The sequence below is a fragment of the Arachis stenosperma genome, chromosome 9 (genome assembly GCF_014773155.1).
Source record: "Arachis stenosperma cultivar V10309 chromosome 9, arast.V10309.gnm1.PFL2, whole genome shotgun sequence".
Lineage (NCBI taxonomy): Eukaryota > Viridiplantae > Streptophyta > Magnoliopsida > Fabales > Fabaceae > Arachis > Arachis stenosperma.
The window spans coordinates 159,803,841-159,926,882 of NC_080385.1; the positions used below are offsets into that span (position 1 = coordinate 159,803,841).

The following is a 123,042-nucleotide window of genomic DNA, read 5'->3' on the forward strand; positions in this document are numbered from 1 at the left end:
TGTGTCAGTTTTTGGGCGTCTCCCCTTCTGTTTCCCTTTTTTCTTATCTGTTTGTGTTGACGAAGCCGGGGTCGGGTGCTGGGAAGGTGTCCTGGGTCTCTTTTAGGGCTAACCAGGGGAGGAAGTTTTGTACCTTGTATGATGAGTCGTTTCATGATTTCAAGAACTACTATTTCAAGGTCCGGGCTGCTGGAGATGTCCGACCTTTCTTTCTAGATGAGAGTGGGGAGCCTTCTTTTCCTCTTTGTTGGCAGGAGAACGTAGTGTCGGTTAAGTATACTTTTGAGAGTTTAGATGAGGTGGAGCAGGCTTTTGTGGGTGTGGTCAGCAGTTTATGGGGTCGGGCACCTCACTTGGATACGAAGAAAATGTTGGGAGATTCAAGCCTTCTCCGTTCCGAGTTAGGTAGTTCCCGACCTCTTTGAGATTTCATTTTAGTATTTTGACTTCATTTTGGTGATTTTTCTGTTACGATAATCCCTTTCTTTTGTTTCTGCAGAGATGTCTTCTCAGGCTGATTCCATGAAGTTCCTTCGTCGGTCGAAGAAGTCTGCAGCTGCTCGGAATATCGAGGCTGAGGCTTCTGCCCGATCTTCTCCGCAGAAGACTATCGTGGGTGTTCAGACTCGGTCGAAGACCATTCCGACTCCTCAGTTCCGAGCTATAACTCAAGATCCTCCGACCTCCGGACCCGGTCACCTTTCCCCGTCTTCGACCTCGGGTCCTCCCCCTAAGAAACAGAAGACCTCTCAAGAGCTTGCCGGCTTCAATGATAAGGACTTTGACGCTCTTGGTTGGATTGAGCAGCACATTCTCCCCCAGACCTTTATTTCTACTGATGATGCGTCTATGGAGCATCACTTTCAGTATATGGCACGGAGCTGTGTTCGGATGGCTAGTCTTCATGCCACCATTGCTCGGGAGTTCAAGAAAGCTCCCCTTGGGGCGACCAGCTCCCGACTTGAGAAGGCACGGTCCGAGCTTGACAAAGTTAGTCGACTGAAGGCTGCCAGGATTGCTGAGCTGGAGGCCTCTTTGGAGGAAGAGAAAACTAGGGCTACCGCGACTGTGGCGGCGGCGAAGACATCTGAGGAGATGACGAGGGTGGCGACGGAGAACTATACTAAGCTGTATGCCGAGCTTGTGGAGACGAAGGAGAAGTTGCAATCTGCTCGGGATGATTTTTACGAGCTGGAAGATAATGTGGCCAAGGGTATGGATGCTATGTTTGTGAATTTGAGGGATCAGGTCCGGGTTCTTGCTCCCGACCTGGATCTGAGCTTATTCAGTACGGATAACATGGTCGTGGAGGGAAAGATTGTTCCTGCTCCTGCCGAGGATGAGGCTCCGGTATCCGACCCCAAGGCTCCAGTGTCCGACCCCGAGGTACCGGTTGTGAACCCGACTTCACCTTTGGCTGAGGATAGATCTGGTGTGGAGGTTTCAAGCCGGGATGATGGTGCTGTCAATGCAGTCCCGATTTCGATGTTCCCTCCGCAGCCTCCTGTTGATGCGGAGACTGGGAAGGACCTTGATCCTCTGTGATCTTTTTAGTGGTTTGCCCGGCCTGTGGGCTTTTTGTTGGATGGCTTTTGTGAACACTTTTGGACACCTTTTTGCTATTTTAGCTACTCTGTAGTAACTTTTTTAGCTTATTGTGCCGTGTTTTGTGTTTTGACTTTCTTGTTCCGCTTTTTATGCTTTTTGGTTGTCTTTGGATAACAACTTTTTAGCTAGCGTTTTGACTTCTTGTTTTCGCTTTTGTGCTTTTTAGTTGTCTTCGGATAACAACTTTTTAGCTAGCGTTTTGACTTCTTGTTTTCGCTTTTGTGCTTTTTAGTTGTCTTTGGATAACAACTTTTTAGCTAGCGTTTTGACTTCTTGTTTTCGCTTTTGTGCTTTTTAGTTGTCTTTGGATAACAACTTTTTAGCTAGCGTTTTGACTTCTTGTTTTCGCTTTTGTGCTTTTTAGTTGTCTTTGGATAACAACTTTTTAGCTAGCGTTTTGACTTCTTTCTTGGGTCCGAGCTTTTTTCTCGGACATCGGATGCTCGAGTACCTCCTTTTTTGGTTAGGTCCGACTTTGTCGCTTGGTCGGTTCTTTTGAGTTATTTCTGTAATCTCTTTTTGTTTTGGCTTTTCGAGCCAAACAAGAGTTACTTTATAACTTTCCCGACTTCGTCGTTTGGTCGGCCTTTTTAAGTTATTTTTGTAACCTCTTTTTTATTTGGCTTTTCGAGCCATTTCAGAGTTACTTTATAACTTCTCACATTAATTTGAACCTCGTCGCTTTATCTTTGCCGACCTTGTATGGTCTCTTGGCAAATGATTTTTTGCGTTTTGCCGAGCATAAATTAATGCGCCTTGGTGGGGTACTTTCTAGGATTTGCTTCATCACGAGGAAGAAAAAATAGAGAAATTTGATTAGTATTAAAAAAGAAGAATATTTACAAAGTGTTTACCCTTTGACTAGGTCGGGTATCCTACTTAACCGGGTGTCTCATTAAAAAAACCCCTGTAGGGAAAAAGAGTACACCTTGGGTTAAGTTTTTCTAGCTGTAGTACCGTCTTAGGTTACAGGCGTGCCAGGCCCTGGGCAGCTCATTGCCTTCTAGGTCGGATATTTTGTAGTAGCCTGTCCCTGAGACTTCTGTTACCTTGTAGGGCCCTTTCCAATTTGCGGCTAGCTTTCCTTCTCCCGACTTTTGTGTTCCGATGTCATTTCGGATTAGAATCAGGTCGTGAATGGAGAAGCTTCGCTTTATTACCTTTTGATTGTATCTGAGGGCCGTTCGCCGTTTTAAGGCTTCTTCTCGGATTCGGGCTCTTTCTCGGACCTCGGGGAGGAGGTCGAGTTCTTCCCTTTGTGCCTGTGGGTTGCCTCCTTCGTTGTAGAAGATGACTCTGGGCGACCCTTCATCTATTTCGACAGGAATCATTGCCTCCATCCCGTAAGCTAGCCGGAATGGGGATTCTCCCGTTGTAGAGTGCGGGGTTGTCCGATATGCCCATAGTACCTGGGGGAGTTCGTCGGCCCACGCCCCTTTGGCCTCTTGGAGTCTTCGCTTTAACCCGGCCAAGATGACTTTATTTGCAGCCTCTGCTTGTCCATTGGCTTGTGGGTGCTCGACTGATGTGAATTGCTGTTTGATCTTTAGTTCGGCCACCAAGTTCTGAAAACTCGAGTCCGTGAACTGTGTTCCATTGTCCGTTGTGATGGAGTAGGGGACTCCGAACCTCGTGACAATGTTTTTGTATAGGAATTTACGGCTTTTCTGAGCCGTAATAGTGGCTAAGGGTTCGGCTTCGATCCACTTTGTGAAGTAGTCGACCCCTACTATGAGGTATTTGACTTGCCCCGGTCCTTGTGGAAACGGGCCGAGTAGGTCGAGTCCCCATTTTGCGAAGGGCCATGGCGCAGTGATGCTGATAAGGTCTTCGGGCGGTGCCTTGTGAAAATTGGCGTGTTTCTGGCAGGGGGGCATATTTTCACAAACTCTGTTGCGTCTCTTTGCAAGGTCGGCCAGTAGAACCCGGCCCTAACTACTTTTTTGGATAGTGCCCGAGCTCCGAGATGATTCCCACACATGCCTTCGTGGACTTCTTCGAGGACGCTCTTTGTTTCTGAGGTCGGAACGCACCTAAGGAGGGGGTTTGAGAATCCTCTTCTGTATAATACGTCGTGAATTAGCGTATAATTCTGGGCGTCCTTTGTAAGCCTTTTAGCTTCTTTTCTTTCGATGGGGAGAGTTCCTGACTTCAGGTAGTTGAGTATGGGGGTCATCCATCCTTGCTGATGGTTGGATATATTTAACGTTTCTTCCTCTCTTAGCACGGAGGGAGATTGTAGGGTTTCTTGGAGAAGACTTCTGTTGTTGCCTCCGGGTTTGGTGCTAGCAAGCTTTGAGAGGGCGTCTGCCCGGGCATTTTGTTCCCGAGGTATGTGTTGGATTTGTATTTCCGGGAAGTGTCGTAATTGTGCCTGTGTTTGGTCCAGGTATTTTTTCATAGTAGGGTCTTTGGCCTGGTAACTTCCATTTACTTGTGATGTGACGACCTGGGAGTCGCTGAAGATCGTGATTTTCTGGGCTCCGACCTCTTCGGCTAGCTTTAGTCCTGCTAGTAGGGCCTCGTATTCGGCTTGGTTGTTCGAAGCCTGGAACTCGAATTTTAGGGATAGCTCTATCCGTGTTCCTTGGTCGCTTTCGAGTATAACACCGGCTCCGCTTCCTGTTTTGTTTGAGGACCCGTCGACATACTGATTCCACGAGAGTGGGGTTCCCGGGGTCTCAGTATATTCTGCGATGAAGTCGGCTAGATATTGAGATTTTATGGCAGTCCGGGCTTCATAGTGGAGGTCGAACTCGGACAGTTCCACCGCCCATTGTAGGATTCGTCCTGCCATGTCTGTCTTTTGTAGGATGTGTCTCATGGGTTGGTTTGTCCGAACTTTGATGGTGTGGGCTTGAAAGTAGGGACGGAGCCTCCGAGCTGTGAATACTAGGGCGTAGGCGAATTTCTCTATTTTCTGATAGTTTAATTCGGCCCCTTGTAGTGCCTTGCTTACGAAGTATATGGGGTGTTGTCCTTGGTCATTTTCCCGTATTAATGCTGAAGCAACTGCCCGATGTCCGACCGAGAGGTATAGTACGAGCTCTTCCCCTTTTAGAGGTCGGGTTAGGATTGGTGGCTGCCCGAGGAATTCCTTGAATTCTTGGAAGGCCTTTTCACACTCCGGGGTCCACGAGAAGGGTTTCCCTTTCTTTAGGAGTGAGTAGAGAGGTAGTGACTTTATCGCTGATCCTGCCAAGAATCTTGATAGGGCGGCTAGCCTCCCATTCAGTTGTTGTACTTCTTTGACACACGTCGGGCTTTTCATATTGAGTATTGCTTGGCATTTGTCCGGATTTGCTTCGATGCCTCTTTGAGTCAGCATGAAGCCTAAGAACTTTCCGGCTTCTGCGGCGAAGGTGCACTTTGTCGGGTTAAGTCTCATGTTGTGTTTCCTGAGGGTGTCGAAGACACTGGTGAGGTCGGCCACCAAGTTTCTGTCTTCTTGTGTCTTTACCAGCATGTCGTCGACGTACACCTCTAGCTGTAGTCCGATGTGTTCTGAGAACACTTTGTTCATTAGCCTCTGGTAGGTTGCCCCTGCGTTCTTTAGCCCGAAGGGCATTACTACGTAGCAGTAGTTTGCCTTTGGGGTTATGAACGAGGTCTTTTCTTGGTCGGGTCCGTACATCGGGATTTGATTGTATCCCGAGTATGCATCCATGAAGGAGAGGTATCTGTAGCCCGAGGCTGCATCGACTAAGGCGTCGATGTTTGGTAGTGGATATGGGTCTTTGGGGCAGGCTTTGTTGAGATCCGTGTAGTCGACACACATCCTCCATTTTCCATTGGGCTTTTTTACCAGGACCACGTTTGCGAGCCATAGGGGGTATTTTACTTCCCTAATGAACCCTGCATCTAGTAGTGCTTGTACTTGTTCTTCTATCACTTGCATGCGTTCGGGCCCGAGCTTCCTGCGTCTTTGTTGGACAGGTCGGGATCCCGGGTACACTGATAGCTTATGGCACATTAGGTCGGGGCTTATGCCTGGCATGTCGGAGGCTTTCCAGGCGAAGAGGTCGGAATTCTCCCTTAAGAGGGTTGTGAGTGCCTCCTTCAGGCCTGCTTCGAGGTTTGCCCCTATGTTTGTTGTTTTTTCGGGTGTGTCCCCGATTTGGATCTTTTCGGTTTCTCCTTCTGGTTGTGGCCGAAGATCTTCTCGGGTTTGAACTCGCCCGAGTTCTATTGTGTTGACCTCTTTCCCTTTTAGGCTCAGACTTTCGTTGTAGCATCGCCGTGCTAGTTTTTGGTCGCCTTTTAGGGTAGCGATTCCCTTTGCGGTAGGGAATTTCATACAGAGGTGTGGGGTCGAGACTATAGCTGCTAGTCTGTTTAGGGTTGGTCGTCCGATGAGGGCATTGTATGCTGAAGTGACGTCGACTACAATGTAGTCGATGTTTAATGTTTTGGTTTACTCGCCTTTTCCGAAGGTAGTGTGTAACGAGATGTATCCTAAGGGACGGATCGGGGTATCTCCTAGTCCAAATAGGTCGGTGGGATAGGCCTTTAGCTCCTTTTCTTCAAGTCCGAGCTTGTCGAAGGCCGTTTTGAACAGGATATCTGCTGAGCTTCCTTGGTCGATCAGAGTTCGATGTAAGTTGGCGTTTGCTAGGATGATGGTGATCACCATAGGATCGTCGTGCCCGGGTATTATCCCCTGAGCATCTTCTCGGGTAAATGAGATGGTTGGCAGCTCGGACAGGGGACTGTCTTCTCGGACATGATAGATTTCTTTGAGGTGTCTTTTTCGCGAGGATCTGGATGTTCCTCCGCCTGCAAAACCTCCGTTTATCATGTGTACGTGCCTTTCAGGGGTTCGTGGGGTTTGTTCTGCCCGATCTTCGTTATCTCCCCGCCTTCTCTTCCTAGTCTCTTCTCCTTTCTCTGCTATGTATCTGTCGAGTTTTCCTTCTCTGGCGAGCTTTTCTATAACATTCTTTAGGTCGTGGCAGTCGTTAGTAGAATGACCGTAGAGTCTGTGATATTCACAGTATTCGGACCGATCTCTTCCTGCTCTTTTGTGCTTCAGAGGTCTGGGTGGTGGGATCTTTTCGGTGTGGCATACTTCTCTGTAGACGTCTACCAGGGAAACTCGGAGGGGAGTGTAGCTATGGTACTTCCGTGGTTTGTCCGAGTTGGACTCTTCTTTCTTTTTCTGTTCCCGATCTCGGTCTCGGAGTGGGTAGGTTGATTCTTTCCTAGAAGAGTCTCTTAGCTGGGAGGTTTTCTCCATGTTGATATATTTTTCTGCCCGCTCTTGCACCTCGTATAAGGAGGTCGGATATCGTTTGGATAGGGATTGGCTAAATGGTCCTTCTTTTAGGCCGTTTGCTAGTCCCATGATGGCTGCTTCAGTGGGCAAGTGTTGTATGTCCAGGCAGGCTTTGTTGAATCGCTCCATGTATTCTCGGAGAGTTTCTTGGTTACCCTGTTTGATCCCGAGTAGACTGGGGGCATGTTTTGCCTTGTCCTTTTGAATAGAGAACCTTGTTAGGAATTTTTTCGTTAGGTCCTCGAAGCTGGAGATTGATCCCGGTGGCAGGTTGTCGAACCACTTCATGGCCGACTTGGTGAGAGTGGTGGGGAAGGCTTTGCACCGAATCGCGTCGGAGGCGTCGACCAGGTACATTCTGCTTCGGAAGTTGCTGAGGTGGTGACTTGGGTCGGTGGTGCCGTCGTAGAGATCCATATCAGGTGGTTTGAAGTTTCGCGGTACCTTCTCCTTCATGATCTCTTGCGTGAAGGGATCATGGTTGTTTTCGGGGGTGGTGCCGCGTTCCGTCCGGTCTTTCAACTCGGCCTCTATCTTCCGCAGCTTTTCTTCTAACTCTCTGCGCTTGCGAGCTTCCCTTCTCAAATCTTGTTCAGTTTCTTTCTGCTTTTTTATGTCCTCTTCGAGTTGTTTCAGTCGGTTTTGCTGCGCCCGCACTGCTTCTAGAATTTCTGAGCTCTCTTCTTTTTCGGGATTTTGTGGATTTTTGTTTGGAAGTGATGTCTTTGGGCGATTCTGTTTGTTTCCTCCTGGAGTGCGTGGTGATAGAGGGCTGTCCGGTCGTTCTCCGGTGTCAATTTCCTCTTCTTGTTCTGATGTAGCGTGGTTATTGTTGGGAGGGTCGTCCGCCATGGTAAAGGGATGACTTCCAGGGTCCCCGGCAACGGCGCCAATGTTCCGAGGGTTACCTGAAACGTGTAGCTCGGTCGTCTGGCAAGACCCGAGGTAGGGGCTCCGTGACCCGAGCTTGGTGTGCTGAGCGGCTGGGGGTTGTACCTGCAATGACACTCCGATGCTTAAGTTAGCATGGGTCCAAGCAGATATTGAGTAGAATTAGAGTATGAGTTATACCTGGGTGCTCCAGTGTATTTATAGTAGTTGGTCGTGATCTTCCCTGGATAAGATATTCTTATCTTATCTTATCTTCTGGGAGTTTTATCTTCTATCTTTGCGGAACCGCCTTTCCCAGGCCATTTCGGCCTTTAGGTTTTGGGCTACGTTCCTTTTGATGGGCCTTCTTAGCATATTTGTCCGAGGTCCGACCTCAGGCGTGGGCCTTGGGACGAGGTCGGACCTTTTGGGAACCTGCCGAGTTTTGGGGAGCTCGGTCAGGGTATGAACAATATGATTTTTGAAAAAGATTTTAAAAAGATAAGATTTTTAAAATTGAAATTTTGACTTGACTTGTAAGAAACAACTAAATTTTTTTTTTTTAATTTTTGGCCAAGTCAACCCAAAATTTTGAAAATTTGGAGGGAAATAAGGAAAAGATATTTTTTTTTATTTTTGAATTTTTAAAGATGAGAGAGAAAAACAACAAAAATACTCAGTGCATGAAATTTTTAGATCAAAACAATGAATGCATGCAAGAATGCTATGAATGTCAAGATGAACACCAAGAACACTTTGAAGATCATGATGAACATCAAGAACATAATTTTGAAAAATTTTTGATGCAAAGAAAACATGCAAGACACCAAACTTAGAAATCTTTAATGCATGCACTCTAACAAATGAAAAATGCATATGAAAAACAACAAACAACACAAAACAAGAAAACATCAAGATCAAACAAGAGGACTTATCAAGAACAACTTGAAGATCATGAAGAACACTATAAATGCATGGAATTTTCAAAAAATGCAAAAAAAAATTTTAAAGCATGCAATTGACACCAAACTTAAAAATTGACTCAAGACTCAAACAAGAAACACAAAATATTTTTGATTTTTATGATTTTCTTAATTTTTTTGGATTTTTATTAATTTTTTCGAAAATAAAGTTTAGAAAAACGAAAAATAAAAGAAAAATTTTGAAAAAGATTTTTGAAAAGAAAATTACCTAAAGCAACAAGATGAACCGTCAGTTGTCCATACTCGAACAATCCCCGGCAACGGCGCCAAAAACTTGGTGGACGAAATTGTGATCCTTAAAGTTGTACTCCTTGTACTTGTATGGAATTTGAAATTCGCACGTGTGATCACAACTCCGTTCAACTTAACCAGCAAGTGTACTGGGTCATCCAAGTAATACCTTACGTGAGTAAGGGTCGATCCCACAGAGATTGTTGGTATGAAGCAAGCTATGGTTACCTTGTAAATCTCAGTTAGGCAGATTAAATGGTTTTGGGTTTCGAAAATTAATAATAAAAAGAAAATAGAAGGGATAGAAATACTTATGTAAATTAATAGCGGGAATTTCAGATAAGTGTATAGAGATGCTGTGCTCCTCTTGAATCTCTACTTTCCTATTACATTCATCCAATCCTTCTTACTCCTTTCCATGGCAAGCTGTATGTAGGACATCACCGTTGTCAGTGGCTACATCCCATCCTCTCAGTGAAAACGTTCCTATGCTCTGTCACAGCACGGCTAATCATCTGTCGGTTCTCAATCAGGTTGGAATAGAATCCATTGATTCTTTTGCGCTTGTCATCACGCCCAGCCTTCAGGAGTTTGAAGCTCATCACAGTCATTCAATCCCAGAATCCTACTCGGAATACCACAGACAAGGTTTAGACTTTCCGGATCCTCATGAATGCCGTCATCTATCTAACTTATACCACAAAGATTCTGTTGGGGAATCTAAGAGATATGCGCCCGGCCTAGAGTAGAACGGAAGTGGTTGTCAGTCACGTGCATTCATAGGTGAGAATGATGATGAGTGTCACGGATCATCACATTCATCAAAGTGTTGTGCAACGTATATCTTGGAATAAGAATAAAAGAGAATTGAATAGAAAGTAATAGTAATTGTATTGAAACTTGAGGTACAGAAGAGCTCCACACCCTTAATCTATGGTGTGCAGAAACTCCACTGTTAAAAATACATAAGTGAAAGGTTCAGGCATGGCCGAATGGCCAGCCCCCTTGAATGTGATCAATAGCCTCCTAAGATGAAGAATAAAACAAAACTGAGACCAAAGATGTCTATTACAATAGTAACTTATCCTATTTATACTTAGACTAGCTTCTCTTGGAGTTGAACTCCAAGTTATAACGTGTTTTGGGCGTTCAACTCCGGATCATGACGTTTTTCTGGCGTTTAACTCTAGACAGCAGCATGTACTTGGCGTTCAACGCCAAGTTACGTCGTCAATTCCCGAATAAATTATGGACTATTAAATATTGCTGGAAAGCTCTGGATGTCTACTTTCCAACGCCGTTGAGAAAGCGTCATTTGGAGTTCTGTAGCTCCAGAAAATCCATTTCGAGTGCAGGGAGGTGAGATTCCAACAGCATCAGCAGTCCTTTTGTCAGCCTTTTTTAGAGTTTTGCTCAAGTCCCTCAATTTCAGCCAGAAATTACCTGAAATCACAGAAAAACACACAAACTCATAGTAAAGTCCAGAAATGTGAATTTAACATAAAAACTAATGAAAACATCCCTAAAAGTAGCTTGAACTTACTAAAAACTACCTAAAAACAATGCCAAAAAGCGTATAAATTATCCGCTCATCAGGGGGACTCTGTCCGACTTGTGTGCGTGAAAGAATGGGGGGTGGTACCTGCAAAGACACTCCAATGCCTAAGTCAGCAAGAGTGTGAGCAGGTCTAGAGAGTATTGGGACTTAGTAATACCTGAGGGGTGTCAGCGTATTTATAGTGGTGAACCAATAACCACCGTTGGAGTAGTGCCACCTTTTCAGGTGAATAACCGTCCCTTTATCTTAGGGAGGTTGAGATATGGCTCCTGGAAGTGGGTAGAGAGATTTTAGGGGCAGTTACTCATTTGAATGAGTGCTTATCTGCCAACTAACCTTCGTCCCGACTTCTTTGGAGCAAGTCGTGGTGATGACCGACTTCGTAAGACGAAGATCGGTGCTGGGTGAGGCTCAATCCTTTGGATTAGGCCTTTCGTTTGGACCTGGGCCTTTACTATTGAGCCAGGGTATGAACAGTGCCCCTACTCGAGCCCAATTTCCTTTAAGATTTGGGTTTGAGTATTCTACTCGGGGTCGTAACCGACTTGTGAGGGAACCGACGTGATTCGTTTGCAACCGACGTGAATTTCCGTGACTTTTGATTTTTACAGTTACATCTACTCAAACGTCGCGTCCGTAGGGGTGTGTGTAGGTATTAATTACCTTGGTAACGGTGCATTCATTAATGACCGCTTCCATTTTTATCATTATGCCCCTAACGTGCTTATAAATGCTTCCCTCTTCCTTCGTTGTTTCGTTTCTTCGATTTTTCAAAAAAAATTTCCCTTTCTTCTGTTCGTGGAATACTTTCGTATCTGTTCGTGGGGTACTCTTCGTTGAAGGCTTTCATCTTCCTCTACTTATTTTCAGGCAAAGGTTGGTTCTTTCTTCCCTTTTATCAAGTGCTTCTGCATGCCTTTTATTTTCTTTGGCGAGGGAGAGGGTGACGTCGTAGGTTGTTTAGATTTCATGCCCCTTAGGGACTCTCGTTTTTTATTCTTTTTTCCTTTTCCCTTTGTAGGTTTACATCGTACCCTAGGGAAAAAATGTATTCTGTAGAAGTTCTTGCTCAGTGGGTTGATGTTACGATCTTGGAGGAGGAACCCTTGGTCGATGCCGAGTTCATCACCAACCTTCGCACTCATCACCATATTTGTACTTCTGAGTAGGATGAGCCGAAGTATGAATTGGTGGTCCCGGGTCTGGAAGACCGGGTTTGTTTTGGGAGGGATACTGAGGAGGCTCTTCATTTTTTCTATATGTATGAAAGCATGATTACCCGTTTGGGTGTTTTTCTTCCATTTTCTGATTTTGAAATAGCTGTTTTGCGTCACTGCCGAGTTGCTCCTACCCAACTTCACCCCAATTCTTGGGGTTTTCTGAAAATTTACCAGTTTATCAGCCATGCCTTAGATTTTTCGACCTCTTTGAGGATTTTCTTCTATCTTTTCCATATGACCAAGCCCTTCAGTGGGTTAAATAACAAGCAACAATGGGTGTCTTTCCGAGCCATACAAGGTCGGAGAGTTTTCACCCTTTTTGATGAATCCTTCCATGACTTTAAAAATTATTTTTTCAAAGTTCAAGCTGTAGAGGGTCACCACCCCTTTTTCTTGGACGAGAGTTCTTCTCCTCGCTTTCCCCTGTATTGGTTGGAGGCCTCCCCATGTGAGAAATATGGTCTGGATGACCTAGACGAAGTGGAGGCGGCCGTTGTGGGGTTCCTCCGAGAAGTGTGGGGGAGGGCCCCATATCTGGATACCAAAAAATTTCTCCAGGGGTCGCCGGCCTTTGTCCAGGCACAATTAGGTAGCCTTTATCTTTTATACTTTGTTTCCCACTTGTATCTTGTTTTTTCGACTTGTCTGAATTTTTTGGCTTTTACAGAGATGGCGAAGAAGAATTCCAGTGAATCTTACCAGAGAGTCTAGGAGGCCAGGGCAAGATCTCGCGCCAGGGCCGGCGGTGCCAGGGTAACTAGCTCCTCTCTTCCTCCTCCTCCTCCTCAAACTTTGGGGACCCCTTCTCGACCTATTGTTATTTCCTCTTCGGCTTCTTCTTAGCCACCCCCTCCCCCCCGACCTTCTCCTGAGCCGGAGAAGAAGAAGCGTAAGACTTTAGAGTCTTCCTCTTCTTTTGAAGGTGAGGCTAAGGTGGATGCACATGCATTTGTCTGGTAACACATCTATCCCCATACCCGTATAGGTATGGATGATGTTTCTGTCCGGAACCACTTCACTATTCTGGCTCAGGAGAGTGTCAGGGCGGCGGCGGTATGTTCCAAGTTTCTTGATATTTTTGAGAAGACTCCTCTTAGCTCTCTGGGTTCAACTTCGAGGGTTGAAGAGTTGGAGGAAAGGCTTCTCATATATCGGAAACATGAGAAGGAGTTGAAGGAGGAGGTCGCTAAATTGAGGAAGGAGAGGGATGACCTTCGGGAGGAGGGAAGCAAGTTACAAGCCCAATGTAATATGGAGGAGGGCTTGAGGAAGAAGGCGCAGGAGAGTTATTCAAGCTTGTTCAAGGATCTCGTGGAGGTGAGGAAGGACTTGTTGAATTCTCGGACTGCTTATGCCGAGTTGGAGGACTCTATTGCTGAGGGAGCCGAGGAGGCTTGGAGGATTTTCAAGGAGCAAGTCGGCGTCTTTGCTCCCGATTTGGATCTCTCTCCTTTGGACCCTGACAAAATTGTTATTAATGGGGCCATTGTGTCTCCTCCCCGACCTGTATCTGAGTCCGAGTTGAAGACTCGGGTTCAGAGAATCATAGAGTCTCCTCCCCATCCAGATAATGCTCCGAGTTCTTCCGAGACTCCTGAGACTTCTCTTCCAACTCCTGTAGGTGCCTCTCTCCCTGGTCCTGATGGCGCTCCGACTCCTCTTCCTGGTTCTGGTGGTGATCCGTCTACTCCTCTGAAAAAATAACTTTATTGGCTATATGGGGGCCCGGCCTGTGGGTCCCCCCTTTTTTAAACTCTTTATATTTGTTGTTGGTGGTAGTGGTAACTGAACAATTTCTTCTGGCCTTTTAAGGCCATAAACAAAATATTTATTATTGCCCTTTTTTGGATAAGGGTTTTGTTTAACAAAAAATACCCTTTTTGATATAAGGGTTTTCAGCTACCTTTTTGCGTGCATGCTTTTCTGGTTTTGACTTTTCGAAGTCCCCTTGATCTTTTCTGAAGACCTTTTCTTTGGCTTGTCTGTCTTTCTAAACCTTTTCGCTTTAAGGATTTTAGGACAGCTTTTAAGCTTTTTCCTAGGTTTTTTAATCTCTTTTTTGTTATTCCTTATACTCAATTTTGTTTTATTGAGTTCTTATGATTTAGGTTATTTTTGCGATTCGTTTTCATTTCTACTTGATTTTTCATTTCGACTTATAAGTCGGAACGTCTCCGAGTTTTCCACGATCAACTTTTATAACCTCTTTACACCGACTTGTACCTCGTCGTTTTATCCTGACGACCATCTAGGTCGGTTCATGGGACTTTCACGTTTTGTCGAGCTTAAGTCGGCGCGTTTCGTAGAAAGACTTAGAAAACAAAAAGGAATTTATAAGAGATATTATAAATGAAAAAGATCTTTATTTATTGGGGAGGTACTTTTATTGCTACTAAGTGTTTTTGCCAATCTATTTCCCTTAGTCCCTACTATGATGCCTCGTTAAAAACCTTTCTCCAGAAAAAACCCTTTGATTTTGGGAAAAAATCATGAAGTTGGGAAAAGAGTACATCAGGGAGTAGAGTTCGCTTTTAACTGTAGTACCTTTTCATATTACAAGCATGCCACGACCTCGGTAACTCGGTGCCGTTCAGGTCGGTCACTTTATAATAACCTTTTCCTAAGACCTCATTGACTTTGTATGGTCCCTTCCAATTAGCAGCGAGTTTTCCTTCCCCTGATTTGTTGACTCCAATGTCGTTTCTGATCAAGACTAAGTCATTTGGGGTGAATGTTCTTCGAATGACTTTTTTGTTGTATCTTCTAGTCATCTTTTGCTTCAACGCTGCTTCTCTTATCTGGGCTTGCTCTCGAACTTCGGGGAGCAGGTCGAGCTCCTCTTTGTGCCCCCTGTATGTTCCCGATCTCGTCATGGAGAGTCACCCTTGGGCTTTGTTCATTGATTTCTATTGGTATCATGGCTTCTACGCCATAGACTAGTCGAAAGGGCGTTTCTCCAGTGGCGGATTGGGGGGTTGTCCTATAAGCCCATAGCACTTGTGGGAGCTCCTCAGCCCAGACTCCTTTTGCATCTTGTAATCTTTTCTTCAGTCCTGCCAGTATGACTTTGTTGGCTGCCTCGGCTTGTCCATTGGCTTGCGGATGTTCTACCGAGGTGAACTGGTGTTTGATTTTCATACTGGCTACTAGGCTTCTAAAGGTAGAGTCGGTCAACTGGGTTCCATTATCTGTAGTAATGGAATAAGGTATCCCATATCTTGTGATGATATTTTTGTAGAGGAATCTCCGACTTCTTTGAGCGGTGATGTTGGCCAATAGTTCTGCTTCTATCCACTTTGTGAAGTAATCTATTCCCACGATCAAGTATTTGACTTGTCCTGGCGCTTGGGGAAAAGGACTTAACAAATCCATTCAACATTTTGCAAAGGGCCATGGAGAAGTGATACTGATGAGCTCTTCCGGGGGAGCCACATGGAAATTTGCATGCATCTGACATGGTCGACACTTTTTCACAAATTTTGTGGCATCTTTCTGCAAGGTCGGCCAATAGAATCCAGCTCGGATCACTTTCCTGGCTAGTGACCTTGCTCCGAGATGATTTCCGCAGATCCCACTGTGAACTTCCTCTAATACCTCGGTGGTTCTTGAGGTCGGTACGCACTTTAACAATGGCGTTGATATCCCCCTTCTGTAGAGAATATTCCTCACCAGAGTGTAATGTTGTGCTTCCCTCCGAATTTTCTTGGCCTCTTTTTCCTCTTTGGGAAGGATGTCGAATTTCATGTATTCGACCAAGGGGTTCATCCATCCGAGGTTTAAACCGGCTACCTCAAGGACCTCTTGTTTGTCTTCTATTTTTACCACAAAGGGTTCCTGGAGAGTTTCCTGGATCAGGCTTCTGTTATTTCCTCCTGGCTTGGTACTTGCTAACTTGGATAGGGCGTCTGCTCTGCTATTCAGATCCCGAGTTATGTGTTTGACATCAGTTTCTGCAAAGCGCCCAAGATGTTCCAGAGTTTTTTCCAAGTACCTCTTCATATTTGGGTCCTTCTTTCATCCACCAATATTATGCCTGCACCGCTTCCTGTTTTATTTGAGGATCCATCTACATAGAGTTCCCATGTAGTTGGCTTTTCCTCTTGATCTCCTGCGTATTCTGTGTAACACCCTACCATACAGAGCCTTATGCTTAAGTCATAATTCAGAGATGGCAAGGTATTACGACCTCTAAAATAAAAATTTAGTACGTATAGTAGTATGAATGATTAATTATAACTAGGAGCCTTTGTAGAAAAAGGGGTAAACAAAAACCGCAACTCAAAAGCGCAACACTCCGATCGATAACGTAACGAATAAGGATAAACCAACGCGAGATTATATATATACAAAAAAGTGTCAAAAACAGGAATATCAAGACTCAAGATCCGGCTGCGAAGATAACCGGTCCGAGCATAACAATATATACATATGATAAAAATAAGGAAACCCCAAGGAAACCCAAAGGGACACCAAAACATAAAACCTATTCTCCAAAATCCCCCATAAGAGGAGTCATCACAGTTTGTATTATTTAATGGAGATAAAAGTATCTAAGCACAACATATAAACCAAAAACGTAGTCCCCAAGAACAAGGAATCTTCGCAATATAGAAGTCTCCAGCATGCATCAGCGGGACACCTCACGTCCTGCATCTGAAAACCACAAAATCCGCATGGGTGAGAACCAAAGGTCCCCAGCATGGTAACAGCTTCCACATATATAATACATAATAATGGAGGAAAGCCGAAGGCAATCCTAGAACTTCCTCCAAATAATATCAAAGCTTATAAACAGGCTAAACCATAAAGGGCATCTGACTAAAGATACTTCAGTCTAACTAATACTTCCCTTTCCAATTCCTTCAAACCTCCCAACCACCAGCAGGAGTATATTATAGCAACCACAATTATTTCAGACAAAGAATATCAAATAGGAGCAAGTAAGACAGTTAGACAATTAGCAAGTTATATGCAGTCAAATAGGCAATCTCAAACAATTCACATAGTATGCATATGATGAATGCCTGTTCCTAGTGGCCGATGATATCATCTTGTCGGTTATAGAGCCAACCCGACAAGTCCTGGTCGCTAACCATTGGACTGTCCCTCTGTCGTGTCTCCCCAACTCGAGTATGCTCAATATGAGCTTGATCATAAACATGATCCATATCCATCACCATCACTGGTGAATATTTATCCATCACCATCACAGGTGAATATTTATCCATCACCATCACAGGTGAATATTTGGGAGTGAGCTCGTCCGGGAATTTCACAGTGCCCGGCCACCCTGACGACATAGGGTAAACAGAGTATCAAGTCTCAACCTGGAGCACGCGGTGACTAGCCACTGCTACTACCCAGGGAAACTTGTATCTCAGATAGTGGAAGTACAAATCACAATTATCAACAATTCAGCATAAACATGCATGAATTCTCATCCATGGATCAACATCCATATCCGCCATTCGGCTCACGGTTAAATCCATAACCAGCCAATATTCATAGCATACACAGCTATTCCGCTCACGGTTAAATCCATAACCAGCCATTTCACAAATAATCACGGCCCTTCGGCCAATGGCATACCAAGCACCTCCACCACCATCCTCCGCATCTCACATAATCATCTTGATCCTCATTGATCATTCATATTTCCCTTGCTTCACTCGTAAGTTACCTCATTCACTAGCCCCTTTCTAATAGCTAGGCATGTCATAATGATTTAAGACATAAATGGTGAGATCGGAGGCTTAGAAGTATGAGATTTGGCTTTTAAAACTCAAAAATCAACTTTGGGATGAAAACAGGGCCGCGCGTACGCGCACTCCACGCTCACGCGTGGATGGCCTCAAAAACTCATCGACGCGTAAGCGTCATGCACACTAACGCGTGGATTCCAAACTTGCCCATCGACGCGCACGCGTCAACCACGCGTACGCGCGGGTGTTCTCGTGCCCCAGGCACAACACCGGCACAGTTCTGGCATAACTCTCGGGAAAATGGCTGGACATTGGGTGCAGCACAATCGGCGCGCCCGCGCACATCACGCGTACGCGTGGATTGCACTTCACGGAAGATCGGCACGTACGCGCCAGGTGCGCCCACGCGCAAGGGGTCATTCTGCTAAAAATTTTCTAAGTTAAAAGCTGCAGAATTTCACAGATTTAAACCCCAATCTTCCGACGGACATAACTTCCTCATTTTAAATCGTTTTTCACCCGTTCTTCGAACGGCATGGACATCCCGGATCCAATTTCATTTCTAAATAGATTTGGTACAAAACGGAGATCCGTAGTCCAAGTTATGTCCCGTCAAAGTATGCCCAAAAACCATATTTTCATACAAAACCACAATATGCCATTTTCAAAACAAACCATTTTCAACTCCTTTCAAAGTCAATCAAAACATGCCAATTTCATCCCTTTTCTTTGGAAACAATCAAAATGTATCAAACTCAACATCAAGCCTCCTCAACTCACACATTGACACATTACCACAATATACAAAATCACTATCTCATCATTTTAGCCTACTTCACCCAAGTGGCTCAAACTCAAACATATTGACATATCATATACTATTCCTCATGCCAATTTTCAACAACACCAATTCCAACAAATCATTATTGTACACAATCAACATCACACTCACCATCAACATGGTTCAACCCACAATTCAACCATAACCAATCATCAAGCATATATCACAACATGCATATTTCTCATACATCATACCACTAAGGCATCAATAATCATCATCACATATATGACTACATCATATATCTCAATCATTTAACAACATCAACCATTCAATGCCTATCTTAGGGCCTCTAGCCTAAGTATTTCCTACCACATTACATATTAGATACGGGAAACCGAAACCATACCTTAGCCGAATTTCCCAAGCTCCACCGGAGCCCTTCCAAACCACTTATCCACAAGCTCTCAAGGCCTCAACACCTCCAAGAACAGATTTTTCACCACCAACCCTTCCCAAGCTTTTCGAAGTCACCAATCAAGCTCCAACATTCACATATACACAACCTAAGCCACAATCATCATACCCATACACAACATCTCAAAACCCAAGTATCATAAAACAACAAAATACACTAGGGTTGAGAATCTTACCACACCCAAGGTCCAAGGAGACAAGGTTAACCTTCTCCTTCAAGAGAGTTTGGTCCTATAACATCAAAGAACCCAAAATCTCAACATTTCACCCATGAAACTCGAAAATAAGGGCTGAGATTTCGAACAGCAACACGTGGCTTACCTCAAGATTGGTTGTATGGGTTTTGTAGAGCTCTCCGCGGTGAACGCGTGGCCGCAAACGGGGCGGCAATCGGAGCTCTAGATCAAAAGTTATGGTGGTTTGAAGATCAACCAAGGGAGAGAACTTGAAAGAGTGTTCTTCCTCCCTTTCTTTCTAATTTCAGCTTGTGTGTGTAACAAATGAGGAGAGAGAGTGCTGAAAACTAGGGTTTTTGTTAAGTTATGTTGGGCCAAGGGCCCACTTTGGGTCCAATTGGCCCGGTTTGGCCCGTTCGGTCCAATCTTGGTCCGAATTCTATAAAATTGGTACCAAAATTCTCGTCTCAGTCTCCTCTATCACATTTAGCCATAAAAATCACATTTTAGGCTTTCTAGAATAAATTCTTATTTATGGGTTAATTAGCCGTTAATTAACCGGGTTTTACATTCTGCGATGAAGTCGGTGAGGCACTGGACTTTAATCGCCGTCCGAGTTTCATACCTCAAGTCAAACTCGGAGAGCTCTATTGCCCATTGAACCATTCTCCCTGCGACATCCGTTTTTTGGAGGATTTGCTTCATGGGTTGGTTCGGGCGGACTCTTATTGTATGAGCTTGAAAGTAAGGCCGTAGCCTTCGTGAGGCTATTACTAAGGAGTAGGAAAACTTCTCTAGTTTGTGGTACCTTAGCTCGGGGCCCTATAGAACTTTGCTGATGAAATAGACTGAATGTTGTCCGACCTCGTCCTCCCTTATTAGGGCTGATGCGACAGCCTTGTCTGCTACAGATAAATATAGGACGAGATCTTCTCCAGCTACAGGTCGGGTCAGAATCGGAGGTTGGCTCAAGAATCTTTTGAACTCCTTGAATGTCTCCTCGCATTCAGGAGTCCATTCGAACTGACATCCCTTTCTCAATAAGGAGAACAGTGGAAGGGATTTTAGTGCTGATCCTGCCAAGAATCTGGAGAGGGCTGCGAGTCGGCCATTTAGCTGCTGGACCTCTCTTAAACAGGTCGGGCTTCTCATTTCCAGGATAGCTCTATATTTATCGGGATTGGCTTCAATCCCTCTTTGTGTCAGCATGAACCCTAGAAATTTTTCCGCCTCTACCGCGAAGGCACACTTTGCGGGATTTAGTCTCATCCCGTGTAACCTTATGGTGTCAAAGACTCGCGAAAGGTCTAAGAAGAGGTCGACTTCTTTCTTGGTTTTCACCAGCATGTCGTCGACGTATACTTCCATTAGGCTCCCAAGGTGGGGAGCAAACACTTTGTTCATCAGCCTTTGGTATGTGGCCCCTGCATTTTTTAATCCAAATGGCATGACCACATAGCAAAAATTTGCTCTGGGCGTGATGAAGGATGTCTTTTCCTGGTCTGGCTCATACATCGGGATTTGGTTATACCCCGAGTAGGCGTCCATGAACGACAAGTATTGATACCCCGAGCTGGAGTCTACTAGGGTATCAATACTTGGTAGTGGATAAGGATCCTTAGGACAGGCCTTATTCAGGTCGGTATAGTCGACACACATTCTCCATTTGCCATTTTGTTTTTTGACTAGCACTACATTGGCTAGCCATGTTGGGTACTTGACTTCTCTGATGAAGCCGGCTTCTGGGAGCGCCTGTACTTGTTCTTCTACTACTAGGGCTCGTTCTGGGCCGAGCTTGCGTCTTCTTTGTTGTACAGGTCGGGACCCCGGGTAGACCGAGAGCTTGTGAGACATGAGCTCGGGGTCTATCCCAGGCATATCGGAGGCCTTCCAGGCAAAGAGATCGGAGTTGTCTCTTAGGAGCTTAGTCAACCCTTGTTTTAGGGTTTCTCCTAGGTTGGCTCCTATGTGAGTATTTTTTCCTTCCTCTTCGCCTACCTGTATCTCCTCGGTTTTTCCTCCCGGTTGTGGTCGCAGCTCTTCTCTAGCCCTTGCACCACCGAGCTCTATTGTGTGAACTTCTCTGCCTTTTTCTCTCAAGTTTAGGCTTTCATTGTAGTATTTCCTTGCCAATTTCTGATCTCCCCTTACTGTTGCTATCCCCGCTGGGGTCAGGAATTTCATACAAAGGTGGGGAGTGGATACCACCGCTCTGAGTTGATTAAGGGTAGCTCTTCCGATTAAAGCATTATATGATGACCCTACATCGATGACTATGAAGTCTATACTCAGAGTTTTTGATTTTTCCCTTTTCCAAAAGTGGTGTGGAGGGGCAAAAATCCCAGTGGCTTTATTGGCGTGTCGCCTAATCCGTATAAGGTGTCGGGGTAAGCTCTTAATTCTTTCTCCTTCAACCCTAGTTTGTCAAAAGCGAGCTTAAAAAGGATGTCTGCTGAGCTTCCTTGGTCTACTAGGGTTCTGTGGAGATGGGCATTTGCTAGGATCATAGTTATTACCACTGGATCATCGTGTCCAGAGATTATTCCTTGCCCATCTTCTTTTGTGAATGAAATGGTAGGGAGGTCGGATGATTCTCCTCCGACCTGGTAGACTCTCTTGAGATGCCTTTTACGAGAGGATTTGGTGAGTCCCCCTCCCGCGAACCCTCCTGAGATCATATGGATATGTCTCTCCGGAGTCTGCGGTGGTGGGTCTCTTCTGTCCATATCGTCTTGCTTTCTCTTCCCATGACTGTCCGACCTTTTTATGAGATATCTGTCAAGCCGACCTTCTCTAGCCAACTTTTCTATCACATTTTTAAGGTCGTAACAGTCATTTGTGGAGTGACCATATATTTTATGGTACTCGCAGTAGTCGCTGCGACTCCCCTTTTTTATTTTTAATGGGTCTGGGAGGTGGCAGCCTTTCGGTATTGCAAATTTCTCTGTATACATCCACTATAGAAACCTTTAGAGGAGTATAAGAGTGATATTTCCTTGGTCTATCGAGGCCGAGTTCTTCCTTTTTCCTGGGCTCCCTCTCCCTCTCTTTTGTTGAGGGAAGGTGTCCGGGTCGCCAACTCGGATCTCTCAGCTTAGCATTTTCCTCCATGTTGATGTACTTTTCAGCTCTTTCCTGCACATCACTTAAGAAGGTGGGGTGTCTTTTAGATATAGACTGCGAGAAGGGACCTTCTCTAAGCCCATTGACTAACCCCATTATGACTGCCTCGGTGGGCAGGTCTTGAATTTCTAAACATGCTTTGTTGAACCTTTCCATATAGGCTCGTAAGGATTCTCCGACCTCCTGCTTTATTTCCAGGAGGCTTGGCGCATGTTTTACTTTGTCTTTCTGGATAGAGAACCTCATCAAAAACTTCCTTGAAAGGTCTTCAAAACTGGTGACCGACCTCAGAGGGAGGCTGTCGAACCACTTCATCGCTGCTTTCGACAGGGTAGTCGGGAAAGCTTTGCATCGCATAGCGTCAGAAGCGTCAGCCAGATACATCCGACTTTTGAAATTGCTTAAGTGATGCTTTGGATCCGTGGTTCCGTCATAGAGGTCCATATCGGGGCTTTTGAAATTCCTCGGAACTTTTGCTCTCATTATGTCCTCGCTGAAAGGGTCCTCTCCTCCTAGGGGCGACTCTTCTCGCTTGTCGCGGGAGTTCCGACCTTTGAGGGAGGATTCCAACTTCAAGAGTTTTCTTTCTAACTCTTTTCGTCGTTCCATCTCCTCTTTTAGGTTCTTTTCCGTCTCCCTTTGTCGCTCTCGCTCCTGTTCCAACTGTTCAAGGCGACTTTAGTGGACATGGACTAATCCCATGAGTTCAGTTGCATGGGAGGGTCCGTCTTTTTCCGATTCGCGCCCTTCTGAGGAATTCACCTTCGAATTTTTGACTCCGGAGGTACCTTTTCTGTGCTGATCGTTGGTTCCCTGGTGGAGGGTTAGATCTGCGTCATTGTTTCCGGTATCCAGATTCTCTTGTTCGGAATCCGATTCCACATGACCCTCTTCGGGAGATCTGTCCGCTATCACTGGTTGATCTCTCGGATCTCCGGGAATGGTGCCAATGTTACGATGGGTAACCGGAGATTAATGGATTGGATGGCGTTGGTTGGCCCAATCGTTTGAAAGAGGAGGCTTTCCAATGGGTCTGCACTTTGGGGGCCTCCGTCCGACTTGTGTGCGTGAAAGAATGGGGGGTGGTACCTGCAAAGACACTCCAATGCCTAAGTCAGCAAGAGTGTGAGCAGGTCTAGAGAGTATTGGGACTTAGTGATACCTAAGGGGTGTCAGCGTATTTATAGTGGTGAACCAATAACCACCGTTGGAGTAGTGCCACCTTTTCAGGTGAATAACCGTCCGTTTATCTTAGGGAGGTTGAGATATGGCTCCTGGAAGTGGGTAGAGAGATTTTAGGGGCAGTTACTCATTTGAATGAGTGCTTATCTGCCAGCTAACCTTCGTCCCGACTTCTTTGGAGCAAGTCGTGGTGATGACCGACTTCGTAAGACGAAGATCGGTGCTGGGTGAGGCTCAATCCTTTGAATTAGGCCTTTCGTTTGGACTTGGGCCTTTACTATTGGGTCAGGGTATGAACAATATATATATAATGCACAAATATATTTTAAAAAGTTGTTAATTGGATGGTGATTTTTCTTAGAGTAAGAGATTGTAATATTCTCTAATATTTTGGTCAATTTTCATTTTCATTTTTAATATTTAAAATGTTATTTTTTTTACAAAAATTTTTTAAATGTATTCAGTGATGTTTTATCATTAAATATGATGCGTGTACAATCAAAATGTTATTAATTCAGTAATATCCTCTATTAATATGTATATAAACTATGATTTTAGAAGTAGGAGAAAAATATGTTTTAAGTTAGAACATATTAGTGTTTACTTGATAAATAAGTAAGTGTTAATGGTTATATTAATATTTAAAAAATAGGTCATTATTTAAATTTATTTTTAAAATTTTTTATCAATTAAATTAATTTTTTAAAAATTATAAATTGATTATTTTTATTTTTCTATCACTTAACTAATAATTTCTATTAACAATTAATAATATAAAATATTAATTGATAGCATACATGATATCTAACATATCTAATTAAATGCTAAATAGATATGTTTATGAAAATCTATTAATTTAGTCTATTTTTTAATTATATAAACTTTAATCCTAACATAAACCAGCTACAGTAAATTAATAAATTTTTATAAATATATTTATATATTCAGCTTCTAATAATTAGATATGTTTCGTTTCATATCATCAATTATTTATGAAAATCATGAATTAAGTGACTAAAAGATGAAAATGATTAATTTATAATTTTTAAAAGACCAATTTGATTAATAAATTTTTTTAAAGATATTAAACAACTCTTCCACCTTAACCCATGACAATAATAAAGATGTCTCACAGCTTACAAATTCAACCCAACAGAATATATAAATTCAATTATAATTTTAGTATTTATCTTATTTTATCTTTATTTTTATCTTATTTTTATTTATTTTTATCTTTCATAGGACAATCCTTTATATATACTTAGTTTTACCTTCATAGTTTACAATTTTTAATCAATCAACAATCAATAAAATTTCTTCGTCTTTTCTTTTCTTTCGTTATTTTTTTACAATTTTATTATTTTTGGGTACTCTTTATGTACTCTTTCTATTTTATTATTTATTATTTATTATAATTGTACTTTTTTATGATGCATCCACCACAAGTTTTCAGATTTGCAATATTGATCACCTTCCTCCATCCTCCTCTTTCTCTTGGCATCTTCTTTTTGCTCGCGCCTATTTTGGTCAACATGGATGCAAAGATCATATTGGGTTTGGTTCTTATTGCCACTTTCTCTTATATTTCGGAGCTCGTCTTCCTTTTCCATCAGTTTTTGTTTGAGAGTTTTTTTTTTTTCATTTCACATGTGGTGTATGAGTAAAGAGGACCTGTCATAGTATGCTTCTTTTATTCCTGAGCATTTCAAGTAAGTGCGTCCAGGTGCTTGGAATAGTCTTAAGGGTTCAAGTCTCTCTCTTAAGAAAGCTTAGAACGCATGTCGGAGTAAAAATTCTAGTCAGCAAATCATATCTTATGCCTCCCCGCATATGCCTCCCCGCATTTCTTTCGGTTCTTCACACAGTGGGGGCATTTTTTCATTATCTGAGACGAGAAAGAATCGGCGCTAAGAGAAACAAGAAAAAAAGGACAGAAAAGAAAAGAGAGAAAAGAGTGAACGACTGAACGTGGTTAAGAGAAACAAGAAACAAGTTTCAGTTTAAAAGAATATACAAATTCAATTATACTTTTAGTGTTTATTTTATTTTTATCTTTATCTTATCTTTATTTATTTTTATCTTTTATAGGTCAATGTTTTGTATATACTTAGTTTTACTTTTATAGTTTACCATTTTTAATCAATCAACAATAAAAAAAATTTCTTCATCTTTTCTTTTCTTTCGCTATTCTTTCACAATTTTATTATCTTTGCGTACTCTTTATGTACTCTTTCTGTTTTATTATGGTATCAGAGCTTCTCTTTCAACCAATTTAGATCTCAAAACCCCTTAAACCTCTTCTTTCACTATGAATAATCAACCTCCCTACACTCTTCTAGATCAAGGAGAAACCTTTCGTCAGCATTTTTTCTTTCATGGCACTTCCTTCCAATAAAGAAACTCGTCCTTCAAATCAACTTGAGCTTTTGTCAAATTCAACTACTCATTATCTTTGTTCTTTCAATAATTTTTCTATTGTTAACAATTTTTTAAATCGATTCATTCTTAAACACTTTGATCATTGATTCTGGTGCCACATATCACATTGCATCAAATTTGTCTTGCTTTATTTCTTACACACAAATTTCTCCTATTATTATTCATTTACCAAATGGTTCTCAAATTATTGTTTCTTATAAAGGCATTGTTCAATTTTCATCATCCTTAGTTATTCGTGATGTTCTTTATCTACCTCATTTCAACTTTAATATTATATCTATCTCAAAAATTACTTCAGCACTCATATGTGAATTCACTTTTTTATCTTCTTCTTACACTCTACAGAGCAAAAAATTTAGGGACAGTTGATTTGGACAAAATGATAGATGAATTATGTCTTTGAACCCAATTTCGGTAAAAATCGATCTATTACACATTCCTTAAATTTCATCCAATCCCCAACCATTACACCTTCAAATATATGGCACTATAGCAGTTTCATTTAGGACACCTTTCTGGACAAAGACTTAATTATTTACATAAACAATTTTCTTTTATCTCTATGTATCATGATGAGGCTTGTGACATTTGTCATCTTTCTAAGCAAAAAAAACTTTCATTTTCTCAAGTTTTAACAAAGCCAATACAAGTTTTGATTTATTACATTTTGATATTTGGAGTCCGTTTCGACAAAATTCTATTCATACTCATAAATATTTTTTTTACTATTGTTGATGATTTTAGCCGCTTTACATGGGTTATTTTATTAAAATCAAAAGGAGAAGTGCAAAATCATGTAAAAAATTTTATTACTTTAGTTGAAACACAATTCAACTCTAAAGTCAAAACTATTCGTTCCGATAATGGACCATATTTTTTTATACTTAACAGAGTTCCATCATCCGTAATTAATTTTAAAACACCATTTGAGATTTTATTCAATCATCCACCAAATTATCACGACCTTAAACTTTTTGGATGCTTATGTTTTGTTTCTCCCCTAATGACAAACAGATCAAAATTTGATCCAAGAGCAAAAAAGGTTGTGTTTATTGGCTTTCAACATGGTTTTAAAGGATATATTGAGATTTCTATAAACGTTATTTTTTATGAAATGATCTTGCTCTTAGTCATAAAAAATGTCCAATTCCATACACCCAGCCCAATATTACCAAACACCCTTTCTCAAAAACAAGATTCAGTTAGTCTTCCAGTTGAACCCTCACACATACCCATTGACCCAACTCCATCTAATTCTTTATTTTCTCCAACAACCTCTTGTGTAATTCCTCTCTTATCTCTACAAATCAATCTCCCTCAAAGTGCAAGTATCCTTTATCTTCAGTCATGTCTTTTTCTTCTCTTTCATTTTCATATAAAAAAATTTTTTATTTCTACATTCTGACGTTGAGTCAAAGTCTTTTAAGGACGCCAATCAACACTCTAACTGGTGTAGTGCTATGAAAGATGAGTTGGATGCTCTTGAGTTGAACAAAACTTGGTGTATTGTTGATTGCCCTACAGGGGTTAAGCCGGTTGGCTGTAAATGTGTCTATTGCATCAAACGCAAGCCTGATGGTTCAGTTGATCGATATAAAGCACGCCTTGTGACTAAAGGGTTCACTCAAACTGAAGGTGTTGATTTCTTGAAAACTTTCTCTCCTGTTGTCAAGCCTGCCACCATCAGATTAGTTTTGGCATTAGCCTCTATGAAGTATTGGCCCATACATCAGTTGGATGTCAATAATGCTTTATTACATGGGGATCTTTCTGAGGATGTTTATATGACTTTGCCACCTGGACTTACATCTCCTCAACCGAATCAATGCTGTAAGCTACTAAAGTCACTGTATGGTTTACGACAATCTAGTCGTATATGGTATGACAAACTTTCTCATCTTTTGCTATCTCATGGATATCAGTAGACCTCATCTGATTATAGTCTATTTGTTAAATTCATTGGTGATCAAATTTCTATCCTTTTAGTCTATGTTGACGACATTGTTCTCACTGGTAATTCCATTTCTAAACTTGCTGTCATTAAGTATATTTTGCACCAACATTTTCGAATTAAAGACTTGGTCTCATTAAAATATTTTTTGGGTATTGAGGTTGCTCAATCATTGAAGGAAATTTGCTTATCTCAGAGAAAATATTGTCTTGATCTTTTGGAGAATTCTGGTTTATTAGGTGCTAAACCTGCCTCTATTCCAATGAATAGTACCACAAGACTATATCAAGACAAAAGTCCCTGACCCTTTTGTATATCGTCGTTTGGTTGGCCGTCTTATCTATCTCAATACTACTCTACCAGACATCATGTATGCTACTCAACAATTAAGTCAATTCATGACATCTCCTACTGATTACGATATTTGAAAACTAGTCCCGACAAAGAAATTTTTTTTCCAAGGGAATCAGAAATTCAGCTTCTTTGGCTTCAGTGACTCTGATTGGGCCGGATGTCCTGACACTCGGCGATCTTTAACATATTATTGTTTCTTCTTAAGCAGTTCTTTAGTCTATTGGAAGACCAATAAACAAACCACCGTTACCCGCTCATTCACGGAAGCAGAATATCATGCACTTACTAACACAACTTGTGAACTTCAATGGATACTAAATGTGTTACAATTTTTACGCATATCTCCTATTCGCCCATCAGTTTTATATTGTGATAATCAGAGTGCTCTTTATATTGCTGCTAACCCGGTTTTTCATGAACGGACCAAACATTTAGAGGTTGATTGTCGCTTGATTCGATAAAAAAAGCTCAAGTTGAAGTGATGAAACTTCTTCCAATTTCCTCTTCTGGCTAACTAGCTGACATCTTCACCAAATCTTTGTCTTCTCAACCCTTCCATCTTAATCTAAACTTAGTGTTCTTGACATCTTTCATCTTCCAACTTGCGGAGCGTATTAAACCACTCTTCTACCTTAGCCCATGACAACAATAAAGACGTCTCACGACTAGGGGTGGCAAACGGGCCTTAATCCGCCGGGCCGGCCCGCGTAACCCGCCAAAAAAGGCGGGCTGGGCTGGAAATTTGGGACCGCCGTAAGACAAAAGCCCGCCTAACCCAAACCGCTTAAACCGTGGGCTTTGGTGGGCTTTGGCGGGGCGGGGCGGGCTGCCCCGGCGGGCTGAATGTTTTTTTTTTTGGGCTGAACCCATTAGGCATTAGCCATTACCCATGAACCCAGACCCAGAACCCAAGAACCCACCCACCCACCCGACCCGACCTGACCCAATCCCCATTCCCCACCCACCTAAACGGCTGAAAGTCTGAAACCCTAAATTGAATCCCCATTCGGCCATTCCCCAATCCCTAACCTAATCCCCATTGCAGATTTGCAGCTGCCTCACTCTCACTCGTCGGTCCTCTCCTCTCAGTTCCTCGGCAGACGGCAGCACCGCAGCACCCAGACACTCAGTCGTCTCGTCTCCACTCTCCAGTCTCCTCGACGGATCTCAGCCTCTCACTCGGTTCCTAAGCTCAGCCTCTCACTCGGATCTCAGCCTCCTCACCGCCACTCTCAGTCTCTCACTCGGTCATCCTAAGCTCCTCACCATCACGCTCAGTCTCTCAATTCCATCGTCCAGCGACCTCAGCTCGAACTTCAGAGAGGACTCCTCACCTCTGTCTGGCCGTCGTCGCTGCTGCCTGCTGGTCTCGGTCCTGGGCTCCTGGGTCTTGTGGGTCGTGACTTGTCCTCTGAATCTGCTGCTCCTCGCTCTCGGTCACAGACTCACGGCTACTCCACGCTCTCGGTCACGGCTGCTGCCTGCTTGTCTCCTTGATCCTTCAAGGTCTGCACAACTTTAACCTTTGCTAATGCTATTACCTGAAGTCCTGAACACATATTTGTAACTAATTCTTTGTTTTTAAATTATTAACACAAGTTGATATATGATATACTTGATGATTGTAATTTATAGTGTGTGTTGCTAAGTGAAGGTGCATGGTGTTGTTATTTATTATGTACAAAAAAAGGGTGGAGTTATCTTAAGAGAATTGAACAATTTTATTCTTTGAATTTGTCATTCTGGTGCAGTTGTTAGTGCGGTTTTTAGCACCCAAGTGGTGAATTTGATAATAGATTAATGGTTGTTAAATATACTTGATAATGGTTGATTGTTGGTTAAATACTTGAATTTGATAATGGTTGAGTTTTGAATATACTTTATAATGGTTGAGTTTTGATTATGAGTGCCAGGTCAAGCAGTAAGTTTTTTAAACTTCCAACTTTTCTTTAATCACAAGTATTCATGATCTGCCATACTCTCATTATAGACAGCTTAATCTTGTTATATAAGAAACTTCAGCTTCAAGAATGTAAATATGTTGTTCCATTATTCATCTATATCATTATTTTGCATCTAAATCTTTCTCCTAGGCCATTTGATTAGACATTCATTCATCCTATTCTCAATTATTAAACTAAAGCTTGTTTTCCAATCATATTCTTGTTGAATAGGTCACTTCTCTGGGTTCAACACTTGCTATTAAGCTATTGAGTAACACAAGAATTGAGGATTCAAGCTTTTCACTGATGATCAATTAGAGAAATTGAGTGAACATATTGATCCCTCAAAAACCTCTCTTCTAGACTACTATCCCCTCCCAAAAACTGGTGAAAGATTTCCTGTGGCAGATCCAAACTTAGCTCCAAGGTACTTAATCCTTTATGATTGTTGTTAGAATATAGAGTCTTTGAAATTTAGTTCCCAATAAATTTAGCTTTGATTGGATGTTGTTTTCATATAATTCAGTTCTAAATTTGTTAGAATCTCACAGTTGGGGATTATTTTTCTTTTAAGATTTTTCCTCCTATTCTGTTTCAGTAAGCATTATAAATTAAAATTTTTCCCTTGCCAAGGTTTAAAATTGAATAATATTAGATGTAATAAGTGTGTAATTATAAATGTTATATGTATGAAATTATAAACATTAAGTTAAATAAGATAACTTTGAGTTATGGTTTATAAATTAAAATTTTGCCCTGGCAAAGGGTCAACTGGTTGTAATTGAGATTTGAGGGTGGTACCAGTTCTTAAGAAAAATAACAGTATTTGACTATACATTGATTGCGGGACAACAATTTATTTCGTTGTTAAAATATGCATTTAAGTTAATGTGCTAAATTGTTCTAACTAGAATTACTAGATGAGTATTCAATTTTTAAATATACTTGATAATGGTTGATTGTTGGTTAAATGCTTGAATTTGATAATGGTTGAGTTTTGAATATACTTCATAATGGTTGAGTTTTGATTATGAGTTTATGACTGAATACTTGCTGTTTTTTGTATGATTTGCTAATGGTTGAAAAACCTAGTTCATATAAACAATTTACATTTACTTTTATTTCAGGAAATATGAATTCTGAAACTGTGAGTAACCTTGTTACTACTGGAGTTGGTTCTGAGGCTGCTCCGGTCGAGGTTGATGAACCTAGTTCGAAAAGGCTGAGACCAGCAACCTCTGATGTTTGGAATTTTTTCAAAAAGCTCGGTCCAGATAAGGATGGAGTAGAACGTGCTGAGTGTAAAGGATGCAAGAAAGTGTTTAAAGCTGGAGGTAAGCGATATGGCACTTCTACTATAAAACGGCATCTTGATAGTTGTACTCAAATTAAGCATGAAGATATTGGTCAGACTATAGCAGAATTACAACTTAAAATAGGTTCACTTAAGATTGATTCAGGAGTGGCTAGAGATATGTTTGCTGGGTATGTAGTTGCTGGGGATAAGCCTTTTAATATGGTTGATGATAGGAGATTTAGAAATTGGGTGAAATATATTAGTCCAACTTTGAAACTTCCTTCTAGGAATACGATTAAAGCTGACATAGTGAAAGTTTACAAGAGAGAAGCTGCGAAACTTAAAAAAATTTTAGTTTCCATTCCAAATAGAATTTGCTTAACATCTGATCTTTGGACTTCCAGTACCAATGAGGGGTTTATATGTTTGACTGCACATTTTGTCGATGAGAACTAGAAATTACAGAGTAAAATTCTCAATTTTTGTCATATGCCTCCTCCTCACACAGGATTTGAATTGTCTTCTAAAATCTTTATGCTTTTGACTGAGTGGAAAGTTGATAAAAAGATTTTTTCCATTACTTTGGATAATGCTTCTTCTAATGATACTTGTGTTGAACACTTGAAAAGTACTTTGGATGTGCATGGTTCATTGTTGTGTGGTGGTGAGTTCTTTCATGTTCGTTGCTCTGCTCATATTTTAAATCTTATTGTCCAAGATGGAATGAAAATATGTGGTGATGCAGTGTTTAAGATTAGAGAGGGTATTAAGTTTCTGAGAAAATCTGAAAGTCGAATGGTTAAGTTTAAAGAATGTTTTGAAGATATTGAGGGACTTGAGTATACGACTGCATTATGTTTAGATGTTCCTACTAGGTGGAATTCACTTTATGCAATGCTTGCAAGTGCTATTCCTTACAAGAAAGCTTTTGAAATGTATAAAGTAAAAGAAGCTGGGTTTAGGGAGTTTTGTCCTTCATCAGATGAGTGGAGAAGAACTGAAAAGATATGTGATTTCTTGTTACCATTTTACGAAACTACCAAGTTGATGTCTGGAACTTCTTACCCAACATCCAACTTGTATTTTTTACAAGTTTGGCAAATCCAGCTGATTTTAATGAATAGTTTGAAGAATGATGAAGTGCTTATAAGGAACATGGGAGAAAAAAATGATGATTAAGTTCAATAAATATTGGGAAGAATACAGTGTTGTTCTTGCATTTGGGGCAGTTCTTGATCCTAGATTTAAACTCAACACTTTGGTTCATTGCTATAATGAGATTGATCCTATTAGTGCTAAAGACAAAGTGGAGCTTGTGAAGAGTAAGTTATACAAGCTTTTTGAGGTTTATGACCAAAATTCCTCTACAACTGTAGAGAGTTCTTTCCAACTTTCAAGTAATTTTTCTCAAGCAACATCTTCTGCAATTGGAACTCAGCTTATTAAAATTGTTGGTGTAAGTATTTTTATCTACTTGATTATATGTGTTTTTTATTTTTCATGCTCTTTGATTCATATATTGTTTGTAATGCAAAGGATTTGATGTCCCGTAATCAAGAAGCTGAAGTGAAAAGTGGAAAGAACCAACTGGATATTTATTTGAGTGAGGCAACATTATTTTGCAATGATGCAATCATTGATGTTTTGCAATGGTGGAAAGACAACCATCATCGTTTTCCAACACTATCACTAATGGCACGAGATTTGTTGAGCATTCCTATTACTACCGTGGTTTCAAAATCTGCATTTAGCATGGGTTCTCATGTTTTGAATAAGTATAGAAGTCGTTTGTTGTCAGATAATGTTGAAGCGGTGATTTGCACCAGAAATTGGATACGTGGATATGATGATTTTGGTATATTATATTTATGACATACATACTTGAGTGATTTTGAACATTATTATGTACTATTTTGCTAATATATTTATTTACTTTTTTCTAGAGGAAGATAAAGATCAGGAAGATATTGCAAAAGGAGAAGGCTATTCTTCAGGAGTTGGTTCCAATGATGTTATTGACTTATATGAAGATGAAGATGAAAATTAAGTGTATTGAATTAAGTTTAATTTGCTTTGAAGACTATTTATAATTATGTTTTTGGACTTTGGATTATATATTTATTTTGTCTATGGGACTATTTATAACTATGACTTGAGTATTTTGGATAATTGGATTATGTTTATTTACTTTGAAGACTATTTATATCCTTTGAAGACTATTTATATTTAATATTTGTATTTATATTGATTTAAATAGAAGATATTAGATATGTTCTTCTAAAAAAAATAATTAATTAGGCGGGACTTAGCCCGATTTATATTAATTTAAATAGAAGATATTTTTTCTTATTTTAAAAAAAAAAACTAATTAGGCGGGCTTAGCCCGCCAGCCCGCCAGCCCGCCATTAGGCGGGGCGGGCTAGGATTTTGGGACCGCCAGAATAGGCGGGGCGGGGCGGGCCAGCCCGCCAGAGAGCGGGCTTCCGGCGGGGCGGGGCGGGGCGGGGCGGGGCGGGCTTCCCCGCCTGACACCCCTACTCACGACCCACAAATTCAGCCCAACAGAATATACAAATTCAATTATAATTTTAGTCTTTATCTTATCTTTATCTTTATCTTATCTTTATTTGCTTTTATTTTTCACAGGCCAATGCTCTATATATACTTAGTTTTACCTTCATAGTTTACAATTTTCAATCAATCAACAATTAATAAATTTTCTTCATCTTTTCTTTTCTTTCTTTATTCTTTCACAATTTTATTATCTTTTATTTATTTTTTATGTACTCTTTCCGTTTTATTAAAAGACAAATTTAAAGAACAAATAATTTTTTAGAGACTAATTCAATTATTAAGTCGAATAAATAAATTGATAATAAAAATAGTTAGATTAACAATATATGAATTAAAAAATTAATGGATTTAGTATTATAAATTTACTAATAAAAATCCTAAGTACGTTAACAGCATTAACTTGGTGATAATGAAAGGATCATTTTAATTTACAAATTAAAAAAAAATATTTTGATTAATTAAAAAAAATATGGAGCACTCATAGTAGAGCCATCACGCCAACATGGTATTTCACCATCATAGTAGTGCCTATAAATTTCACGATTGTGGCCTATGTTTCTCTTTTATCACACATCATTATGCATGTCATTATCTAATTCACATTTGGCGCCTACTTATTTATCCTAATCATGACTAGAGTTAGAAAAAAAAAAAGGATAGAAAATGATTCATTAGTTTGCAGCTGGAACGACCAAATTATGTGCACAATTATTAGTCATTACTATATAAACTCTCAAAGATCTTTTATCCTTGAGGTTATGAGTGGTGGCTTGCAAAGTCGTGAGTTTATTTCTTTTTTTAATTTGTGTGTTTTTTTTTTCGATTTCATTGCAAATATCTATCCCACTTCTACCAAAATATTTATTAAAATTAAATGCAGCGATATACTAGAGTACTTAAATCATAAATCAAGAGTTACGCTTATTCCATCGTTTAAAAAATATTTATATTTAAATCTTATAACGTTACCCATTCATTTAACGGTGACCAGAAAAATATCCCTTATAATATCAATAAATTTTCCATTTCACAATAGTTGTATAATAGTATAAGATTTGATTTGATAATATTTTTTATTTTTTATAATTAGCCTAATAAAGTTAGTTTTTAAAAATAGTATTTTAAAGTTTAGTAAATTAAATTAAAAGTAATTTTCAATAGTTATAATTAATAATAATTTTGTTTCATTAAATATTTTTTAAAATTTAAAATTAACATAATAAACATAAATAAAAAAATATTTTGATCAAAAATAAAATTTAATATCAATAATTTAATTAAGAATAAATTTAAATATTTATTAATATAAAATTATTTTAGACATTTTAATTTTGATAAATATAAACTAATTTTTAAAAATATTTAAAAGTTACTATAATTTTTTAACTATTGAAAATATTGAAAATATTTGATCAACAAATAAATTTCTTAAAGATATACTAAAATATAATTATAATTAAACTAGTATGCTTCAATTTCTAAAATTAACTATGTCAAAAACATTTTAAAGTTAAGAAAAAGGAAAAAATATATTATGCATAAGTAATTATTCTCAAAAATAACAATTTTATATACTTTAAAACAAAAATAACCTCTTACAAATTTTATTAGTATTTAGTCTTTATCTAACCAAAAATACTATGTATATACAAAAAGTTAATAATGTATTTGTATATAAATATATAAAATATATAATTTATTTTTAATATATATTTTATATTTTAATATATAATTTATAAGATAATTAATTTAATAACTCAAATTTTTATGTACATCTAACATAATTATTATCAAATACTTTCATTGTTAACTTGTATTTTCATTGATTATTTTTAATATAACACAATAAATATAAAATAATCATATAGTTCAATGATTAAAAAAATTGTAATTTTGTGTAATGTATAATTTAAAGAATTTAATTTTGATGTACGAATAATTTTACATATATTTAATGATATAACTAGTCATAAAAAAAATTTAACAATATAATACCACATTAAAAAAATAACTATTTTTTATATTGAAAGATTATCCAAAAGAGCGAATATAATTACACAATTGTAATTAAATTTGATTGGTCTAGTAATTAGTTCACTAGTTCGCCTAAACAAGTGATAGGAATTTGAATCCCGTTTTTTACATGCTGCAATCTATTGACTAACGATTCCATTTTATTCTGTAAGGCTAATCCTGAAGCATGTTCAAATATTCTGCATTTATTGAATTCTTATGAAAGCATCTGTGGCCAGAGGGTAAATCTTAATAAATCTGCTGTATTCTTTAGCCACAACACTCCGTCCACTACTCGTACACTACTGGCTAACTCTATGAATATTAATCATATTGGGGCTCAGGATAAATACCTTGGTTTGCATTCTACAGTCTCTAAATCGAAAAAGGCTTCTTTTAGTATGATCAAAGAAAAGATTCGGAAAAGAATCCAAGGGTGGAAGCGCAATCTTCTTTCGTCAGGTGGTAGACACGTATTGCTTAAGGCAGTGAGAGAAACTATTCCTATTTATACATTGTCTTGCTTCAAGTTGCCTGATGGTTTAATTTCGGAAATTCACTCTTTACTTTCTCAGTTCTGGTGGGGACAAAAAGGTTCTGAAAGGAGGATGGCTTGGATTAGCTGGGACACTATGACTCGCCCACGAAAAGAAGGAGGCCTTGGATTTAAAGATCTCAGAATCCAAAATCTGGCGCTTTTAGGCAAACAGTTTTGGCGACTTGTATCACAGCCTACTTCCTTATTATCCAAAATTTTAAGAGGTAAATACTTTAGCAATGGTAATGCTATAACGGCAGAAATTGGACCTTCTTGGGGATGGAGGAGCATACTGGAAGGCCGAAAGATTGTTGAAAAAGGTCTTAATTGGGCTGTGGGTACTGGTGAGAATATCCGAACCTTTGAGGATCCTTGGCTGCCTCCTCCGTATCCTTTAATGATTTCTGACATGCCAAATAGACAGGCTATTTCTGAGTTGTTTCCAAGAGTTAAAGATCTAATTACTGAAGATAGAAATTGGAATCAGAATCTCATTCAAGAACTATTTCCCCAAGACGTTGCAAACAGGATTTTGTCAGTTAAAATTCAGCAGAGTAGGGACAAATTGCAATGGGATTTGAACAAATCCAAGCAATATGATACAGCTTCAGGTTACAGAATTGGCTATTTATTTTACCATCCGCCTCTGGAGCTTTGCCCTAATTATATGCAACAGAAAAAGCCGTGGATTGATCTATGGAAGTTGAACTTGCCTCACAAAATTAAGCTATTTATCTGGAAAGCTCTCCATGGCCGACTTCCGATGCTTGCTCAAATTCATCACCGCATCCCATCTATATCACCAATATGCCCTTGCTGTCATGAAGCAACGGAAACAGTCACTCATTGTTTGATCGATTATCTTCGTGACTGTCTTCCCCCTCAGAGTTCTAACGACTTTTGGACATGGTGGACTGCATCAATAGAGATACTTAACCCGTTGAAGAATGCTGACCGTAATCCTCAATTGCTTGCCATCATTTGCTGGAACTGCTGGAAAGCTTGCAACCAGTTGATTTTTGAAGGTTCTACTTCTATGCCGTCTGCCATTCTAGCAAGCTCTGTCAAGTTGCTCCGTGAAATCCAAAGAACTCCCAGTTTAGGTCGTCATCTCCATGAGACAAGCTCTTAGGTGCATTCAATTTGATTTATCATTATTTCTTCTTTAAGATTTTTCTTCGTTTTTCGACCACGCACCGTTGGATGAATACCTTCAGTGTAGTGTTTTTGGGAAATCCCCACCTTTTATTATGCTGTCCTGCTTTTGGACATCTTTGTATTTCATTTTTTAATAATTAATGAAATAAACCTATTATCTTTGGGGAAAAAAAATCTATTGACTAACGACAAACTCTTAAATGAAGTTTTGATCCACGACGAATTAGTCTTTGGCCTATCGGACATCGAATTCCGCCTTATGCATGCAACAATTTTTTGCCAATATCAAATTTTTAAATAAAACTTTTATCCACTACGAATTAGTTCCTGAACGATCAGAACAAAAAAAATATGGTAATAAGGAAAAAAAAATTATACAAAATATTTTATACTATTATTTGATCAAAATTAAATTCGAATTTAAATAGTAAGAAAAAAAAACGAATACTAAGGATTTTGAAGAAAAAATGTGGTAGGTGTGGGACCTAGAATTGAATCATAGATTCATAGGTTATAAGAGTAATTATAATTGAAATTGATTTGATTAAAAATATAATGTGCGCCTGATCCAACAAAAACAAATAAACCAACGACATCCCCCGCTCCTTCGAAGGCATCGTCACACTTTTAAATAAAAACGCTTTTGCGTTTGCCTCTTCAAACTTGCAATTAATCCTTTCATTTCATATTTTTGAACACTCATTCCAAATTGAACCACCTTCCTTTCTAATTAATTAATTATCACGCATTTAATTCTCGGATTTTCATTCATCCATATTTTACTTTTGAAAATAATTGGACACTAGAAAGTACGCATTGCATTTCAGTTACACAATTCAAAAGATTTCATCGTTCATCTTTTCTTTGGCTCTCACCTTCGTTCTGCTGCTGCTTCAACTGGTTTTATTTTGACCGTTTGGAACCTTGTGAGTCTCTCTCTCTCTCTTCTTCTTTTTGTTTGTTTCTTTTGTAACAAAGAAAATTTCGAATCTGAAAAGGTTTTATTTTGATTTGTTTATTTCTTTCTTTTTTGTGTATTGTCAAGTTCACTCACTCAAGAAGCCGCAATCAACTCCCCTGAATTCCAGGTCTTGAGCATTTTCTTCAAAAATAGGGTTTCGTTTTTTTATCCCCGGTTGATTCTTCTATGCAAGTTGATGGATGATAGTATTATCATATTTGTTATCTGTTTAATTTAATTTTCTTTTAATTGCTGATTGTTGTGGAAATCAAGTAATCAGTGTTTCACTTTTATGTAACATCATGGTTCAGCTATACTAGTTTATACCTTAGCTTTTCTTTCTCTATTTTTTTTTCCTTTTTAATTCTATCTTATTTTGTTTGGTTGCTTTTTCATCCCCAAATTGGTGAATTTGCAACAATGGTTTGATTTTACCTTGATTGAATTTGTGGTTTACGTCTGCATTGTTGGTTCAGTGAGGCCTGAGTTAAATTGTGGAAAAGCTGGAAATTTGATGAGTTTGAGATAGCAGGCACAGAAAAAAGTCCTACTCATGAAGAAACTATTATTTTTCAAATCCTCTGCATCCAGCGGTGGAGGCAACAATGTAGCTACTCCAAAATCAACAAACAAGCATACATTATGGGAGAATTCATCAGATAATGGAATGAATAGTCAGGCTCATGGAAAAGCTGAAAATTATTCCCAGGTCCCCAAGGGATTGTTCTCCAAATCTCGAAAACAAGTTTCTGATACTCATAGTTCTTGTGCTGGTCCAGCTCTTAGAAGGAGCAGGTCATTTTCGTCCGCTGCCTACCACTTGAAAGATCCAAGTAGATCTCCTTCTAGTAGCATTGCTAGTGATCCGTATCATCAGTTTGAGCATTCGTCTCGGTGAGAGTCAATTACCTTATATCGAAATAATATCTTGACTAAAAAGTTTAATTTATGCATTTTGTTGCTTGTGTTTTGCTCGTTATTTCGTTGAACTTTCTGTGTATCTATCAGTTGTCAGGCTCTTAACTCTGAGAAGCAAAAGAGGGATAAGCCAGCACAATTTGCAGTATCTTCTAACCACAATTCCAATGGATACGAGAGACCTGGGTCCCATAGTTCTTCACGATCCCATCATGATTTATCTGGGAACTCTTCGACTTGCTCTAGCAATGTTTCAACTAAGGTTGTAGACCGTTATATTGATGGGGAGCAGCAACTGGAGGACAGTAGACCCAGGAGCAATTCACATAGTTATAATTCTGGGCATGGAAATTATGGTGTGATGCTGCCCCCAAAAATTCAGCTCACAGCACCTAATTCACCAACAGATGGATCCAAAGATAAACCAAGGGCTTACTCATTCAGAGAAGCCAAAGTTAGTCGTCCTCGCCTCTCATCTCGAGATTGGATGGAAAATGGGTTTGGACATGAATCACCAAGGAGTATTGCAAAAAATGTCATTGAGAGACTTTCTCAGTCTCGTGATCTCTCTAAAGCTAGGTCAAAGGATTTGGATCTTGACAATCCAATCACAATCGAAGATATCTATGCAAGATCAGTGAATGGGCACTATGACTCTGATTTGGATGACACCCCACCAAAAAGTTATTTGTTGGATGAACCATTCAGGATGACAAATGGTTATCATGGCATGAATGGCATTTCTGAGGGTATAAGCTGTGATGAAGTTGATGCTGATGCTGATTCTGATCCAGAACTAATGAGAAGGTCAAGGGAAGCTGAGGAGAGAGTTATTCATCTTTCTAAGACGTTAGAACGAGAAAACTTTTTCCCTGATGGTGGTTATGATGTGCCAACACTGATTCAGACAATCAGAAACCTGGCAGAGGAGAAAATAAGCTTGGCTCTTGAAGTTTCGACCCAACTAAGGTCTCGAATCTCTGACAGAGCATCTGCTAAGGAAGATCTTAGACGTGTAAAGACGGAACAGGAGTTTCGAACTCAACGACTTGAGAAAGAGAAGAACGAGATGCAGTCTGCATTGGAAAAGGAACTGGACAGGAGGTCAAGTGACTGGTCGTTCAAGCTTGAGAAGTTCCAGTTAGAAGAACAAAGGCTCCGTGAACGTGTTAGAGAGCTTGCAGAGCAGAATGTATCACTTCAAAGGGAAGTCTCCTCTTTTGGTGAGAGGGAGATGGAGAGCAAACGTGTGATGGCATACACTGATCAACAGCTCAAGGGATTGACTGAAAAGACAGAGAAAATGAAAGAGGAGATTGTTGATTTGCAGCAAAATCTCTTAGAACTACAAGAGAAATATAAGATAGCAGAAGAAAATCGGGACTGTATTCGAAGAAATTTTGAAGAGAAGGATAAGGAGTGCAAAGAGTTACAAAAGTCCTTAACGAGATTATTAAGGACTTGCAGTGACCAAGAGAAGACAATTGCAGGATTACAAGAGGGCTTTAATGTGGAACTTGAGACAAACAAATCTAAGGAGGGCGTTGATAAGCACATTGCCAAAATGCAAATGGAGCAGATGAGGTTAGCCGGAGTAGAATTGGCCTTGAGAAGGGAACTAGAATCCTACAAGGTTGAAGCAGATTCTCTTCGCCATGAGAATATAATTCTGTTAAACAGATTGAAAGCTGATGGTAAAGAATGTTTTGTCGCAACTTATAAATTAGACAAAGAACTGTGGGCCCGCGTCTGCTGCCTTCAGAATCAAGGCCTAACAATGCTGAATGAAAGCACATCTCTGTGTTCTAACATGATGGAATTCATTAAAGGGAAAGGAAGTCATCTTCGTCAAAATATCCAACTGGATAGAGAAGTCATTGGAAACGGTTTAGATGCGCAGTTTATTCTTGAATCTGAAACAAAAATTCAGGGACTTAAAAGTGGTACTGATCGCTTAACTAGGAGTTTGCAGACAATGTCTTCTTTGATGAACGAAAAGTCAAATCCATTGACTTCTAAATTTCAGTCAGAATGTATAGATGCTGATAAATCAACTCAACTGAATGATCAATCATCTGAGGTGAGGTTCTTCCGGAAAATTTTCTGTTGTATTCAAACTAAACTAATATAGACCTTTACTTGCACTATTGTGTTTATTTATTTTAAACCTTTTTTGAAGTTCCAACTTATTTATTTATTATTTCATTTTCATTTTTTTTTTGGGTGAACTTCTCTGTTCTTATCATATGGAACATGTTGTTTATGTAGGATATACTAAGAACTGAGCTTAAAGCAGAATGTTTGGTAACAAGTTTATTACGAGAAAAGATGTACTCTAAAGAGCTCCAAGTTGAGCAGATGCAAGCTGAACTGGCTACAGCAGTAAGAGGAAATGACATACTTAGATCTGAAGTGCAGAATGCTATGGACAACCTTTCAAGTGTAACACATAAGTTGAAGGACCTTGAACTTCAGGTTACTCAGCTATACTGAAATTTTGTTAAAATTCAGCTAGTGTATATTTGCTTCTTGATGAAATTTTGTCATCTTTGTTAGTATTTTTTTTTCTTCCAACGGCTAGTATTTCAACCATTCCCCCAACCCCATGTTAAAAAATGACGTTTTTCCTTGTTTTGGTTCTATTGTAATAGATGATGAAGAAAGATGAGAGTATAAACCACCTTCAAAGTGATCTTCAAGAGGCTATGAGGGAGTTAACAATAACGAGGGGAATGTTGCCCCAAGTGTCAGAGGACAGAGATCGTTGCTGGGAAAAAGTGAAACAGTGTAGTGAGCAGAATATGCTGTTGCAGTCAGAGGTCAATGTATTGAAGAACAAGATAGAGACACTTGAAGAAGATATACTTGTCAAAGAAGGTCAAATAACAATCTTGAAGGATTCCCTTGGCAAAAAACCCTTTGATCTCCTTAGTACTGATTCCATGCATGAGTTTTTGATTAGATGATTACACCTGTCAAATCTTGTTCCTATCACTTAGGACAAATAATTACATTGTTCATAGTTGCCTATATCTCTTCAGAATTGTTGGTCTTCTACAATGTCTTAAAGTTTTTCTTTCTTTTTCCTTTATCGTTTTAGTTTCTTATATACTTGGTGTAAGATTTGGACAGAGAAGTAAAAGAATATATAGAAAAGTCCTTTTTGACCTCTCATCCCTTGAGAAGTTTTATTTTCAGCCGCTACAAGCTTGTTCCTTCACTCATTTCAATTTTTTAATGTTTCATCCTTAATTAATGTGTCCCTTTAGCTATTTGAGGATTCTTGCACATTGCTGTTTGCTGTTTGTCTTTAGAGAAACAAATGCTACAAATCCAAAGTTACTGGAACAAAGACTCATTTCCAAGTACACATTTTAGAATAGCCCAATACCATTTTTACAAGATAAAGCATTCATTGTTTTTATGAGAAGAACATATAATTGATCATACCAATAATGTGACAACATATATAACCAGGGGTTTATATGAGCCTTATCATGAATATAACTATTCTATTTTATCTGTCTCTATTCTATTCTAGTTTGGTATGGTGCTGATAGGCATATACCCTTAACTGGTCCAATTAACAGAAGTTGGCCCCCAAAACTATAATGATGCAGCTTTCCAGAAGTCAATTGGCTTCCTTTGCTGTAACAAAAATGAACATATTCTCTGCATTAGGGAATATAGATTGGAAAAGCTCTACTTCAATAAAAGCAACCCTGAAGCCCATATATTAGTATCACAACTGTTACCTTAGCAATTGGCATCTTCTCCCTTACAGAATCAACCAATGATAAATCAATATCAGCTACCACAATGCCAGTGGACAATCGATCTGAAACAGAATAATGAAAATGAAGCATGGAAAAACCAGTAACTATGGGTTAAGCAACCAGAACACAACGTCAAAACTCAACATCTGAAACATCCAAGATAAACTTCACCAACAAATGTTCTTACCTGGTAATCGGCCAACAACAGTTCCCCAGGGATCGATAATCAATGTATCACCATAACTCTCTCTTTTCTCATTGTGTTTACCAGCTTGTGCAGCAGCTATGACCTGATCAATTCATCAAATCATTTCTAAAAAAAATAAGAGGCTAATAAGAAAACAGTTTAATATATTTCCCGATACACATTTCTTAATAACTTCTATACCTTTAATGTATCAACAATGAATACTTACATAGCATTGATTCTCAATTGCACGAGCACGAAGAAGAATCTCCCAATGTGCTTCACCAGTCACTTTAGTGAACGCTGAAGGAACCAGTAATACCTGAAAAATAAAAGCAGTGGTTTACAAAACAACATATCTAAGCAGAAAAGAAAGATCTCCACAGAATACCTGTGCTCCATGTTGGAAACGTAACAACTGGTAAATCTCTGGAAATCTCAAATCGTAGCAAACAGTGAGGCCCAATCGCCCAATAGGACTGTCTACTGCAACAACATCTTTGCCTGAAACATCAACAGCAGAAGATGTTCATATGAACAAAACCAACTCTCAATACATAGTTGCTAATCTTCTTTATCAACATCCTCCTCCCACAAAAAGGGAAAACTGCAGCTCTGCAGTTTCAGGTAAAAGGAAATATGATCTGAATTACTATAGCCAATGGAGGAATGTGAAAAGTCCAACTGATCCTTATATTTTCTAGTACGAAAACAGCATGCAAGCCTAAAGGATCCATAGGCTCTTTCTTTTAATTTCAAAAACACTTAGAAAACCAGAAGTTCCAAGGAGGGCTAAAGCAAGACAGAGACTCATCTACTCTTCATACTACCTGCTTCTGTAAATCTACTTTCTTTATATACCCTTCCACCAGGAACATCTACATCAAACCTTCACAAGAGGTAGAGAGAAGAAAAAAAAATGTCATATTGTTTGTACAAACATAATTAGACAAACAAATAGCAATAAATTCCTCATATGGCAAGTTATATCTAGGAGTAGATAAATGGGTATTCTCCGTAGGGAACTATCTAATATCAATTGTTTTCTAACACTAGTAATGCAAGTGGTTGGGCTTTGATTTACCATTTTGAGCATTAATTTGTGCGTTAGTTTTCAGCTTTTATCAATTGATATGGATGCCCCTATGTTTCTCTAATTCTCCCCATTCTCTAATTCTTTTTCCAACTTTCTTGGTTTAAACATCACTCACTCACACTTTCTCTCAAGCACATACTCTACACTTGTGTTTGCATGACAAACTTGCAACAATATGCATGCAGATAGTGCAAAAAGAAATCCTCAAAACCACAGTTGATGGAATCAAACACACTATTGACAATAATTTAATAATCTTACAAGTGTATCTTTCTATAAGAACTTCTAATTTCCCCGGTATCGTCCACCACGACGTGAGTATTACACAAGTGTTCATCATCAGATCCTTTTTCTTGAAAGCCTCCAAGTGACAACCAAATGCTGGATTCTCTGCAGTGGTTCAGAAGTGGCAACTCAGTTGCATTATCAAAGATGTCTTGGCAGTAGTTATCATCATGCACAAAATGCGAAAACCGCAAAGTAAAACCATCAGCAGCTACTTTATCTTAAAAACACATCACTTCCTAATGCCTATGGTGATATAGGATCATGAGGTACCTTGCCAAAGAGCAATATTTGTTCATGAGTGGGCCATTTAAAGGTTCAGCAATGCTAACACTATCTCCATCCTTGGCACCAACATAAGAGAAAGCTTCAGGAAAGCAAAGCAATTTTGCTCCAGCTGATGCTGCTTCCTTCATACCCAGCAAAATGACTTCAAAGATCAGCATGATAATGATGCCAATAAAACCAACTAATTCTTGAACAAACACAACAAAGGAAAAAAAAATTCAAAATTTGTTCCCATTTGGCATTAATCTCTCCCAAACAAAATAAACTATTTAATAAATTGAAGGCAAGCAATATTATATCAGGACTTTCCTCATACCAACAAATAAAGGGGAATGATGAGAGAGAGATACATGCAAATGATAGCAAAATTGTGCAAAATAAAGGGGACCCATAAGATATTAGAGATGAAAGAATGGAACTTTGAGAAGAAAAAGGGAGAATTTCACTTTGACAAGACGTGAGCAAGTGGCGAAATTGGCAGCGAGGTCGTTGATGGAAGTCATCTGAGCGGCTGCGACTCGGACTGAGTTGGACGGCATGGTTGACTCGCTGGACACACAGAAGCGTGGAAGAAGAAGGCGAGTGTAGATTCTACCAATCACATTCACCGGCATGGAAACTAGTTTGTTTCACTTTGTAGGAACCTGAATATCTATACTCTACAAGATTATAATTAAGATGTTAAAATATTTTAAGTATAATTTTGATACTGTAATTTTATGTTATTATTTAATTATATTTATTTTTTAGATGATTATTTATTTTATAAATATAAAATATAATTATTTTTTATTGATGTAATATTATATAATTAAATTTTAGTGTAAAATTATTTTACACAAATAGTATATCAAAATTAAATTTAAAATATCATATTAAATTACTTTAATTTTATTATATTGATAGTATAAATATTTTCTATATTCGTTCAATTATATTCATTTGTTTGGATGGCTATTTAAATAATTAATGTAAAAATAATTATTTTTGTTGATTTATCATTATGTAATTGGATGTCGGTATAAAATTATTTTACAAGATTGACAGTGCATTAAAATTAAATTTATATTAAATTTAGTTAAATATATTAAATTATTTAATAATTTATAATTATTATTTTTACTTAAAGATGAAAATAATGAATAGTTATTTTTGTACAAATAATTTTTTGTTTGTTCATATAGAATTTTCAATTATAATTTATATTGCATATGAATATAACATTTGTAATTTTATTTACTTGTAAAATAATTGAGATATTTAGTTATTAATTATATTTTTAAGGTAAATACTACTGAAATTCTCAATTATAGGCTAGTATTTTAATTTTGTTATAAATAAAATAAAAATTACATATATTCATATAAAAACAATACATAATAACTAGTTTATCTACACAAAATATAACTAGTTAATAATATAGCAAATTGTAAACTTATTATTTTTAACTTTAGTCTTTTTGAAAAAGTATTGTCAAGATGGCTGCATTAAAATTTGAAGTATCAATACAAGATGCAAATTAAACATAGGAGAGAGTTTGTCCCCAAGGTTCAAAACCAGAGCATCTGAAGGAACTGGACAACTAAACATGTCCACCTTAAGGATTATAATCTTACACACAATACAATATATATGGTAGCAAATTAAACTAGCAGTATGATTATGTGAATCAACTACATAATCACCATGCTTCCTTTTATATGTATAAATAAAAATATTGCAGTTGTGATGGTAAATTATATTGATACAAAGATATATATAGATATATATAGATATTTGAATGTGTTTTCACATAAAAATCATATTGTGAACCGTTAGATAGTTCAATCAGTATATTTAGTTAAATATATCAATTTATCTAATAATTCACAATGTGATATTGATACTAAGATATCATAACTAAAGTATCTACTTTTGAAAATAACCTTATGTTTGATAATAAACTTGCTCCAACACAGTCATTCTAGACAAGTCAAACATGAAAAAGAAAAATTAAAAAAAAAATCAAACACAAGCATGCATACACCAAAATATTTCAAAGCAACGTACTACGACATAACATTCAGTTTTCAATAAAGAATTAAGTAGTTGAAAAAATAAATTATATAAACAAAGAACACAGAGATATCAGTACATAAACCTGGCAGCCTTCATGTAAAAAGAAAATCTGGTTAAGAACATAAGAAATCAGCTACTAAATCATTTACTTGTATAAAATCTATTAAAATACAAAATATATATTAAAAATAAATTAATAATATATATATTTATATATAAATACAAAATAACTAATTGTCTAATTTAGTTATTATTTTTGCCAATGAGTTATAACTCAAATAGCATAATCTTCCCATAACCTAAGAGGTTGCGAGTTTGAGTCTCCCTATCTTTGGTAAAAAAAAAAGTTTAGTTATTATTTTTTTGTGTGCACATATTATTTTTTAAAATAAAATGATAATGATGGGAAGTGATCAATATTTAATAGGTACTAATAAAAGTAAGATTTGTATAATTATACTCTAATTAAGATATCTTAGATTCAGGTATTAGAAATATCAAATTTTTTTATGTATTATATAATAAATAATATTTTAGAAGAGAAAATTATGCAATAAACATATTTATATTCCCACATATATGCAGATATATTCTAGCACTTGAATTCCACTAAATATATTTGAATCAGATTAAGCATCTTGCAGTTTTTGGTTTTCGGTTTTCAATCCATATTTCAGGGAGCATTTGGACGTGCACAGAAATTTCCATTAGAATCAGATTAGTTTCATTCACTTGCTGTGATTACATGTTACGTTCGTGTCAATGTTTGCGTATTTTATTTGTATTTTACTATTTTTCAAGTCATAAACCGATTCTTTTGAGATTCTATAAATGCCCATGAATTCAATTATGCAAAGTTACAGGATAGATAAAAAAGAAATTTCAGCATTTTACATATTATTAGCATTCTATTATGCCAAAAGGATCCTTAATTAAACTTCTGATTCTGCAGCTGAAAGATTTATGGTGCATCTTTAATTTTTTTTTTTCCCCTTGTCTTTGCTTCTGATCTATATGACAATTTACACATCTTACTTATTAATCGCTGCAACAGATATTGAATGATGACTAATAGATAATTTGTCAAGACAGACTTATGTGTTTATTAAGAAAAGTTAGAGAATTTCTCCCTCAATAAGACATAATTAATTAATCTTGACAGAAAGAATAAAAATAGTATACATGCATATGATATATGGCAAAATCATAACTTTGAGATTGATAAATATATAAACAAAAGATGAAGCTCTAAGCATAATAAGTTTCCACAGGTTATATATTAATAATAATGAATTCATTTTACACAATTCCGATTTACATTATTATTACATGCATTGAGCTTGAACTTAAGAAGCAATGTCCCCTTTCCAGTCAAACCAAGTTGATGTTCATAATCATCTTCATTTCCATCTCTACCCTCATCACAACCCTTTACCTCATCATTTTCAGAATAAGGCCCCATTTGCAGCTGCTGCTGATGAGATCCTTCAATGGCAGCAGCATAATAAAACTTGTTCATCCTATAGATCTCCTCTACTGTACAATGCCTTGCATCAGCTAAAATATCCGCCATTGATCGTTTCTTGCATCTCCCTCTACGCCTTCTGCGTTTATCTTTCACTCCTTTATTAGACAATAATGATGCCATTCTTGGACTTGGACTAGTTTTATGAACATGAATTGATGAACTTATTGGTTGGATATCAAGTACTTCATCATCTTCTGCTACATTATCAGTGACAGGAACAATGCAATTATTGTATTGATTATCGTTATTCCCCTCTTCATCATCATGAAATGAGGTGCCATAGTCATTATTCTTGATATTGCTATTTGTTTTGCAAAACTCAAAACCATCTTTGCTATCATCACCATTATTACCATGGGAGTGGATCAAGTTCTTTGAAGAACAACCTTTGAGTGATTCATCTTCACAAGTTTGTGGTGAAAACAATGGTGGCAATACATCCCTGACATCTATGCCGCGGCTTAAACACATGTGCAAGTACTTCTCAGGAAATGGCCAGCTATGGAAGATGCTTCTATGACGCCAAGCAAGAGCATATTGTCTGCATTATTGAAGCATAACAATACATACATACATCATTAAAACACTAATTATTCATTAACCTTTTAACTATGGCATATACATCAACAATTCTTAACCAGATACCAAAAATTGTTCATGTTTAATCATAACAATATTTCACAAACAATAGAGAGATGCAAGGCAAAGAGCAAAGAGCAAAGAAAAGAAAATAGAGAGTTAAACAGAGAATAATCATAAGCTTAAGTGGTGTAACAAAGAGCACAAAAAACCTACAACTAACAACCACTTCAAAGCATAGAAGCTAAATATAGTGTAAATCAAGAAACAAATCCGAATATGGAACATGCAATAATGGGATAATAATATGTTAATATTAATAAAAGAAATTACTATACTTTTAATAGATACTCTTATGGTGACATTTCTTTGAAGTACCTTATAGAGAAGGGTTTAACATCTGCTTCTGCGTTCGTTTTCTCAGAACCCATTTCTTGTTGCAGAGATTTCGAATCCGCAGGTGGATTTTGTTGGTGGGACGACATTGTTTCCTACAAAGATTGCAACTTTGAAATTCGATCGCAGAATAGTCACTGCAAATTAATAATTTAACGAAAACCTAAGCAACCCCAGTTTCTGTTTATAGCTTCTGGAGTCTAAACGTAGATGCAGACCAAAAACTCCATAAAATCACCGAGTCTCGTAGCTGAGAGCGCAATACCCTCGAGCAGAAAAAGACAAAAATCAGAGTCTTTGGGGGCGCAGAATATGCATGTGGGTACCCCAAAAGATGAAAAATTTATGCAGAGAACTCGAAGAAGAGAGGATAGCGAAACATGAAACTTTTGGAGGGTTACGCTGTTGAACAACACTACAGAGTCAAGGTGGAAACTTGGAGTTTCAGAGGAGTGAAAAGACCAAAAGGGTCAAGAAAACTAGGTTACAAAATGGAGGGGGGACATAATCACATAACCACGATTTGAATATCCAAAAGAAATGGAAAAAAAAAAAAAAGAAAGAGAGAGAAAGGAATGAGTAAACTGAATGAGAAGTGAAGTGAAGTGGAGTTAGCAGGATTTCAATAGTCACTTTTTTGGTGCTTTCTTTTTTTTCTCTAATTCTTCTTTTATTGGTGTTTTTGTTTTGGTCTTGGTTGCAGTTGACTTCATTTTAATTTGTACAACTAACAGTGTAACTAAGGGAGGATTACTTGAGTTAATTAATGTTAATCTTTGCTGCTATTTATACAATAGAGAAAAGAGAAAGCTTTTAGTGGGATATGGCAGCCACTCCTTAACCCTTTAATAAGCACCTTAAAAACAGGACATACCCGAAATCTTGGCTTGTCCAAAACGCTCATCATATACTACAGAATTTGTCATACATGAAAGTTTCAACTAAGATTGAGAAAAGTGGAAACTTGGAGGAAAATATGAACTGGGTTGTGTATATCTGCAAATGATTAGGACAGAAGCTAAAGTAGAGTCTGATTGAGCAGAAATAAATATATCAGTTTCTTTTCTTTGTATTAAGACAGAAGCATATTGTAATTGAGGTAATGGAAATGGCAAGATTAAATATGTGTGAACAAGTGTGCCAGAGAGTCTCTCTCTCTCTCTCTCTCCCCCTCTGCAGGAGAATAAGGTACAAACAACACCTGAACAGAAAGAGTCTCAGATATTTTTCTTGTTTAGGGGAAAACGTGCATGTGCTATATCTCCTTATTGTATGCTTCTATTAGCAAGCTTTACTCAAGAGTCAAGAACATTGAATTTAGTTACTTTACTATATATATACCAACCATAGAATGTAACATCATTTTGATTTTTCAATGGCTTATTCTGAAATCTGACAATGGCAAGACACATATGTAGTAGTGCAGGTTATTAGGAACGTATAAACTAATTTAGTCGAGTTTTATTTGGTAATTATATACTATGTGACAAATTTCTGATATAGAAAGTTTCAGCAACTTCTGATTTCCAGAGATCAGAGAGATATATTCAAAATCAAAATATTCTAAGCTCTCTCCTGCATCTACGGCTTTAGTGGTTTGGGACATTGAAAACAAAAGAATAAAGAACAAAATTCATGAACGTAATAATTAGACTCCAAGTACAAGGCTAAAGAATTAATAGAGACATAAAAAGTATGAAATTGCAATAAAAATTGCAGATGTGTAACTACTGAAGGATGGTTTGTTTACACAGCGAAGAAATATTGAGTTTAATTATTTGTGGTACTGTCAAAGAAAAAGAAACATGTAGCTTTTGAACTTATGAGGAATTATTAGGTAGCTTATTTTATTAGCATTAAGGAAAAGATAATGTCTGATAATGTGAAATATTTTTTTTGTGGCACATACGTAATTAAGCTTCTATGGTAATTAAGCATGTGATCATATTTTTAAGGTTCAATATATGTAAGTTTTTAATACGAATTCCTTATTATATATCATATAGCTAAGGCCTGAAAGTACAAACGTATGCAACGAAACAAAGCAAAGCTAATTATTAAATGCTTAACAGATTAAAGTAGGCCACACCTGCTATTTTAACTGTGCATGGGACATTGCTGAGAGATGTGTTTTCTTCATTTATAATTAATCAAGCTCCTCTCATAATAAAGTTCTTCAAAAGTTGGATTGATGATCAGATATAATACAAATGTACAAACTTTGATCGAAGGGTAAAACTGATGTGTATGTTCATATATAGTTATATACATACATATATAGGTGTTATTTGAAATGAATGTAAAATAATTAGTATTATTCATCATGATGCATGTTTGCAGCAGGGACATATCTATCTATCTATCTATCATTTATCCAATATTTACTGATCCAAATTGTTCTTATTATCATATTATGCATGTATTGATGATTATTTTTTCAAACAAATATTAAAATTGATCTGATTTGACTTTATAAATTTTTTATATATAGTGATATATTAGATATATGTAATCGTGGATGTTGTACTGTGTGGGCACATTATATATCTTTGCGTCTTCTTGAATAATCTCTCTTTTCTTAAGACACAGGCTACACACCCTTTGTCATGATCTCATACTTTTACTTGATCTGGGTATGTAGGAGTGTCATAGGGAAGAAATTAAAGACTATATATGGAAGTATATAACACCTTTCTTTTGTTCATCAAGGCTAATTAAAGAAGAATATATCAACATAAAATAAGAAAAAGAAGTTTACAAGAAAAAAGTTTATAAATTCTGTTGGGTGAAATGACCCTCAATGGTTCTGACGACTATAAATTAAAGTTGATGCAAACTTTTTGCAGTTAAATAATTTTTGCAAAAACTCGTTACTATATAACTTGGATATAGTGTATATATGTGTAAATAATGCATACATATACATATATATGAATACGACTATGTTATATGTACACCAAAATCAGTCACCAATATAAAATATATGTTGGAATATAAATATACATTGAAAATAAATTAAAACACATATGTATTTATATACAAATATATTGATGGTTAGTTTTAGTAACTGATTTTGGTATACGAATAACATTTTTGATATAAATTAATATGATAGCAAAGTAATCCATAATTATCATGAGATAATAAAATACAGAGCGTGAAACACATTATACGTACTGTGACTCGCTCCATCTTAGTTCAAAATTGCAACACTAGCACGTTGCTGAGTTGATTTTTTTATTCTTTTGGTTACTACTGAGTTGATCTTAATTTAGCGAGTTAGAGATATGGGCTTTTACCTTCGGGCATTTTGGGCCTCTTGATTATGGACTGACCCTCATGGATTTTGAGTTTTTCGGATATGGGCTTGTTGGGCTTTTGATTATGGGGCCCACGGATGATTTTACCAGCTACAATCGACTGAATAAGGAGGAAATCAGTTTTTGAACGTCATCACCGGTGTCTCTGCGGCTGAGGCTGGAGGTTTCCAGAATCTGGATTGAAGCGAATCAATCAGAACCAAAACCCTAAAAGCCGCGATGCCGAAGAAGATGGGAGTGAACACGAAGGCGGAGGTGGCCAGGGCTCGGAAGAGTGCCGTCGAATCGGAGCGAAAGGAACGAGAGACTCGTGCGAAGGAGGAGGAATACTGGCGCGACGCGGAGGGTCCAAAGTCGCGGGCGGCGAAGAAGAAGGAGGAAGAGGCGGATAAGAGAGCGGAGGCAGCTGCACGGAAAGCGGAGGCGCGTCGGCTAGCGGAGCAAGAAGAGAAGGAGCTGGAGAAGTCGATGAAGAAACCGGATAAGAAGGCGAACCGCGTGTCCATCCCGGTGCCTAAGGTGACGGAGGCGGATCTGAGAAAGCGGCGGGAGGAGGAGCAGGCGGAGCTTGCGAAGAAGGCAGAAGATGCGAAGAAGCGGCAGAGCCGGACTGCGGCGGAGGAAGAGTACGAGCGGCTGGTGCTGGTTTCCAACACGAATCGCGACGATTCCGTGATCGAAGCTCGATCTGTGGACGATGCACTCGCTCAGATGAGCATCGCTGACACCTCCTTGCCACCTGATAGGCATCCGGAGAGGCGCCTCAAGGCCTCCTTCAAGGTAACCACCTCCTCCTTCAAGATTGTCTCCGATTAGGGTTTTTGATCTGAAAATCTTCAATGTTATGCATTGCAGGCCTTTGAGGAAGCTGAGCTCCCCAAATTGAAGGAAGAGAAACCTGGCCTCACTCACACTCAATACAAAGACCTCATCTGGAAGCTCTGGAAGAAATCTCCTGACAATCCTCTTAATCAAGTTAGTAATAATTCTAAATTCTAAATTTTCATTGATTCGTAAACCCTGAATCTCAATAAGCTGACTCTTGCGCTTATGCGCAGATTGCAGAATGAGTGAGTTATCAATGGAAAGCAGATTAAGCATTCTTACAGAACATTGCATTCACTCCAAGTTCGTATTTAGCTCATAAAACTCAACATCCTCAGATATTGTTGTAGAAGAGAGTGTGAAGAGTGAGAGTTGTTCCGTAAACCAGCTAAGTAGTGTCTTTTCATGTGTCCTTACTCTGCTATATGTACATTAATTGGATCATAAGAATTATCTACTTCGTGTGTCTTGTTTGGGCATTAATAATAGCAAATATCCTGTTTGAGAGCCATCAATGAATGGGAAACATTATGTGTGAATAATAGGGTGACGCCAATTCTTCTGTGCATTCTAGTAGTTAAGGTTTTGTAACAATTTGGATCTTCTCAGGTCCAAAATAAATATGATAAGGTCACTCATCTGTACCATGCATTATGGAGTCACTAAAAATGGCGGCAATAGTTGAAATAGTGGTGTGTCTAATTTGGTCTTTACAACTAAATTTGGTTTTATATATACAAAGTGGGTTCTGATGATTAAAGTTGGCTCATTGTGATTTCAGCATTTGATGAAGCAACTTTAGAGCTTAGAGCATAGGCCTTAGGGTTTGAAACAATAACCTTTTTGCAGCTGAATAATAACTTGTGCATTCGAAATCCCTAATCGTTTGTTACTGAATCCAAGAACTCGCCGGTTATCATGTAAAGTAGTAAAGCAGTGCTCACGCTTGCTGGAACGGAACTGTCAAATGTTGGAACAAGTCAAGTGTAGGCCTACTTTGTGAATAGTCTTATGTAGCTCTAAGAAGTTTACGACTTGATATCCGTTTCTTGAGTTCATTCCAGTGCTTAGCATCAAGCTGCCAAGGTCGTTCAATAGTGATGGGGCCAGAAAAGGCAGGTTCTTGAAAAATAATAATAAAAATATAAAAATTTTATGTATACACAAAAATCAACTATTAGATTAGTCATTATATATTTTTATATAAATACATGTGTTATTTTCGATACTTTTAATATATATTTTGTATTTTAATATATATTTTTTATATATAATTAATTTAGTGGTTAATTTTTTATGTATACGTAATATAATTAAATATTGAAAATGTGCGAAACACGTATTTATTTATACACAAATATATGATAATTTATTTTTAATATATACGTAGCATTTTTAGTTAGATTATTTTAATAAGAAATAAAAAATAGCTATTGTAAAAATTTTTCATAAAGTCAAAGATCCAAAATAAATAAATAAATTTCGACTGTTGCTTGTTAAAAAAATTGTGTACTTCGATGTTTAGCACACAACAATGAAGCTCTCGTTTATTACAATGGTGATCCTATTGTATGTAGAAAATTATTTGCAACCAATTCTCATTTAACTTGCAATAATACAACTAGTCTTGCATAAGTTCTATAGGCTTAATAAACGCTCACATAAATGATCTCCAGATTGCTCAATAAACTCAACCCATATCCGCTTAGAATATGTTCTAAGCCTTTGTGCATCTGTGCCAACTCTCCTTGGCATCTATCTAATTTATTCAAGTCTTTGGTGTTGACATGGTGGTTATCCAAGAAAAAAAATTCCATCCGCTCTAATCATAGTATTCCTATAAACATCTTGAAAATGGGAGTAAAACGGGACACAAAGGGAAACAGAAATTGAAGAAAGAAGGGAAAGGGGATGAAATATAATTGTACATTATTATTCCACTGTGAAATAACGTTGAAATCCTATCCCTTATTCCGGATAGCTGATTCTTCTGGAATTTTCAATGCGAACATAATAAAATCACCCTTTAACTGCTTAAGGCAGCCAATCAGAATACCATTTCAATGAATATACAAAAACAAAACAAAACTCCGTAACAAAAATGTGTTAAATAACAAACCCGAAAACTAGATATCAAGGGGCATTATATGAAGGAGCAGGCAAAAATGGAAAAGGGGCAGCTGAGGCATACGCTACTGGTGGCCGTGCTTGTCTCCGATTGGATTGTCTCTCCATCTTCTGGTTACCATTTTCATCTTCCAGCTCTATAGTCTCTGCAGAGGATGAAGACTTCACAAAACTCTCTGCATTGTCTTCTAAAGGTTGTTGGTTATCAGAACGACGATGAATTAAAAGCCCGGACATAAACACAGGAAGATAAAGAAGGCTGGCATGGAACATTCTTCTAGCCTTTTCTCTAGTGCGGTCTCTGTAGAATGAAAATGCCGCAGCACTTATTGCAAGGGTAAGTGCAGTGGACTCGAGACAGAACCATTCAGAGGTCACACCCCCTGTTAAAAGACGCAAAAACATGAGTCTCATTATTCTTCTTGTTGCCAAAGCACTCACTACTGACATGTACCAAAATGGTGAATATTATAGTCATCTTAAGGAACCAACTGGTACAATGATGTCTATTGATTTGATTAAGTATATGAACTTCTATTATTGTAAAAAAAAAAAAAAAAAAAAAAAAAAAAAAAAAAAAAAAACTAAAATTTAACACAACTCTGTAAATTTTCAAGCCAAAATCAGAATCTTATGCAAGACGAAAAGGATGCTTATGAGGTTTTGCATGAAAGGATATTTTGTAAGATATCCTATCATGGTACCAGTACCATGATCAATATTCGCACCAAATAACTAATAGAAGAAAAAGATCACGGAAAACAGCATTTAATAAAGCACTTCAACTAGAAGAAAATATCAACTCACAATCGTAAGCTAAGAACCCCAAAGGTATAAGATATATTGAGTTCCTCAAAGCCACAAGTGCTGTTCTCCGCCCAGATTCATCAGCAAGAGAGTACATCTTAAACCTAAATTTGCAATGCACACTCATAAACATTAATAAGCAAATAAGGTGTTGCCATATAGCTAATAGTTTTTGGACCATCTTTAAATGATTGCAAGATAAAATAAAATTCACCAAAATAAACAAAGATATAAGAACATACCCTCCTGCAGCATAATCATCCCGGCACATGTAGGCAAGGGCCATAAAATGAGGTAACTGCCAAAAATACAAAGCAGCTGGAAGAATCATTGCATTTAGGCAAATATCACCAGAAGCTGCAGCCCATCTGGTATCAAGAAGCCAAAATCAATATGGATACCATATTTGTTCATCACATAGTATGCCAAGCTAGTATAGGGGCTTACACACATCCATACAGATAATACACCAAAGCATAAAAGGGATAGTGAAACAGGAGCATGAATCATATTAGGATTTAATGACTAAAGTAGATGATTGACTTAGAAGCCAGACGTTTAGGGGTAGGCTCCCCTTGAAAGATAAATCAATGTTATGTATATCTCTCAAGCATCTTGAAACTTACAACACATAAGAAAGACAAAATAAAATTTAAAGATAGTTAATTGTTTACCCCAGAAGTGGTGGAATAGCTCCGACAACAGCCCCCACCCATGTATTAACAGGATGAATCTGCTTCAACGGAGTATACACGAATGCATACAAAACAAGGTTGGAAGCAGCAAGGCCAGCAGCCAACAAATTAGCCTGGAAAAACCTTGTCAGAAAGATGCAATATTAGTCCCCCAATCCAAATCACATCAATCAAACGCTCGCTAAGCAATGTATTTACTATTTGGAGTTTCATTTTCATACTTCCATTGCTGATAGAGTTAACAAGTTTTACAGTATGATCCAATCAAATACCTGTGATTGTAAAGCTTCTAAGAGCGAGTGATCATAGCAAATAATCGTGTACAACAATTTTTTAGTGCATACAAATGAAGAAAGGAGCAAATGCATTGGAAGTACCTGAGTGGCAAGGAGTGCAGTGCCACCTAAACCAACAGAGGATGCCCATCCAACTGCGTGAGGTATTGAAATTCGTCCTGAAGGTAGAGGCCTTCGACTCGTTCTCTTCATTTTGGCATCATTTTTTACCTCAAAAACCTGATTGAGAGAGTTGGCGGAAGCAGCAACCATCATGGTACCCATACAGGTCCAAGAGAGAGCGGAAAGATCAACAGCACTCGTGCTTCCGAGGACAAATCCGGTGCCAGATGTCGCAACCACGAGCATGCTGCAATTTCATTGATTGGATTCTAATTCCAAATCCCTAAAAATGAATTGAGGAAATTGAATAATAGGAATAGGAAGAGTGTGGAAACCTTAGGCGAGCTTTGGAGAGCTGCCAATAGCAGGTGGCATAGTGGTGGGTCAACGAGACCAAGTCGGTGGTCGTCTTCGTCGCCGTCGCCGGAGCTGAGAGATCTGCTGCGGGGGAGTGCAGTTGACGGTAATGACGTGTCAGATAACTGTGATTAGTATTATGATTGATGAGTTTCGATTTCGAATAGAAGGGGAAGAATTCCTTCCTCAACTTCAACCTCATCCTCAACACACACACTCTCTTCTTTTCTGAAACTGGTTTTCTTCTCTTCCCTTTCCTTCGCTTCTTCTTTTCTTTTCTTTTCTTCTCTTCTTTTTCGTATTATTAAACTTTTTCACGAAAGTAAATTTCAGTGTGTGTTTTGTGTATTTGGGTATTGGGGCGCTTAGAGGCTCATATTTTTAGTTTATGAATTTGGAAAGATAATAGTCCAATCCATCCCCAAAAAATCACTTATTTTTTATTTTTGTTTTTATATTATTTTTTTAATTAAATTAATTTTTATTTTTTTTTAAATAATGTTCATTCTTTCGTTAGTTTTTTGACACTATCGTTAACGGTTTACTAACCTAAAACGTAAAGTAACAGCACAATATAGTAAATAATGCCGTTTTATACTTAAAACAGTGTGAGATTCTTATTCACTCTCACTCTCATTCTCTACTTCCGTAATCCATGACCAACCATCACGAAAACAAAAAAGATCACAATATCATTCACAACCATTAAAGTAGTCATAGAGCATTATTAGTATGTCCGTTCTAAAACTTGAAATGTATTAAATCAACAACACAACAAGCGCTATCCAATTTCCATTAACCCTGTTTTGGTTCCTATGAAAACTCTCCAATATGATAAACTAACGATTTTCATCGATGCTTAATCAAACACAGCAATAGACCGTAAAATTAATGATGCCAACAACAAGAATTTTGTTTCATCAATTGAAAAATTGTCCCTCTCTTCTTTTGATTTATCAATGCATGAAAAGTGGATATATGCATGAAGAAGTGGGGTTATGCTTAATGGAAGAGCCAGGACCAGAAGAGAACAACACAAGCAATGACAAAAAATCTGGCTTATCGAATTGGCTCACAGCCTCACACTAACCCCTTGGGTAGCTTCAAGCGTTCAACCACCACTCCTAGTGGTCCACTAGCTGAAGTTTTAATGCCAAGTACAGTCATTTCAATCAATGATGGTGCCGCCACTACTTCCAATTCAAATCTGTCGTCTTCGGCTAGGACAATGTTATCATCTCCATATGGGGTATTTCACAAGACACTTACTTGCCTCATCGTTCTTCCTTCTTCGCATGGAGGAGCTCAAAACATAACTACTATGTGAGTGAGACAGTAGAAGTGAAGCAGAGACGTGGGGCCAACTTCGGATGTCGCACCGGCATCATCGGCGGCAGCAGCAGAGTCATCGACGGCAAAAGCAAAATCAGCGGAGGCAGCAGAGGTGTCAGCAGTGGCAGCGCGAGCAGAGGCATTGGTAGCGGGAGCAGAGGCATGGGTGGAGGAACGGAAGCAAAGTCGTTGGTGGCGACAGGACCGACCGTAATTGAGCCAGTGGCAACAAAGCCGTTGCCAAGGAGGATGGAGGATTTACGCAGTGTTCCACCATGAAGGAGCAGGAGAAGACGATCAGTGAGGGAGTTTTGGTAGGGAATCGGGTCGGATAGTGGTTAGGGTTCGTTTTCTCGAGTTTGGGTCTGCCTTGGTTCCAAGCCTTGACCAAAAAGAAAAATGTAACTGCCACGTCATTCTCTGTTAGTGTCGTTAGTAAAAAAAATAACGGAAGGACTAATGTGACCAAGTTGGTTATCTTTTGAGGACAAATTTGATTGATTTATTCTTTCGGGAATGAAAATGGTGATCAAGATATCTTTAAGGGACCATTTTGATTATTAACTCTGAATTTGGAAAACATGTTATATTAGATATGGAAACCTGGTGTGTTTTTGAACAATATGAAAATGATTTTTTTAATTTGAAAATACAAATTGGAGCCTCAGTTTTAGATGATGTAACATCCTACTACACAGAGCCTTACGCTTAAGTCGTAAAGTAGAGGTGACGAGGTATTACGACCTCTAAAAGAAAAGACTTAAATAAATATAGTTGAAAATAATTTTATAACGAGGAGTCTTGAAGAATAAGGTAATCAAAAGCGAAAACAGAAAATCGTATCACACTCGTGCGTATAAGCGTAAACAGAATGGACAAGATCAATGAGAGCTGGAAAACGTAATGTACATATCAGAGTTCCAAAACACAGATATCAAACTCAATACTCGACCTGCGACGCTAAGGTCGGCCAGAATATATAATTATATATGTATATACAACCCAAAATAAAACTCAAACTACAAAATAAACACCTGTATCTCCAAATCAACCTCTAGGAGGGACAAAATACAAAATATACATGTGAAGATTTTATAAACATATATACATAGCCTAAAACAAAATATGACAGTCCAAAAGATAGTTCTTCGCTTATAAGGAGGGTCTCCAGACGCTCAACAAGGTGTCTCTCTACCTTTATCTATAAAACAACAAGATATATATGGAATGAGAACCAGAAGTTCTCAGTATGGTAAAAGTGCACATATAGATAATATATAAGGTCCCGGAAAAGCTAGAGGCGATCCTAGAACTCCGACACTCAGGTTTAAAACTTAAAGTTTATAAATGGAAAACCATAAACAGGGTAGGTTATCTAAGGTTCTTATTTCTAATTCCTTTCTAACTTAAGCCATAACTTCTGCCTTCCTCCAGTCCTCCAAAACTTCGGTTCACAGACAAGCAATACAAACAAAGCAAATACAAGTAGGATACAGATACAGCAAGTAGCAAATATAGCAGGTAAGCATAATAATCACATAGGCAAGCCCAATTAATGCATACTCAAACAAAACATGCATATGCACATGATGTATATCTGCCCTATGGGCGATGAGTCTCATCTGTCGGTTATAAAGCCAAACCCGACATGTCCGGTAGCTAACCTGGACACTGTCTCTCTGTTGCGCATCAATACCATTAGAGGGAATACGTGCCCTGTCACCATTAGAGGGATTATGTGCCTTGTCATCATTGGAAGGATTATGTGCCCTGCCACCATTAGAGGGATTAGGTACCCTGTCACCCTTACAACTAGAGAGAAAACACAGACGTACTTGTCATTAATCATCCTCAACCATGTCTCTTGTATTATATTTATTCAAATTTAATCATAATCTTCATACTTCTCATTCCGTCTACCAAAAATCCCAACTCAAACATAATTAATTCTTTCTAATTAATTCAAACTCAAAACGTAATCCTTTTTTTAATAACTCAAAATCAAATTATAAAATCCTTAAAAATTCAAACCTTTCTAAATAACCACTTCAAATGAAGCCTCATATTTTCATAAAAATTTCAACAGCATACTTCAAATGAAGCCTCATATTTTCATAAAAATTTCAGCAGCATCTCCTCTAAAACTTGGACTTTTGCCACCCTTTAAGGGTTCCAACTACCAAATCAAACACCTCTCAATTATTCAAATCATTCCTAATATCAAATTATTTCAAAATCAAATCAATTATAATATTAAATCTTTTTCCAAAACCAACCAACTCCAATATCAAATCGTTTACGAAATTGAATCACACATCACATACCATATATCCAATTCATCAATAATTCATTCAGTTCATTCCTATCTTAAAGTCTTCTAGCCTAAGTTTTTACGTGACATTAAACATTAACTACGAAAAATCAAAATCATACCTTAGTCGATTCATCTCTAAGCTCGAAACACCTAAAAAACCTCTCATTTCACAAGCTCCAAGCCTCCAAACGTCAATTCTTCAAACCTAACTACTCAGATTTTGTTCCAAACCGCCCAATTGAACTCCAAATAAACCAGAACATAATCTATTTCACAAAATATCACTATAATCATCATAGAGTTTACTAATTCAATTATTCACAAGGGTTTAACAATTTCTTACCTTACCCACGGATCTATTGAAAAAAACTCAGTGATTATTCACTGTTAGAGTTCACCACTTTGTTCTAATAAAATTGAAGAAAATTTCGAGACGAACACGTGGCCACTGACGGCTCGTCAATCGGAGCTCCAGATCGAAAGTTACGTGAAATTAAAATTGAAACGAGGGTGTCGGTGTTTTTTGTTGAAGCTCTTCTCCCATTAAACGCATCTCTTCGGTGAAAAATGAAAGAGAAGGCTTCGTATGGTATTTTATGGGTTGGGCTTTGGGCCGGTTTAAGTCCGGTCTAATTAGTTCGGTCCGTTAGTTCGGTTTTGGACCAAAATCTTTAAAATTAGTGTCAAAACTTATATTTTAATTATTTCTACTTCATTAAACTATAAAATTAAATTTTCTAATTTTGTTGATTAATAATTAATTTATTATTTAATTATTTACTAATTACCTGAGGTTTATAGATGAGGTAGAAAATTGATGGTCCGATTTGAGATATGTGGAATTTAAATTTAGAGAGTGCACATATTGGAGCCTTCGATTTGTGTGGATTCAAAATAGTTTTTTTTTTATTTCGAGTAAATCAGAGGATAAATTTTGCAAAAAAAATTCATAAAATAAAATATCAAAATCGGTAGGTCAATTTTCTGAATTAAAAAAAATTAATTCATAGAAATTCCAAACTACTGAAGGTCAGATTTGTGATATATATATACTCTGTGGACTACTTGTGCAAACTTCATCTTCTTCAATTTATCATCTTCTTCTTCGTTCTCTCACTCGTTTTCACTTTGTTGCCTTTTCACTTTTACAACTTTGAACTTATGCTGAGAGGAGAGATATTGTTTTAAAAAAATGGAGGATAGAATTATGTTAAAATTATATTATCATAGTAAGATATTATTACAAACACCCGAGGGAGTAAGATTTGTATGCGAGAATCTATGTAATGTTATTAATTCATTTTACAATACTATTTGAAGAACTAAAAGGTGTTATTTGTGAAAGAATAGATCCGCATATACCAAAGATGGTATCGAGTACTTTTTACCGGTATCTTGTATCAATGTTTAGTGGGTTCGTTCATTTTCAAACGAAGTATGTCACCAATGAAGTGAGTATGCAAGAGATGTTTTCAGTTTATTACGAAACTTGATCACAAGTGTCATTTATCGAGTTGTACATTGAGTTCCAACAATCTGAAGTCGATCGAAATATCGAATGAAGAGATTACATTCGGGTGTTATATCTAGTCTTTTGGAGTTATTACCCTTGTATTAGAGCATTCAGACACCACAAATCAATTATATAGGTAGACATGACTCATTTATATGAAAAATATAAGGATTGTCTATTGGTGGCAGTTTCACAGGATGAAAACAATAATATTATGCCCATTGCATTTGTCATTGTCAAGGGTGAGACTTCTGATACGTGACATTTTTTCCTTAGTAACTTGTGACAACATGTGATGACACGGGATGGTGTGGGCTTTATCTCTGATCGTCACGATTCTATTAGTTCAGCTGTAGCTCGCAGTAATTGAGCTTTGTCTCCTCTGAGAGTTTTTCACATGTTCTGCATCAGGCATATAGAGTCTAACTTTTTGAGAAAATTTAAGGCACCATATCTCCAAAAGCTTCATCAACATAGGTAACTAAAAACACAACAGAGTTTAAATGTTATAGTTACCATCATCGCAATAGTTGTGTTGTTTTTTCCTTATCGCACGGTATTCTAGGACAGTGCGCGAACACCAGTTACGTCACAAGCATTTACACAAGGTAGCTGGACAGAATTTCGCGTGAACAATATGCTTTGGCATTTGATGGTGGATACCGATGGGTCACATGACTACAAATTTAGTTGAGTGCATCAATTCGGTATTGAAGGGGGTGCGTAATCTCCCTGTCACTACACTTGTGAAAGCAATGATTTACAGACTTAATGAGTTGTTCACCATAAAAAGGGCTGAAGCTAAAGCTCAAATTAATGCTGGTTATGTATTCTTTGAGCTTGTCACCTCCAAATTGCATGCAAATCAGTGCATTGCTAGAAACATTAAGGTTAATTGTTTCGACAGACATAATGAAGTATTTAAGGTGCGTGAGATGTCCAGTGGTCTCAAGTTTGCAGTTGATCTACGTCAGCGACATGTGTGATTCTGGTGAATTCCAAGTGGATCGCATGCCATGTCACCATGTCTTTGCTTGTTGTGCAAATCAACGATTGAATTGGCAGGTGTACATTCATGATGTTTTAAGATGTACAAAGTTTGAAGGGTTTATAGAGCTAGGTTTAGGTCACTCGAAAATTCCACTACATGGCCTGTGTATCATGGATCTCGGTTCGTACTTAATCCTTTTCTCAAGCGAGTGACAAAAAGTCGGCCAAAGATGACCCGGTTCTTGAATGAGATGGACACGCGAATGATACGCGGTCCAAGACGCTGTAAGCAATGTAAGGCCAAGGATCACAGTCGTAGTAGATATCGACATGGCAGTGGATCAAGTGCAAGCGGTGCTGCTCAGAATACCTAACTGTTATTATATTGGCATTCTAATTTATAAAATTTATGTCGTACCAATAATATTATGTTGCCATGTTTGCAACTTATATTTTATTACCAAACAATATGTCCTTTAAAACATTCCTATCTTGCTACTTATAAAAGTCCAAATACTTTTTACACAGAGTTTAGATATTTTTACACAAAATCTAACATTCTACTTTTTCATTGTCCACTTTACATCTTTGCGAAACTTCTTACACTTCTTTGCGACATTCATAAATGCGAATGGTGTGAATCTGTTTGTACTCCAGCGTGGAAAATCAGATCTTAGATTATATCCTTTGCCTCTAGTAGATAGAGATGCGGTCCCACCTGTATCTGTACCTACCCCACCTAAAGAAAAATTTAAGATAACATATATATCAAGAAATGGCACCAGAAATCAGGGCAAAAAATGACATACAAATCCAAGCCCATATATGCAACAATGTCAGTGGACTGTCAATCTCTTTACAGTCAAAGTGAGATGATGTACAAGTGTGCTAGGGATGTCGATCCCGGCTGATTTTGTGAATCCGAGAGAAGTCACGAATCAATGGCAGAAATTTTCAATGAACTGCTGATCCAGACTTATCAGCAAACAAGATTGACCCAAACAACAACAATATATGGCATTTCACGTACTTCTCTATGGCAACTCAATCATTCAAAATTAATCCGTCTTTCACATTTCTAATTCAAATCATCTTGATGTAACTTTTTCTGCAATCACTGGTCTTAGGTGCCACTCCAAATTGATGTAAGCATTCAGCTTCTATAGCTTCTTGATTAGTCTTGGTTGTTCCTGTCATGGAAAGACCATTTTTTGGAATACCTAGAATTAAAGCCATATCTTCCAAAATAACTGCACACTCACCAGTCAGAAGATAAAATGCATGAGTATCTAGGTACCATCTCTCTACTAGAGTTGTTACCAAAACCTACTGACCTTGAATCACTCTGACTTAAGATACACGATAAAACTTAATGGCCCGCACAAGAGGCTTGACAATCGAATTATATGAATCCGGTGGATTCATGTGGACACACCTCAAAATTTTTGTACCCTACAAAATATAGACAAATAATACTCAAATTATCTTATTTAATTAATCATATATAAATTAAAACACTTATAATTAACATTAAATTTACTCGAACGTTAACAAAAAATAATTTAACCTCTCTACTAAACTTGTGTTCATAAATAATAAAACTATCCACTAAACCAATTTTTACTTAATTATCATTATAACTAACTTTCTTATCAATAATCCAAACTAACATATTCATCTTATTTATAACAATACCTACTAACAAATATAATTAATAAATGAACCTTTACCCTACACACATGCATAAACAAAATGGCCATAATTAATAATATTTTATCCTAGAACCTGATTAATATTATTTCCAATAATACTTACCTACTATAAAAATTATAAATTTAATAATTATTAACTATTTATTTTATATTTTAACAATTTTTTATTCTAGAAGTTTTTTGATAGCAAGAAAAATAATATTTGAACCCAAAATAATATTTTGATCCTCTAAAATAAATAAATAGATAAAATGAGAAAATAAAAAATTTAATCATTATTAATTTGATTTTTTACTGTATTTTTTAATTTGATAGGCCAAAAATTAATCAATTGAGATCGAAACTTTATTTAAATAATTTGTCGCCACAAAGTGAAATTCAAATTCTCGACATAAAAATAATTTTAATTTTAAATATATTACACGACTTAAAAGAACAAAAACAAAACAGAAAAGAGAAGAAAAAAAAAGTATCATTAGACAAAAAATAAAAAAAAAAATTGTAGTCCCCAAAATTTGTTTATATGTTTGAATATACGATAGTTGTTGTTTTCTTAATTAAAAAAAAAAAAAACAAAACTATCTAAGCAAAGCGACATTATTAATGGAAGAAAAGAATATCACCCTTACTCCCTTAATTTAAAAAAAAAATCACATGATACATGCCCATTCTCATATATATCAATTATCATGAGGAGTTTATACGGCAATTTTATATCAAAATTATTATTCGACTAAGTGAATAATCCTCTTGACTTTTTGACTCACTTTAAAAGAGCTAAGAAATCAGTAACGAAAAAAAGTTTTTAACATTTTTGAGTCATTGACAATCACTTTGCAACTAAAATTTTAATGCAAACAGTTCCACATTTAATAGTCCTTTATTTGTAAATTTGTAACTGAAGATTCAAATATGTAAATATGTAATTAACATTTTTCATTGAAATCAATAGTTGTTTCTTCATCTTTTCTTCAACCGCTCCCATTTCAAGATGAAATTAAGGTTTAACTTAATTTAGTGCTTGTTTGTATGTTATTATTTTGATAAAAAATGATATTTTTTAATAAAAAAAATCTTTTTTATTTTTTAACGTGTTTGGCAAATTTCGAGTAGTAAAAATAAAAGCACTGAAAAAATCAGAAAAACATCTTTTTTGAGAAGCTGTAATTTACATCTTTTTTTAAAAGATCTTTTTTCCTTAAAAAAAAGATGTTTTTCATATAATAAATAAACAAAAAAGTACTTTTATATTATTATATTCAAACATAATTGATAAATAAAAAGATCTTTTTGCATGAGATATTCAAATATAAAATTACTTTTACTTTTTCATAAGATCTTTTAAAAAAAAGATAATTCAAAAAAATATTTTTTTAAAAAACTCACCCAAACAAATCCTTAAGCAGTCTCTAAAATACATTGTATATTCACTTGACAAAAAAACTAATTACATATTTTAATATAAACAAATTTAGCCACATCCCCCTTTTCCCACTGTTGATTCCGATTGGGACATAGTTGTTTCCTTTCAACATTTTGGTGTGTTATCTTTGACAAAATATAGTTGCCACTCAATCACTCACAGCTTTTAAAAATTTGTGGTTCTGCTCTTATTTCAGCAATGACTCCTTATCTAAAATCTGAATAAGCGGATAAAACAAAAAGCATTACTATTTTCAGTATCTACATATTAATCACATTAAAAAATTACTACTGAATACAATTTTAAATTTTACATTTATCTAAATCCTTAATTCTATATTCATCATCTTAGACATTGTTGTACATATATATTCAAGTAACAAGGTCAAATTTTTATAAAATATGAACCATTGACGAGAAAATATTCAGTTTAGTAACTGAAATTAGAATCGAGCTTCAATTTAAAGTTTGTTTGGCTAAATTTTTTAAATAAGATTTTTTAAAAAAAAATTTAAAATATAAACACTTTTATTAATAACAACTTTTAAATAAATTATTTTGTATTTGAAAAATTATTATAGAAGTTCTTGTTTTAAAGTTATGTATATAGGAGTGATAAAATAGCTTTTAAAAATAGGAGAAGTCACATTTTGTAACTTCTTCAAAAGCTCTTAAATAATTTTTTGAAAAATTAAAAATTTATCTAAAAAATTGTACCAAACACTATTAATGTAATTTTTTATAAGTCAAAAGCTAAAAAAAAGTAGTTTTTGGAATTTTCTAAACAGACCCTTAATCTTTAAAATCTCAATTACTTTAATTCAATTCTTAAACTTTTCAATTGATTTGTGAGGAATTAAAATTTAGTAACTAATTTTTAAAACCTTATTTTTCATGCACAATAACCAATTTAGTAACTAATTTTTAACCTGTAATTAGCAACTTCTTGAAGAATAAAACCTATGTTGTGTTGATTTATTAGCATCAATAAAAACAAAAAAGTACAATAGTGGAATATGCTACAGAATTAAAATTTGCAATTAAAAAGATTATCATAAGGTTGTTGTATGATGAGAGGAGTGAGAGGCAGAGAAGAGAGGCATAGCCACAAGCACAGGCTGAGATTTTCCACACCCTCTCAACCATAGGAACTATCTATACATCTCTCACCTCTTCTTCCTCTTCTCTTTACTCTTTCTCTTCTTCTTCTTCTAACTGCCACTAACACGTGGTGGTTTGGTTCTGTTGTTTGTTAAACTAGTTATTAACCAACCATGGCTTCCTCTTCTTCCTTGCATCTTTCTCAGGCTCTTTTAGCACGTGCTGTATACCTTCATGGCTCTTCCTCAGAGCGTGTCTCACTCACCACTACTTCCACTCTCTCCTCATTCCCATCATTCTCTGGCCTCAAGACACTCTCTTCTGCTTCTTCTTCTTCTTCTTCTTCTTCTTCAAATTGTGGCGGTTCAGGGGTCACAGCACGTGCTCCACGCAGGGTTGGTTCTGTGGTTCGTGCCACTGCGGTTGAGACACTTGACAAGACCACAGAGGCATCTCTGGTTGAGAAATCCATCAACACAATTCGGTTCCTTTCCATTGATGCAGTTGAGAAGGCTAACTCAGGCCACCCTGGTCTCCCCATGGGTTGTGCTCCAATGGGTCACATTCTCTATGATGAGGTCATGAGGTATAATCCCAAGAACCCTTCTTGGTTCAACCGTGACAGGTTCATTCTCTCTGCTGGCCATGGATGCATGCTCCAGTATGCTCTCCTTCACCTTGCAGGCTATGACAGTGTTCAGGTCAGTCTTGGATGGATAATTTCATTGGATCTATCAGAATGTCATTGTTGAATCCAAATACTTATTTTTAATTTAAATCAGTTCTGAATCATTTTAATTTAGAGTTTATTTTTGATGCACTCACGCTCTAAAATGTTTTAGACAATTGTCCAATCACATCATTTTTTTATGATCATTCACGCGGTCAATGCAAAAAGTAGTTATTTTTGCTGACGTTGAGATTGAATAATAGGAAGAAGATTTGAAGAGTTTCAGACAATGGGGAAGCAGAACTCCTGGACACCCTGAGAATTTTGAGACATATGGAGTTGAAGTTACCACAGGTTACATAGTTTTAAGTTTCCATGTCATGGCATAAGCCTTTTTGTTTTTTTGTGTTCTGTTATCTCAATTACCATGTTCTTTGTCTAGGTCCTCTTGGTCAAGGAATTGCCAATGCAGTTGGTTTGGCACTTGCAGAGAAGCACTTGGCTGCGCGGTTTAACAAGCCTGACAGCGAGATTGTGGACCATTACACGTAGGATAAGTTGATAACTGCATCTTGTTTGTGATCTATGAACTTGTGGTGATTGTGTGAATGACAAATTTGTTTTGTTCTTGGTTCTCTAGGTATGTTATATTGGGTGATGGTTGCCAAATGGAGGGAATTTCGAATGAAGCATGCTCACTTGCTGGACACTGGGGACTGGGGAAGCTTATTGCTCTCTATGATGACAACCACATTTCCATTGATGGTGACACAGAAATTGCATTCACTGAGAATGTTGACAAGCGTTTCGAGGCTCTTGGATGGCATGTCATTTGGGTAAAGAATGGAAACACCGGCTATGATGAGATTCGTGCAGCTATTAAGGAAGCAAAGGCTGTCAAAGACAAACCCACTTTGATCAAGGTTAGTTACCTGACATGAAGTAGCAGAAATTCATGGCTCTTTAGCTTTGATGTTTGTCCATATTCTCATACCATGTCTCTTTCCAGGTGACAACTACCATTGGATACGGTTCTCCAAACAAGGCTAACAGTTATAGTGTTCATGGAAGTGCATTAGGTGCTAAAGAAGTGGATGCTACAAGGAAGAATCTTGGATGGCCATATGAGCCTTTCCATGTTCCTGAGGATGTTAAAAAGTACGGATGGAGTGTTAAGAGTTTCTCTTTGTTTTCTGTTAGTAAACTGAGATTTTCATAATATGATCTTAAATGAAACTTGCTTGCTTACTTTCCGTAGGCATTGGAGCCGCCATGCCCCTGAAGGTGCAGCGCTTGAAGCCGAATGGAACGCTAAGTTTGCTGAATACTCGAAGAAATATCCAGAAGAAGCTACAGATCTGAAGTATATTATTACCGGCGAATTCCCTGCCGGTTGGGAGAAAGCACTGCCGGTTAGTAGAGTGCTAAACTGATAGGTTTCTCATGATGTTCATATGATAAGATTCTTAATAGTTATGTTGCATGATGCCTAATCCAAATTATATGCTAACAAGTTAATAGCATGTTCATTGTCACATTTCACATTCTTACTTCAATCAAATGGTGCCTGGAATATTAATCATGCTTCCCATTTGATTTCAACTTTACAGACATACACTCCAGAAAGCCCTGCTGATGCTACCAGAAACTTGTCTCAGCAGAATCTCAATTCCCTTGCTAAGGTTCTTCCTGGCCTGATTGGTGGCAGTGCTGATCTTGCCTCTTCCAACATGACCTTGTTGAAAATGTTTGGAGACTTCCAAAAGGGTACTCCGGAAGAACGCAATGTTAGATTTGGTGTCAGGGAACATGGAATGGGAGCAATCTGCAATGGCATTGCTCTTCACAGCCCCGGATTCATTCCATACTGTGCAACTTTCTTTGTCTTCACTGACTACATGAGAGCTGCCATAAGGATTTCTGCGCTGTGTGAAGCCGGAGTTATCTATGTTATGACTCATGATTCCATTGGACTTGGAGAGGATGGGCCTACTCATCAGCCAATAGAGCACTTGGCAAGTTTCCGGGCGATGCCAAACATTTTGATGCTTCGTCCAGCTGATGGTAATGAAACTGCTGGAGCATACAAGGTTGCCGTGCTCAACAAGAAAAGACCCTCAATTCTAGCCCTTTCTAGGCAGAAGTTGGCCCAACTTGCAGGAACTTCTATCGAAGGAGTTGAAAAGGGAGGCTACATCATTTCGGATAACTCATCAGGTAACAAGCCTGATGTGATTTTGATTGGAACCGGCTCTGAGTTGGAGATTGCTGCTGCAGCCGGCGAGGAGCTAAGGAAGGAAGGAAAAGCTGTTAGAGTTGTTTCTTTTGTCAGCTGGGAGCTTTTCGACGAGCAATCAGCTGAATATAAGGAGAGTGTTCTCCCTGCTGCTGTAACGGCTAGAGTTAGCATAGAAGCCGGATCAACATTCGGTTGGCAGAAGATTGTTGGCAGCCAGGGGAAAGCCATAGGCATTGACCGTTTCGGAGCAAGTGCTCCAGCAGGGAAGATATACAAGGAGTTTGGTATCACCAAGGAAGCTGTTATTGCTGCTGCAAAACAACTTTCATAAATCCTCTGAGTTTTCTTGATTTTTGTTTCTTCTTATTCAGAACTTTTAAGTTTCACTAGTGGTATGGATTTCAATTATGGATCTGTTTCTTGAGAAATCACTTTAGCCACAATAAGGAAGATTAGATTACTCTTGAAAAAATGGTTCTCAGAGGAGAGACAGAGACTGAAGGATGAGTGGAATCAATGAAGTTGTAAGAATTTGTAACAACTCTTTTGGCTTGTGAGTTTTTTCCCTGTGATGTAGCACTTATTCATGTATCATAATTAATTTAGCCAAAAGGATTGGCATCTGAAGCAACAACAACAACAACAACAACAAAGCCTTGTCCCACTAAGTGGGGTCGGCTACATGAATCAAACGACGCCATTGCGCTCTGTCATGTATCATGTCTACAGAGAGACCGTTTACAACAACAACAACAACAAAAGGATTGGCATCTGAAGCATCTTGCTTAAATGATTATTTAGACTTCTTCAAGGCTCACTCAAGCTTAAAAATTAAGAATGTAAAAAAAAAAAAAAAAAAAAAAAAAAAAACAGAATAAAAGGTGTAAGCATGCTTCAAAGGGAGTAAAAATGACTACCCAACCTGGTTATTCAATTTCAATCTATGTTTTAAACTGACTAATAAATTGCAAATAAAAATGAAGCCTATTCTGTTTTGTACAGATTAACAATAATGGATAAAAGATTATATTTGAGGAGTGCCCTTATTTCTATGAATGCTAGATGGAAGATAAACATACAGTAATTCAACCTGCACATAACATACTCATCTCACTATAACAAAACCAAAAGGTACAGCCATACCAAGAATAAATATGCCTTGAAAATATAAATTTGTTTCAGCAAATTTTAAAATGCATATGATATGATATGATGCTATTTAATTTTTTCTAGTCCAGAACCTTCTTTTCCTGAAATTTGAGTCCCAACAACAACCTATCAACTTCATCATTGTTCTTAGAAGCTACACTTGCAATCACTGATGATGATGAGGAGGAGGAGGAATATTCTGTTCTTGACGAACTTTAACTACCAGGAGGGGGTGGAGGAGGAAAGGAAGAGGAGTTGCTTTTGAATATGTGAGAAAGAACATTAGAAAAATTATGCTTATGTGAAGAGTGAAAGGTATTTCTGATCTTAGAGGAAAAGTAATAGCCAGAAGGATTAAGAATGAGTAGCATCATAAACAAAACAGAATCAAAAGTGAAACCATAGGCAAATCCCATTGTTCCTCTGGAAGGATATAACCACATGGAGTCGGATTTTGTGAGCAAACGGCTACTCGAAGTTACCGGTGAATCCGGTGCCATTATTGCAGCTACCTATGCTCTATGATCTGATTATCAATGTGGTGTGTTACAGAACTTGTTCTTGTCTTGTAAGAATAACCAAGAGATGATGATGGTGATGATAATTGTGAGATCAAAAGAAACTGGTTTGAAAAATGAGGAAGTGCTAGTTTGGGAGAAGGTAAGGGAAGATATGGAGAGATCAGAGAGTGTGTTTGAAAAAGAGAGAAAAAAAATGGAGGAAACATATCAATTTTCTTCTTCCAAATTATCAGATTAAGGTGTTTTTAAGTTATATTATATGCACGGTTAATGTAAAACATTTTTTTTATTGGCATGATAAAAAGGAAATCCTCATTTTAATTTATATAACAAAAACATATAAATTATTAGGGTGGAACCTTAATTCAACTTAAATGCTTTATGTCATTATTCATATTCATACATATGAACCAGAAGATACAACATAACATCAACGAAATTGGAAAAGGAAAACGTCATCAATAGCATCCATGTGCCACTTAAGGTTTAATCATTGATTTTAAGAGAGACCAATGACTTTTCCAGTTGCTGTATCAAGATCAATGTCATAGAAGCATGGTCTAGTTGGAAGCCCTGGCATGGTGCTCATTGTTCCAACCAATGGATAAATGAAACCAGCTCCAATGCTGGCTCTAACATCCCTTATGGGTAAGATGAAGCCACTTGGAGCTCCCTTTGCTGCAGCATTGTCTGAGAATGAATACTGAGTCTTAGCCATGCATATTGGTAGCTGCGAAAATCCTTGCTTGCTATACATCTCAATCTGTTTCTCAGCCTGAACCAGATTGTTTTACACAAATACAAAAGTAGCAATCACTTTGTCAAAATCACAATCTTAGCTATAAGTGTTGTGCTTTGTAAGTGCATGCAAGAAATGATGATATTACCTGTTCTGAGTACTCGACGCCACTGGCTCCGTAGGACTTTGCTATTGCTTCGATTTTCTCTTTTATGCCGTGTTCCAGAGGATACAGGAACTTCAGTGGTTGTGACACATTCTCGCAAGCTTTTTGAACCGCAATAGCCAGGTCAACCTGAATCAATGCAAGGCATAAGTTAGCAAGTAATAAATTATTCCTATACTGAATGAAACTAAATTGTTCTGCTGATTGTTTCCCTGAATGGTTCCTTTTGATGATTAATAAAACCATTGATCATTTAGCATAACTTAATCAACTGTAATTTGTTGAATTTTGCATAGAATTCAATATCCTATGATGTTAATGTCAGGGTAAAATGTTATATGGCTTCATGGTTAGTTAAAAATGTAGGACTATTGAGGCAAGTACTTACTGCTCCTTTGCCACCATGGGCATGATGGGTACAAATTACAGCATCAAAGGCACCAGCAGCTAAAGCTGCGTTTTTAACTGCGTTTAATTCAGCTTCCGTATCAGTTGAGAACTTGTTGATAGCAACCACGACATTAACACCATAAGCTTTTGTGTTTGATATATGCCTTGCCATATTCACACAACCAGCTTCCACCAGATCAACATTTTCAGACAAATATGCATGGTCCAGAGGCTTTCCAGCAACAACAGCTGGCCCTCCACCATGCATTTTCAGAGCCCTTATTGTTGCCACGACAATGGCACACTGAGGTGTCAAGCCACTATATCTGCACTTAATGTTCATGAACTTTTCTGTTCCAATGTCAGCACCAAAACCAGCTTCAGTAACTACAAATCCACCTGGCCCTACCAACTTCAATGCAATCTTATCAGCAACAATGGAAGAGTTCCCGTGAGCAATGTTTGCAAATGGTCCCGCGTGAACAAGAACAGGTGTTCCTTCCAGGGTCTGCATGAGTGTAGGGTGAATTGCATCCTTCATTAGAACGGTTAAAGCACCTCCAAGACCAAGATCATCAGCAGTTACAGGATCACCCCTCCTGCTAATACCAACAACCATCTTTCCAAGCCTTTCTCTCATATCAGATAATGATGTTGTTAGTGCCAAAACAGCCATAATCTCACTAGCAACTGAAATATCAAATCCTGTTTCTCTTACCATTCCTTTCTCTTCAGGTCCCTGGCCAATGGTAATTTTTCTTAGGAACCGGTCATTAATGTCCATTACTCTTCTCCATGTGATAGATTCCGGGTCAATATCAAGCCTAGCAAATTTATTTACTTCTTCTGGCGTGAGATCATCTGGATTTGTCTTTGAGATGCCAAGTTTCTTGAGACGCCTAAACATGACATCACTAAAGCTCCTTTTACCTTCTTTGTTCGGAGGGCATAATCGGTTAAAGAGAGCCTTATCTGACTGTGTAGACTCATGGAAAATCCTGGTATCGATTGCAGCAGCTAGGAGATTGTTTGCTGCAGTTATTGCATGAATGTCTCCAGTTAGGTGAAGATTAAACTCATCCATCGGAATCACTTGACTGTAACCACCACCAGCTGCACCTCCTTTGATTCCAAAAGTAGGTCCTTGTGACGGTTGCCGAAGGCATGTCACTACCTAACAAAAAAGAGATACCACCATGGAATTTCGTTATGTAACCACCATAACCTTGACATTATGAACAATATCTCAGATTAATGAATAATTCCTATAAAGTACAGAGAATGATACTACTAACCAAAACCAGTGTCATAGATCCAAAATGTCAATACATTCCCAAAGTACATGCTATGAAAATCAAAAAACTTGATTGATATCAGTATCAAATGCCATAAATGCACAAGGGAAAAAAAAAAAAAACCTTTTTGTCAAGAAAAGCTCCTAAAGCTTGACAGAGCCCAACAGTAGTAGTAGATTTGCCTTCTCCAAGAGGAGTTGGAGTAATGCCTCCAACCACAACATAGTACCCATCTTTTGATCCTTGAAGTTCATCAAGAACTGACAACAATACCTGTACATTAAAGTGCATTAAAAGCCATAAAGAAAGGCTGAGATTTTATGAAGTCATACAAAATTACACTGCTCAGTACCCCCCCAGTTCACAAAAAGTGTTCTTTTAACTTTTTTCTGCTACATCCGTAAATGAGCATATCTATACATAAATCATGCAATCTGATGAATGCATGTTACCAAAATCCAGAATTTACAAACATTGCTGCAAATTTGAAAGAGAGAAAAAGGATGCAGAGAACAAATCAGAGTTGAAAGTGAAAGGAAAGAATCAAGAATACCTTAGCCTTATATTTACCGTAAAGATCATAGTGATTGGGAGTGAGATTGAGATCCTTGGCAATCTCAGAGATGTGAAGAGGTTCAACTGAGTTAGCAATGTCTATGTCCGCAGGAACAGGGGACACAACCTCCAACTTCCTCACTGTCTTTGACGAACTCATTCTTCAATCTTCTCAATCAACAAGCTATGAATCTCGAAGAGTGAAGACGACACTGCTGCTTTGACGATGAATCAGATTTATATGTTCTTTAATCTCTCTTCTTATTTATTGATTCTTATTATCTTATCCCCTTCAAAAATAACTATCAATAATATTTTGTTTAAATAATTATGGAAAATGTTTAGTGATAAAAAAAATCCAAATTTATCTTATAATAATTAATAAATATTAAATAAAATAAATTTTGATTATTTTTTAATATTACTGAAATAATAAATATATGTATTTTGATTTTGGTTGTAGAATATTTTTCGCTATTTTGGTTCTCTTAAAATTCAAAATTTTTTGTTTTGGATTTGCCAATGAATTTAATTTTGATAATATAAAACAAAAATAATTATTTTTTATTTTAAATGCATTTATATTATTTAAAAAATAAATAATTAAATAATTATGTAAAATATTTTATATAATAACAAAATTAAATTATATGATAAACTAAATCATATTTTGAATATATAGTTTAATTAAATTTATACAATTTTATAAAAGAATTTGTTTAAAATAGTTATTTTTTATATCATGATTATCAAATGGGCCAAACGTGACTAGATTATTATGTAAAAATATTCTGAAGTTTTACTATATTACATTAAATACCGACAACATTAAAAATAAAAATAAAAATAAAACAACAAATTTTAAGCTGTTACAAAAAGATAAAGATTATAGGACGAAAAAATTATGTATTTTGTAACGATAAAATAAAAAATTTAAACTTGTTTTCAATGTTATCTGGCTTAGTGGCTTGGAATTTTCGGCACTGAATACATTATCTTATGTGGCAGCTTCTGAAATGGTTGAATCAATGAATCTACATCATCAAAGACCCAAAAAGTTGAATACATTTAGGTTGTTGAAATGTTTGAAATCACTGGATAATTAATTATTGAAGTTATGCTCAAGATTTAAGATTTGAATACTAGTATACTATATAATTATTGAAGTTATGCTCAAGATTTAAGATTTGAATTTAATTAATTAAAATTTTAAATTACAAGATTTAGTGTTTATTAACCAACATGATTGATCAAAGTAATTAGATAAAGAATACTTTCAAAAGCAAAAAGTTTGTTTTAAGTGTTCTTAAAATATATTGATTGCGTGTTTAACAAATTTTATATTCATCCATTTTTTTTAACCCACACATCTTTATCCCATTTAAAAATGTAAATTATCATTTTTTTATTTATGAAAGTTTAAAATATTAATAAATCTATTTATGAATGAATTATTTCATTTATTTATAAATAAATTTATCAAAACTATATTAATAGAAATAGTAATTTATTGCGTTCAACACTTAGTGATTAAAAATTTAAAACACCATTACTCAATAAAAACAAAGTTAACACTTCTATCGTTCAATTCGCATAATCACTAAGTAATGACTTTAAAGGAATTTCGGTCATGGGATTAGAGTTAGAAAAATTGTTGGAAATCATATTTTATTTTTTAAATTATTCTCTTAATTTTATATAAAAATTTTAAATTTTTTTATCTTTTATATTTCAAAAGATGGCAAATATATTTAAATTTGTACTCTATTTAATAAAAAAAAAATAAAAGAAAAAGTTAAGACTCTTAAGTCTCAATAAAAGTTATGTCTCCCAAAAAATCTTTTATTAGTGAAAGTGTGGAACCAGCTAGATAATGATGGGTCGATCAATTGGACTTTTAATCATGAACAACATTGATGGATTCTCTACCTGAAATTATGTTGATGGGCAAGCCTAAAAAAATATTCAGCAAGACCCAAAAAAAAATCTTGTTGATCAGCTAGCATTTTATGTTGGGCCTTAGGCCCGGTTACATATAAAAAAAAAAGGGAACTTCATGTATATTATTACTTTATTAGTCATCTTCCCATATTCAGGTTAACATTGCTGTTAGTCCTTAATTAGATATGAGGGACATTTTTTTTTTCTATTTTTTTTTAAACTTATCTCTTCATTATTCATCTAGTCGAACAAATAAGGAATTAGAAATCAAAAGATCCATGCATATAAATGACATTTAATTAGTTTGGATACGTTTTCCCCCATTCCTTTGTTTGTACCATGAATTATTGATATATCATTAATCATTAAATACAGATATAGAACATATCCTAAACCTTGAGTCACTTCCAAAGATATCTCAATTCTCAAGCACAATGGTGAGAATCTTGCACACTTGGAAGAAAAACAACGATCTAGTACCAACTCATGAAACACAAAGCCCCCCATCACCATCCTTCATCTTTGAAGATGATGTATCTAAGCTTGTTTTCCAAATGGAAGCACCACAAGAAGCCACTACAAGTACAGACACTGAAGATGAAGAAGGTCTAGAATCAATCGAAAGAAAACTCGAGGTAGAATCTATTATTTTTTTTAGATTCCATATCCTTGAGCATGCTCAAAATTTCGAATAACTAAGGTTAATTAGGACAATTGTCAGCGAAATCTTTTTAAAAACATGTTTTTATGTGCGCAATTTGTACCTGAAGTAAGACGTTCATGCATCTTCCTATTACATAATCAATTCCTTTAGCACTTTAATGTTGATTTTAAACAAAAAGATGTTGAATAGGTTAATGAAGAAGAAGATGAAGGTCATAAGCTAAAGGAAATGGATGATCAACAACTTCGACAAATCAAATGTAAGAAAAAAATGGTAACATATGACATTGATAAGTTACAAATGTACTCAGAAGATGAGTTCCTTAACAAACACTATGAGAAAACATCATATTTTCCATGTCGCCTCCAACCTGAAGAAGATACATTGGATATACTCACAATGATTGTAAAAGAGAAACGAGGGATGATACGATCCACACGCAAAATGCTCAAACAAATGGGGCGCGAGCTTAAGAACAGTGAAGATAAGTTGAGCACCGTTGAAAAGAAGCTTCGAAAATCTAAGTGCTCCTCATCTACCTCTAGTTCACTTATGTCCTAATCACAAATTGGTCCGGGATATGGATTTTCATTAAGAAGCTTGTTCCCATCAACTATTTTATATCTTTTTCTTATGGTGTAAGACACCTTAATTAGATTTCTACTATGAATGGTTTGTTGTCCTATACATGTATTTTTACGTCCTTGAATGGTCATGCTCTTATCTTTTATCTTAATATTAATAGCATGCACTTGGTAAAATAAGTTATCAAGATATTGTCATGAATTCAGATCTCGCAATAACACTAGAAAAAGAAGAAGAAAACAGACTTACAAGTTACAAATAGCCATCCAATATGCCTTTCTTTTGGTTTGTTTGAAGGTGGGCTTAATTGCTATTTCCCAATTGGCCAATTCCCACTCATTCAAGCATGAATTACCTTGAATATTCCTCCTACATTTTTAACTTAATAAAGGGATAGAGAAAGTCTAGGGGCCAGCACTTTTATTAAATTTCGGCCAGCACTTAATCATCAAAAGAAAATTGAGCAATCCATTAGATGTAATCTCACACCATTAAAAACATTATTGATGGCTAATTGATGGCTACAAATCACATAATCTGCTGGCCCCCTAGCACTCCTCGGAAGGATATAATGATCATACCAGTGATGCTTGTAATGCATACAATTCTCTTAATTCAATAGACTTAACCCTTACTGCCACCATTATCACCCAAAAACAACAACCATTAACAATAAGAAAGAAGTCAATACCTTGAATGGACAAGAAAGGTACGAAGTGTGAACATCTACAGATTTGATTCCTAACAAAATCAGAACATGAGTAGCTGCTTTTACTGGAAGTATTTGCCAAGTGTTTACAATATACATGGGATTTTACAATGAGGAGTACGTTTAAATATGATAATTGTAGCACTGAAAAACTGACATCTTCTCATATATATAGGTGAAAATCAGGGCCAATGGGTAGTTTTGTTTTGGGATGCATCCACACCTAAAATACAAGCAAAAATTCCTCCCTAATCTTCTATACAAGGAGCTGAATACCAAAGAACTCACTGATTTGTGTTAACAAGGTGGAGAATAATATTCCAATCAAAATGTGACATGAAACAAAACTGGACACTAGTAACAACATAAACAAAAAAGACTCACATTTTTCTTAAGAGTTTGGAAGTAGGCGTCCATTATACATCTTATCAAGTAGTTTTCGCGCATCAGGCCTCCTTAGGAGACCTTTATTGTTTGGCAACCCAGTTCCTAAGCAAACTGGACACACAAGCTTTCCTCGACCTGTAAATATCAATCCCGCAAGTTAGTCCAATACATATGTCATTTGATTCCTGTAATAGGATAGAAAGGATGAAAAGAATAACACAGCATAGATGCGTTCTAGTGTCTCTTCTTTTTGAAAGTACTGGAATTTGCTTAAATATTGTCCCCTAGACATGCCTCGTGTCTCTACTATAGACATTACAAAATTCATCAAATAAATTTGAAGTTTTTTTCTTTGTTTTCTTCTCCAACTATGTTTTTATTCAAAACTCGTCTATCTTTTCTATCCCAAGACAGTAACCAAACACAACGCCCTCTACATTTCACTCACAAAGAATAACAGCCTAAATGGCGTAAATATGTTTGGGGTTGTTATTGGATTGATTTGGTTAGTTTCATGACAGCTCCATCTAAAAGTTTGAAAAAAAATCATAGTAAAGAAATTTGTAAAGTAATAAAATAAGGGATTAATCCATTGAATCTGTATATTATAACCTCTATCATGTGTGAATCCCACTATCTTGATTCACTTCTTTACTTCACCAACTTTGAGTCTGATCCGAAAAGTTTCATTTCTATCTGAAGACAGTAACCAAACAAACACTATACTACGCCCTAAAAAGAAAAAGAGAATCACCCTACTAGTTTCCTAAATCCCCTTCTTTCTCCTTCAAAACCCTAGACTCAATAAATGCATGATTGAAAAGCATATCATCATTCATCAAAACAAGACAATTGTATTTAATTTCCTCCAACAACAATATATAAGGGTAGGAGCACGGTTACCGTAACAATTAGGACACTCAGTGAATTCATAAACATCTTTGGCTCGTTTCCTGTTGAGAGCTTTCCATTTTCCGGTACCACCGCACATGTCACAGATGATGGCACCACTTCCGCCGCAGTTTCTACACACTGCTTTCTCCATTCCCGCCGCAGCAGTTGAATTTGGTGCAGCTGCAATTAGAGTCAGAGCTGCACTCGAACACATGCACGTTAGACACACGCGCCTTGAAACCTTCACTGATGCTTCTTCCTGCATTCAATTATCAGTAGCAATAAACAAACAGAGAAAATTGAGTAACAGAGAATGTCAATTACCTGTGACTGTGAGGTATTGTGTTCTTGATTGTGTTGAGTTGAGTTAACAACACGAAGCCGCAACGCTTTTACTCTGTTTGGAGAAGGAAGGCACCGATGAATAACAGTGATATTAGCAGAAGTAGAACTCGCCATTGCCATTGCCATTGTTTTACTCCTCTTACTTTCTCTCTTATCCAAAGGTAGCAAATATCCTTTCAGAGAGAGAAAGAGAATCAAATCAATGGATTCAATGCCGCCAAGTAAGATCTCTACAATCTCAATCTTTTTTTTTTTTAATATGATTGTTAGTATTTTTTGTTTAATTTTGATTTTTTATTAATTTTTTATTTATTTTTCTTGTTAATAGTATAGATATTGTTATTTAAAGTTTTTTTTTATGTTTATTGATATATATTATTATATTTTTTTAATAGAATTTTTAGTATTTATTGTTTATATAATTTTTTAATTATTTTTATGAATATATATTTTTTATAAAACTTTATCTTTTATTTGAGTGTGTATATTTTTTACTATGTGTTCTTAAATTAATATATATTTTATTTATTATTGTTAATTTTTATAATATAAATTCCATTAAAAAGATCTAATTAAATACAAAAAAATATTAAAGAAGAGTACTAAAAAATTATAACTAAAAGAGTACTAATAATTTTAATATATAAATTAAAAATTTTTTTAAAAGAAATTATAATTAAAGAGTATTAAAATAATATAGTTTTAAATGATATAAATTTATGTCTTTTTTTAACAATTTTTGTTTAAACGTAATTTTAAATAATGTAATCGAAACAACATTCATTTTATTATAATTCATTTTAAAACAAAATTTTCAAACATAAATCACTTTAACACTAACTCACGTCTTATCACAATCAAATTCTGTCGCGGTACTGAGTTCGACACTTGCTTAAGCTAACTAGTGACCCTAACCACTACACCAACCCAACTTAGTTAAATCTGATTCTATTTCAAATTCATAGTTTAGAACAATTAATTACACTAATAAAATGAATTGTGTTTATTCCTATGTTATTCGTGTAATTCTTTTATTTGTTTTTTCTTATTTTCTTATGATGGAGTTAAAATATGTTTAATAAAGATAATTTTGATATTTCAATCTTTAGTAGTAATAAAATTACAAATAAGATTTATTTTAGTCTCATTTAGTTTATACTTTAATGCGAAAATTAAAATTCTTTTCTGAGAATTAAAAATTATAATTTCATTATATTTCAAACTAAAAAAATTTCTTTCTTTTTGTGAGAATTCTATTCTCAAAATGTTCCAATCACATACATAATAGATCAAATTTGAATTAGATATTCACTCAATTTTTGTCTTGAAGGATTGATACAAAATATACAAATTTATTTAGTGACCAATTTTCAAAGGAAAAATTTTGTAGTATTATTTTTACACCTTTCTTGTTTATAATCACAAAAATGATGCATATATCAGTCATTCTCCCAAAATGCTCTCTCTATTCCCAACACCTATTAAAAAGAGCTAACCCAAGAAGATTAGCAGAAAAAGGAGAGGGATTTCCAGAGTTTTGTTTTTAAGTCCGCCTTACTTTCTCAGCATGTTTCAACTTTCAAGCATATTATCTAATCTGATATAATATAAGATAGATTGTTATCTTATTTTATTTTCCATGCGCCCTTTAACAATAACAAGAACCATCACTTTGGCATTCGAATAGCAGCATTTTATTCCAAGGTCATGGTCAACAGAATAAGCAATAAACTATGGGAGAGATAAGAATCGCCACTGCTTCTAAGTAAAGTCCTAATTGTACCATAAACTACTACTATGTCAGCATGTCAAATGTACAATATCATGAAACTAGCAATAAATCAAACAACTGAAATCTTGACATGGCAAAACCCACAGTTAAGCACTGTGATTGTGAGCCAAGCATCTAACCACTAACAAGTCAGTCTTGAGCTCAAAAGTCAAAACTTCATTTAAATTGAAATCTTAAAAAAAAATTTCTATTTCTCTGATCAACCATACTACGTGTACACAAAAAATCAGCCACCAAATCAACCACCCATATAAAGTACATATTGAAATATAAAATACACATTGAAAATAAGCTAATCACCACATGTATTTATACACAAATTCATGATAACTGATTTGGTGGCTAATTTTTGGGATGCACATAGTATTTTTGTTCTCTGCTCTAAGATTAGTCATTCTGTACTTGTTTCTTAATTGATGCCCTTATCTATGCAGAAAGAATCAAGCACCTCATAAACCTCCATTGGGTGACTTCTCCGAGCCCAAGCAGCTAGATTCAGCACCCATGCCGGCAACCGGTGATGCATCCTCATCAAAATCTTTTTCCATAGCTCTATCATCGTCATAGTCGCTTCCACCAGTACTGCTTTCTTCTGGTGTTTGAAAAGAATCGCCCTCCGTTTCATCCAATTTCATGTCCTCAGGAAGCCGCTGCTGCAGAGGCACAGCATCACTAATAACTTGGCCCATCTTCTGCTTCTCACGATAATCCTCCATTTCCACTCTATACCTCTCTTTATCCTTCATAGCCTTCTCTTGATAAACCTAAAAAGTTCAATGAAACTCAACATGTTACAATAACTTAAGATACAAGAAATGAAAGACTCATGCATGAGCTTGTGCACCATTCAACTTGATACAAGTTACTTACTACTCTTTCTGATTCATTCAACTTGTTCCAGAGTTCGCCAATGATCCTACTAATCTCCCTGTCCTTCCCATGATGGTGTGCTTTTAGCCTTGCATGCTGTTCCGCAAAAAAGAAATTGTAACCACTTCTGTTGGGTTTTGGATGAGCAGGATCTCTCCGCTTTATTTCTGATTTCTTTCTGCGCCGGCGCCGACGGACACCTAACGGAGCAGAGGCGCCACTGTTGTTGGCCAAAACTCCGTGATGAGAAGTAGACAATCCAGGTTTTTGTGGAGCCTGATAGAGGACGCCTTTAAGTTTCTCTGAACCTATTGTTACAGTGACTAGATAGCCACTTTCGAACTTTCCATCAATGACCCCAATCACCTGAGACCCTCCTGAAGATTTTCTCATGGCTGAGACCACAATAGAACAAACAGTACTAGTGTTATCAACTATATTCAATAAGTATGGAAAACAATTTCCAGCCATCCTGAACAAAATATGAGCAATTCCTTAGATCTTATAAATAAGATTAAGTGGTTCAGAGGTCTTTGGTGTTTAGGAACATAAAGTGTAAAATATGCAATTGATAACATACTAGATATACTTGTTAACCAACATATTTACTTGTCCAATGGCATGTAAAATTGTAAATGAATATTTAGGTCTTAGATTGACCTTCAGGCAATTCAGCAGCATTAGCGCTTGACTGTTGAAAGACCGGCGATTGAAATCCTGATGACGGCGGCATAAACTGTGCCTTTTGCACTGGAACTGGAATGGATGATTGACACTGCAGACCGCCTGCTGAAGAGAAAAAGCCTATTGGTGCATTAGATTGGGTTCCGAGTATGATAATGAGATTATAACAAACAAGCTATGTGGTGTAAATGGCATACTGGAAGCAGCTGGACTCCATCCAGGGGCTTTGAAATAGTAGATTTGTTCATAATGGTAAAGCAATGAAGCATAGTACTTCCGCAGAACAAAAGAGGCATTTGTAGCAGTTGATGGAAAATTGAAAGTTGCAGTTACTTCCTTCCATTTTCTCTCTTTGATTATCTGCAAGACAGAATGATAATTGCAATTACTATCACTACACCAAACAAAACAAAACAAAAATATTGTTCATGAGAACAGTTAAAAATCTTTAGTTTTAGTGACCAACTTATCAGACAAAATGCAATCATCTTTTATTCAAGGCAATATCCTGAATCAACTACAATTTACAAAAGACATGTGAAGTATTTGGATTAAAAGTAAAAAGACAAGGATCCAAATGAACAAACCTTCCAAAGAAAATTCACAGACAATACAATATTCAACTATATTATAACGAATGACGGCATAAAAACAGGGTAACCATTTCTGAATCACATACAATACAACGACTTTACAAGCATAAAACACATTGTTGACCAAGCTTGAAAGAGTTGAAGCTACCATGATAAATGAAACATCAACATAAGAAAAAAGACATATTTCAAAATGGCTCCCTAATTCATGCGAATAAAACTTATTCTTAGCATCACCTTTTCCAACCAGTTTTATCAAGTGCTTAATAAAATTATGACAGACAAGCCATAAAATTTTATAATGCTTCAACAACAGCATGCTGCATGTCTTCGATAAACATGTAGAGAAAGGAGGAAAAAATCTTATCCCAGCATTGGATTTGCACCACAATTATAGGACATGAAAATGCAGATCAGAAAAAATAGAACATCTTTAACTCCATTGAACCAAACTCAGAATAACACTTGAGGTTGATGATAATCAATAAAAACTTCTTTAACCAACATAAGGATCATTACTTTCATGCCCAAATTCAAACAGCATACAAATTTTAAAAAAAGTAGTATAGGTTCAACAGAACCTCTGGACTCTGGTCATGGTGGAACAGAATATTCAGTGATTCCGGAAAAAAAAATAGTAAGGGAAACGGCGCAACCAAATATAAAATAATCACAGCTTACCTTCTCAATACCTCCTCTAGAAGTTACTTCAACAAAGAGTCGATGCAAATCTAATTCTCTTCCCCCAATAATGGGAATCCTGGGACATAATTCAAAATGTCGGAAAAGGAACTCAAAAGGTGAAAAAAAAAATGTTTAGTAGTCACAAAGCTATGCAAATCAGCAAAGGCATTAGTAAGGTGCAACATTTCCAAAATCCATAGAAAACTATAAGCAGAGACCACACTACTGATCCACAATCAGGAACCAACTAGAAAACCAAATAGATCTATAACATCAGAATGCCCTTTACTATTAGAGAGTTATTAGAAGACAAGTAATGCCAACATCAATAGGGAAGAAAAAGCAGCAATATATATACAAATTACTAAAGAATGTGATGCAGGAATTCAAGAAAGAAACCAAGACACTCCAAGAGTATAGAATAGAAGTAGTAAAATAAAGAAAACAAGACATGTATATGAGGAGAGCTTACATGAACTTGGTGCCCATAGAAGAGTGGAGCTTCTCCAAGGTTTCCATGAAGAGCTTGGGATTGTTTGCAACCTCCTCGTAGCTTGCTTGCGGTGGAGGATACACATAATACCCCGAAGCTGAAGCTACTCCAGCATCTTTCATTGGTAACGGGCTCTTACTCGCACAAGAAGCTGATGCCATTAACAAGTTGTTGTTCTATTTTCAGCTTTCACTATGTTCCTGCCCCAACATCAACAAAGACAAAACAACCTTGGTGTTAAGTACATAGTTGGGAAAAAACAAAAAAAAAAAAGTGGATTAGGATGTGAAAACTGAAACTGCAATAAGAAGGGGAAGAAGTAAAAGAAGAAAACATCAAAGACTGTTCACTGGATATTAAAAAGAAAACAAAAAGTAAAAGATATGAAAGTAGAAAGTAGAAATAACCACTTACATGCAGGCAACATAAAAATGAGAAAAGACAAAAACTGAAGAGAAACAGACAAGTTCACTGGATAAGAGAAGAGGAGAACTGTACCATGAAAAGAATATATAAAAACAAGAGAGAGAAGATAGAGAGAGAGAAATAAAAATCACCATCAACATCACCATTAAGCTGGAGATTCAGGACTGAAACAATCCACGACAGTGATAAGATACACAACACATGCTCAATGGGGTGGTGATGATGAAGTAACTTGCAGTGACAAGGGAGATACAAAGCCCAAGAAAAGGAACCAATGGGACAGAAAAGCAGTGTCATAGCCATGAATTCCTCCAGATTACCGAGGATGTTACAGCAAAAGAAACCATTCAAAGCTTCTCAGAAAAGAAAAGAAGCCTCTGAAAAACAAACAGAGGCCAAACCAAGTAACACCCTTTTGGTCTTTGGTAATAAAGACGCACCCAAAAAGGACCCTTTCTGTTTCTACTCTCTCCTTAACACTCTTCAACCACTGTTCACAGAACCTACATGAGCCTATAACTGAACCCTTTTTTGTTTTGACGGGTCCTATAACTGAACCCTGACATTACTACCATAGGGGATAAATACACGACTTAACAACCATATTCTTTTGACATAAATATGAATATGAATATAATAATGATATTAACTTAATGTCATGCAACAACATAAAAGCAAGTCAATACTTTTATTCATCTTTCTCTATAATCTGACACTGTTTCAGGGTTGAAAAGAGGGGTTTGTGGGGAAGGTGCCAAAGTAAATACCTTTTTTCCTCCAAAGAAAAATTCAAATAAGATTTCTTGTCCTTGCACTCTGTAATGGTGGCCAATGAAGACAAAATCACAAAACAAAACGTTGATAAATCAAAGATTAATAGCTTATCAACCACAATAATAATAATGAATTATAAATAAATAATACTAAAGAATAAGAAAAGGCACGCACTGTTCATTATTACTACTTTATTTCTCCATGCGCATTAAGGAATTAAAGAATAAACAAAAATAGAGTAAGTAATGCATGCGTACATGAATAATTAATATATATAAAAAGAAGCAGCATATGACGAGAATCAAATCCAGAGGCAGAGAAGCAAAAAGTGTTTCTTTATATTATCATTATCTTCTTGTTGTTAATATTATAGTATGATTATTATTATTATGAAAGAATAAATCTAAATTAGAAAAATAATAATGATAATGATATTATTAAATTATACTTACCAACAGTAACAGAGAATGGAGCATCAGAATCATCATCTATCTAAAATGAAATGACAAAAAGGAAGAGAAGCTTTAAAGACGAATAAAGGCGCTGTTATTAATAAAAAGCTTCGGAAGATGCGAATGGATTGGCGAAGAAGAAAAATTTAACCCTATCAAATTCCATAATCACTTTTTCAAAATGACAATCATGTCCTGCTTCGGTTTTCAATTCATGCAAACTACACGAGGGTGATTCTGCCTTTCTGTGTGGATTTTGAGATTCAATTTTCAATATTTGTATATCTCAATTTCTCAATCTTACCAATTAGATATATATCAATAAATTAAATTTTGAAATCTAAAATCTGAATTTAATTTTAATATATTATTAAAAATTTAATTTTGAGATACTTTTAAGATTCAATTTTCAATATTCGTATATCTCAAATTCTCAATCTCACCAATTAGATATATCTCAATAAATTAAATTTTGAAATATAAAATCTGAATTTAATTTTAATATATTATTAAAAATTTAATTTTGATATATTGTTAACAAAAAAATAATTATTTTTTATATTAATTAGATAAATAATTATAAATATAATTAAATAACTGTATAAAATATAATACATTAAAATTAAACTCATATTATAAGTGTAAATCAATTTTAGAGTTGTATCTAATTATCTAACATGTTAGGTAAAAAAAATATAGTTTATATTGGTCACATGAATAATTATTTAAAAAAACGAATATAATTTGATATTTGTATAAAATATTTTATATATATTAAAAGGATTTAGTTAACATGTTTAAATATTTATATATTTAAATATTTTTATTTAATAAATATAAAATAAATGCATTAAAAATTTAATTTTTTTATATTTTTAATAAAAAAATTAATTTATAAATTTAACATGGACGTTTAACATACAAGTTAGATAAACCATATTAAAATTATAAATTAATTTTGTATCAAAGATATTGCTAGTCTCGTACTAAAAAATACTAATTTTACGAGTAAAAATTAAAATGATTGTAATTTTGTTATACATCTAAATTTTTAGGTTTAATTAGGGGTGGCAAACAGATCTAAACCTGTCGGGTCGGTCCACGTAACTCGCCAATAAAGGTGGACTGAAAAATTGGGACCGCTAAATAGTAAAAACTCGCCTAACCCGCACCGCTTAAACGGTGGGCTTTGGCAGGGTGGGACGGGCTTTCCCGCTGGGCTTAGTATTTTTTAGCAATGGATATTTTTACAATTTTTTTGCCAAAATCCAATTTTTTCCAACCAAACTTACAAGAGAATGAAGATGAAAATTGAGTGTTTTGGATTATATTTATTTTTTTTAGAGACAATATTTATAATTATGTTTTGAATTATGTTTATTTTGTTTTGGGAACAATATTTATAATTATGTTTTGGATGAAAGCTTGATTTATAATTACAAAGACTTTAATGTTTGTGAATATATAAATTATAATTTGTTTATACTTTTAGAAATTATAATAGTTAAAAGTAAAAAATAGGAGAAATTTTTTTATGCCTTTATATATATTATTTAATAGTTAAAAGTGAAAAAAAGAGGATATTTGGCGGGCTTAGCCCGTCGGCCCACCAGCCCGCCGTTAGGTGGGGCGAGTTAAGATTCTGGGACCACCTCACTAGGTGGTGGGGCGGGGCGGGGCGAGCTTCCCCGCTCCCCCCCCAGATTCAATCTACAAAATTCAAGTTCATTAGTGATAGCATGTCTAATACGTTCCAACTTTTTATTTTCTTTCGAATGATTTTGTACCATTATATATTTCTTCCTCTTCTTTATTTGATTTTTTGTGTTTTTGTTTTTGTTAATAGGGTAAAATAAGAAGAATTAATTATTGTAGAATTTATCAGAAAATAATACTAAAATTTTTTAATTGTAACATAAAAAAAATTTATTTTGACATGAATACTTTTTAATCGTATCATTTTTAACTAAATGATATAATTTTCTTATCAGTTGGATAATATTAAATTCATATAAGATGTTCAATCATTTATGTGTCATTTATAGCAAATTGATGTATTTTTTTATTCTAAAACATATTTAAATGTATTTTGTTAATTGAGTGAGTTAAGGTTTTGAATTTGTGATTCTTTAAAATTTTGTGTGTCATTTATCAAATATTTATATGTCATTTCTAATTAAATGATATGTTTTGTCATTACTAAATTGTAGTATTAAACTAAAGAAGAGAAAGAAAAAAAAGGAGGAGGTATTTTGATATAGTGACAGATTTAAAAAATTTTGATAATGAGAGCAATATATATAATATAATAATAATTTTTTTATAAAAATATTATGTATATATAAAAATCAATTATCAAACTATCCATTAACTATTATATATTTGTGTATAAATACATGTATTGTTTAACTTATTTTTAATATGTATTTTATATTTTAATATATATTCTATACAAGTGGTTATTTTTATATACATATAGCATAATTATTGTTATAATTATATTTTGTTATTGTAAAATATGATTAGTCTTCAAAATATCTAATTTACAAACTAAAATACTAAAATAATAATTTAAATAATAACATATAATATAGAAGTCTATTTTTTAGGTTTTATATTTTAAAAAAATTGAATAATTTTTTTTAACAATACAATTAAAATATCTATCTTTGTATATATATCAATAACAATTATTTAAAAATTTACTTCTTATACAATTAGAAGCCAACTTTTATTAATATTCATAGTTGAAAAAGTTATTTCAATTAATAGAGTTGCTGCGAAAAAAATTACAGTAATTTTAAAAGAAGATAAATAATACTTTTTCGAATCAATTTCTAAAAAAAAACACCAATCTCTTTAAATTGCGAATTGATAATTTTAATAGACATCTAATATAAAATTCTTAAATTGATTATTATGAAATCAAATTCAATATTTAATGAGACAAATAAATATTACTATGTAAAAAAAATTTAAATTGTAGTGGGAACATTTGTCCCACAACAATGATAATAGATCCATTCTTGATCGTCAGTTATGTAAAATTTATAAAAAAATAGTACTAAAATTTTTTAGTTGTAACACAATAAATTTTTTATTTTAACATTAAAATTTTATAGCCGTAATATAAATTTTTGTTAATAGGGTGAAATAATATTATAAAAATGTGAAAGAAAGAGAAGGAGAATTTTAAATTGTATAAAATTTACCAAAAAAATTAACACCAAAATTATTTTATTGTGATACAATTTTTTTTATTTTAACAATTAACTATGAAATAAGAATTTGATATAATTTGTATCGTTAAAGGAGCAGAAAAAAATAAATAAATAAAAAATAATAATAATAATGATAATGATAACAAAGAAAAATATGAAGAAGAATAAAAAGAAAAAGAAGTAAGAATATATAAATAAAAAAATGAATAAAAAAAACGCATTCGGAGAAAATAAAAAAAAAAATTCACGCACTTGCGCCACTAAAAATGGTTATAATCACTTAGTTGGATTTGGGTAGATAATAAAGCTTTTTCGAAACGATGGTACCAATCAATATGCCATTTATTCGATTGCTTTAGTTGATATGGTTTGAAATATTTAACGGTTTTACTATTTTCAATGCGACAAAAACATGGCCGCATAAGTACAAAATCGACTTTATAATATCACTATATTCCATTTTAAATAAATCTACTATTTTCTTAATTATACCACGATGATAAATAAAATAACAACAATAATACTCTATTTCACTAGACAGAGTTAATTATGTAGATTAAATGATGATAAGTGCGAAAAAAATATAATTAAATAAAATTACTATCAAAATTTGTAAAATTTAAAAATATAAGATTGTACCAATAATTTATCTTTTTATCGAGAAAATTTTAAAAACTTTTTTCTTTTTGAAAGCTCAAAAAAAATTACAATATAAATAAAAAAAGAGTTTAACTAATATATACTCTGACATATGATAAGTTATCGTTAGTAAAAAATTTTAAATATTTTAATTTAATAAATATAAAATAAATATATTAAAAATTTAAATTTTTTATATTTTTAATAAAAAAAATTATTTTATAATTTTAACATGTATTTTTAAGACACAAAGAATTATGATAGATAAATTCAATAAAAAATACTAATGAACAAGTAATTTATTTTAAACAAATTTTAAGAACCTTCTTTTTTTTTTAAAAGCTCAAAATAATAATGTCATCTTAAATAGTTACATGTTTTTTTATTATTTATCTATTTTAATTTCCAAAGTGCTTACACTTCTTTCAGATTAACCTTATCTTTATTCATAGCGTACATCTTTAAATTTAAATTTATAGATTGTGATTTTATTTAATTTCTTTTGAATTTGTTTTTCTGCTCAAGTGTTTAAACATTCTGTTATAAATAAAGATAAGATAAGATTACCTCCGATCCAATCAGTCTATTTATTGATTAATTGGTTCGACTAATTGAATTGTGGTTCAACAAAAAAAATTCAATTTTATAATAAAATACATATAATATTATAATTAAATACAGAAAATCATAACTAACAAAAAAAGGTTAAGTATAATTTTGGTTTCTAACGTAGGTACCAAAAATTGATTTTGTTTTTGGTCTTTTTTTCGTTACAAAATAATCCCTAAAATTTCAGTTTATTTTAAAATTGACATTTTTATCAATTTTATTTTTTAATTACCAAATTACCCTTCGTTCAAAAATTATAAAACAAAATAAAATAAAATAAAAAGAAAAAGAAAGGCATTAGAGGGAGAAAGAGAATTGAGGGAGGGGGAGCGAGAAAGAAAAGAGGGAGGAGGGAGAAAGAAAATCTGGTGGGCAGCGAGGATGACGGCGACGCCGATCAGGGAGGAATTACCCACCACTCACCGACACAAATCCTCAAGAACTTTAACGAGATTCGCCTCCTTCGGATCGAGCTCCCAAGCGATGAATTAGAGATCGAAGACAGAGTACTCATTAAGTGAATGGCAGATTTCGGCTCAACCATTGACAATTGCGTGATCCTCGGAGCATAGGACATTGGACAGTTTGGTTATGACCGATGCCGATGGTCAGGGAGTGTTGTATATGAACAGCGAGTGTTAAATTTCCTTTTTGTCCAGGATCTCTTTAACTAAGGTTGGTAGCTTTATTGTGATGGCCTAATTGTATATGTGATATTGTTTGTTAGTTGCTTTAGAAGTGATAGAATGATGATGATGATGACCATGATAATAATAGTGGTGGTGGTGGGTTCTGGTTTCGCTTGAATTTCTGTTCTTTTTCTATTGAGTTTGGTTGATTTTCGAGTGAAGGAGGAAGGATATTTTCGTCTGAAGGACGATTTTAAAATAAACTGAAATTTTGTGAATCATTTTATAGCGAAAAAATATCAGAGACGAAATCGATTTTTAACTTTTACGTTAAAACTAAAATCATACTTAACCCAAAAAAAAAATGTAATAAGATGAACACAATAGCTACTCTAGTAATAGATTGAGCAAAGGCAAGGAGAATTATATATGGCTAGACTTTGGAAAGAACATTAAAAAAAACAATTAAGGAAGGATGAAGAAGGATTAGGATTTATTTGAAATAACTTTTTTATAATTTTTTTTTATTTGGTAACCCTAAAGCAATAACGCTTTTTTTTAGATTTTACAAAAATAGTCGATTTTCGATTTGGCTCAACCGATTAATTTTGTGGTTTGTCAATAATTTTTATTATAGAAGATTTTTAATGTAATTCGAATCACACACTTTTTTTATTCTCAATTGGATAGATAAATTCAAATTCGTTTTTAGAATAATGATTATATAAAATTAAAATCGTGTTTAGTTTGTATTTTTTATTTCTATTTTCATTTTTTTATTTTCAAATTTTTGTTAAAAAAATTAGAACAAAACAAAATTTCATTGTTTTTATGATTTTTTCCACAAAGTTTTAATAACAAACTATCAAAATAAAATAAAAAATAAACCTACTCTAACATTTTCAGGAAAGTTAAAGAATGGAATAAAATTATTAAAGAACGAACAAAAATATTTCTTTATTCACCGTCCAAAATATTATTTTATAATATTTCAAATTAAGAGGGGGTTCATTTTTTTCTATAAGAAAAAACTTATAATACAGTGCAATGAAATAGAGGTGTGTAAAAAATTTTCGTTACTATAGTATCAGTATAAATTACAACCTGTGTTTTATCTTTTTCTATTATTTTTTATTTTTTTTTGTTTATCAAAATAACCAAATACAGCTTACGTTTTATTTCTTTTAGAGTTTTCAAATTTCTTTTGTTATTTTCTTTAGGTTCAAATGCAGCCTGCATTTATGGATAGACAATATTTTAATTTTTTTTTTAAACTCCAAAATGCAGCTGCAATTTTAACGTATCAAAAGCTTTTTTTGGTATTTAGTAGTGTCAAAAAAGTCGGATTAGGTGAAGTTGAGATTATGGAAGGTATTGCAAATATGCGAGTGTATTATAACGGTGAGATTATACCAAACACACACAAAGGAGTGACATTTGTATGTGAATATCCGTTTTCATTTGCTATTATTCCATATACCATAAGTTTTGTAGAGTTGCAAAATGGTATTTGTGTGAACATACAAAGTCACATTTCGAAAAGGGTGAGCAACATTTTGTACAGAAATCTTGTACAAGTATTTGGTGGGCTGGTATAGTTTCAACTAATGTCCATCACTGACGACGTATGCATGCAACGGATGTTCTATATTTATCAACAAACTCGATTTCACATGCCGATGATAGAGTTGTACGTAGAGTTTGAATAGCATACGAGGATGTATGAGGTTGGCGACGATGTCAGCGTTGATGAACTTAGGGATATAGATTGAGAAGAAGATAACAACGACAATGAAGAGGAGTTTGAAGCCAACTATGAAGTTGATGACGAAAATTATAACGGAGACTTGGCAGGTAATTCGGCGGTATAAAATGAGGCGCATGCGATTGTAAGTCATTACTTTTTTGGCGTTCCGTCTTTTATGCAGATTCTGGATCTCGAAGCAATGCATGCCCCGAAATTTTCTGAGTATGTGAATATCAGTATGTTATCTTATGGTTATTAATTAAAGTTACCACTACCATTAATTTTATTTGCCTTGTCCAACTAACGGTGGTTTGTATGTCACAGGTGAAGGCAACGTTGCAGCGGAAGATGGTGAGTTTAGTGTCAGAATGGATTTTGGTTTTAGAGAGTCGGTGATATCTACAATCAAAAGCTACACTATCTCTAGAGGAGTTGATTACACTGTTTATGAGTTTGAGCCGCAGACATTCTATGCAAAATAGAAGGGTTATGGTGCAGGGTGCGATTGGCTTATCCGAGCTAGCTTGATTCAAAAGAAGGGGTGTTGGGAGATCAGGAGATACAATGGTAAACACACGTATACCATGGGCACGATTTCACAAGATCATGTAAAGTTGGACTCAGACACAATTGCAGTTGCCATTAGGCTATTGGTTGAAGCAGACCCGTTGATAAAGGTGAAGTCTATTATTGCAGAAGTTCAGTCCAGGTTCAACTACACTGTAAGTTACTGCAAAGCTTGATTGCCAAAGCAGAAATCTGTCGTAAAAATTTTCGGTGATTGAGAAGTTTCTTAACAGACTCTGCCAGTATGGTTGAAAGCAATGACTGCAAAGATGTCAAGGTCTCGTGTTCAAATAAAAACGCTCGCCATTTACTGTGAGATCAAGGAGGTTCAAGGTGTAAGAGTTCTCCATCGCGTTTTTTGGAGCTTCTATCCGTGTATTGTAGCATTCAGGCACAGAAAGCCACTAGTGCAAGTTGATGGCACACACCTGTACGAAAAATATAAATGTGCACTTCTAGTTGCAGTTGCACAAGATAGGAACCAAAACATTGTGCCTATTGCATTTGCGATAGTCGAGGGTGAGACGGCAGACGCGTGGGAGTTTTTCCAAACCAATTTGCGGAGATATGTTGTTACCATTGATGGCGTGGGAATTATTTCTGACCGCCATAACTCCATCCATGCAGCAATAGCTCGCAGTAATGGTGCATGGTCACCACCAAGAGCGTGTCACATGTTTTGCATCAGACACATTGGGTCCAACTTCTTAAAGAGGTTTAAGACTCCATATTTGCCTAAACTTGTGGTTAACATAGGTATTTGAATTCGTTGTTATGGTCCTATTAATAGTAATTTTGTGGCATCTGCTTATGATTAAATGGTTTGTTTAACAGGCTATTCTAGGATGGAACAGGAGTAAAACAAAAACTACTAAAGACTTAAAGCGTGGGGTGAGGCATATACTCAATAGTGCGATGAGATCGGTGTTTAGAGATGGGTGTTGCATTCGACGGGGGTCATCGTTGGGGACATATGATGAGAAACTTGGTAGAGTGCATAAATTCTATCCTGAAGGGTGCACGCAACCTTCCTGTGACTGCCATTGTTAGGTCTACTTTCTATCGGCTAAACAAATTGTTTACTCAGAAGAGTGTCGAAGCTCATGAGCGTGTCCGCAACGGATTCACGTATTCAGAATTTGCTACCAAAAGAGTTTAAGAAAACTTTCAACGTGCAGGAAACATTGTCGTCAATCAGTTCGACAGGCGCAACGAGCTACTTGAGGTTCGCAAAATGCATGATTGTTCCATTTACACTGTCAACCTTGCACAACGACACTGCGATTATGGTCATTTCCAGGTCGAGCGACTCCCATATCGCCACGTTCTTGCATGTTGCGCTAACCAGCATCTTGACTGGCAAGTATATGTGCATGACGTGTATAAGATGTCTGAAATTTGCAAGGTGTACAGAGGCGAGTTTGTTCCGATGGGTGACCCATCTACGTGGGATAGATATGAAGGAGCGAAGGTGATCGCCAATTAGACATTGAGGCGCACGACAAAAGAAAGACCGAAGTCAACCCGCTACTTGAATGAGATGGATTCGCGGGATATGCATGGTCCTCACCGGTGTACTATATGTGGACGGGAGGGACATAGCCGTAGCTGATGTCCACATCGCGTAGGTCCAAGCTCTGTCGGAGGTCAATAGTGGTTAAGCTTTTTATGTAACTTTTTATGACCTACTTAACAATTATATGTAACTTTTTATGTAACTTCGTTATCTATTTTAAACTAGTGTTTAAGCTTTTTATGTTATTGCACAGTTTATTTATGTATGCATTAAACACTGAATAATAAATAAATATTTAGATTAAAAGTGCAATAGGCTAATCTCAAACAGAGTTATACGAGAACAAAGCTAAATATAGAATAAGAATACGAGAACAAACAAAAATATCTAAATATGCAATACGAGATACAACACTGAATACAAGATACAACACTGAAAACAAAGCTAAAATCAAGCAATACAAGATAAACTACAATAAACTACTTCATCGGCGCCTTCTTCGAATACAAAGTGGGTGTAGTTATCCGGTGGCGCAGTTTGTGTCCGTAAATTATACAGATGACCTTGAGACACACCGACATCCAAACCACCGCCAACGTCAGAAGCATTGACCTCTGGCATGCTCGCACCGCTAGTGTCGTACAAACCAAAACTACTCATCTTCAGAGCATTCACTGCACCATAATCATACCAGTGCTGAAGGTCATGTCCCAAAAATCTCTCTTCCTGTTGCGGGTATTCATTCAAATCGAGCAACTTGGTACGCGGTGGTGCGAAAGGACAAGGATGATCTACATGACACGACGATCGATCCATGTTGAAGTCACTGGTATGACCTGATGTGACGTGATGACCAGCAGACTACTGAAAAATAGCAGGCCCTTGCTGCTCTGGCAACGGAAATAGATAATTTGTATCTCTCAGGACCTGAGACAAGCTGATGGTGTCAGATCCACCCGACGGACTAAACTGACCATCTGCTGGAATTACCAATTGTGATCTGTAGGGTTCAACTGCCTGATGTAATTGTGGTTCCGGTATGTACGGTTATTGTTGCTCATATGCCGGCCATTGCTGATGTTGCTCATATACTGAAAATTGTTGCTGTTTGCTATAGGTCGGTGCCTGAAACTGCTGGGCATATGCCAGCTCTTGAAAATGCTGCTTATGTGCCGGCATCTGATACTGGTGCTCATATGTCGGGGCTTGAAAGTGGTACTCATATGCTGGAACCTAGTTAATAGTTAATTACAATTAATAATAATTAATAACAATTAATAAACCTAAATAATTACAATTAATAATAATTAAATACGGTAAAAATAATAATAATAATACTTGAAATTGCTACTTGTGAGGGGAAACTTGCTGCTGAGGTCCAGCTGGTTCTTCCTGTTATTCTTGTAGTTCATTTCCGCCAGCCTTTTCACACCTGCAACTCTATCTTACAGTTGTTGGTGATGCCCGTACGGCTGTGTGTACCACTTGTAGTACACCGGGAGAGGATGAAAGTCAACAATCTTGTCCCCTAATTACACTGTGTTATAACGGCCAAATATCCACAAGTTAACCCATTGATTGTTCTTGTCTCTCCAGTCATAGTTCTGTGGGCCTGTCAACCACCTGCAATGATCACGACCAATCTCGAATGTCGGGTCTGGTGGAAGCTATTGTAGCCCGAACTGTCGTCTAACTCGATTTGTCGGGTGCCACTCTATACACTTGAATGACACTAATGACGACTTTGTGGATCACATAAGCAAATTTACAATGAGGTACACCAGAACCCCTAGTCCCATATACCGCTGCCATATAAACTGCACATTTGTAACCACGAGGCCAATTAGTAAAATTATGATTCTAAATAAGCAGCCTAACTTAAATGGTTAAAACTTATATCGTTGACTCCCATGTCATCAAGTCCTCACCTAAAATGTGCAGTAGGCTTCCGTGTATATCTTGTATGCCGGCACCAATAACTCCACCTAAACAAAATTAGAATGGTTGCAACAATAACAATAACAATAACAACAACAACAATAATAATAATACCATCGCGCGAGTGGAACACCAACATCAACGAGCTGATCGTGGGGGTTAGGCGCTAGGAACGACATACACTCTCACGCCAAAACAAAAAGTAGTATGAGTGGTCCATCCATCTCTTTACAATTGTATCGTAATGCATGGCATAACGATCTATATAGATATACCAGACTGGCTGCCCTCCAACTGTATGTGGAATCCGATGAAAATCTCGAAGTAGAGGCAGAAACTTCGAGTTCAATAAAGTGGTAGACTTATTTGTAAACATAACCATTCCGAGCACGCAGAAAATGTGGGCCTGGACGTACTGCTCGATGGACTCCTGCATGTCACACGATTTGATGTCTCTGCACCGCTGGACCCATCCAAGATTTACCTTACCCAAGACGTGATCGTGCGGACCAGGCTCCCGACCAAAACAAGCAATGCAGTTTTCTATGAAAAACTGGTTTCTGCTGTCTATTTTACCCGTGAAGGGCTCCCCATTAACCGGGAAGCCAAGAATAAGTGTCATGTCTTCCAGTATCACCATCACTTTGCTGACTGAAAAATGAAACATGTGGGTTTTCAACCTCCATTGTTCCACTAAGACAATCAGGGGTATAGAATGACCTCTCATTTTGCCTACTCGTAAAACGTGTTGAAACAATGAAACCCATTAAATACCAGTGACGTTGCAGCTATCTCGTTAAAGGTCTATAACAGATCTAGTTTTCTTGGCAACAAATTCCTGATAGCCTGCAAAAAGAAAAATAATAATTATTAATATTACTTCATAATTATAATTAGTGTTAACAATAATATTAATAAAAGTATTAATACTTTTCTTAATAACTAGCAACAACTATATCTATCACAATAATAATGATAATAATAAATTTTTAATAATAACAGTTAATAATATATTCAAAAAATAATAATAACAATATAATGATAATAATAACAATAATGTACCAACAGTATTATAAAAAAATTATTATTATTATCATAGACATTATTATAAATATTTAATAATATACTAATCATAACATTAACGACCCCATAAGCCAAAAACACTAATAATAATAATAATAATAATAATAATAATAATAATAATAATTTATTAAACAGTATTATTATTATCATAAAAACTAATAATAAATTATTAAACAGTATTATTTATTATTAAAAATAATAATAAATTATTATTCTTATCAAAAAATTAATAATAATAATAATAATAATAATAATAATAATAATAATAATAATAAATTATTAGTTAAAACATAAATAAAGAACATAGAAATAAATATATTTATTCATCATAAAATTAAAAAAAATTACTTACCTATAGAGGATGATCCAGATATTCAATAATGTGTTCTTAAGGTAAGGTAAAATCATGAACCATTTTTTCTTCCTCCCTCATTGAAGCCCTAAATCTTCGTTATGTTCTTTTTCCTCCCACACTTACCCCCTTTCACCCCTCAACACCAACTCTTTCACTATCAAAACACCGTCACCGTATAAGTGAAATTGCAACTTCTTCCCAGACTGCATTTTGCTTTTAAAGACCAGCTGCATCACTCTTCTCAACACATGTCATGCATGCAAGGGGGGAGGCTGCCAATCGCAACATGCGATTTGCCTGTCATGCTTACCCAACGCAACCTGCAATTTGCCTGTCCCGCCTACGCAACGCAACCTGCGATTTGCTTGTCCCGCCTACCCAACGCAACCTGCGTTTAGGGGATTTCTAAGCTGGTCAAAGTAGTAGGGAATGTCTGCATGCAGGGAGCTGGGACACGTTTCGAGACTTCGTTGTCCCTCCCTGCCAAACGCAAGTTTTGTTTTGCAGCTTCATACAGCTTTTGCTTTTTCTATTTCAGTCAAAACGTAACCTGCATTTTACGAGTTACTGATTATAGCAGATCCACATATATAAATTACACGCCATACAACAATATACCTAAAGATTACCATTTTCGCTTCAATTAATAAATTAATTGCCATAGGAAAGGGGTTGTCAAGGAAATTAAAATTCATAAAACTTTAAAATTTTTTATTGTTGGTACTTTCTTTACCACGGAATTAAGCCCAATTTATAGCATTCTACTCCACTATAGAATAGTCATGTGATCAAGCATTATTGAAAATAATTGAATATCAACTCCAACCATTGAGTATGTTTCTTTCTATTAGTTGGTTATTTAGGATAAATTTTTATGAGTAGTTTGGTTTTGAACTCTATTATGCATGATGGGGAATTGTGTAAAGGGGAATATGATGGAGAGTGGTGATATAATTTCTGGATTAATGGTCAAATTGGTCATTGAAAGATTACACCATCGTTATTTTTTAATCAAATTAATTCTCGAAAAATTTAACATTAATTATATTTGTCCTTTTGTTTATGGGCTAACAGTTTTCATTAACGGTGGTACACATCGTTAACTGATAGGTATGTTAATAGCTTAGTATCCAGTTGGAAGCTGACAAAATATGTTCACTATATTATATCAAAATAGTTCATATCCCCATTTTATAAACCCTAATCCCTAAAATGGATGGAGACATTAATCCATCTTGATGAGTGGTCTTGCAGTGGTGCAAAGGCATTATCCAGATTTAGAAGCCACGATGTAGAACGCCGGTAGAGGATGAAGTGGTGGGTTGTCACCACAATTGCTGGATAGCTTCAGTTCTAGCTCCTCCATGTGAAGAAGGAGAATGAACATGGACAAGACATGTTTTGTGGGCTGAAAACTATGATTAAGAAATCTGAAACACTAGAAAATCCAGGAAGGTTGTTTCACACTTGTCCAAGATATCGGGTGAGTTTAAATTGGTATGAACTATAGTTTCTTGAACCCCCTTCACCATTAATGTGAGATTCAATTTTTTCACTTAAAAATCCAGAAAGACAACTACTGTAACTACTTTAGTTGGGTAGATGATAATGAATATGAAGTTTTTAAAATTACAAATGGTGGGACAGAAGCAGAGTTTGAAGTTGAGAGTGACTATGAAAATTGAAAAGTGAAACTAGGTTGGAGAATGGATAGTTTGGAAGCTGAAGTCAGAGTAGTTAACATGTTGCTTATTTTCATGTTTGCCCTAGTAATAGTGCTTATGTTAGTAGTTAGGGCACTTTGTATGTCATCTATGAGAAAGTAAAACATTTATAAAAGTACTGGTGATCTTGTTATTTTATTGGATATTGTTAAGAGTATTGGTGAAAATTAGTAAATGAGGTTGGACATTTTTTTTCTATCCATTAACAATCATGCAACCTGCATTTTTGTGACATTATTTTAACCAATTTTTACACAACTCTAGAAACAAGTAAATAAAAATAAATACTTAATCACTCATAGGATAAATTAACTCTAATCATATGTATTGAAATCGAAGCATTTGCATGTCCATATAAGCATGCTAACATAGTCTTCAAAATAATACCAATCCTATTAACCAAGACTTCATAATATCAAGCATAAGTTATCTAATTTCGGGCTATATAAAAATATAAACAAGGTTGTACAAAATACTTAGCAATATGTCTATAATGCATAAAGCTTCTAATCCTTAGCCCTTTACAAAATACATAATTCAGCCCCTAATAGATAACACATCTCAAACACATTTGTCTTTCTTCCTCATACGTTTGAACCTGGGAGTTGGCACAAAAGTCATTAAGCTAGCTAGTTTCTTTGCAGTAACATAACTGATGCCCTTGATTGTTTTAGCCGAAACTGGAATTGTTGCAGTTGTAGCCGATTATGGTGAGGTAGGGGTTGTTGCTTTTCCTTTGACAACATGAAGCTTTAGAGGCCTTGATCTTACTTTGTCCTGCATTTTATCATCATGATGGATAAATTTAGTTCACTAATCATATTCACATTATGGAACATTATAATTTTTAACAAAAGATAGATTACAAATAAAGTATCAACTTGGCTGGGAACAGATAAAGGTTGAGACTCTTATGTAATCGGAATCCCTTCCAATTGGCCAAAGATAATCTCAGTTGGTACATTTGAGTGTGCTGCTGATGGATTGGTATGATCTTGAGCAGTAGGATCAATTGGGGTTCCATTGTGTATATGTTGAGCATTAGCATCAGCAGGGGCAGCAACTACTGCAAGTTGAAGTCGCATAAGCCTTGCTTGTTCAGCAGTTTCCTCTTGTTTCTTCACTTTGTACCATCTTCTGTTGTGTCCAACTTCACTACAATACAAGCACTGTATTGGGTTATACATTCTGTTCATCTGTGTCTTTGATCCAACAGGTTCTTCATCTTTGTCCTTTTTCCTATTCATTGTGGGCCTACCCGACTTGGGTTTAACTGGAGGCAGAACTGGTGCTCTATTTTTTTCATAGATCTTGCCCCTTTATTGGATTCATATTGAAGCAGTATGTTCTTCTATATGCATCCATTGTTAACCACTCATGACAATACTCTCTAGGCTTCTTGTCAAGATGAGTTAAAATAGATTAGCCCTCAAATGATAATGAGTTAAAACAATCCTCAAATGATCATCATTAAATCAGATTAGTTCTTAAAACTTATTTATTAAGTTAAAAAAGTCCTTAAAACACTTTTCAAAAGTCAAAATGGTCCGCACCTTTTGCCTATCTGAGATAAATGCCCAGCCATGCTGTGTGTCTCCAAGGTCATTGTGAAGAAGTTCCAAGAACCAACTCCAATTGTCGTTGTTCTCAATTTCCACTATTGCATAAGCAATCACATATACGTGATTGTTAGCATCCTGCCCACATGCAGCCAAAATCTATTCCCATGTAAATTCTTCAAAAATGCTCCATCCAATCTGTTCAACGGTCTACACCCGGCTTTAAACCATTTCTTACAAGCGTCGAGGCACACATAGAATCTTTGAAATTGTGGAGGACTCTCAGGAATTGGAATCACTCCAACCTAAATTGTTGAACCCGGGCTAGTGGTGTACAATTGATGGGCATAATCCCAAATCAGGCTGTATTGTCAATCTTATCTCCTTCAACAACTTTCCTAGATTTCCTTAATGCCCTAGTGATACATGTACTATTTAGCCGTATGCTACATTTGCTCATAAACCATGCATACACCTCTTTGTGCTTCATTGTCGGGCTTAGTTTAGGAACAAGCTTCTTCAAAGTCCACTCCTGAGTAGCAGCCCTATTATTCCTACTCTTAGGACATTAGGACATGTATGTTTATCCATGTAACCACCCTACCCCACGAGGTCTGTGATTCTTCATTATTTACAACGTTTGTTGACGCACATAGGTTATATATATATATATATATATATATATATATATATATATATATATATATTTATATAGTAAAACACGTACCACTAAAACTTTTTTTAATGCGTTCGAGTGATGAATCTTGGTAATTAGATGATTACAGTTAATTTATTTCTTTTAAAATTAACTACCTCTTACTAATTTATAAATAATGAATTAGTAGAGAAATTATCCTAAATGTATTACCAACTATTAACCTGGTTTGTTCTTCCTCTCTTTCAAAGTCACAGTTTTTTTTCCTTTCTCCGGTTCAACCGAACCAAGCTCCCCTTAATTAAGCCCAACCCTGATTGCCTTCCCTCTCAGCACCGTTTGGAACTCTGGTTACACCTCCTCAAAACTTGCGTTGATGCTGTGTTGAAATGAAGAGAAGACACGAAGCCTCTGCTCTACCTCACCCCACTTCCTTTTCTTCCACCTAATGAATCTAATGCTCTTCATTCTCTTCAAATTGAAGACACACACAAAACGAAGGAAAAAATAGAGAAGAGAGCAAAACAAAGCTGGAAAGGAAGGAAGAGCAATCCACAGCAAGAAGATAGGCGCACCACCTCTCATCACTCAGAATCTTTGAAGCATCCTTACTAGATGAGAACCAGCAACTTTCCTTTTTTCTCTTCTTTAAAATTCAGAAAGAAATTCTATTCTTTCCCTTGTTCCACCACTTCCGTTCTAATATCAATTCTTGCTAGATTGGTAGTAACCGTAAATAAGAACTCTTCTCTTGCTCAAGCTGAGGCCGGTCGTTTGTCTTTTGAGGAGAGGCCGAAGCTCAAATTCTATGTGAGTAGGGTTTTGATTAAGGGGAAAAGCAGAAATAGAATTTTTAACTTCAAAAAGAGGTAAGGGTTAGGAATATAAATTAGTTATGGGTAATTGTTAGATGTAATCTTGATTGATGATGACGAGTTAACTTTATTGATGCTACTGAAAATTCTGTTAAGTGGCTGAATTAGTATTGCTGAATATAGTGCATATTTTTAATGTTGTGAAAATATGATCATGTTATGTTAATTGTATAAATTCTTGATGTTTATGGATCTGATGCTCTTGGGAGAAATTAGAGCATAATTCTTGTAGAAATGGTAATAAATAATGAGAATTGTTGATTGGTATGAGTTAGGAACTTAGGGGGTCAGATTTGATTAGTGAAAATCAAGAAGCTTTGCTGCAAAAATTTTTAAACAGACTGGACAGCAACTTAAAATAAAAACTGGGAGCAATCTAGACATGATTTTCGAATCAACCCATTTTTCTATCAAATTTCAGAAAGATTACCCCATAAAAATTTCATGGAATTTGGCCAAGTGGTTTGGAAGAAATGAATTTTTGAAGTTTAATGGTTGCTGCAGAATTTTCTAGTTTTCTGGTTCTGCCGTACCAACTTTCAGCTGCTATAACTTTTGATTTATTTTGAATTTTGAGTTGCTTCCAACAGTATTTTAAAGACCAGTATATTTTAAGTGAGTACAAACTTTATATCCATTGCTATTTTGTAGAGTTAGTTACGTCTCTTGGAAACTAGGCTATTCACAGGAAATTCAAAACCAATTTAAAGAAACAGGACATCACTTCCAACTGACATTTAATTAACTAAATGAGGTTCTATGGATTTGGAATTTGTTTGTCATAAAACTTGGGGATGTTAAGTGTATTCTCACCAAAATATAGAAGTATTGGATTAGAATTGAATTTATCATAAATTTTTCAAAATAGAGTTGCCTGTTGTATTTTTTCTAAATCTTCTTAGGGCAGTAGCAGATTTTCATCAAGTTTGCCACCAAATCCAATTAAAATCCAAATACGATAAAACTTTAATTTCAATTCAAGGGAGCATGTCCAGATTTTGCAGCATACATGTCCTTAGTTAAAGGAAAAGAAAAGGATAGGTTTTATATTAAAAGAGTTGATGTTAAGAGGTGATGCAGAGGGTTGCATAATTAAATGGTGATGCAGAGGTACATATGATAAAACGGTGATGCGGAGGTATGTATAACTAAATGGTGATGTGGAGGCATAAAGAAAGAAAAGAAAATGAGAAATAATGAATGAAACGAAAGTTGAGAATTGTATATTGAATGGGCCTTGTGCTAAATTGCCAAAGTGGAAGTGCCCGCCTAACTGATAGCCTGAGATTGCTAATGCGGGAATGTTTGCCTAATTTATAGCTTGTCTCTTACCATGATGCCAAGATATCCTAATTGACATAGATTCGTCCATGATGATAATTGTGCCTAACTGACACGGTAAAGAGGCTATATTTGGCTTCGCCCCGAGTAACGTTGGGTTGCGGGTAGACAACCGACGCATGAGCTCATGGCTTACGTTAGGAATAGACATGCATCATCTTGTTTGTGCATATGAATTTTTTGTGAATTATTTAGTGCTATTTCTTGATTGTTTATTCTATTTACTTATTGTACATATTTTGTGCCTTGTGTTTCTGTGTTTGTTCTATTTTTTCTATTTCACGACAACTTAGAGACAAGGACCTTATGTTCCCCTTTTTACCTTGCCGAGAACTCTAGGTTCTCACCCTTCTTCTTTTTCTTTTTTCTCCTCCCCATATGGGATTGGCAGAGGAGTCCATTGAGTTTCGGGTTTCGGTACATCGCCTACGTTTCAATCCCGGCATGTCGTACGTGTTCATTCTAGCTGAAGACCATTTCAGAGATTGATCTAACTGACTTTTTACTCCTTTTGATGATCAGTAGTATTATTTTTTCCTCGCTTTTGTAGTACTTTTAGAGGGGTAGGACCTCTTATTAGTTTGGTTCCAGTTTAGAAAACCCGTATGAGAGTTGGGACTGACTTCCTCTTTTGTATATGTATATATATCTTGGTGTATTTCTTGGTTTATGAAGAATGACATGTATCTCCAAACTTAACTCATGTGCATATTTGTATATATGATATTGGCTGTTACCATATATTTATCTATGATATGGCTTTAAGTATTAACCTAGTGAGCAACTAAATAATTTTTTATGATAAGTAAGTTAATTACGCTGAACCGATAAAGGTTTATATTACCATTTGCTTATGAAATCTGAGTCTAGAGCCAAGTAGGTCCTTACGACAAGTAACACCTAAACAATTGACATTGGTCATGATGTGGCAAAAGTTGGGGGTGTTACAATCCACTAAAGTCTTAATCTGCCAAGATATATCAGACTTCTCTAAAGCACAATACACTATCCAAGGACAATTTTCTCCCTTACAAATAGCCCTAACACGCACATTATCATTCTTCTTCAAAACAATATTCCTACTCCACTGTATAGTATAGTCCCTAATAGCATTCATAAATTTACGATTTGTCTTGAAGATCATACCTACCTCAAGCTTTAACTCTCCAAACTTGGTTTTCTCGTTATACAGTGGATAAACTGCACAATCCTTCTCCTCATAATCTAACTCTTGATTCATGTCTTCTGACTTCCAGGACCCACAATCAGATGCATTATCAGACTCTACATTAGTTTTTGATCCTTAAAAATTGATAACAAAAGGTATTTTCTAATTGGTTTCATAAATAAAATTTGTAACACAACACCATAAACAATATAACAAAGTTCATTGCATATCATTTGAATCTGATATCTCATCATCTTCAATATCCTTATAACTAAATTCATCCGTATCAATTGCCTTATTAGTGGCTCTGCTAGATGCAGGGCTAAACCTCTCCTTGATTCCATATTTCTTTGGGAATGGGATTTTGAGGGTTGGCTATGAGTCTTTGATGGTTGGGAATGAGCTTTCAAGGGTTTGCTAGAAGATTTTGATGGCTGAGATGAGGAATTCAGGGGATGATTGTGAAGACTTAATTGTGTTTCAGATTGTGATTTGGGATGAGACATGAGCTGTGATTTGGGTTGTGATTTGGGCTAACACATGGGTTGGGATAGTGGTTGTGATTTGTGCTTTAAACAGTATCTCTTATTCAACCGAAAGTATTTTTGGCTTGGATTTACAGGTGTTGTTGGTCTCTAATATAACTAGTTCATCATGATCCTCAGTCATACACTCCACCATGTATGGCTCTGAGACTCTATGTACAAAATAAATGTTGATCGAATTATGATTCCTTTTATAATTCTTCACCATTTCCAATAAATCAGCATCTACTTCTAACTTTCTCAACCTGACTTCAAGCGATATTCCAGGTTTTTTCCAGCAACAACCGTCTACCTCTGAATATTCTAACTCCTTATAATATCCTTTTATGAAGAAAACATCTAGAGTATCCCCTTCAACTCCTGCTAACAGCTTTGTATTGTTTGGTTTATGAATTTTTGGTCCACTTTCGTAATTTTTAAACTTTCCATCATGATGGAAAACAAATGTCTAGATAATTTTCTATCTATAAATTAAAAATAGCAATAGTGAATCACACAATACACTCTGTTTTTCATTATTTTAATTTTTGTATAAAATTTATTTATGTTTCAGCAACAAAACTTCAATCACTAATTTAATCTAAAATGAACACCATCTCACCAAACCTTGCCTTTTACATGAACTAAACAAAACAAAACATTTTATTTATCCACACACATTGCATTAAGCCATATAAAATCAAAGCATTCAGATTTTTTCAACATACAAAACGTGTGAACCAATGCAAAACCCTAGCAACAACTACCCCTAGCACAAAAACCCTAACCCGAAATCAATTAACATTCAAAATCAACGAATATCATACTACGACACATTCATACCAAAAAAAAAAAAAAGAAAAAATGGAGAAGAAATTTGCGGCACAAGGGAACTTATCTTTCACCGGAGATGACACCTACCATCGCAAAAGAATGGTGGCCTTCAGACCACGATGAGGAGGAGCGGTTGCACTGCGAACGACGTCGCCAATTATTGCTTCCACCGCTGATCATAGTAGCTTCGTCTTCTCACTCTATTTGGGTGACTCTTCGTTGGTCTTAGGTGAAAAGGAAAAAAGGGTAAATAAAAAGGAGAACAATGGAAGATTAATGGGAGAGGTACTTTAGTAATGAGCCATTTGTGCAAAACATCACCGTTTTAGTCCTACTGAGTTGTCAGTTAACGGTCCATGTGTACCCCGTTAACGGAAACTGTTAGCCCATTAATAGAAGGACAAACATGATTGATGTTAAATTTTTCGAGAACTAATTTGATTAAAAAATTATTTCAGAGACAAAAATGACGATCATGCAATCTTTCGAGGGCCAATTTGACCATTAACTTTATAATTTCCCAACGCATCTTACTTATAATCCTTTTGTTTTAAAATAAATAAATAAGAAAGAGGAAATAAATATAAAATAAAAAATATAAATAAAAAACTCTATTACTAATATTCACCAATATTATTATTTTAACATGATAGAGATGATTCATATATTATATATATTACAGTGTACATATATATGAAAGAGAGAAGAGTATTTTTGTTGTGTATATATTTTTTGAGACCTCTTCACTATTTATAATGCACAATGTTTGTTTTTTCAAACTTCATTTAAGTTCAGTTTAACTTGGGAGCTTCATTTTTTTATCATAGAAAAACTGAGCTGCCCATATAATGAATCAAAGTCACATATCATTAATTAAACGGGCATCCACATCCATATCACAATACTCCTCTTGGATGTCTATTTAGGATTATGCCTCATTAAAATCTTACTAAAGAAAAATCCAATAGGAAAAACTTTAGTGAAGAAAAAAGAGTACAATATCCTTTGTGATGATGACTGCCTCGTTAAAAATCTTGTTAAGAAAAACCCAATAGGGATAAAATCCTAATCAAAGGAAAAAGAGTACAACCTCCCCCTCTTGTTGATATTATTTAATATCTTGAAATCGGCGCATCCCAATCTGGTGTACCAACCTTTCAAAGGAGGATTTTTGGAAGTGACTTTGTAAATAAAGCTGCCATATTATTGCTTGAACGAATCCGTTGGACATCAATTATTCCTTAATTTTGAAGATCATGAGTAAAGAAGAATTTTGGAGAAATATGCTTTGTTCTATCATCTTTGAAGTATCCACCTTTAAGTTGCGCAATGCATGCTGTATTATCTTCAAACAGAACAGTTGGAGCTATGTTATGATCAATCAGTCCACATGATAATAGAATATATTGGATCAAACTCTTAAACTAAAAACACTCACTACTTGCTTCATGTATCATAATTATTTCAGCATGGTTAGAGGATGTTACTGTTATCTTCTGTTTCATCGACCTCCATTATATAGCTGTATCACCATATGTGAATAAGTATCCTATTTGAGATCTTCCTTTATGTGGATCAGACAAGTATCCAACATCTGCATAACCAACTAATTATGACTTGGATTCATACGGAAAAACAAACCCATATTAACTGTTCCATGAAGATATTGAAAATTTTGTTTGATTATATTCCAATGTCTTCTGGTTAGAAAAGAACTATACCTTACTAGTAAATTCACCACAAATGATATGTCAGGTCGTGTATTATTAGCAAGATATATTAGTGCTCCAATGGCACTGAGATATGATACTTCAGGACCAATGATATCTTTATTTTCTTCTTTAAGACAAATTGGTCATTTTTCACATCTAAAGACCTTATAATCATTGGGGCACTTAATAGATGTGACTTATCCATATAAAATATCTTTAAGATCTTTTTTGTGTATGCTATTTGATGAATAAAGATCTCATTTTTTATATGTTCGATCTGTAGGCTGGACAAAAGTTAGTCTTTCCAAGATCTTTCATCTTAAACTATTCTTTTAGAGCTTTTATAATTGTTGGAATCTCTTCAGAGGTTTCAACGATATTTAAATCATCAACGTACACAGTAATTATAATGAATCTAGATGCATATTTCTTGATGAAAACACATGGGCATATATCATCATTCTTAAATCCGTTTTTTATCAGATACTCGGCAATACGATTCTACCATATTTGTCCAGATTACTTGAAACCATATAAAAAGCTTTGCAATTTTATTGAGTATAACTCGTGCGAATATTCATGGGATGGTTTAGATATCTTTAATCTTCATAGACTTTCATATAGATATCACGATCTAATGATCCATATAAATAGGCTGTTACTACATCCATTAGATGCATATGTAGTTTATGGTATGCAGATAAACTGACTAAATAACGCAATGTTATTACATCTACTACAGGGGAATATATTTTTTTTATAATCTATACCGGGCCTTTGTGAAAAATCTTGCACCACAAGTCGAGCTTTGTAGGGTACAACTTTATTTTTCTCATTTCGTTTTCTCACAAATACCCATCTATATCCAACAGGTTTTACATCTTCTGGTGTACAGACTATAGGTCGAAAGACTTCACGTTTTGCAAGTGAGTCTAACTCAACCTTCATAGCTAGCTTCTTTTCATTTCGGCTAATCATTCATTTGTTGACATTCTTCGATTGTTCTTGGTTAAAGATCCTTACTTTCATGCATGATGTGCAACACCATATTATATGCAAATATTTCATTGATAATTATTTTATTTCAGTTCTATTTTTCTCTTGTAAAGACATAATTTATCGAGATCTCATCACTTTTACAATTTTCAATATTTTCAGGTACCTGAACGTCTTCTAGCGTCAAAACTATATCGGAATTTTTGGCATCTGCAGGCGTCTTTACTATGGTTTTATCCTTTTCAACATGAATAAAATTTACCTCTTTTCTTTTTCGAGAATTTTTGTCGTTAGAACCGACAGCCTACATGCTTCTGATATGAATTTATTTCGGTGGCCATTTTCCGACCGAAACATCAATTCAAATTACAGCATTTTCAGATGGTATATAGGATTTAGTAATCATTTTCGTATCAAAAAATGTATCAGACAATTCATTTGCTATTCTTTACAAATGTATAATCTTTTGAACTTCTAGTTCACATTGCCTTAATCGATGATCTAAATGCATTAAGGATGATGCATCCCAATTAAGTTCTTTTTCAAGAAGCTTATTCTTTTCCCCTAATATTGAAAATTTTGATTCTTCAAAATGACAATCTGCAAATCAAACTTTAAACACATCTCCTATTTGTATCTTAAGATACCTTACTATAGAGAGAGAATTATATCCTACATAAATTTTTAATTTTCTTTGGGGTTCTATTTTGGTGGGACAATTAGAACATATATCGCACACCCAAATATCCTCAAATAGGAAATATTTGCCTATTGGCCAAAAGTTAATTGCAGAAAAGAAAATTGATGGTAATTTGTTTGTTTCAAACGAATAAGTGTTGCAACATGTAAAATTGCATTCTCCAAACAGAGGTTGGGAGATTTGTTATCATAAATAAGGATAAATGATTCTACTAACTCATTTTGTGTATGAACATGAGCTACTGGATGTTCAACACTTATTCTGTTAGCCATACAATAAGCATCAAATGCTTGGAAAGTGAATTCATCAGCATTATCAAGACGAATTGCTTTGATTGGATTTAATCGAATAATTTGAGCAAGTAATATTGCAAACTCCAGGTTGCAAGAAGACAATAAGTACACATGTGGCAATCTCGAAGATATATCTATTAGGACAAAATTAGTTTTTTCTGAGAACATACAGCACAACAAAATTCACTAGATTTAAGAATCTTCTGGTTCTTTAATGAATGTCCATGGAAGTTTTCAATAATTCTCCGCATCATTGTTATTCCATGATGACCCAATTGATCATACTAAATTATAAATTCATTTGGGTTAATAAACTTCTATTTTATAATGCCATGTGATTCAATTGCACTAATTTTGGTATAATATAATTCAAATAAAAGTGAGGGTAACTTTTCTAAAATATAACCTTTTTATTTAAATCATGGGTTGTGATATATAAGTACTTATGATTTTTCTCCTTCAATGTTTTAATATGATATCCATTTCGACGAATATTTTTAAAACTTAACAAGTTCTCTAGAGACTTGTATTGGTAGACAATAGTGCATTATTTATTATGAATTTTGTTCCTCTAGTAAACAAAATTATAGCTCTTTCGGAGTCTTCTATCACATTATCTGAGCCAATAATAGTATTAACATATTCTTCTTTTGATACAAAAAGAGTAAAATATATATTACTTTTTAGCAAGGTTATAAAAACCGGACCGGATCGGCCGGTTCGACCGGTTTAACCGCGAACCGGCGCTGCTAACGGTCCGGTCCTTATTTGAAAATCGCAGAGAGAAGAACCATTCAAGAACTGGCGAACCGGTCAAAAACCGGCCAGTTGGACCGAACCGGTGACCGGCCGGTTACGCTAAACGACGCCGTTTTACGTTTTTAAAAAATAAAAAAAATAAACCCGACCCGACCCGCCAGTGGAGCACCCCACCTCCCTTTCTTCCCCCGAGCCCTGACCCCATTCATTCATCAATCATCATCTGAATCTCCAATGGAGAAGGAGAACCCTAGCCGCGCTGCCTGAACCATAGCCCCCTGTCGCCATCCTTCGCCCCCGTGGTGTCGCCATCCTCAACTCCAGAAACCCTTCAATCTCCATCACCGCCTGGTTCCTGCCCAGTAGCCCTCAATCTCCATCGTCTTCATCTTCTCAAGTCTCAACACCAGCACGCAGTAGCCTCTCATCGGCAGTCCTCAACAGTCAACACCGGTAGCCCTCCATCAACCCCAGGTGAGTAACTCGTCCTCTGCTCATTTCTCTTTGTCCTTCGCCCTGCTCATGTTCTTCCATCGACTCCGGTAGAAACATGCATGAAATTGAACTTTCTCTGTGAACTGAACTTAGAATTAATGAATTATGTTTAATTTTCTGTGAACTGAACTTAGAATTATGTTTTACTTTGTTGGTCAATTTGTGTTTGGTCAATTTGTTTCCTCGGCTCAATTTCTATTTGCTGCTGAGCATAAGAAATAAAAAATCTGAACTGTGAACTGTGTGAAGTGTGAACTTGCTCTGTGAACTTGGCTCTGTGAACCGTTCAATTTCTGGAACTTCATCTATGAACTGTGAACTTGCTCTGTTTGTTGCACAAATTATATTTTGTTGGTCAATTTGAAATGTGAACTTGCTCTGTAACTGAAGACATTCTGTTTTTTGTTGCTCTCTATTTGTCAATTTTATACAAACACGGTTTGGTATGTAACTAAAGACATTCTGTTTTCTGTTGCTTTTTTTCTTTGTTGCTCCATATCTTTTGTGCCCCCTTCTCTTTTCCCAGTTAAGATTAAATGATTCTTCTATTATGAACTTTGGTTGCATTCGGCAAGTATTGTATAATGTTTATACAATGCATATCGTCTTAAATACAGATTGATGTCTGAAGGATTTGTTTCATACCTGGAGTTGTGGAAAAAAAATGGAGTTTCATTTAAAAGATTGTAACATCATTTGCAGTATCAGCTACTTTGTTGATGTAAATATCAATATTATACTATAATATGCTATCTTGTATTGCTTCCTTTTGTAAATATCAATTTCTGACTTTCTGTGAACTGTTCAATTTCTGACTTGGCTGTTTTTACTTTTTAAGTTCATATATGTTTTATTAATTTCAGTTATGAAAGATAATATTAATCAAGAAGTATCTGCTGATAACAATGCTTTTGTGAATAATAACATGCCTGCCGATACTCCTATTCCAAATGATGCTGCTAATCCTAATTCCCATAGTGCTAACGATAGTCAGTCACAAGGTTCTTCTAACCTTAGGGGAAAAACAGATTTAGCTTGGAAATATGTTGCTCTACAAATGGTGAATGGAAAACCACAATATCAATGTTTATTTTGTCTACAAGTTTTCAATGGAGGTGGAATTCACAGGATGAAGAAACATCTAGCAAAGATTACTGGACACGTGAAAAAATGTCCTAAAGTTCCATATGATGTGGAAAAACAGATGGAAAGTTTGTTGAAAGATATTCAGACCAGCAAAAAGAAAAGAAAAGTAAGTTTTGGTGAAGAGGGTGGTGATGAGGTAGAGGATGCAATTGATGAGGCAATAGCTCAAGAAGAACAGGAACAGCAGCGTACCCCGAGTCAGCAAGGAGTTGGAGGCGATCCAAAGAAAAAAGCCAAACTCATTCCTCCTATGTTTGCACCAAGAACTACTCTAGGAGCCCAGCCAAGTATTAAAAGTGTTATGCAAAACAAAGAGGCGATACACGAGGTTGATAAACGATTTGCTCGGTGGCTTTTGGATTGTAAAATTCCATTTAATGCTATGATGTCGCCATATTTCCAGGATATGTTGGATGGTGTTGCTGATATTGAACCTGGTTACAAGGGGCCTTCTTATGATAAGTTAAGGGTTCATTTGTTGGCTGATCTTAAAAGAGAAAGTCAAATGCTAGTTGATAGTTATAGGAGTGCATGGAAGGAAATTGGATGTACCCTCATGGATGATAGTTTTACAGATCAAAGACAAATAACGTTAATCAATTTCTTGGTGTATTGTTCTAAAGGTTTGTGCTTCGTGAAATCAGTAGATGCTTCCAATATGGTAAAAAATACTTCACACTTGTGTAATTTGTTTTCTGAGGTGATTGAATGGATTGGCCCAAATAATATTGTGCATGTTGTGACTGACAATGCGGCCAATTATGTTGCTGCTGGTAGGCTTATCAATAGAAAATATGATAATATCTATTGGTCACCATGTGCTGCTCATTGCCTTAATCTTATTTTAAAAGATATAAGCAGCATGTCGCATATTTCTAACCTTGCAACTCGTGCTTCAAAGATCACAGTATTTGTGTACAATCATACGATTTTCTTATCTTGGCTAAAACAGAGACCTCGTTGGAGAGAAATTGTACGTCCTGGTGCAACTCGGTTTGCAACTGTGTTTATTACATTGAAGAGCATCTTTGACCGTAAAAAGGAGTTGCAACAATTGGTTGTAGATTCAATTTTCACTGATCACAAATTAGGAAGGAGTGCTACTGGTAGAGCTGTGAGTGCTATTATTTTGGACTGCAAATTTTGGGATGATTGCTTTACTGTATGTAAACTTGTGGGTCCTCTGATTTACTTGCTGAGGGTTGTTGATGCTGATGACAAACCATCTTTGGGATATGTTTATGAAGGAATGCTAAGGGCAGAAGATGCAATTAAGGAGATGTTTAGGCAATCTAAGACTGCATATCAGCCGTACATAGATATTATCAACTCAAGATGGGACAAGCATTTGAAGAAAGATCTTCATGCGGCAACTTACTTCCTGAATCCTAAATTCTTTTTTAATGAAAATTATAAAGAAGCACCTGATGTTATGCGAGGTTTGCTTGATCTTGTTACCTTGTATTGCAAGTGTAACAATTTGGATTCAGTTCAGGCAATGAAAGAAATACATTTATATAGAGATCGGAAGGAAAGTTTTGATAGAGAAGAAGTTATTCCTGCTGCATCTGAACTTAAGCCTGGTAAGAATATGGCTGAATATTTGTTTAATTAATAGTAACTTGTTTTATGCTCCTATGTTCTTAATTGATATATTGTAATATGTTATGGTTTTATAATTGGTAGATGAGTGGTGGAGGTTATTCGGAGGCTCTGCTCCATGTCTACAAAAGAGAGCTGTTCGTATTCTTAGCCAAGCATCTGCTTCTTCTGGGTGTGAGAGAAATTGGAGCCTTTTTGACCAGATTCATACAAAAAGAAGAAATAGATTGGAGCATGATAGATTGAATGACATTGTTTATGTTACCTATAATTTGCGTCTTAAATCCAGGTAACCAATTTCATGAAATACTATATTGTTTCATTTGTAATCTTTATCATAATAAATTTGTAAATTATTAAATCTTCATATATTGTATTTAACTTTTTAGGAAGAAAAAAGAAAAAAGAAATCAAAAGACACAATATGATCCAATTGATTATGAAAGTATCAGTCAAGTTGATTTTTGGGTGACTGAAGAGGTTGTAGAGAAAGAGCCTGATCTTCCTAGTAATGTGGATGACTTATTGCGTGAGTATAGTATATTTAGTTTCTAATGATTTATTAGAATGTTGTTAGTTTATAATATAATGATAACATGTCTATTTTATTAGGTGAAATTGATGCTGATTTATATCAAAGTGGCGGTGGTAGTAGTGGTCTTTATGCTGCATCTCTTGATTCTTCTGCTGATCAGGGTGGGAATGAAGGTGAAGATCATCCCACCGAAGCATATTTGCAACAAGTTCTAGCAGATTTTGATGATTGATAAACCATGATGTTGGGATTTAATATTTAGATATGCTTTTATTACTATTTAACTTTTGACTTTGGATTTTGATAAGATCATGTGTATTTGGTGGATGATATTTTGTGTAGTGTTTTAAATTTCGAAGATATTTTAAGATTTATATCAGACTATAATTATATTTTAGGATGTGTATTTATAATTTATTTATTATTCTATTCTAAAACGATTTTTCCGGTTGAACCACCGGTTGAACCGGTTAGACCAGTGAACCAGTGAACCAGTGACTAGAGCGGTTTAATGACCGGTCCGGTTTTCTGAACCTTGCTTTTGAGAATGGTATGCAAACTTGCACTATTCGCAAGGCAAACATCTTCATTATATGTCCTTACCATTTTCTTCAAAGACAAATAATAGTAACATGAGTAAAAATTCATATGCAGTAAAATTGTATTCCTAATTGGAATTGTTTTTTAAGAAGCATTGTATAAAAACAGTATCATATTATTATTATTATTATTATTATTATTATTATTATTATTATTATTATTATTATTATTATTGACCATGACACATTTAGTGATTTTGAAATTCTTAAACATAAACATTAATATTTTATTAAACATTATTTTTATACATCATACCTAAAATACATAAGAGATAAAACTTAATAAGAAGTTTTTTTTATATTATTTATTTATACAAGTACTTAAAGAACTCAAATATTAAACGTTTTCATCATTGATCAAATGACCAATATTTTCTTAAAGATCCTTAAAGAAAGTAGATACTTCATAATGAGTGGTGTAATTTTCAGCAACATCTTTTGAAACAAAATTTGTCTCCTTTCCTTTGTCATTCTTTTTAAAAAATGCTTGATAAAGATCAACTAAGTGCCTTGGGATACAATAGGTACGAGATCAATGGTCTTTTCCACCATAACGGAAATATTTATCTTTTCTTGATTTATTTTTTCCATATTTTCTTTTTTTTTTTATCTCACTTCATGTGAGATCTTTTCTTGTGAACATATTTTTTCTTCCTTCCATAATTTTTTTTGTTACCAAAACTTTGTTATTTACCTCTTTTGTGATTATGATTTGCCGTGTCAGAATCGAATGTAGCCTTTCATTTAAAAAGGCAAGGCCCCTAGCGATAGGGGGAAAGAAGAGCGCATATTAAGAATAAATCACTTAAGATGTTCATCTCCACTTACTCTATCTAACCAGCTTTATCTGATTCAACCGCAGCAGAAGAAGGGGCCGTATCAGTCGGCTTGCCAATCAACTGACCCGCTTTCCTTGGTCGACAAGGGAGCTACCCCTAATCCCTACTTCAGCAGAGTTTCTTCTATCTTTTTTTCATATGGTCCGCTGATAAGCCTCGGGCTTTTCTTCTTACTGAATTGATGGAATTCTTTATCTGACTGAACAGTCCGTTGGTTCAATTCAAACTAGCGCTTCGCCCCTTTCCTCTTTCTTTGTAAGAAAGACATCCGGTGTGGCGATCCGATCAGCGAAATTCAATCCTTCCAAAAATGACGTAAGTAATGGATTCTATCTGTCTGAATCCATCGGTAGGCTAATCTTGACAGTTATCCCGATTGAGAAGGCGGCGGGCCAAGAGTGCACCGAAACGGAGCCGGAGAGAGGCCAACGATCCGCTAAGATCGAGAAGCCCATTTGCTTCAGGAAATGGGGTGGCACTAGATGAGCGTGCTTCACGATTTCTTAAAAGCAATCATTATTACGTTCAAAAAAATAAGAAGGCAAGAAATTAGCTCATAATATTTTTTAAATTCTTTTTCTCGATACTGCTGCTGCAGGAGCACATTCAAGGCATGGAAGGTCGAGAAAATTTTCTGTAACATATTATTATCAGTTATCTTTTTTCCCACGTAATTTCTTTCGTGAGATAATTTGGAACATTATTGAATTGTATTCATTTATGGATTTAAAATCCTGTAAATGCAAGTGTGTCAACTAATATTGGATTTGAGGAAGTATCATTGTCTTTTGATGATTATACATTTTTTCAAGGTTCTTCCACAGATTTGCAGAATCTTTTAGTGTGAGATATTCATTTTTCAATCATTCGTCAAGATGACGATGAAGCAAGATTATGGCTTTGGCTTTATCCTTTTGGGATGCATATTTTCAGCCTTAATGATATCTCTAAAGATCCATTGAATAAAGATGAATTTTGACATTTAGGCTATGTTTGGTTGGAAGAAAATAGAAAGGAAAGAAATGAAAGAAAGGAAAGGAAAGAAATTGAGTGGATTTTTATTTTTCTTAGATGTGTTTGGATGAAAGGAAAATAAGAAGGAAAAAATGTTATAAAAAGATATTTTTATCCTTATATTATAAATTACATAGAAAAAAAAAACAAAGGGATAATATTGAAAGTAAAGAGAGAGATTTAGTTTTCTCTTCATTTTCTTTCTATTGTTGGAGGGAAAAAAATTGGTGGGTCGTACCAATATTTTTCCATCCATTTTCATTCCTATTTCTTTCCTTTCTTTTTCCTTCCTCTCATTTTCACCTCAAACAAACACACCCTTAATATCCATGATAAGTAATTATTTTCAGATATATCAAGAGCATTAAATTCAAGATGAAATAGTTTTGGCATAATAAAAAATTATTATTTAAATCTTCTTAAATTTTGATTAGAGTCTCATACTGATAACGTATTGTAAAATAAATAAATAAATAAGAGAAAATAAATATAAAATAAAAAATATAAATAAAAAACTCTACTATGAATATTTACTAATATTATTATCTTAACATAATAGAGAGAATTTATATATATTGTATATATTGCAGTGTACATATATATAAAAAAATAGAAGAATATTTTTGTTGTGTATATATTGTTTGAGACCTTCTTACTATTTGTACACGCATAATGTTTATTTTTTAAACTTCATTTAAGTTCAGTTTAACTTAAAAGTTTCATTCTTTTATCATAGAAAAATTGCGTCACCCATATAATAAATCAAAGTTACATATCATTAATTAAATGGATCTATATGACAATATTTTTTAATTTATATTTTAATGTCATTCACAATTATGTGTGTTGTAATTTTCATATATAAATAAAATTAACAATTAATTTTTTTAAATCAGTTCAGTAAAAAGATTCATATTTTTTCTCTACCATAAATAATAATTTTTTTTAGATATATTAGATAATCTCTAATTTTAAATATTATATTATAAATTCATACATATTATTTACACACACATCCAATATTTTTAAGAATTTTTATTCACTATTTAATATTGTCAAAATTCGAAACCAAGTATAATATATTAAGAGATATGCTAATGTGTTATCTCAACTAGATTTCAGTTGCTACATGAATAATAGTTTGAATTATCCCTACTTCCTTAGAATGAAATCCTATAAGGTTTACCTTTTTTTTTCCAGTGGATTAGACAACTTCAATTTTAGATATCTCAATGGATTGAACAACTTTTAATCTTAAGTACATAATACACCCACACATTCTTCATACTTTTAACATATTTTTTTTAATTATAATTTTTAGAATTTAAATCCTAAACCTTTAAAATAGATAGGGGGAGATATGTTATGTGAGCTAAGATTGACCGGTGGTTTACGATTTTTTCTTACTTTTTCTGGTCAACAAATGGATTTAAAATGGGCTTTAATAATAAGTGGACTGAAATCTGTAGTCCATTACACTAAGCTTAACTAAACATTGTTATTAACATGACACCGGACCAAAATGAAAAAGGAAAAGAAATTAACGACAAATAAAATAAAATATTATATTATATTATATTATTTGGAGTTTTGCCAACACTTGTTAAAATTAGAGTAAAGTATTGTTTTTGTCTCCAACGTTTGGGGTAAGTCTCAAAGTTGTCCCTAACGTTTCAATCGTCCTATTTAAGTCCCCAACGTTTCAAAATTGACTCAATGTTGTCCTACCGTTAGGGATCCATTAATAAAATTGACGGCGGGACAAAATTGAAACGATTTTGAAACGTTAGGGACTTAAATAGGACGAAAACGTTGGGGACAAAAATGATACATAAAAATAAATTTTAATTTTATTCTTCAATAATAATAATTTTTTACTATACATAGTATTCAATTATTTTTAATCACATTTACACTTAATCACATCACTTTTATTCTAAATAAATTTTTTTATTTTATACTTAAAGTAATGTAATTTTTTTATAAATAAATAAATTTTACACTTTTATTCTAAATAAATAATGTAATATGAATAGAATGAAAGTGTAAAATTATAAAAAAAAATATAAGTAATGTGATTGAGTAATGAAAGTAAAATTACATTATTTAGAATGAAAGAGTAAAAGTATAAAAAAAATTAATTTATTTTGAATGAAAGTGTAAAATTATAAAAAAAAATTATAAGTAATGTGATTAAGTAATGAAAGTAAAATTACATTATTTAGAATGAAAGTATAAAATTTATTTATTTATAAAAGAATTACAATACTTAAGCATAAAATTATAAAAAATTTATTTATTTAGAATGAAAGTGTAAAATTAAAAAAAAAATATAAGTAATGTGATTAAGTAATGAAAGTAAAATTATATTATTTAGAATGAAAGTGTAAAAGTTATTTATTTATAAAAAAAAATTACATTACTTTAAATGTAAAATTATAAAAAAATTAATTTATTTAGAATGAAAGTGTAAAATTATTAAAAAAATTATAAGTAATGTGATTAAATAATGAAAGTAAAATTACATTATTTAGAATGAAAGTGTAAAATTTATTTATTTATAAAAAAATTACATTACTTTAAGAATAAAATTATAACAAAATTAATTTATTTAAAATAAAAGTAATGTGATTAACTGTAATTTAAAAAACGATTGAATATTATGTACAGTAAAAATTAATATTATTGAAGGATAAAATTAAAATTTATTTCTATGTATCGTTTTTGTCCCCAACGTTTTAAAATTGTCTCAATTTTGTCCCGCCGTTAATTCTATTAACGGATCCCTAACGGCAGGACAACATTGAGTCAATTTTGAAACGTTAGGGACTTAAATAGGACGATTGAAACGTTAGGGACAACTTTGGGACTTACCCCAAACGTTAGGGACAAAAACGATACTTTACTCTTAAAATT

At 35.5% G+C, this 123,042-nt stretch overlaps 10 protein-coding genes across 21 annotated transcripts; 4 read left to right on the forward strand and 6 right to left on the reverse strand.

Annotated features, from left to right (window-relative positions):
* The first annotated feature begins 38,168 nt into the window (after positions 1–38,168).
* LOC130951260 (uncharacterized) lies at positions 38,169–42,491 on the forward strand. 3 transcript variants are annotated; one of them, XM_057879907.1, is made up of 6 exons: positions 38,169–38,376; positions 38,496–38,538; positions 38,888–39,305; positions 39,420–41,409; positions 41,598–41,804; positions 41,981–42,491. In XM_057879907.1, exons 3-6 carry the CDS (start codon positions 38,965–38,967, stop codon positions 42,293–42,295), a joined length of 2,853 nt encoding a protein of 950 aa, XP_057735890.1. In that variant the 5' UTR covers positions 38,169–38,376; positions 38,496–38,538; positions 38,888–38,964; the 3' UTR covers positions 42,296–42,491. The 3 variants fall into 3 exon arrangements, with proteins under 3 accessions (XP_057735890.1, XP_057735891.1, XP_057735889.1); XM_057879908.1 differs by having other exon boundaries at positions 38,944–39,305; XM_057879906.1 differs by lacking the exon at positions 38,496–38,538 and having other exon boundaries at positions 38,261–38,376.
* A 218-nt stretch (positions 42,492–42,709) lies between these two features.
* On the reverse strand, positions 42,710–45,617 carry LOC130951261 (deaminated glutathione amidase, chloroplastic/cytosolic). Its single transcript, XM_057879909.1, has 9 exons — positions 45,408–45,617; positions 44,947–45,083; positions 44,650–44,778; positions 44,123–44,181; positions 43,684–43,796; positions 43,522–43,614; positions 43,293–43,395; positions 43,085–43,167; positions 42,710–42,977 (listed from the first exon to the last, which is right to left on the reverse strand). Exons 1-9 carry the CDS (start codon positions 45,573–45,575, stop codon positions 42,936–42,938), a joined length of 927 nt encoding a protein of 308 aa, XP_057735892.1. The 5' UTR covers positions 45,576–45,617; the 3' UTR covers positions 42,710–42,935.
* Positions 45,618–48,290: 2,673 nt separating this feature from the next.
* LOC130951450 (uncharacterized) lies at positions 48,291–50,108 on the reverse strand. Of its 2 annotated transcripts, none has more exons than XM_057880099.1 (3): positions 49,741–50,108; positions 49,505–49,617; positions 48,291–49,088 (listed from the first exon to the last, which is right to left on the reverse strand). In XM_057880099.1, the coding sequence occupies exons 1-3, from the start codon at positions 49,750–49,752 to the stop codon at positions 48,314–48,316; spliced, it is 900 nt and encodes a 299-aa protein (XP_057736082.1). In that variant the 5' UTR covers positions 49,753–50,108; the 3' UTR covers positions 48,291–48,313. The 2 variants fall into 2 exon arrangements, with proteins under 2 accessions (XP_057736082.1, XP_057736083.1); XM_057880100.1 differs by having other exon boundaries at positions 49,695–50,107.
* Positions 50,109–52,973: 2,865 nt separating this feature from the next.
* LOC130951821 (uncharacterized) lies at positions 52,974–54,354 on the forward strand. Its single transcript, XM_057880559.1, has 3 exons — positions 52,974–53,622; positions 53,698–53,817; positions 53,901–54,354. Exons 1-3 carry the CDS (start codon positions 53,062–53,064, stop codon positions 53,910–53,912), a joined length of 693 nt encoding a protein of 230 aa, XP_057736542.1. The 5' UTR covers positions 52,974–53,061; the 3' UTR covers positions 53,913–54,354.
* Positions 54,355–55,579: 1,225 nt separating this feature from the next.
* Positions 55,580–58,390, reverse strand: LOC130947362 (protoheme IX farnesyltransferase, mitochondrial). The gene is made up of 6 exons (XM_057876047.1): positions 58,030–58,390; positions 57,674–57,941; positions 57,276–57,409; positions 56,844–56,969; positions 56,602–56,705; positions 55,580–56,177 (listed from the first exon to the last, which is right to left on the reverse strand). Exons 1-6 carry the CDS (start codon positions 58,251–58,253, stop codon positions 55,801–55,803), a joined length of 1,233 nt encoding a protein of 410 aa, XP_057732030.1. The 5' UTR covers positions 58,254–58,390; the 3' UTR covers positions 55,580–55,800.
* Positions 58,391–68,411: 10,021 nt separating this feature from the next.
* LOC130948171 (transketolase, chloroplastic) lies at positions 68,412–71,956 on the forward strand. Its single transcript, XM_057876888.1, has 7 exons — positions 68,412–69,136; positions 69,369–69,459; positions 69,548–69,653; positions 69,746–70,028; positions 70,115–70,263; positions 70,364–70,517; positions 70,716–71,956. The coding sequence occupies exons 1-7, from the start codon at positions 68,609–68,611 to the stop codon at positions 71,673–71,675; spliced, it is 2,271 nt and encodes a 756-aa protein (XP_057732871.1). The 5' UTR covers positions 68,412–68,608; the 3' UTR covers positions 71,676–71,956.
* Positions 71,957–73,374: 1,418 nt separating this feature from the next.
* LOC130948352 (formate--tetrahydrofolate ligase) lies at positions 73,375–76,409 on the reverse strand. Its single transcript, XM_057877069.1, has 5 exons — positions 76,158–76,409; positions 75,728–75,877; positions 74,308–75,483; positions 73,902–74,048; positions 73,375–73,789 (listed from the first exon to the last, which is right to left on the reverse strand). Exons 1-5 carry the CDS (start codon positions 76,317–76,319, stop codon positions 73,514–73,516), a joined length of 1,911 nt encoding a protein of 636 aa, XP_057733052.1. The 5' UTR covers positions 76,320–76,409; the 3' UTR covers positions 73,375–73,513.
* A 2,245-nt stretch (positions 76,410–78,654) lies between these two features.
* LOC130948354 (protein PHOTOSYSTEM I ASSEMBLY 2, chloroplastic) lies at positions 78,655–81,894 on the reverse strand. 8 transcript variants are annotated; one of them, XR_009073023.1, is made up of 6 exons: positions 81,664–81,894; positions 81,349–81,598; positions 80,443–80,580; positions 80,041–80,090; positions 79,599–79,718; positions 79,023–79,134 (listed from the first exon to the last, which is right to left on the reverse strand). XR_009073023.1 is itself a non-coding variant. In XM_057877075.1 (4 exons), exons 1-3 carry the CDS (start codon positions 81,808–81,810, stop codon positions 80,450–80,452), a joined length of 528 nt encoding a protein of 175 aa, XP_057733058.1. In that variant the 5' UTR covers positions 81,811–81,894; the 3' UTR covers positions 78,655–78,676; positions 80,443–80,449. The 8 variants fall into 8 exon arrangements, 5 of the variants coding, with proteins under 5 accessions (XP_057733058.1, XP_057733057.1, XP_057733059.1 ...); XR_009073022.1 differs by lacking the exon at positions 79,599–79,718; XR_009073021.1 differs by having other exon boundaries at positions 79,599–80,090.
* Positions 81,895–83,425: 1,531 nt separating this feature from the next.
* Positions 83,426–88,274, reverse strand: LOC130948353 (high mobility group B protein 15-like). 2 transcript variants are annotated; one of them, XM_057877071.1, is made up of 8 exons: positions 88,258–88,274; positions 87,994–88,042; positions 86,780–87,000; positions 86,305–86,383; positions 85,228–85,390; positions 85,007–85,150; positions 84,347–84,741; positions 83,426–84,240 (listed from the first exon to the last, which is right to left on the reverse strand). In XM_057877071.1, exons 3-8 carry the CDS (start codon positions 86,959–86,961, stop codon positions 83,926–83,928), a joined length of 1,278 nt encoding a protein of 425 aa, XP_057733054.1. In that variant the 5' UTR covers positions 86,962–87,000; positions 87,994–88,042; positions 88,258–88,274; the 3' UTR covers positions 83,426–83,925. The 2 variants fall into 2 exon arrangements, with proteins under 2 accessions (XP_057733054.1, XP_057733053.1); XM_057877070.1 differs by lacking the exons at positions 87,994–88,042; positions 88,258–88,274 and adding an exon at positions 87,358–87,831.
* A 26,982-nt stretch (positions 88,275–115,256) lies between these two features.
* On the forward strand, positions 115,257–117,906 carry LOC130950325 (uncharacterized). The gene is made up of 4 exons (XM_057878833.1): positions 115,257–117,120; positions 117,224–117,428; positions 117,592–117,668; positions 117,752–117,906. The coding sequence occupies exons 1-4, from the start codon at positions 115,257–115,259 to the stop codon at positions 117,904–117,906; spliced, it is 2,301 nt and encodes a 766-aa protein (XP_057734816.1).
* Positions 117,907–123,042: the final 5,136 nt, after the last annotated feature.

What these genes read in the sequence shown, in the direction of transcription:
- LOC130951260 (XM_057879907.1), top strand. Translation starts at nt 38,965, where the DNA reads ATGAAGAAACTATTATTTTTCAAATCCTCTGCATCCAGCGGTGGAGGC. An exon ending in CAGTTTGAGCATTCGTCTCG is followed by an intron (nt 39,306 to 39,419) that starts GTGAGAGTCAAT and finishes TGTATCTATCAG; the next exon opens with TTGTCAGGCTCTTAACTCTG. An exon ending in TGAAGGACCTTGAACTTCAG is followed by an intron (nt 41,805 to 41,980) that starts GTTACTCAGCTA and finishes CTATTGTAATAG; the next exon opens with ATGATGAAGAAAGATGAGAG.
- LOC130951261 (XM_057879909.1), bottom strand. Translation starts at nt 45,575, where the DNA reads ATGCCGGTGAATGTGATTGGTAGAATCTACACTCGCCTTCTTCTTCCA. An exon ending in TCTTATAGAAAGATACACTT is followed by an intron (nt 44,182 to 44,649) that starts GTAAGATTATTA and finishes CCTCTTGTGAAG; the next exon opens with GTTTGATGTAGATGTTCCTG. An exon ending in AGAAGATGCCAATTGCTAAG is followed by an intron (nt 42,978 to 43,084) that starts GTAACAGTTGTG and finishes TTTTTGTTACAG; the next exon opens with CAAAGGAAGCCAATTGACTT.
- LOC130951450 (XM_057880099.1), bottom strand. An exon ending in GTTAAACCCTTCTCTATAAG is followed by an intron (nt 49,089 to 49,504) that starts GTACTTCAAAGA and finishes TCAATAATGCAG; the next exon opens with ACAATATGCTCTTGCTTGGC.
- LOC130951821 (XM_057880559.1), top strand. Translation starts at nt 53,062, where the DNA reads ATGCCGAAGAAGATGGGAGTGAACACGAAGGCGGAGGTGGCCAGGGCT. An exon ending in GCCTCAAGGCCTCCTTCAAG is followed by an intron (nt 53,623 to 53,697) that starts GTAACCACCTCC and finishes TATGCATTGCAG; the next exon opens with GCCTTTGAGGAAGCTGAGCT.
- LOC130947362 (XM_057876047.1), bottom strand. Translation starts at nt 58,253, where the DNA reads ATGAGGTTGAAGTTGAGGAAGGAATTCTTCCCCTTCTATTCGAAATCG. An exon ending in GCTATTCCACCACTTCTGGG is followed by an intron (nt 56,970 to 57,275) that starts GTAAACAATTAA and finishes TCTTGATACCAG; the next exon opens with ATGGGCTGCAGCTTCTGGTG. An exon ending in GATGATTATGCTGCAGGAGG is followed by an intron (nt 56,706 to 56,843) that starts GTATGTTCTTAT and finishes TTGCAAATTTAG; the next exon opens with GTTTAAGATGTACTCTCTTG.
- LOC130948171 (XM_057876888.1), top strand. Translation starts at nt 68,609, where the DNA reads ATGGCTTCCTCTTCTTCCTTGCATCTTTCTCAGGCTCTTTTAGCACGT. An exon ending in CAGGCTATGACAGTGTTCAG is followed by an intron (nt 69,137 to 69,368) that starts GTCAGTCTTGGA and finishes ATTGAATAATAG; the next exon opens with GAAGAAGATTTGAAGAGTTT. An exon ending in GAGATTGTGGACCATTACAC is followed by an intron (nt 69,654 to 69,745) that starts GTAGGATAAGTT and finishes TTGGTTCTCTAG; the next exon opens with GTATGTTATATTGGGTGATG.
- LOC130948352 (XM_057877069.1), bottom strand. Translation starts at nt 76,319, where the DNA reads ATGAGTTCGTCAAAGACAGTGAGGAAGTTGGAGGTTGTGTCCCCTGTT. An exon ending in GAGCTTTTCTTGACAAAAAG is followed by an intron (nt 75,484 to 75,727) that starts GTTTTTTTTTTT and finishes CTTTTTTGTTAG; the next exon opens with GTAGTGACATGCCTTCGGCA. An exon ending in CCCATGGTGGCAAAGGAGCA is followed by an intron (nt 74,049 to 74,307) that starts GTAAGTACTTGC and finishes GCATTGATTCAG; the next exon opens with GTTGACCTGGCTATTGCGGT.
- LOC130948354 (XM_057877075.1), bottom strand. Translation starts at nt 81,810, where the DNA reads ATGGCAATGGCAATGGCGAGTTCTACTTCTGCTAATATCACTGTTATT. An exon ending in ACAATACCTCACAGTCACAG is followed by an intron (nt 81,599 to 81,663) that starts GTAATTGACATT and finishes AATTGAATGCAG; the next exon opens with GAAGAAGCATCAGTGAAGGT. An exon ending in TGAGTGTCCTAATTGTTACG is followed by an intron (nt 80,581 to 81,348) that starts GTAACCGTGCTC and finishes TGATATTTACAG; the next exon opens with GTCGAGGAAAGCTTGTGTGT.
- LOC130948353 (XM_057877071.1), bottom strand. Translation starts at nt 86,961, where the DNA reads ATGGCATCAGCTTCTTGTGCGAGTAAGAGCCCGTTACCAATGAAAGAT. An exon ending in TCTATGGGCACCAAGTTCAT is followed by an intron (nt 86,384 to 86,779) that starts GTAAGCTCTCCT and finishes ATTATGTCCCAG; the next exon opens with GATTCCCATTATTGGGGGAA. An exon ending in ATGGAGTCCAGCTGCTTCCA is followed by an intron (nt 85,151 to 85,227) that starts GTATGCCATTTA and finishes ATGCACCAATAG; the next exon opens with GCTTTTTCTCTTCAGCAGGC.
- LOC130950325 (XM_057878833.1), top strand. Translation starts at nt 115,257, where the DNA reads ATGAAAGATAATATTAATCAAGAAGTATCTGCTGATAACAATGCTTTT. An exon ending in TGCATCTGAACTTAAGCCTG is followed by an intron (nt 117,121 to 117,223) that starts GTAAGAATATGG and finishes TATAATTGGTAG; the next exon opens with ATGAGTGGTGGAGGTTATTC. An exon ending in AATTTGCGTCTTAAATCCAG is followed by an intron (nt 117,429 to 117,591) that starts GTAACCAATTTC and finishes TGAAAGTATCAG; the next exon opens with TCAAGTTGATTTTTGGGTGA.